This window comes from Tyto alba, unplaced genomic scaffold (assembly GCF_018691265.1).
Source record: "Tyto alba isolate M040663 unplaced genomic scaffold, T.alba_DEE_v4.0 Super-Scaffold_40, whole genome shotgun sequence".
NCBI lineage: Eukaryota > Metazoa > Chordata > Aves > Strigiformes > Tytonidae > Tyto > Tyto alba.
Window position 1 is genome coordinate 45,369,799 of NW_024881316.1, and position 131,480 is coordinate 45,501,278.

At 40.1% G+C, this 131,480-nt stretch overlaps 6 protein-coding genes and 1 pseudogene across 10 annotated transcripts; 3 read left to right on the forward strand and 4 right to left on the reverse strand.

The window, feature by feature from the left end:
• The first annotated feature begins 27,427 nt into the window (after positions 1–27,427).
• Positions 27,428–32,803, forward strand: LOC104356477 (opsin-5). Its single transcript, XM_009966770.3, has 4 exons — positions 27,428–27,665; positions 30,250–30,543; positions 31,127–31,458; positions 32,202–32,803. The coding sequence occupies exons 1-4, from the start codon at positions 27,593–27,595 to the stop codon at positions 32,667–32,669; spliced, it is 1,167 nt and encodes a 388-aa protein (XP_009965072.3). The 5' UTR covers positions 27,428–27,592; the 3' UTR covers positions 32,670–32,803.
• A 5,494-nt stretch (positions 32,804–38,297) lies between these two features.
• Positions 38,298–61,538, reverse strand: MMUT (methylmalonyl-CoA mutase). Its single transcript, XM_042803509.1, is given in 14 exon segments — positions 38,298–38,713; positions 40,020–40,187; positions 40,297–40,444; positions 42,648–42,779; positions 48,965–49,080; positions 49,759–49,874; positions 51,152–51,263; positions 52,556–52,756; positions 52,758–52,805; positions 55,084–55,255; positions 56,448–56,605; positions 57,301–57,668; positions 59,790–60,201; positions 61,504–61,538. Coding segments are annotated over 13 exon segments (2,247 nt in total). The 5' UTR covers positions 60,169–60,201; positions 61,504–61,538; the 3' UTR covers positions 38,298–38,584.
• A 42-nt stretch (positions 61,539–61,580) lies between these two features.
• Positions 61,581–68,130, forward strand: CENPQ (centromere protein Q). Of its 4 annotated transcripts, none has more exons than XM_042803510.1 (9): positions 61,581–61,660; positions 63,160–63,322; positions 64,050–64,107; positions 64,825–64,939; positions 65,205–65,273; positions 66,531–66,660; positions 66,922–67,041; positions 67,309–67,386; positions 67,822–68,130. In XM_042803510.1, the coding sequence occupies exons 2-9, from the start codon at positions 63,170–63,172 to the stop codon at positions 67,948–67,950; spliced, it is 852 nt and encodes a 283-aa protein (XP_042659444.1). In that variant the 5' UTR covers positions 61,581–61,660; positions 63,160–63,169; the 3' UTR covers positions 67,951–68,130. The 4 variants fall into 4 exon arrangements, with proteins under 4 accessions (XP_042659444.1, XP_042659447.1, XP_042659446.1 ...); XM_042803513.1 differs by having other exon boundaries at positions 64,053–64,107; XM_042803512.1 differs by having other exon boundaries at positions 61,593–61,675.
• A 5,705-nt stretch (positions 68,131–73,835) lies between these two features.
• Positions 73,836–78,553, forward strand: GLYATL3 (glycine-N-acyltransferase like 3). Its single transcript, XM_009964819.3, has 5 exons — positions 73,836–73,913; positions 74,358–74,465; positions 75,734–75,860; positions 76,614–76,740; positions 77,662–78,553. Exons 1-5 carry the CDS (start codon positions 73,836–73,838, stop codon positions 78,086–78,088), a joined length of 867 nt encoding a protein of 288 aa, XP_009963121.2. The 3' UTR covers positions 78,089–78,553.
• A 5,834-nt stretch (positions 78,554–84,387) lies between these two features.
• LOC104355478 (cytochrome P450 2K1) lies at positions 84,388–92,756 on the reverse strand. The gene is made up of 9 exons (XM_033005004.2): positions 92,571–92,756; positions 90,524–90,686; positions 89,243–89,392; positions 88,810–88,970; positions 87,770–87,943; positions 87,011–87,152; positions 86,100–86,284; positions 85,756–85,897; positions 84,388–84,653 (listed from the first exon to the last, which is right to left on the reverse strand). Exons 1-9 carry the CDS (start codon positions 92,754–92,756, stop codon positions 84,466–84,468), a joined length of 1,491 nt encoding a protein of 496 aa, XP_032860895.1. The 3' UTR covers positions 84,388–84,465.
• A 2,567-nt stretch (positions 92,757–95,323) lies between these two features.
• On the reverse strand, positions 95,324–97,563 carry LOC104360388 (annotated as a pseudogene).
• Positions 97,564–101,859: 4,296 nt separating this feature from the next.
• RHAG (Rh associated glycoprotein) lies at positions 101,860–119,248 on the reverse strand. 2 transcript variants are annotated; one of them, XM_009966326.3, is made up of 10 exons: positions 119,056–119,248; positions 113,282–113,465; positions 111,921–112,071; positions 111,574–111,721; positions 110,655–110,821; positions 109,601–109,738; positions 108,662–108,783; positions 107,932–108,017; positions 107,226–107,299; positions 101,860–105,493 (listed from the first exon to the last, which is right to left on the reverse strand). In XM_009966326.3, exons 1-10 carry the CDS (start codon positions 119,189–119,191, stop codon positions 105,416–105,418), a joined length of 1,284 nt encoding a protein of 427 aa, XP_009964628.2. In that variant the 5' UTR covers positions 119,192–119,248; the 3' UTR covers positions 101,860–105,415. The 2 variants fall into 2 exon arrangements, with proteins under 2 accessions (XP_009964628.2, XP_042659520.1); XM_042803586.1 differs by lacking the exon at positions 119,056–119,248 and adding an exon at positions 117,102–117,119.
• Positions 119,249–131,480: the final 12,232 nt, after the last annotated feature.

Genomic DNA, 131,480 nt, shown 5'->3' on the forward strand with positions numbered 1-131,480 from the left:
CCCCGCACAGGGAAGAATTTCTTCCTTATATCTAATCTAAATCTCCCTTCTGTCAGTTTAAAACCATCACCCCTCCTCCTATCCCCCCACCCCCTGATCCAGAGTCCCTCCCCACCTTTCCTGTCCCCCCTTTAAGCCCTGGGAGGCCGCTCGAAGGTCTCCCCGGAGCCTTCTCTTCTCCAGGCTGAACCCCCCCAACTCTCTCAGCCCGGCCCCCCAGAGGAGCTGCTCCAGCCCCCCCAGCATCTCCGTGGCCTCCTCTGGCCCTGCTCGAGCAGCTCCGTGTCCTTCTGCTGTTGGGGGCCCCGAGCTGGCCCCAGCACTGCAGGGGGGTCTCCCCAGAGCGGAGCAGAGGGGGAGAATCCCCTCCCTGGCCCTGCTGCCCCCCCTGCTCTGGATGCAGCCCAGGGTACAGTTTGCTTTCTGGGCTGGGAGGGCACATTGTTGACTCCTTAATTCATGGTAATTCCCCAATTCATTAAGGCAAGTATCCATCCACCTTGTGCCCCATAGACTGGCAAGATGCCTATTTGGTACTTTTCCTGACACAGTGTACTTCAAAGTTCTATATTTTGTCTATGTTTATTCTGATTGCTATGATACAAGAACAGTCTTCTAAGGTCCATATTTGTGGGATCGTTTTTGGAGGACAGTGGCCACGTTGGGCAAGAGCAAGACTTGGAACTGAGAGTGCTGTACAGCTGGTGAATGATGAGAACATCTTGACCTTCCTCGGCCAGGAGCCTTGGAAGCAGCAAACAGGAATGTAGAAAAACAAGATAAGGATGCTGAGCTTTGCCTAAAGAAAACATGCCAGGCTACAGTTAATGGAAAACATCTGGCCATTTCTTAAACAGTGGAAAGTTGTCTACCTTGAGCTAAAAGTGTATAGAACATTGTGTTTGTGCTTATAAGATTTAATTAACTCATAGGCTTAGGATAGCAGTAACTAACTTGTAGCCAGTGAGTTGTCTGGTGTATTATGGACAGAGGGTAATGACCAATCAAATGTTAGTCTTAGGCACATGGACAGTGTGTGAAGAATGCATGTAACCAGCCAAGATTTTTGTTTATGTGTGATCAGTTGCTAGGAAGATACATAAATGCACTTGTATCAGCAATAAACAATTTCAATTTATGACTCTTATAGAGTTGCTGGAGTCCATTATTCTCCTCACATATTGGCACCACACACTTTTTCACACCAAGTGAACTATTTTCAATGTTAGTGAGGACATATGATCATATGCCATAGCTTGTTGCTTTTCCCCCTGTTTTTGTGATACTGTGGCTCCCTACAGCTAGAGTGGTTGCAAGTTACAATTTTACAGGTTATGCTGCAAAATTGCCATGCAGGTGCCCATGCTAACTTGACTTTCAAAGCTGACAGAACTTTGGATCTGGTTCAGATCTCCAGTCCTGGTTTTTCTTTAACAGGTTGGCTAAGGGCTTACAATATCTGCAAACATGAGTATAAAGTCTCTAGGAAAGTTAAATATTTCCAAAGTTGATTTTAACTCGTGGAAATATGTACATGCAGGGAGCTTTCCTCTGGGTGAAGGACAGTTTGTTGTAACACCCTCCACAACCCCAGAATGAAATTACCTGCCTTAGGAGGCACAAGGGAAGGGTGAGCACACCACCAGGGAAATGGGGGGAAGTTAAGCATGTATGAAATTATTTTAATTGATTGTTATTTATTTTTCTGTTACATTAGATCTCAGCCAGTAATGATTAGACCCTTAAGATCTAAATTATCCTAACAATGATTTTGTGTTTGCCTCCTGCCTGAGCTACAGTCCTGCAGCACCGCAGTGCTGACTGTGCTGGGCCACAGATCCACTGATATGGACCCTGATCCCGACCGGTGGGCTCGCTGCCCAGCCTGGCCTCATGCCTGCCTCAGCACCACGGGCTTGCCCGTCTACCGCTGGGCTGTGCCTGACCCTGCCTACTCTCGTGGGGCCTGATCCTGACCACGACTTGCTGACCTGTGTTCCCAACCTGCCCTTGGACCTGCCCCATCACTGCCTGCTGATCTGAGCTTTTCGTTGATCCAAGTAGCCACCCCCACGTCTGCCCTGCTCCTTTGCTGGGGGGCAGAGGGACAGACCCTGGATGGCAAGGTCTTGTCCTGTCCGTCCAGGGATCCCTGCTGCTCCCAGAGCCCTGGTCCTGAGGGAGCAGCCAGCCAGCACGGAACCCTGACAATATTTTATCACCACTTCCAGTTTGTCATTTCAGGTCCTACACTGCTAGAAGATTTCCAGTTTACAGGCTCTGTACTCCTTAACGGTGCCTCCAGAAGAGGGTGGCACATTTAGCCATTCCGATGAGAAGAATTTCCCCTGTTCCCTATTTTCTTCCTTCTCCCCCATAAAAAGCATGTAAGGACCTATTTACAGACCTCACTTCATCACCTCACTTCCTGTCATACATGCAGCTGCACCCATTAATTTATGTATTTATTTATTTATTTATCTATCTATTTATGTATGTATGTATGTATGTATTATTTATTTATTTATCCACAGGCAGGCGCTGTGTACATAGGTCACTTTAGTACTGCTTTGGGTCGAATTAAAGTGTCATGTTTCAAACCCAGCTGGCAGCTGAGCACCACACAGCTGCTCGCTCCCCCACCTCCTCCTGGGGGGGTGGGGGAGAAAATTGGAGGGTAAAAGGAGGCTCGTAGGCTGACATAAAAGCAGTTTAATAATTGAAATAAAACCATAACAGTAATAGAAAGCACAAGCAGGTAATGCAAAATGCAATCACCATGTGCTGGCTGATACTCAACTCATTCCGGGCTAGTAATCCTGAAAAAAAACAAAGATCCCAAAACCTCAATCCTAAAAGTGAGAGAGAGCCTCTTCTTTCCCGGCCGCCCCTCCTTTATATACTGAGCATGATGTTACATGATACGGAATATTCCACTGGTTAGTTTGGGTCTGGTGCTCTGTCCGTGCTCCCTCCATGCTTCTTGTGCACCTGTGCATGAGCAGGGCATGGGGAGTTGAAGAGTCCTTGAAATCTCAGCAGCATCTGAAAACATCAGTGTGTTATCAGCATTCCTCTCATACCAAATTCCATACTGAATCCAAAGCACAGCAGTATTTTAGCTACTAAGAAGAAAAATTAACTTTATCCAAGATGATACCAGGACACACAGTAAAAGTGTAACATGTTTAACATACAGCAGTGTTTGATTAGGTCTGATCAAAACGTGCATGGATATTAGATAAAGGCAAGGACAAGGTATAACCTTCTCTATCCAGTTAAAATTCAACCAAATCCCTGCTAACTTTGGCACGTAGCCAGTCATCATTTGCAAAAATTTGTTATATATGCACATAAATGTTGCAGCTGGAAAGCTAAATGAAGATAGAGAAAGGCAGTACCATCCAAAGCTAAATATGTGCCTACTTCTAAGTTCATCTACTGTACCTTTCTGCCTCCTGTGAATGCTAGCCCGCTACCTACTAGGTGGAGTGATTTTCCTTTGCATACAGGTGTGTTAGTAGCCTTCATTCATAGAATCACAGACTGGTTTGGGTTGGAAGGGACCTTTAAAGGTCATCTAGTCCCAACCCCCCTGCCCCGGGCAGGGCCCCCTTCCCCCAGCCCAGGGGGCTCCCAGCCCCGTCCAACCTGGCCTTGAACCCTTCCAGGGAGGGGGCAGCCACAGCTGCTCTGGGAAACCTGGGCCAGTGCCTCACCCCCCGCACAGGGAAGAATTTCTTCCTTATATCTAATCTAAATCTCCCTTCTGTCAGTTTAAAACCATCACCCCTCCTCCTATACCCCCACCCCCTGACCCAGAGTCCCCCCCCACCTCTCCTGTCCCCCCTTTAAGCCCTGGGAGGCCGCTCGAAGGGCTCCCCGGAGCCTTCTCTTCTCCAGGCTGAACCCCCCCAACTCTCTCAGCCCGGCCCCCCAGAGGAGCTGCTCCAGCCCCCCCAGCATCTCCGTGGCCTCCCCTGGCCCCGCTCGAGCAGCTCCGTGTCCTTCTGCTGTTGGGGGCCCCCGAGCTGGCCCTGGCACTGCAGGGGGGTCTCCCCAGAGCGGAGCAGAGGGGGAGAATCCCCTCCCTGGCCCTGCTGCCCCCCCCGCTCTGGCTGCAGCCCAGGACACGGTTGGCTTTCTGGGCCATGAGTGCAGGTTATCAGCTCATGTCCAGCTTTTCATTCACCAGTACTCTCTTCTCTGAAAAGCTACTCTCAATCCCTTCATCTCCCAGCCTGTATTGATACCAGGGATTGGCCCTACCCAGGTGCAGGACCTTGCACATGGTCTTGTTGAACCTCATGATCTTCTAGAAGCCACTTTTAAAATAAGGCAGCTTTTTCTTCAGACAGGATTGCCGGGCTCGGGCCAGCTGGGATTGGGGCGACACACCTAATAATGACAAATTCACTTCAATTTTCAAAGGGGGAGCATTGCCAAGAGCCAATGCTGCCATCCTGTATGCAAGCCCCCAATTTATTACCCTCTGTTTACATCTTTAATTTCTGTTCTTCCCATCCTACTGACCTTCAGATCTAGTCTGTTTACTCCAGTGTTTACATCTTTCATTTCTACTTTTCCCATCCTACTGATCTTCAGATCTATCCTGTTTACTGACCACTCACTCATCACACTCTCCACAGGTGCTGTTCTGACCTGCAGCTTCTCACGCTCGCAACAACATGTTCCATACTCTTGCTTTATTTACCCACAAACATCCTTCTAGTCTGAGGGTCAGTTTACAGTTTTGCTAACCACCAATTCTTTGTTCCCACCCAGGATTGCAGCCCCCTTTTAGCAGAAGATAACATGAAACTCCAGGCCCATTAGAATGAGTAACTGGAATACCCATCTTTCTCCTGCCGTTGTAGGTAGAAACATTGGTTCAGTTTGTGAAATTCAGATGCCATAGTTATATTTTCAAATAGAAGTGGCAAAACCTCTAGGCAGAAGCACTGTCAAAACCCTCCTAAGTCTGAGTGTTAAATTAGGCAAAGATGGGAGGAATATTGGCTGCAGTGCTTCAGCTCTCAGGCAATTTGAGAATATCCTACAATTAGATGATCTGTTGATGCTCCAGGCTGGGTGAAGCAGATGCTGGGATGAGCAGGATGTTTTGCTTAGACTTTTTGCTGCCACAACAATCCATAGGACATCCTTCTTTTTCCTCCTATAGGAAAAAAAAAAAAAAAAAAAAAGTAAAAAAGTCTCTTCCTGACAGAACCGTCTGAATCTCTTCCACAAGAGGTCTCTGCAGCCCTGGGTTTGCTCTGTGGCTGCGCCAGGAAAGGCTTTGCGACTAAAGGACCTGAAAATACATGAGAGATCACAAGTAATCCCGTCCCTGTTCAGCTGGTCCAGAACGTCTGTTGTGGAAAGGGGTGGCAGATAAGATCTGAAATTCAAGTAGAAATTAAGGGGGAAAGGTACATCATCTCAGTTGTAATTATTGAAGCTAATGGAAAGGTAATAGCCCACAAATTTGTTGTTCCCATTCCTTAGGTGACTTTCAAAATGCACAAAACTCAGCTTTTTTAAAGAGACGAAACTACAAGAAATGACTGTGAATAGGGTTTTTTTTTTGGCTGTGAGTCATATCTGAATTCTCAGTGGTGCATACACTGACTTCTTGCAGTGATTTGTGCTTCAGCCATTTGGCAAATCTTTTTTCCCTGAGCTAGTTCCAAATTTGCATTTTAAAAGCGCAAGGTTTAACAGCTGAAAAGGATGTCACAAAGACAGCTGGTGTTTCTTGTAACCTGGGTCTGCATCTAAAGAAATGCAGAAGATGAGGAAAATAACTTAATTGGGAATGTTTTAGTTGTTCATATAATCTCACTGGAAGGAGATAAATATCTGTTTCCATTCTTTCTTTTTTTAAAGCATAAACTTTTAAACAATCTTATTTGAAAAATATCTCCCCCACAAAAAAACCCTGCAAAACTGCACAAACTTTACAAAGCTATAAATAACAAGCCTTTTTCCTTGAAAGTGAGTATTTCCACTCTTTTTCTTAAAGTAACAATCTATAACTCTCAGCCTAGTACTCCTTGATGCTGCCATCCAGCAAATAAAGTGATCATGCAATGGCTGAAGACTAAATCTGACCTATGGAAAGTGAGTTTGGGGAATGATAGAGCTGCCTTCACAAGCCCATTGCACAAAACTATGTTCTGCAAATTCAACTTGCAGTGGAGTGATAGAAATCTGCCTGCAATAGTGCTTGTGCTCACACTCCAGCATCGAAAAAACAAGAGTTGTGGAAAGTATCTTGTAAAGAACCTGTGATTCCTGCATCTCTGACTGCATACTCTGTGACAAACCTGAGAGAAAGAGGGCATCTTCAGATCCACTGTTAACTGGAGGAGGAGCTGCCACTATTAGTAGCTGAAAGGTCTTAATTTGTGAGCTCTGATTATCCATCCACATGTGTGTCTTGACCAGTGAATGTTCCTTTGATTACCTAGACAGCCGTGACAGAAACAGGAAAATGCACGTGAGTTACTGTATTTTTGAAAAATTTACTTTGACAAAAGACAATGCAGCAACCTACAGCTTTCTCTCTGCAACACAAAAATCAGATGTTGATCTGTACTGAAACTTTGTCTGCGCTGATTAACAGTCAAACATGTATCTTGTATTTATGGAAGATAATAAATTTTAAAGAACAATATGGAGAATATTGGACACTGTGAGAAACTGAAGTTTCCCCAATAAAATGTAACTATTTGATGTGTGGATTTTTGACATCTCTAGGGTGCCCAGATTTACCTCAGCTAAGGTATTGACCTAAAATGCATAACTGGAGAGTGCAGTCATCCTAGGCTGCTTCTGGAGCAGTGTTTTTTATCCTCGTGCATTTAATGCTGTAGATTGGAAGGGCCTGTGACAATAATTTCATGAGGCCTTATATCAGTATGCTTCAGCTTGCCAGCCAGGGCTCTGTACCTCCAAGAGGGAGCATTCAGGCTTCTGCAAGCTGAAGAAGGTGAAAACCATTGTTGTGCAGTGAGAGCAGAGGTTTGGTACTCCACTGAGATCAACAAGACTGAATCACCTGAGTGTGTCTTTATTGATTATGGAAGAACCTACGGAAATTACTCTCCAGCACATGTGGCCTTCTGCCTCTGGACCTGTTTGCATAGCACCTTGCTCGGTGGAGCACGGTCTGATTACAGCCTCTAACTGCTGCTGCTGTAGAAATACTGTTATTGGAGCAGATGCGCACGCCACTTTGTATTTCATGCTCCTGATTCCGTTTCTATTCATGGCTGTGTGTCATGATCACTCATAGATACCGTCAGAACCCGTCATTTGTAAATGCTGGCAGATGGCACGTCCTTTCCTAGGCATTACAATGCACTGCTTAAAACCTCAAGACAAATACAGTCATCTGTAGATGCTTTTGGATTGTCATCTGGCCCTAGACATCCACTGCTCCTAGTAATTTCAGCTAAACCTTTGGGGGTTTGGCACATAACAAAAAATCAAGCTTGAAATATCTTAGCTGAGGAAAAAGCCTGAGACCCCCGGGATAAAAGATAATGTCACCTTTAGATGAGGGAGACTCAGAGAATCGTTCCTAAGAAAATAGTGTTAGAACAGTTATGATCTGGCAGTCAGAGCAGAAAAAGCTCTAGCTGAACACAAATCCAGCTGGAAAAGCATAGAAACAGGCTGGATGAGTTGGAAATTAAATCGTTAATCTATCAGATAATGTAAAGAGGGAAAATATCTCTAAAAGAATTGGTCAGCACAATATCAGCTGTATTAAGACTGTGAGATACAATGACTGAGAGCTTTTTAAGAGCCAGGGTTTTGCAATAACAAACCAAGACTTAGTAACTAAATGGCTTCTTTTATTGTAAAACCTGATGGGTTGTTGTTTTTTTCACACTGCCACTGATTTTTTTTTTTTTTTTTTTTTTTTTTTTTTTTTGCAAACAGCTTCACTAAAGTTTAGTCCAGAGGGAAGAGAAGAAAACCCATCAGTAAGGAGCTAGTCATTGACACAGAGCTGAGAAACACATAGGGACAGAGCCTTCTAACACCAAATGCCCATGGAGAGATGCAGCTGGGCATTGAGAGAGTCAAAAAAAGTCCCCAGCACACTCTTATTTTCAATACTTTCTGCTCCAAGTTGATTTCCTTGTCATTAAGTTCACCTTGAACTTGTTGAAACTGTATGACTAGGGAAGAAATTCAGTCCTGTAGTTACGGCATAGGAGCCAGGATATTTGATTTCCACTCCTGATTTTTGTTCAGGTTTGTGTAGATCACTATTGTTTGCAAAGTGTTTCATGTTCTTCACATTGCTTTAAGAAACAATGCAGTGCTATTATGTGTTTGCAGGCACTAGTACTTGGAAACAGTTTGATTTATTGCCATACACAGCATTTCCCTAAATCGGGAGACAAATATCTCCAAGGTAGAAAGAACTCAGGAAAACCTGGGAATACACGGCCCATTCTCTGGTAGATTGAGCTTGGTCCATTCTATTAATTTTGCTCTTTCTCTCTCCGTGTAGTTCTTTTGTGCCTTTCTGATGTGAACAGAGAATCTCTGCCAGCAAGGACACCAACCCGAGAACTTCTGAATCAAAGGATTTGCTTTTTATAAAGCCACCCTTAGATACCAAAGTTGCCATTCTTGAAGGTATGCAGAAAGAACTAGTAACATACTAACAACTAAACATTGTTTCCTGTTTTGATCTGAACAATTAGCCAAAAATTCTAGGTTGTGGGGTTTGCTGCAATTTGAGAGAAGAACAAGACATTATACCAAATACTTCTGTCATGCAGTCCTGGTTGCAGCTGTTTCCCTAGAAGAGAGGGAGTCCTGGAAGTCCTGTGTCTTAAATACATTCTAAAATGCATAAACCATCCACTTCCCTTAATCTCTTGCCCATGTTCTGCAAGAAACATTGAAGAATCTGCTCTTCCCTCTGCTCTTATTTCATTTTTTTTTTTTTACAGTCTTCTCTCCCTTTTTCCTACCTGCCAGTTCTCTTTTTGCATTCCCCAGATTCCCATCTTTCCTTCTGGTCTCTCTCCCCGATCTTTCTCTCCTAAAGCTTTTCACTTCCCATCTTATCCTCATTTTTCAGTTTGCACCTTTCTTTGCATGGTAGGGGCTCCAGCAATTTCTTCTTCTCTCTGTATCACTGATCAGCACTTTGATGACCTGCAGCTTCTTGGAGGAAACTTTACAGGGAAGGGTTGCTCAGCCCCAGTGGATGTGTCTAATGATCCAAGGGATAGCGGGAAAAGGAGCTGTGCAGGGAGGAGCTCAGTGCGAGCACACTAGACAATATAGCTGTCAAGCTAAGTCTCTCCTGAGCATGTATAAACTGATTTTTCCAGGGATTCAGTGCCGTGTCTCATATGGGAGAACATAATGAAGACATCCAAAGACACAGTTTTGTCTCCAGGGTTACACATACGGCTTGATTTCAGGTTCCTGCTTCAAAACACAGAAATGCTAGAGCTTTTCAGCAATAGTGTATGACTGATTGTATTTTCTTTATTATTTTACATACACAAAATATTTCTTAATTTTGGTCTCGGGAAGGACAATTTTTTTTAATTGAACCTTCTTAAAAAAAATATCAGTGTGAAACAAATGTGGCAAAGGAAATTTCAGCTTGAAAGTTCCAGTATAACAAGACTTCATTGTGGAAAGTGTGAGGTAGTTTTACTATAGGATATTGATGCCTCTGCCTTTGATAATAATTTGCAAACTGAACATTAAAATACTGACAGTTTAACAGAGAGTAATGAGCCATCGCTTGTCAAAAATAATATTGTAGGAAAAGCTCAGCTGTTTGGGAAAACAAGTTCCAGTGGATTGACAAGGTTAATCATAAAAGTAAGTGTATTTCTGCCAAATTGTCAGTTGCTGGGTAACCCATAGCTGAAGAAAAGTATATTAGATTAATGGAAGGAATTTAATAATTTACCATCTGTGTGAAGTTTTCTTCAGTGGGGCATGTCAGACTAAAATATGTGTTGTACAGACAAGAAGCAATGAGCTTTCTTGGTGGAGGTCAGGTTATGATTAAGACATGAGGCTCAGCCCAGTTGCTGCACACAGGTAGGTGCCTTGGGCTGATTGAGGAGCCCTAGGCTGCCCCACTGGTTCTTCTACTGCTGATCTAGAAGGAGCAGGTATCCTAATTGTGTCATATTGGCCAGCACTGTGAGTATGTCTGCCATATCACAGAATGTTTAAAACAGTGCTAGAAGTCCATCTGTGAACTGATTTAAGTCCTTAAAATGAGATTGAGCTACAGATTAAGAGATTTGCACCACATGTGTCCATAGGTGCAGCCTATGTCTAAACTGCCGTCACAGATGGTAAACCCTAGGGAGTAATTAAGCTGGACAGCCACCACAGACACAGTTCAGTTACCTAACCATGGGTGTCCAGTAACACTGAAGTGCCACAGAGCATGTGAGACATCTGTATGGGCTTGCAGATATGACAGATACGATGTGAAAATGAGCCCTTTGGAGGAGGATCTGTGGATCAGGAAAGGTAAATCAGGGCATCTCAAATGGCTCAACACTTTTATTTAGGCAACATGGACTACCTGCTACATTTGGTCAGCTAATCTCTCTAGGCTCCATCGATAACATTGACTGCAAGCTCAATTCAGTTGGCTGGACATGGATAACAATAAAAAGTTCCTTTATTTAGTTTTGATGTATCCCTAATGGACTTAAAATAAAACATCAACACCAGATAAAATAAACTACACATGATTTATTTATGGAAAAGTTTCTTCACAGGCACAAGGATTGAAGACCAACCCGAAAACATGATAAAGAGAACTTCACGACTAAGGCACCTCACTCAAAATGGAGAATGTTCTGCTTACTTTTGTCTGGATATTATTTGGTTGTTTAACTGGTCCTTGACATGGTTTTTGCATATGGCAGGGCTTTTTTGCTGATTGGAGGCCTTTTGGTGTGATCTGGTCATGTCCTACTGTGAATTTCTCTTACCCTCCAGAACTGGGTGGTTAGATCCCAGTTGCCATTTGAAAATTATTCATCTGTCTCTCTCTCTCTGTCAGGCTACACCAACAAATTAAGCAGCGACAGACACCTGCACAAGGAACTCAATCCATCTATATTGTCAACAAAGTACTGGTCTGGCTTCAATCCAGGCAAACTAAAACTCTCCTAAACAATTTCCAGGCACAGTTAGGAGCTAGGATGGGCCAGGGACAGTTTCCCAGGACAGAGCACAAGACAGAGAAACAAACAGAAGGAATGACCAATTTCCTTACTAAATCTGGTGAAAAACTCTAATATCATTGAAATCACCTAGAAACACTATTGCTACAAAATAAAGTAAAACTGGCCCAATCAGAACTGGATCCACCTTCTTTTCTCCTCTTTTTCTAATTCTTAGAATAATGTATTACTTCACCTCTCTAGTCTTCTATATGGCTTCTTTTAAACTAGACACCTAAGGCCCTTCTTATGGATAAAAAAGAAATAGACTCTTTAGTATGTGATCCATCTGACCTTTAGTAGTCTACGTTAAAAGGAGATGAATCTTTCACCTGGAAATATCTGTTGTAGCATGCAAAAGGGATCTAGACTAGCTTCAATGAATCCCATCCAAATGTACTTCATGAGAAGCTTCTATCTGCACACAGCCCACTAATCACTAAAGTCCTCAGCAAGAGAGACTAAACAGATACATGCAGAACAAGAAACCTCAGAGTTAGGACTTCTGTTCTGGGCTGCAAAAATGATATTTTATTTGACTACATAAAAAGATATTTTGCATGACTATAACATGTAAGTAACTTTTTTCTTTATTGTTTCAAAAGATTTTTAAAAAAATCCCTCCAAAACCTGAACTATGTGCTGATCAGATGTGGCGTTTGGAATTATAGTCATTTTGGTTAATTTTCTGTGGTTGGAAGGAGTGTCTCAATTGAAAACAAAATAGATAAATGGCTTTTTAGCTGTTTTTCAACTTTGTTATCTATTCTTCAGCTGCTTCATAATCATAGCAAAAATCAACTATATTATTCATGCTGACATGATTGAAAATGATGGAAAATTATGGGAAAAGAGAAGCCAAAGTTTGCAACCTTTTCCCCAGCTAAAGTTGTTAGGTCCCTCCTAGCCTAGTTTTGTATTTTTCTTTCAGCTTAGATTATTCCATCCTTAAAGATTTTAGGTTATACTTTTAATAATGGGAAAACACAAGGGGCATTTTATGTGATACAAAAATACTCTCCAGAATTTATTTTCCCCTGCATGCTGCAGAGCACCAAGTCTGGCTTCAAGTGAATTCCATTAATGCAAGTACAAAATACCCTTTTTTCCATCTTCTTGTCTTGTATAAGTGACAGGTACACAGCATGTTAGAAGTGATTGAGGCTTTCACCAAGTGGTATGGGCTTCTCGTTAGAGTAGGATGATTACTAGAGTGACTTATCAGTCAAAAGGCATTATATTTGCAATGGCTATGTTATAATTAAGCACAGATGAGACCCACAAGCAAGCATTGCTCTGAAAAATACAGTTCACATAATGCTGAATTGAAGACGCTTTCTAAGGAAAGAGGCTAGGAAGAAACTTACTTGACACACGATTCCTCTGAACTGTTCCAAGTTAGCAGCTTGTGTTACTTCCCTGGAGACCAACCTGTGACATGCTATAGGAAGACACTTCAATCTTTCCCTGGCAGACAAAACCAGCGCTTGGGGTTTTTCTAGAGGGTCATTTGCTGTGCCTGCACTTGGCACATATTCCAGAAGTGGCACAGTTCACACCGACATACTTCTCCCTACCTAATGTTACCTGGAGTAGCTGTGTTTCACCCAACCAAACCAAACCATATTTCTTCTCACCAAAGGTATTACAAGGGAGAAATCTCATTTTGGAGATGGGGAAATGAAAATCACAGAGGTGTCTCTTGCCTAAACAGGAAACTATAACTCAGTCCTGGTGTCCCAGGTGCCACCTCAGTGCTGTATCAATGGGAACACAAAAGGCACTTAATATCATTTATTGGACTGACAATTCTGTGGCCCAGGCTATCTCCTTGCACCAGTTCCCTTGGTTGATGTTGCAGTACTTCACCTTATGCAATCTCTCTAGTGCAAAAGAAAGAAATCCTATGTACTGCCACTCATTAAAAAAATAAATCATCCCACTGTTGCAAAGGTTAACTATAGTTTCTAGGCACATTCTGAGAGCAAAACTCATATTCAACCTACCTGAAAATCCAAACTGGGCTCAATTTTCAGAAATCTGTATTCATGCCTTATCTATATTTCTTGATAGAATTTTTGAGAACAGAAATCCAGTACTTACCTCAGAAGGAGCTACATTCCCTAATTGATTATATGAGTCCATACACCTCAGTAAGTCGGTTAAGTTCACAAAGTGCTCTGAAATTTCAAAATACTGCTATTATGGAAATAGCCATTGTTATTCTTGTTTTTAATAGCTGCTGACAATCACAAATATTTTGAGGATAAGTGCCAAGTTAGAAGCTGTGTTTCTGAACAGAGCTTTTCAAATACGCAAGGACTCTATTATGTTTTGGTTAATTTTGTGAGAAGCTTTATGTTGATGTGTCTGGACTCTCATCCAAGAAACATCTGGTAGAAGGGCATCGCATTGGCACAACAAAGACTGGCAGTCGTACTTACATGTCCCCTTGTGGAGGCAGTTCATGGTTTTGGTTGTGCTAAAGACATTGCACACTTCATCTTTGCAGGGCTTTATCAAATTTTCTTGAGCTGTTTGAAACTCAGCATTTCCATTTCATAGCAGATAACAAAGTTTCATGGTATATTTTCATTCTCAGTATGAACAAAACCACAAGTATAAAAACTTTCCTGCCCATTTAGAAAACTGTTGCTTTAAAAAAACATATATATATATATATATGTATGTACACAGGAAACCTCACTTTAAAAATGAAATTGTTACTTCAAATCTTATTTTGGGTTCTTTTTATATTTGTATTGGCTCATTACCCCCTGACAGAACAGTTGTAGTCGTCCAGGATATGACACATCTCGTCACACTGTATCCTTCCAGGATATGGTCCAGGTAAGGATGTTATTACTGGGAAACCCAGTGGGCAGTTTCCAGTGGATGGGATTCAACTACAGTTACCTAATTTTAGGTATCTTCTTTGTGTAGTGGTAACATTGGAGCTGATGGCCAAATTCCTGGTTTGGAGAGGGATCTTCTATGGCCAACAGAGTGTAGTCCAAGTCACTCTAAAGTAGATCCTTATGTTTAGGCATGTGAATTATTTTCCAGCCTCTATTGCCTGCATGGAGTAGTTCTCCAGTAAGTGTAATGGGAGCCTAGACTCTGTCATAGACACGTACACTTAGATTTTAATTTGGTGCTGAATTTCATCCTATACTGTTCACCAATGGGATGAGAGTTGTCTAAGAACAAAGTAATGGCAATAATTTGAAGCTTCTTGTCCATTTAATATTATTATCTTTGGAATATACCTGAGACCATTTTGGACTTGTCATCTATAACATGTAACCAGATCAGGGTACATCAAAGGCTATCTTGTTACTGAAAAAACTTGGTATGTTTTTAAGCTGTTAATATAAAATCCTGCTGGGGAAAATATATGTAGTTCTCTCAAAACAACTTAGATCTGACTGGTTTTACCTGAACCTGTCTCCACTGGGATCTTGTGTTGACTTAGCTGTTTGGTTTAGCAATCAGATATAAAAACACAATATTTTTGAAGCTCATCTAATGAAGATGCTTGGAGTGAAATTCTTCCAACCACATGTCAATGTCTGAATCTGAGAAAATTACCACAGGCTCCCTTTATTGTCAATGAGAAGAAACAGGCATTTAGAGTGTGAGTCATCTGACCTATTTTAGATGTCCATTTTGGAGTGATGAATTGCAGATGAAATGCTGACTTCTCTCCATTGAGTACCAGAGAAGCAGAGGGTGATTAGCTTAGATGTAGATGTCTAATGGGATTAGATGAACTCATCCCATCCCCACTTCAGAGTACAATGAGGGTATGCTTCGCCCTATCAGCAACAAATAGCTTTATCACCCAACAAACACCATGACTGATATGGGATCGGCCCCAAGACTAATCTGCATGGAGATGAGAACAGCCACTGGAACTGGAGCTCCATTTCCATTTGAGAATGATTCACAGCCCACTGAGGTCAACGGGAATCTTTCCACTGGCTTCAGTGGGCTTTGAAAACCCTGGGGTTCCACATACATTAATTTAGCAGCTGGGTGCCACAATTTAAGATAACATCATTCTTCTGTTTTTTATTATTAATGTTTTGCCAAAGATTGCCACCCCTGGAGCAGAATAAAGTGAGTCATAGACTAATATGGGGGCTCACTCAGTCATAAAGGTTGTGTATATATTATCATGTTAGTATGCGTTAGCACAACAATCCCTTCCTTTAGTACCTGAGTCTCCTCTGATTTGGTCGATCTAGTCCACAGTCTTCATCATAGTGGCAATCAATACTTAATTCTTTTGTCCATCTAATCCAAGGCTGCCACTGGTCTGTGGTTTACAAAGAACAGCTTCTCCATTCGATCTGAGTGTTAACCGTCTTCCTCAAAGAGCCCCAGCAGTCTGGTCAGCTTGCTCACCAGATACAGGAGTAAATTAGGGAGTCTGTTTTAAACTGATTACGCAGGTTCTCGTTATGATCTGTGAAGGGCAGATCACCTCCAGCTGAAGGGAGGTGAGATGATGTTTCATTCCGAGGATGCCTGTCTCTGTGCTGTAAGGGGTGCCTGTGGGCGACTAACTTTTACAGAACTGTAACCAGAATGTGAATCCACCAGTAACTGTTTCCCTGGCATACAATCTCTATCCTTCCACCATTTGACCATCCTGAAGCCTACATCTCAGCAACAAGTCTGGTGGATTAAAAAAAACTGCCTCTGGTGATAAGGGGACTGAAAGTACCTTTGATAAGAATTCAAGGTAGACAAAACATTTGGGATGAAATGACACATTCTTCCTCTCTGCCACACAGGCAGAGATGTTGTTTGAATGGGGGAGAACTGATAAGAGGAAATACAGTATTGAACTGTATTACTGAAGCTTGAAACTGCATTAAGTAACAATAAATAACATGAAAGGTCATTGTAACTTTTGGGGCCAGTGAAGGCTTTGGAGAGAAAATACAAGGGTTTAAAGATTGGTCTTATTTTTGTGGCATTGTGGGTGCTTTTGCAATCTTTATACTTTTACTCACCCCACTGCTCCAATCTTCCATTCCAGTTTCTGGGAAAGATTACTCTTTTGTGCCCAAAGATTGCCTCAGAGAACATGTTATTGCCTTACTATCAGAGCCTTACAGGTAACAACAATTTTCTGTGAAAACAAAGTGGCAAACTCACGTTATTCCTGTTGTCCAGGTCAATGTGATACGACTTTCATGACCAAACTGGGATCATTCAAGTACTAATAACGTCATTGTCCCAATTGTGTTTCTACAGGAAGAAACTGACAATTTAAAACCTTGGGGAAAATAATATTAAAGTTGGATGGCTAAAATACTTATTTTATTTGAAATAGCAAAGAGGATTCATGGCTGTTGCATGGTCCGAGGAATTTCAGATTTTGGTAGTAAGGGAAACAAGGAGAACATACGCAGAGTATAAAATCTTAACTCAAGATCTGAGGCACTTATGTTCCAGTTCATCCTTTTCTATTGGTTTCTTGTGTTGCCTAGGATAAGTCTGTAGGATAGGATTCAGCTCAACCAAGTCTAGCCACCTGAAGCCAAGTGGCTTGTATAAGACACCTCTTTGGGCTCCCTGTAATGTCAATAGGCACTTCTAAATGGCAACTGATCTCATTCAGATAAGGTGCATATTTCTTCAACAAGAGTGCCCATCTTTCACCATTGTCTCTAGAAGAAGTCTGGATGACCAGTTTAAACTACATCTGAAACTTTTAAATTGTTTTATTTAGCTGAAATAAATTCTGTTCTAATGTTAGGGTTATAAAACCCATTTAAGTACATGTGAGAGACAGATTTTAATATATTCAGTTACAAACCAATAAATAAGTTTTTCTTCTAATGTTAGGGTTATAAAATCTATTTAAGCACATGTGACAGACAAATATTTTAATATATTCAGTTACAGGCAAAAATAGATTAATATCCTGTCAACTCCACGCATTAAAGTGGTCAAGTCAGTATCACAGAAATGATGAGTGAAAAAAGGATCATAATTATGGTTCTTTATTTACCTCATGGTTTTTGTGCCTGTCGTATTCATGCTGTCAGGGTTTTTCTAAATAACCGTAATGGATAAAGATGGCCTAGAATTTTCCCTTCTGAATGAATACAGAGATTCTCTCCTAATGAGGAAATGGAGTCTACAAACAAACAAACAAACATGTTTGCAACACTGACTGAATAGAAAATGCTTTTGGGGAGGGATCCTCCGAGTGACAAGCATCTCTACTTCCAGATATGCCAAAGTGTTCCACGGGTGCCTTTGCCCCCATGTGCTGATGTGAGTTCAGCAGGCCCCCAACAACAGGCCCCCCCTTGCCCCTGTGCTCTGTGCTTATGTGGGTCAAACAAGGCATCGGCTGTGCTCCGAGCGGCAGGGCAGGTGGCCCAGCCCAGCTCACATCTGCACCCCTGGACCTTCTTCCCTCCCAAAACAGGAGAGAAACTGCCCACCAGGAATGGTCCCTGGAGCACGGGTATCCTCTGACTCGTGTCCAGGCATTGCCCGAGAGAACGCTGGTTTGCACAGGCCAGAACTCTGCCATGAAGTGTGCTAGCGATTTAAAAGATATAAAGAAGAAGAAGAAGAAAGCTTTACTGACGCCCATAATTCAATTTTTGGGTATTAAGGCACAGAAAGATTTAATTACTTGCCGAAAAGCAGACAGGAAGACTGTGGCAAGGCAAGGAACTAAACCCAGCACTCCCTAGGGCCCTCACCACAAGACTGTTTTGTTGTTTTTTTTTTTTTTTTTTTCCCCAAGACTAGGTTCATCTCTGTTTTTTCAGTGTAATTGAGTGCAGAACGTAATCACAGTTGCTGTTGCTGTTTTTAAGCATGGTGTGTTACAGAATATTCTGAACCAGTGTATTAAAAGTGAGACAATATTTTTTCCAATGTACAGCAGATTACTTAAGCAGCAGAATGAATTTGTGTCATACCTGCCTAGAGATGCAGAAGACTGCAGTGACGTATAGCTTTTCTTAGGCCTTTTGTCTTCTTAGTTTTTCACTGTAGATTGGCCCTTGGAAGGTAATCAGAGGGATAACTCAATATTAGCAAAGCATAGCTGAGCACTGCTTAAACATGAAGTAAGTAGCTGAAGGTTTCTCTGTGAAAATACAGGGAGTATCCACTAAATATTTAACTTACCCCTTCATCCCACCTTTGTTTTCTGTCAAGCATCAAGAGCAATGAGCAGAGCACCTGACTGTAAGTTAATAACACTTGTGGGAATTATTTTTTGCAACTTAGATGATCTCTTATATCCCTGCAAAGGGCATTTCATGCCACTGCAAAGAGGGGGTGAAGTGCCAGGAACTTAACCCTAAAGCACCTTCCAACGCAGAGGTGTGGGATGTGCTCTCTGAAAGCAACATGTAGCTGCAGCTCGGTTAACTTGGAATACTCAAGCAATTAAAATGCTAGTGCCGTGTATCTAATAATATCAAGAAAGTAGTACAGTATCTCCTCTTCCTTGCTTCACAGTCATACTCTGCGCCATATCTACAGTCAGCTTGAGACTCGGCAGTTTTGTATAGAGAGGATTAAACACTTCTTGGCTTAAGGGGTCAAAAGGCCATGGAAAGGGAGTCAAGACAGAATAACTGTGACTTCTCTCATTCACATAAATATAATCTGAAAGCTGCAAAAGAGACCCGAACATGATTTCGCAAATTTGATAAAGACCTCAAAAGCAACAGAGGGTCTTGACTTGAGGCTTCTGGTGCCATCTGTGCTGCTCAGGACCCTTAAACTCACTCAGCCAAGCAATATCTTCCACATGAAGTTAAGATACATGGAAGTTGCCTTAGCAGTGGGTTGTTGCATTAGTAGTTTCCTGGCAGGCAGCTATGCTGGATGCTGTCCCTAACAGGATCATTTTAAAAGTACTGTTGGTGACACCACAGCTTATTGTAAAACAGAAGTTTTGTCTTCCCCATTCTACCTAATGAGTTTTCTTACCATCAAGTCTGTTGCACCTTTGTTTCCCAATCTTTCTGTCTTCTTTCTCCATTAAACCTTGTGTTTCAGATTGAAAAAGGAAACCTGTTCTTTTCTATCCAAGAGAAGCATCTCCATGAATTTCCACTCATATTTTCCACTATATTTTTACAGGACTCAGTTTCTCAGCTATTTTTCTCTTCCAAGTGTCTCTAAATAATAAGTTGTAATCCTGGCATTTCTGAATTCCCAGTGTGGGTCCATTTAGAAATTAGTAAGAGTAAAATTAGCCAAATCCTAATATGAAAGAAAATTGGCCTCCTTCTTAAACCTATTGTTGTTGTATCACAATGGTGCTGAGAGGCACAAGCCAATAATGGCGCTGCAGACACTGAGCAGAAATAGAGATCACTAATACCTTGAAAAATGTACGATCTCAGTGGATAAATCAGAGGCAGAAAGAGGAAGTAAGTAACTTGATGAGTGTTACACAGTAGGCACCAGCAGGGCCAGAGCAGTACCATCGAGATAATCTGTAGTGCTGTATGACTGCACCCTTGTCTGCACTGGATACACAGCCATGCTTGCTTTGGTGTCATACCCCTGGTCTGCTGCCTTCCTGCCTTTGTGGAGAAACTGGAAGAGGGAGTAGAGGTGGGTGCACCCTGGAGCTTCAGTGCTGCAGTCAGTATTTGTAAACCCAGAAAGTGTCCAGAGACTCCGTAGTGTCAGCACAACTAGGTTATACCATTTGGGTAAAGAATATCAGTATATACTTCAGCTCTGTTCCCAAAGGTAGTAAAAATATCTTGATCTCTTATCTCTCACTCTGGTAGCCTGTCTGCTGACTATCTTTAAATAAAGCTAAAAAACTCCACTTAAAACAAATCCCCCTTTCCCTCCTTCAGTGAAGCATGCAACACCAACACAAACAAGAATGCAATCAGTGGAATCTACAAGAGGCAGCACTGGGTGGGTTTTATTTTCCTCATTCCTACGTTCAAAGAAAACTGAACATAGGCTCCCTTTGGTGTTTGCCACTCCGTATGACCCCGTATGCCAAATATCTCCATTTGTGGCCATCACTGCCACAGCCTGTTCTGTTCTATCTCAATTCTGCCAGATCCTAGTGCTGCCACCAAAGTTAAAGAACAAAGAGAACCAGTTTCACCTGTGCTGTTGGAGTGATGCTGCCTCTCAGCATGGTTCCAGATTTCCCAACAAAGTGGAGAGAATTGAGTTTTGTCATTCAAAAGAGGAAGGAGTAAGTCAGCACTAGGTCATAAGAAAAGGAGACAAAGAGGGAGCAGAGCTGAGACTGGTCTTGATGCTGGGGAGACTCCTGAAGAGCTGGCCTTCCTGCTCCCAGTGCTGCTGGAGGGATCTGAGCAGGTACGGTCCCAACCCTACGCATTGTGATGTCTGGCTCCCAGTGGCATGATTACAATTTTGCTGCTCCCAGAACACTTCTGAGCTCAGGATCACAGACAGTCAAGTCTTCGTTGCCACCATGCTACAGTTACACAGAACTGGAGAGTCTTAAATGGTTCAATCTGTTCACTGGCTTTTTGATGTGTAGAGTGGCTGCAATGAATCGCTTCCCAGTTCACCCTTCGCTTTAGCTATGCTGCTGCACGCAGTCTGCTTAAAAGTGTGCAGAGGATGATGATACAGAGCTGATGCACAGGAATATTCTTTTGGTGGTAGAGTTCTGGGCGGTCCATTCCACAAATTGTATGACCTTTCCCATGGTCTGAATGACACAGAGGAACCATGAATAAATGGAGCGCAGGACAGAAATGCAAAGGAAAATTCAGTGGAGCTTGCTACCAAAACCTAGTCAATAAATTTTTGAAAGATTACTTAAACTGCAAGCAAGTGTCCCCTCATGATTATTTGTGTAATATCCAGCATAACAGGACATGGATTTGTCTTTGAAACCTTGAAAATGAAAGGATTAGTGCTGTTCATACTACTATTAAACTGAGGTCCAGGAACACTGTCACCGTATTAAAATTGAGCAGGTTTGCATTGTCAAATTTCACACCATGGGCAATATATTTTATTCTTCTATTTTCCTGACATAGCAGTAGTTTTCAATTTATGTTAGCACCTTTGGTGCTATTTACTTTCCACTCATAGTATATTAGTGTCTTTGAAAAGACCTTTGAAAGAAATAGCTATAATATACTTTGTACTTGCATGTTGAGTTAACCTTTTTGTATCTCATTACCATCTTTTCCTTCCCACCTCATGATATGTTTCTGCTTTGTCTTGTTTTTATATTACTTCTCAAATTAGTGCCTTTCATTTCGTATTTGGGAACTGAAAAAAAAAAAAAAAAAAAAAAAAATTGCCCATGAGAGGGCAACCTATTGTCCAGTTGAAAAGAGCTGGCTTGTGGTGCCAGGGACACACTTTTTTACTCCATGTGTGACTTCCCCTACAGCTGTACATCTTGTCCTCTCCTTTCACCAGTGTCGAATGAGTATCAGTGGTTACCAGCTACAACAAATGATGTCATTGTTTGATAAATGAGAGCTTCTGGCTTTAGTTCCATGATATACTTACTAGTCCTAATATGGACATTGTACAAGTTTTTGTTTCCTCATATCTCAATCATCGGTCATTCATTTAGTGTTAAACTGCTGTTTGCTCTCACCTCAAACTGCCAGTAGCATTGAACAGCTCTTAAAAGTGAAGAATAAAAGTGATGTAAGAAGTGTTAAAATCCTCTTTCAGTCCTGTGCACAGAAGATAGTCTTGGGTTTGGGATCCATTTTCTCTTCTGGGGTCAAACACACGTTGGAATAAGAGCTGCAACTCAGGTCTTCCTGGTGAGTCTCTAACTGCTATGGTGGAGAGCTGTACTCACTTTGACTGGGTTAACCAACAGCCAGGTATTATATGTTATTTTAGTGAAAGAGTAAAATTTATTGGTCCAAACTGGATTCTTCAAGGAAGCAGCTACCTTCAGTTACTGTAAGGGGAAGCTAAGGAGGTTAGTGTCCCTAGACCAAATTTAGACTTTGTAAATAACCCTTCAGGCAATAACATGCAAGTCAGTGCAGACATCCAGAAGAAAACAATTTAGAAATTACTATGCTTGAGGTTGTGAATACCAGCTTAAACAAGATTTGGTTGTTGAAAACATACAACATCATGAGCAGACTCTGAGAATTCAACTTAAATGCTGATTCTGGTTTTCATAAACAGAGGTGAAAGCTATAAGCTCAGTTAGAGGTCTCAGCTCAAAGACGATTTTCCAAAAGTAAGACTGCAGAAATAGTCTAATAGTTAAATGGAAGGAAGTTGTAGGAATTCCTGAAGAATATGATGAAGTTGTCTTCTCCAAGGAATTTGAAAAAGATGGCATTAGTTAATAAAAAACTTGAGTGTGCATCATGGCGGACTTGTTTTGAAGCAGGGAGGAGGCATCCAAAAGGGACTGTCCAAACAGACTGATTTTGGTACTCTGCTCAGCTTGAAATCTTGGAATCTTCACAGAAGAGAAGATCTGGACAGAGCAGCCAGAGATAAACAGGAATAGCAAAGCCATGCTCTTCTTCTAAATGACACATGACTTTCTGATAGACGTGACTTCTGTACAGATATGGACATAGATTCATAGCCCTTTCCAGATATCAGGAGATATCAATGATATTGATATATGGTACCAAACCCAATATTCTTTGCCCAAACAGATCCAGACATTGAGACTTTTTATCTCTGCAAAATGAACTACCACAGGCTGTCAGACTGATAATTCAGAACAATTCCGTTGTTCCTACAGATTCAGAATATCCAATACTGTTTTTTTTTTCTTTTGCCTTTTTTTTTTTTTTTCTCCTGTGGAAAGGAAGAGTTGTAGGACATTCTAACCCGGCAACATCAGGCAATTACTCAACCCATACCCTGGTTTACATCAACAATAGGTACTTTTATATGCATATATTTACATCAAATACATATATGTGATTTCATGAGTTAATTTTTTGTTTGAAGTTTCACATAACCTTTCAGAAGTGAGTAGGTAGTAACTTTATTCTTCTATCTGTTTAATTTAAAGAGTACTTTCTTACATTGAAGGGAAGTTTCACAAAACAGTTCTAAAATATGATCTCCCCAAATTGGGTCTGTCAAGATGTATAAATTTTGACTGTGCTTTGGTTGTAAACAGATAATCTAGATTGATGTGACGTGCAGAAGGATAATGCTGGGTACAACTTGCTATTGTTAAATGACACATGAATAATGCACTGGATTTGGGATCACTCAACTCTTCTGGTTTTAATCATTTATTTTCTTTTCTTCCATTTCGTAACTGAACTGTTGATGTAATCCTACCCCATGTGAATGCTAAGTTCAGGGTTTCACAATAAATGAAATGCCATCTAAACCAGCATGAAATATCCACACGGTGTAATCTAAGGTGCCCACAAAAGTTGAAAGAAGACTAGGCTCCTGATGTAGCCAATGACATCTCCAGGGAGTAATTAAATTCTCAGCAAAATGTTTTAATCTTGCCTCTGTTTTCTTTTTGCTTTCCTGAAGACATTTAATATCTTATTACAGTAGTGAGAGGCTGGACCATGCAACAAATGGGCAAGCAAGAGATATGGCTTGGATTGGGTGACACCAGGCTCCTTGAACTGAGCCCTCTGTCACATTTTCATGAAAAAGAAACATTAGGTGATCTGACTACGTAGCACAGGATGGAAACTTTCCAAAGATTATTCTTTATCAGAACTGTAAATTCTATTTGAGCACTAAGAATCCCTTAAAACAGTCAATTCTCATCTAATGACTGCAGCTTGAGAATATATTTCTCAGGTAAATGTTTGCACCCAGGATAAGAGCAGAACCCATGGACAACATCTGTACCAGGGAACTAAACTGTCACTTTGTCTTCGAAACAGATGATCTTACTGCCTACTGGGAATGGTCCTGACCCCGTTTCAGCTGACATGTGCCTGGGAATGACTCAGGACAGTACTAGTTGACCCAGACAAAAACAATGTTCTGTGAATTTAACAAGGTAAACAGTTGAATTCCATCATCTTTGTGGTGTTCTGGCATAGTTTAATTTACCAATAATATGGTTTTGTGTGCACTATACCAGCTTGTCAGAATGCAGCAATCTTCTACTTTCTGTCACAGGATTTACTTCATCTTTTGCTGACGCTAGCAGACATTTCTTTCCCAAATTGGGATCAAATGGTAACCTCTGTTTCTTGAACAGATTACACTGACCTGATCAAGATGTTTAAGACTCTCATTACTAGGCATGTTTCTGAGACATCATATCTGTCCTTTTTTAGCCTTTTCTGATAGAAGAACCTCCTTTTATAATGAATATTGTATATATCCTACCTACCTAGGTTAAACTATGCTTAATTGCTTACACACCCATGGCTTGAGAGGCATTGCAGCAAACAACCACATTCAGCTGACTATCTGCTGCCAAGGAACATTCAGTGAAGGACATCTGTACTGGACACCTCATGAGTAGGTGCTTGATTTCTTGAGTTAGGTGGTATATTTCTTCAAAGACTGTATGAGACTTTGAATGAAACTACAAAGGGGTGCAGGAACAAATTGTCCACAGAGGAGCTCCACCTACTGTGGAGTTTTCATCCTTGGAGATATACAAAACCCAACCAGATACAGTCTTGAGCAATCTACTGTAGCTGACCCTGTTCTGACCAGGGGACTTGAACTAGATGATCTTCAGAGGTGACTTCCAGCCTCAGTGGTTCTGTGATTCTGTAATTCTGTGTGCTTTTTTCATTGGATCAAGGTTTAGAACAGCAGTCTCTCTTTACCCAGATAAAATTCAAAGTCCCTCTTGCCTGTTCTTGCTTCCCTCTACCCAAAACTCATGCCTTTTTAGCTATGCATTTTAAACAGGAACCTCACAATCTTTTTGTCTTATCTACTCAGATTTTTCAGGCCAGTAATTTCTGTCACTGAATTAGAATTTTATAAGGTCTGGAGAAGAACTGGTGGACTGTTCCATCTCCTAGTACTTATCTATGCCATGGATACATGTACACTACATTGTGTTTCTACAAGCTTCGGAGCAACATGGGATGGGTTGGGGGAATTTTTAGAAGTGCTTACGCTGGCTACATATAAGCCAGCCTCAGTCAAGAAGTAGCTTAGCACAGGGAAGTAGTTTCTGAGGATAGGAATCATTAGGTTGTAGCATATCTTGAATCTTCATTCTGATAATACTGTGAGCTACAGTGTCTGTTCTCTGATGGAAAAATACATTCCTTCTCTGCTCTCCTCTGCTATAGCTTGCCTACATTTAGCTCCTGATTGCAGGACTTGGGAACTAAAGCATTTATGTGGACTAATGAAGCCCCCTAACTCTTAGTGCTTAATCTCCCTTAAAAATAAGGTCAGTGTCTATGACAGAAGAATTAATGCTGAATTTCATACCCAAGTTCCCTGTGTCAGTAATGACGGCGGTTTTACTAATAACACCCAACATGCTGGCTGTGGGGAATCCTGATGTGGAGCCCTGGTCCCAGATACAGAGATTTTGTTTCTCTGAAGTGATAACTATATCCTGAGCAGCACCTCTGTGAGATTGTTTCATTTTTTGAAGCTGTAGCTAGAGGTGAACACTGAACCATCATTACCACCACAGATTTTTTTTTTTAATGCCATAGCTGTTCATTGTAAAATATATTAACAACTTTTGGAGTAAGAGCTCCCTTCAGCACCATACTAGAGAGTCAAACACCATTTGCTTTTTCGCTCTTCAATCTTGTGACTTAAGTGTGGAGCAATCCAGCTTCAAGTGGAGAGGAAATCTTCTCTCTGTTATGCCATTTTCCTCATCTTAAGGCATCTGTAGGATTTTCTCTTAGAGGAAAAAACATGCATTTGAGTTGGAAACCAGAGGAAGGAACTGATATCTCCGTTTCACGGATGGCTAAGCTTTTAGTACAGAAGTGCCCTGAAAAGGCCGCGAGTGCTACTGAGCCCTGTGCTGTATGTGCTGTGTTGCATGTACTTGGTTGCTGAATTAAACTCCCCAAAGTCTTCAGTGCAGGGATCTCTGGAGTGTAAATCCCAGACAGCCTCAGCAGGGAACAAGCACAGAGACATGCAGCAAAGCTGAGGTGCCAGCATATCTGTGCATGGACAGTTTTACTTTCTGGTGAAACTCAAAGCTTTTGAAGTCTCTCAGATTCCTAAGGATTTCAGAATTTATGATCTCACTGCTATACTTAAACACCTAAATTTCACCTAGATTGCACATGAGATGCCTATGTGCTCTTGGGAATCTTAAAATTCCCTAACTCTGAACAGAGTAAAACAGGCCAAGGAGATAATCATGCTAATGCAGCTTAGTACATCCAGGTATTAGAATGAAATAATTTAGAATAGATCAGGTCTTCAATGTGCTGGCTGGGTGATGACCAGGCAAAAAGCCAAGTTAATGGCATTGCAACTACAGAGCTTTTAATTGTGTGCACCAAAACCAAGACCCGCATAAGTAAATTGATAGATGAGCCTGTAAAACGTATTTGCAGCCTGGAGCAAAACTGCAAAACTTAGCATCATTTACAAAGACTGAGAGAGCATTATGATGATTTTAGGCTCAGGTATTTTAAGGAGAAGGTAAACTTGGATGTGAGGCATTGATGTGGTTGCTTGCCCAGTAAAAACATTGGAGTGTCACTTGAGTGGACTCGGAGCTTGGTTCTGTTGTGGTGCTCTGCAGCTGTACACACCCGACTGAGCACCCTCCCATTCTGCCCTGGAGCAGCTCTGAAAGTCCTGCCTTCAGCGGGGTGACTTTGACCCTTTTGAACCCCTGCAGCAAACAGCTTTCCTCTCATACATCAACACATCACTCACCCCAACCCCAACCTCGTATTTCCTATACTCAACCATAAAGCTGTAAAACAAAGCTCCCAACCATCCTTCCCCTGGCTGATCCCTCAGCCTGGATTTATTTCCCAAGGCTGCTGATAGTTGAATGACAGTTTTTTTTCCTCAGCAATGGCAGTCTGAGGGGGATTTGCACTGTGAAGTTCCCTGTCAAGCCAAGGAGCAGAGTGGTGTGAGAGGAGGGGGTGGGTGGAGAGATGCTCTGCCAGCCAGGCAGGCGGGATCGCTCTGGCAGTGGCTCTGCCCAGCTTTCACTCTGTCTCCCCAGGGAGGGAGCCTTTCCCTCACTCCAGGCTTCTCCCCTGCCACATGAGAGGGAGGGAGAGAGCAGAAAGCAGAAGGGGCCCTTCACCCTGACAGCACCCAACTGCCCAGCTCACATCTGCAGCTGGCAAGTCATGAGGGAGAGTCTATTTGCCCCCGCAGTCACTTCACCTTTGATTTAAAACCTTCACCCACTTCCACAAGGGACGATGGAGGAGCAATACATTTCCAAACTCCACCCGGTAGTGGATTACGGAGCTGGGGTCTTTCTTCTGATCATAGGTGAGTTCTGCCTTCACAGCCTGCTTGTTTGCTTCAAGCCTAGGAGCGGACACACTGGGGCTGCCCTGTCTGTGCTGGGGTCAGCACCCGCAGCTCCAGAGGAAGCTGGAGGGAAATGAAAGAGAATCTGTTTCCACACAGGTTCCTGATTATTGCCATTGAGTCAGTTGGATGCCAGGATTAATCTCCACTCTCAGATTTGCAATCTTTTGTTTCGATGCAGAAGACTTGCCAGCATAAATTTGCCTCTGTGGCGTCACAAGTATTCAAAATGAGTTGTCTGCTGCTTATTCTGGCATCTCAACCCTGTGAATTGAGAGATGAGGCAGCCTGTTTCATGGGACTGAGCAGGGGAGAGCAACTTTGGTCTGACCCTTGTGGGGGGCATGTTCATTATGCATGAAGAGCAGCTGTGTCTTGGTAGGATAAACTCGTATAAAATAGCAATGGGATTCCAAATAGCACTTCTGTTTTTTTACAATGGCCTGTTTGCCCTGCTGAAGGCAGACTTACAGTGAAATACAAGTGGGGATATCTACCAGTCTGCTCCAGCATGGCTTTAGCTAAGTGTTTTCTTCCTTGTCTGTTTCGTGCATGTACCCAAGTGACTTGTTTACTATCAGTGTAGGTTTGGAGAGGAGCAGAATTGGTTTGGGCACCTTCCTCCCTTCACATCATTTGAAAAAGAAAGACAAGCATATATTTTTATGTGTTTTAATAGAGAGGCTTTGGGAAGCAATGCTGGGCTTCAGCATTTCACATCTCCCCCCGTGTTCCTGCACCCTTTTCCCTGCATTGCACTGTGCTGTCCCCTCCGTTGTGCTGACAGCAGAGAGTACAACGCAGGGTGAGAAAAATCACTACCTGCAAAACAACAAAGGGATTTTATTTTCTTGCAATTCAGAATGCCAGCTGTTTTCTCACACAAAAGTAAATACATAGATGCAGTTCACAGTTTTGTCCCATGACATCCAGCAGCCTCACAGGCAGTGGGATGGAGAATAACATCTGTCAAGGTAAAGGAGAGGGTTGGCCTGGGTGTCCAACCCTCATGGTAAGACTAAGAGCTACTTCCGACCTCTTGTGTAGTGGTTAGAGCTCTCACAGAAGAAAGTGAACTGGGTTAATTTTCCTCCTGAAGCCTGAGGATGTCCCAACCTGTGGCTGTCATTTGGCAGGAGAGTGCTCTTCCCACCAAGCCACAGGTTGCTCTCTGTCAGCAAGCGGATCCCTGCCAAGCCACCGTGGGCATCTCTGTGTGCAGACACACGGCTCTTAAGAGCTCAGGGAACTCCTCAAGCGTATCCAGAGGCGCCAAGTGAATGTGTGTGGTTAGAAGGGGATTGAACGAGGGAAGTGGGGTCTTGGATTTGTACCTCTGTTCTGTCTAAAGCTTTCTCCTGGCATCTCTGACCATTCTTGGTTTTATGCCAATGTATTTACTCTGTCTTGTTGCATGCGCCTTTATTAATTCCTCTGTGGGCACCTTCTTATGTGGCACCTGTGAGAAAATGCAGCCTTCCTGCATTCACAGTGACAGGGGAACATGACAGTGTCTTTTTCTGTTTCCCTATTTCACTTCTGACTTTAGAGGACACCTTCTCAGGAAAACCCTTGATCAAAGTGTAGCTCCAGCACAATGTTCACTGTAAAGAAAAGAGAAAATTAGTTGTTTGCTACATGTGCTTTTGACACTGTTGTCATGAATGCTTTGAAGCCCTGTGGCATATCTGAATATCTGTATATCTGATGGGTCCTTTTGCAAAGCAATCTCTGGCCTGTTGCATGCCTCCGGCTAAACAGTTTCTGTGCCCTACGTCTCACTGCATGAAGAGACCACCAGAATAGTGTGGGTGTCTGATCTGCAGCACATAGTGATTCTCAGCTGCTTGACGAGTGTGGACCATGAGCTGCCCAACCAGCACATGTTGACTCTGGGTGTGGGTTACTCACATGAGGTGGGAACCTCAGGGGGATAGGTGGGATATAATTCATGGAGAGGGGGGTGTGACATGGAAGTGAAGAGCTATAGTGCGGTGATATGAAGGGGCAAGAGATGGTCTGGTGCTCATGTGACAAAATTTCCCCTAGTCAGTAAGGCTGGCCAGCACTACAGGAGGCTGTGAACAGAAAGCTGAAGTGCTCTTTGTTTTAGGAGGTCCATAGTGAAGACACAGCCTGACCGGGAAATCCCTGTCTAGCAGGGAAGCAGGAATTGAAACCTAAGACCTGGCTGAAGTGGATTATGTGGTGAGGATGCTGAGCTGCATAGCAGCTCTCAGAAATGCCATCCAGGTGGCGTGTCCCATTTGCTAAGAGAACAAGTTTCCTCACCGTGAGCTGAAGAACCAGGTTTCATAGCAGGGCATAGCAGATACACACCCATGTGTTTTCAAAGCACCCGCACGGTACTGTGTTGGCCTGGGAGCTGCTGAACTCTGGATAGTCTCCCAGTCCATCCTGTCTTCTAGACTTTAGTCCCAGGCTAACGACTAGCATTTTTCACATCCTCTGTATAGTGAACAGATTTCACAGGTGTATAAACTACGTGATATTATTGTCTGTGCTGATTCTTCTCTTTCAGCCATCCTTACAATCCTTGGGAATTCAGCTGTCCTTGCTACAGCTGTGAAACGCTCTTCCCTCCTGAAGTCACCAGAGCTGCTTACAGTCAACTTGGCAATAGCAGATATTGGAATGGCAATCAGCATGTATCCGCTGGCCATTGCATCTGCGTGGAACCACGCTTGGCTGGGAGGAGATGCATCCTGCATATATTATGCCCTGATGGGTTTTCTTTTTGGTGTCTGCAGCATGATGACCCTGTGTGCCATGGCTGTGATTCGATTCCTTGTTACCAATTCATCCAAATCTAATAGTAAGTAGTTACTGGTAACCTTGTAGCAGTGCATTTGGGCTATTATGTTCAGAGAGGTACTCTGTGGAATACAGCATGGAGTGCCAGTTCAGTATCTGTAGGGATAGGCCTCAACTCTTAGTCCAATATCAAACCCTAATGTTCCGAGAAGGATCTGATTAAATTCCATATTAAATAATGAGGTTTCTCACTTCTCAGTAATACCAAGTGAAACTATTTCAGGGTGGAGAACCCAAATGTTTTGCTGAACCAGACAGTCTTGTCTTCCTATTTGTGTGCAGGCAGACATACTGGAATTTGAGAGGAAAGAGTATTCTCCTGGCATTCCTGGGCTGGCAGCATGGTACATTTGGGGTCAACTTGATCTTGTAAAGCTCCCTGACTTACTCAACTTTAGATCAGCACTGAGGGCTGCACTCAGGTCTCATCCAGTCCATGGGCACTCTCTGTTGCGTTTCTCAAGAAGACTGCAGTAGCAGCCCAGGCATATTTGTAGCCACCATCCTTCTGTTTGAGAAGCTATGACAAAAACCATGTGACTGATATGAAATGCATATCTGCTTGCTCCTCCTCTTTCTTGCAGGTAACAAAATCACCAAGAACACTGTTCGCATATTGATTACCTTCATCTGGCTCTACTCCTTGCTCTGGGCCATTCTTCCCTTGGTAGGCTGGGGCTACTATGGCCCTGAGCCATTTGGCATCTCCTGTACAATAGCCTGGAGCAAGTTCCACAACTCCTCCAATGGTTTTTCATTCATCCTGAGCATGTTCCTCCTGTGCACAGTCCTGCCTGCACTGACCATCGTTGCCTGTTACTTGGGAATTGCCTGGAAGGTTCATAAAGCATACCGAGAGATCCAGAATGTTGACAGGATCCCTAATGCAGCTAAACTGGAGAAGAAGCTGACATTGGTGAGTTATCCCAGTGATAAGAGGAGTCTGCACTAATGAGGAGCTTGCAGAGGACTGGCTCTGCTGATGCATGGCTCATGATGTTTCACCCATACTCTGCACTCTTCAGAGGAGCAGGGGGGCTCCTGGTATCCTTGTCATTTCAGTAGCTTGATCAAGATAATAAATATATCATAGCCACCACACAGTTTGTCAAATCTTTAGGCAGTTGCATCCAAGATTTTTATGGATATATAGATTTCCAGTCATACTGGAATAGCTGTTGAATCCTTTCATGCTGTATCTGGGGTGGAGGTCTTGTTCTGTCACCCTAGGTATTTTTAATTGATCGATTGGCTATTCTGAGTGAAAGCTACACAGAAATTCTGGATAGAGATAGAATTTTTTAATATAACATTTCTTCAAATAAGTACTTCAGTTGCTCATTTCTTGTGGAAAAGCAGAACTGACCCAAGCTTTCTAGAGGCCAGCCTATTGATAGACTATATGACATATCGGAGCCAGAGTATGGGAAGGAGATGAAAACAACTGTCTCATAAGAAACCCACAGTATAGCTCTGCTAGGTGGGAATAAAAGCATATATGCACTGTCCAGTGTTACCTGTGCTCATACCACCATGGAGCAAGCACGCAGTTTCAGGTATTTCAGCTGGTTCAGGTGTGGTTTCATCCACACACCATGTGGCCAAGTATCAGATCCTGTCAACAGCAAGCTGAGAACTGAAGCTCTGTTTCCCTTTCAGATGGCTGTGCTCATCTCGGTTGGGTTCCTGAGCTCGTGGACACCGTATGCAGCAGCCAGCTTCTGGTCCATATTTAACTCCAGTGATACCTTACAGCCCATTGTTACACTGCTGCCCTGTCTGTTTGCCAAATCGTCAACGGCGTATAACCCTTTTATTTACTACATCTTCAGCAAAACTTTCCGTCGTGAAATTAAACAATTGCAGTGTTGCTGCGGCTGGCGAGTTCATTTCTTCAGCACCGACAACTCTGCTGAAAATCCTGTGTCGATGATGTGGAGTGGGAGAGACAACGTACGTCTCTCGTCCGCTGCAAAGGTGGAGAACCAGGGAGCTGCAAGCTCGCTGAAATGCAGACATGGTTTCACAACACAGGTCGAAACTTGGGCTCGCTCATGGGTTCAGATGAGTAAGAATGCAGCACGTGGGGTTGTCACTGCATATCTTATGTCAAATAGAGAGGTTTAAGTATGTATTTTTAAGCAACTCTCAAATATTGTCTTTAAGCTACACAACAAAAAAAATGCTATTTTTTTCAAGACTTTCCACTTTAGATGAAATAGATTTATGACTAAACATAAAAACATGTAAACTGAACTTATTTTCAGGGAAATAGCTATAATTAAAAGAAGATTTATTATTATCTTCTTTTTTTTTTTTTTCTTATACTTTTGACTTTTTAATGCAATCTATCTGCAAACTCTTGGCTCTATTAGTAAAACTGCCATCAGAGAAAACTGTAGGTTGAACACAAAGTGTTACCACATAAATACAGCTGAGGGTGTACCTTTCCAGCAATCTGGGCAGAAAACCATATGGGTAGCAAGAAATACTGACTGCCAGGAGAAGATGATAAAGTGGCGGCTATCAAAATGTCTTAGAGAAATCTACAGTTCCTTGCTTTGTCAGAGGTATAGCTCCAACTCCTCAAAACACAAGCTCGAAAGGGAGTTGAGCAGACTTAGTCTGAAGAGGTGAGGTGGGAATGTGGCAGCCAGCAAAGGATGCCTTCTGCATGCCCCAAATAGCACAAGGAGAAGTGAAGGAACCTCTTAGCAAAAGGAACCGTGCACTTACGCTGTTGCTTGCTGCAGTGTAACAGCTCTAGCGACCATGAAGGGTGCCAGAGGTGCGTTTGTTTTCTGCAGGAGCACTCTGTGTAACGTGCCAAAAGACACCCCCGGGGTGGGCTGCCCGGCGGTAGGTAATCCTGCGGATGCTGTCCTTGCTCTCATCACTCCCTGGGAGCTCCCAAGAGGTTCTGGTCCCCGCTGGCAGGAGCACTGACACAACTGCAACTGAGAACAGTCTGCCGATTCCATTTAAAGCACGTGTACAACCATAACATCACCCTGCTGCCCAGTTTTAACTAGGGATTCTGTGGTGGAAATGATGAGCTCCTACAGTTTAAATCTCTCTCTGAGTTACTGTTTGTGATTTTAAAGGACATAAACAGTTATCTTTAGGGTTTGAAATGTACAACATACGGCTTGATAGCTGCAGAAGTTCTTCCTTCCCCTCCTTGCTCAGCTGACCACATCCATCTTTGCATTACGGTTCGGTGAAGACTAGAGGAGTAAAATCACAGGCAGATTTGGCACAGCTTTTAAACAACAATCTAAAACAATAGTGAGTGGACTTTGAGTTCTTGAGAACTTCTACCACATTCAAACCCTAATAATTAGTTTCATTTTATAAACTACAGCTAAGGCCAAGAACAGGACTAAAAGATAGGCTTAAACACTTCTGTGGCTGTGAGAATTTCTGTTATCGTGGCGTGTGGATTACAGAACAACAAACAAAATGAGACATGACCTGTAACACACACTAAGGCACAAATAAATTACCAAGTTGGTGTTTAGGAAACTTTAAGGAGTTTGCATTCCCCTGAACTTGTGCCACTGGTAGTGGCACCAACTCTCATGAATATTCCATTAGATTAAACTAGGTTTATTTGAAAAAAGTTGTAAAAATTTCCTAATTTAACTTGGCCTCCAGGACGACATTATCTTGTCCTGGGTTGTCACTCACAGATGTTCCACATGGAATGAGCCTGCGCTCAGTCTTCTCTCCCAAATAAGAAAAAGTGAAACATTCTCTGGGAAACAGTCACCTCTGACAGCCCATGGCACAGGAAAATGGGACAAGAGGAAAGTGGGGGGGCAGGAGAAAACACCAGTAACTGGGAGGGGAACATGTGAAAGCTGAAGGAAAATATTTGGGAAGAGGAGATAATGGCAGGAAAGTGTCGCTGAGTGTGTTTGTGGGGAGGGTGAGGAGATGGCAGAGGGAAGTGCAAAAGGGACAACAGTGTAAAACAAAAGAGGGGTCAGAGAAGTGTGTCAGCGGCTGGAGAAGATGTCAACATGCGGGAAAAGGGACTTGTTATGGGAAATGTCAATTATCAGTGTTTTGTCAGCTTTAAAAAATAACCTGACAGGAAAATGAAACTGTAGTTTAATAATCATCTTCCACTTTAGAGTTTTTGCTTTCACTTGCTCAACTGCTTGATGTTTAAAATAAACAGCAAAATATATATTCCCATCTGCTAATTGCAGATTTGTGAATGGAACAATGAGATGCACATTAATGTGATATAACATGTGAGCTTTCTGTGTGAAAAATTTAGAACAAGTCCACATCCACTTGTAAATGTTTTTAAAGTGTATGTAATATGAAAAATATGCCACTCTACAATACAGGCAAAATCTCTGTAAACCCAAAAGATCTGTATTTTGTTAATGTTTAAGTATAATGCTTTAATAGTCTGATTTATTACTTGTTTATGTATTTCATTTTTAAAAATCAAAGTCCAGGTGTTTGTGTATCAAATATGGCTCAAATCTCTTTTTCATGTTCCAGACTGAATGAGAAGCAAATCAAAACTTCCCCAGTAAAGACTCTGAATTTTAGATGGTTTTATGTTATATACAGAAAATTTAAAAAGCAGGGCTGCCCTTGACCAAAGAACTAGGAAAGCAAGTATAGCATTAACTTCAGGGGACTAGTTGTTTTTTCTTAAGTTTTGTGAAGTTAGTTATGGTCAAATTATAACTCTAATTTCATGTTTTTTCCTACCCAGCTGAGGACTGTGTTGTCAGCTAAGTGATCTTCTAAGACACTGAAGCAGAATGCAAGCACTTAGCTCAGGTGTGATTCTGGGCATCTTATGTTTGCAATCACCAGTGCAGTCATCCCAATACAAACAAATACTTAAGGTAAAAACTCTGAGACCATCTACCCGGCTCACATACCAGGAGTTACCTCACCGAACTGTGTAATTTTTCAATGCAGACATCCACATCTGAGGTTGTCACCTTTGGCTCCTTTCTTTCCACTGGAGGATAAATGGAGCTCCCTACTCAGACAATGACATGTAAAATTAAATAACACAACTAGCACTGTGATTTACATGAAAATAAATTGGAATTCAGTGCCTTACTTGGAAAAACCTTCTAGGCAGTCTCTGTCTATCTAGTCATAGGAATAACTTACAGAACTCTATCACTTCTGTTAAGGGTCAGTTTTCCCATCTGTAATATTCAGTGTGACTCACTTCAGAACAAAGATCAATTATTTGAGGGAGATCACTGTTCTGGCACTTCGCACATGAGGCTAACACTGCGGAGACCTGACTTCCACCCCATTACTTTACCAGTAATACTGTGCAACTTTGGGGAAATCACTTAAACATAGCCTTGGGTTCTTCTCTTGTCCGCACAACAGAGACAGTCTTGCTGCTCATCGTTGTAAAGCACCAATTGTTTGATGAATAGCTTAATACAAGTGCAAAAGTGCCAATCCTGACGGCCGTGAAGCACTAAGAATGAAAAAGAGATTGCCACTGCCTTAGAGAAATCTGTCCTCTGTAGGATCCCTCCACCACGCTGGGCAGGTTACTTTACAATGGAAAATCAAATGGAAAGTTTGTTTCACAGTTAGGACCCTGGCCTGGGACTCGGTGCATTCTTGCTTTATCAAAGCTTCTTTCATGAAAGACAACGCATTGCAGTAAACCAAATCATATTTGTAAATTAGGATTTCCACATCTCCAGCCCTTTGTCCTACCTGTATTCCTTGAATCTTTGCAAAACAGAAGCTGCCTTACAGGTTAAAAAATATCTACTTATTTTGGAACTTCCTAAGGGAAATTACTTAGGCGTGCAAGTAATCTGCTGCTACCTTGCTCATCCCTATTGGAAAGACCTCAGTGCCTAGTCCCACAGTTTATAGATACCATTTTGTCCTGGAATATGCCAAAAATACTCACATTGAACAAAACATTTCAGGCGTATTTGTGGAGTACCTACTTGACTGTGCACTAACCCGAATTCTCACCAGCCCAAACAGCAGTTTCAAAGCAGCCAGGTTGATGAGGAGTGTGTGCAGCAACTGAAATTTTATTTGGTCACCACTCGCCGTTGCTGACAACTTGACGGGAAGTTGTCAGCAAGCGCTGTGCTCGCTGCTGTGCGGCTCCAGCAGGAGAGGACGGCTGGGAAACGCATCTTCCATCTTAGCTTGTCATCCCACAGGGAACCTCCAGTTAGGCAGTGAACCAACAAAGGGAAGTCTGTTCCCTTGAGCATTTTTCCTTAAAGGGCCTAATAAAAACACTGTGTGCCAGGTGGGAAAAGCATTCTTCTCCAGACTCACTCTTTTGTTTTCCAACCTTGATATGACAAGAGAGAATCAATGTACCTTAGTCAGTCCTAGTCCAGAGCTTTAAGGGGCTCTCCTTCAAGCATTAAAGGCTTGAAGTGATTCCAACTGAAGTTGGTGGGAATTTTTTTACTGAATTCAAAGGGACCAAGATGCAGGTTTCAAGGATCATGAGAGTTAAAACAAAAACAAAAACAAAAACAAAAAAAAAAAGAAAAAAAAAAAAAGAGGAATCTGTAGAGCAAACAGATGACATACATTATCAAAGAGCAGAGAAACCATAGATAGAAATAAATGAATGAAACGATTGGCATTACAAAGTTTAGAGGTCACTGACACTTTGACTATGTATTTTTCTAGTTGGCAAGCAAGAAGGCTTATGGAAAGACATAAAAGAATATTTTAATGGTTGCCACTTTCTGTATATCTGGGTTTGAACCATACCAATCTTTCTTGGAGGGAATCAGATACTTATAAATAGTTGAGGATAAACCCCCAAGGAGTTTTCAGGGCAAAAGTTTGGTTTGGGATCAATACTTTAAACCTTAATTAGAAAGACAGAAAGAATAAAACAGCAAGTCAGTTAACCTCCTTGTTTCTGAACAGTGTGAGACCATGGGCATGTGCCCCACTAAACAAGCTTATTTTAAGTGAAAATCTCATCAGTTGCTGATCTTTGAAGTGAGGATACAATGTCGTTAACTGGATCTGCAATTTCCAGATAACTGCAGAAAAACTCATTTTGAATAAAGTATGATGATGCTGAACATCTTAGAAGTGTGCTACAGCCTCTTCCACCATAAGGCAGCTACAAGCGTTATCCCAGGGAGGCTATAGTCTCATTTTATGATGGGATGCCATGAGCAACAAGGCATAATGAAGTGAGGTAGGGCCATAATGCCAAAGACTGCCCCTCAGAAGACCTTCACACCCCATCTGCCTTGTATGGATTCCACAAAGGAGTTTCCACATGTATAAATCAAAGAGGGGAGATGAAATTGGTGACAATTTAGGATCAAATTACCTGAAGAAAGTCCAAATGCTAAGTAGACAGGGATAGCAAGAAAAATAGTGGACAAAAATACAGAATTAAGGGAGGAGGAGCACTGGAATGAACTTGAGAAATAGTGAAGTATCAGGGAAGGGCAGTGATGTAGACAGAGTGGAGGTGCACAGCTGCTCCTGTATGAGCTACTGCCAGATACAGGATTTGTATCTTACTAAACAAACCATGAACTTTGAAAAAATTATGGTTTATCTACTTGTATGTTTCTGAAGAGTGTTAAGTCAGATTAATGTTAACATCAAAGTGCTGCTGGATTCAATCACTTCTCTGTTCAACTTCAGTGATGTTGCCTGAAGACTTCTATGTGCACAGTGCCTGCCAAAAAGTTCAAAAGAAGTTATCTGCATGCAAGAGATCAATCAAAGAGCTGGGATGGATATTTTATTTACCAGTGTATCTGAAAAAAACACACAAAGCCACTTACTGAATTCCTTTCACTCTCTGAATAGTTCTTAGAGATAAAATTTTCCTGTGAGTACATATATAAATAATCCTCAGAAAGAACAAGCAGAGAATTTACAACTTTCTTAGAAAGCACGAAACACCAGGCCACAGGGCAGTGGAACCAAAGGTGTGTGGCTGGCCATCCCTTGCTGATGATTATGTTCTGTAAGCGATTAGTATAAGGCTGGTTGCATTGTGCGACATTTCCACGTTACATAGATTGCTGCCTCTTCTCCAGGCACTTCTCAATATCATCCAACACTTGGACAGCTGCTTTCGGAATACGAGTCCCTGGACCAAACACATGGGTAACACCAGCTTCGTACAGGAAGTCGTAATCCTGTTCAGGAAGAAATTGAAGATCTACGGTTAATAGTGCAACAGAAAATTTATAATTGATTCATAACTGGTGTATGCTCTATTCTGTATGCTGGGCCTGAGAAATCACATGAAACCAGTCTGAGAGAGAGGCAGCACACCACCAAGGGAAGTGGGAAGAATACAGTATTTAGGAGGTAAGAAATAAATATTAAAAAGAATCCATGGGAAAGGTTTTATTTGTTTAGAGTCAGACTAATGTCAGATCCTTGGAAAATATGCAAAAGTAACTGGATGTGACCCTGAATAACCCAATTTGATCTAACTTCTAATTTTGAAAACATTGCTTTAAAAAAGGGCTTGGACCAGGTAACTGCCAGTGGTCTCTTGTAATCTAAATTATTCTAACTTTATGACTGTCCTGAAATTTCAAAAAGAACTGGGAAGTAGTTATGTAGTCTCTCTTACTTCTATATAGGATTTATTATACCTTTTCCAACCACAGGCTAGTAGCATCCCATAGAGAGATACTGGACAGAACACAATTTGTCTCTTAGAAAAATACTATGAGTTTTGTTTGTCCAATGTAAAAGTCTGTCACTCCTGAACACTTACCTAATTGGCCAGAAAAAGAAGATGTCTGAGAAAAAAAGAGTAGCAGGAGATTTATATGCAAAATCAGTTTGAACCTCTCCAGGAAGAAGATGACCCTAAGGGTGATACAGCCAGGGACACTGTGGATGAACTAAGGAAAACTTAAAGACAAAAGCACAGATCTGAGTCCAAGGGAATTCAACAAACTGTTCAACAGTTTAGGCGGAATAGTTGAGCAGGGGGAATGAGAGGCAACACTGAGGCCTGACGATTGGCAACATGAGGGGAGGCTAAACAATGAGTGAGATGTGTAAGACTATAGGTGTTGGGACCTGCCATGTGTCTTAGTCACCAGCTGTGACTCTTCCAAACTATTATTTGGAGTCATAAAGTCTCTTAAGACAGGAGCTAGCCTTTATTAGCAATATGCAAGGTACTGTCATCGGAAACAACAGAGCATAAAGAACATCTCCCCCAGGCTAGTCTTTTCACAACACAACTTAATATTTCATCCAAGAGACACTGTAAGTTAAACCAGGACACGGTGTGCAGAAAACCACATCAATGAGGCCTGACAGCACTCTGCGACCATCCTGTAGATCTGTGCTGACCCTGGTGATTGTACACAGCAGCCTTCACCTCTGACACTAACAGATAATAGGAAATAGCTAAAAACAGCACAGACAGAAATAAAGCAGTCTCCTAGTCGTGATGGAAATGATGTTGACCCGTACCTGAGGTGGGATGACACCTCCACACATGACAAGAATGTCTGGCCGGCCAAGGGCACTGAGTTCTTTGATGAGTTCAGGCACAAGAGTTTTATGACCTGCTGCAAGCGTGCTCACGCCAACACAGTGCACATCTGCATCAACCGCCTGCTGGGCCACTTCTCGAGGTGTCTGTATGGAAAGAGAATTACGTGACAAGTAACAGCCCCAGCTTGGCTGCTGAACAAGCATTAGAGGGAAAATCGTTGCATTTGAAATACGTTGGACCGCTCAGTCATACCTGGAAGAGGGGACCTATGTCCACGTCAAAGCCGATGTCTGCAAATCCTGTAGCAATAACTTTAGCTCCTCTGTCATGGCCATCTTGACCCATCTTTGCAACAAGTATACGAGGCCTGCGCCCCTCACGATCCGTGAACTTGTTAACTCTGATCAAAAGCACATATTGTACCACTGTAAGTCACTGAGATTCATTAGAAGTATTTCCACAAATAAAAAAAGCACTGGCTGCAAATCTAGCATAATTTCCGTACATCAAATAAAAAGATCTTCTGAGTTATGGTTTGTCTGTGTAGTCTGCATACTACGTTAATATTCATGTTATATGACTACTAACTTATTTCTTGTATTTACTAGCCTCAACAATAAAATGTTCTTTTTTAACAAAAACCACTCCACTATTTTTCTGTTTTCTAATGGACAAAATACTGAATTCTCTGAGGGTTTAATGAGCTGAATGACAACTAACTAAAACAAAATTTTTAGATTTTAAGAATAATTATGACCAATTATTTCAAAAGTACTTTCATGGCACACAGGCTATCGAGATGGGTCCTAGACATCATGCTGTGTGTCATCATACAACTGGGCACAAGCCTGTGCAGAACAGGATTACCACCGGATCCCCCATCCTCTGCGCTCATTCCAGTGCCTCCCTTTTTTATGGTTAGTGGCACTTCAGATTTCTGTCATATTAAAGCATATCCACAGGTTCAGAGATTAACCTTTCATCTTACTTCTGATTAGCCACATACTGCCAGTATCTGTCCTTGCGTGGGACTACCTGCTTCTTCTCAGGAATATTACTAAAAGGATTTTTTTTAACATTGTGCTGTTCTGAGCATCCTACTAATGATGGAGTTGTATGGATTTGGTGCACCTTGCAACTATATGCTGACCTGGCTGGAATGATCACTGTATGAATCCAGCGGCTTAGTTTGGGGAAAAGAATGACTCTCAATAAAGCACTTATCAGCACAGATCTGAACAGCCTCAGATGATGATGTCAGGACAGGAACATGCATCATGTAAGAGGGAAAAAATAAGAACTCATCTTAAAAAGGAATTATGTCAAGAGTGCCTGAAGAAGCAGACTGACAAAGCTTCTGCTTGAGGATGTATAGGAGTTGGGCCTGCCTTCTCTATTCCTAAGGACTGCTGAGAATAGCAGTGAAGTAGGTAACTGAATTGATTTGTGATATCTTAAAATCCTTTTATCTGTATTGTTTTCTGTTTCCATATTCTCAATTTCTTGCTTCCCCACCCATAGGCTCCCTCCCAACAAGAACAGCTCTAGGTGCTCCAAGCCTACCAGGCTAAGACCACCTGAGTCACTGCAACCCAGGGCTTGGTGTGGGCCAAATGTGAAATCATGCTTTTGAAGGCCTCTGAAAAAGTGACATAGTTAATCCAGTTTTGTTATCATGTTTACTAACTAGTACACATGACCCTGGACACAAAGGCAGGTATGTAAAAAATGGAGCTACATCTTGATTCTCAAGGAATCATTCAGTTTCATGTAAATGCATAATTACAAATACTTAAAATAAATATTTAAAATAAAAAATGATCGTGACCTCCCCCAGAATATCTACTTTCAGGTCAGGCTAAACATCACTATTGCGAAGTCATCAAGTAATTGATTTTTAAGAGACCCTGTAACTCTTTTTAATGTGTAAGTCCCAACACAGCAGGGAATTATGAGCATCGATTCATGTGACATCACCACCCACTAGAGCAATTCAATCTCTTTGCCCAAGAGGACAGCAGCAAAGGCAGAAGCTAACAAAAGGCTCAAATTTGAACCATTTTCACACATACTTCTGATGTTTTCTCCCTCGTGATATGAGTAAGTAACACCAATAGACTGGAAGTGGTATGTGGAAATCCAAACAGGTTACAATTTTAAGAAAGTAAGAGGGAAGTTGCAGGCACACCTCCTGGGCAGACCAAAACCAGGTTCTGAAAATATGAAGCTGCTGAAAATATTCGTAGACATTACTATTACACAGTCTTCAAAAGCAGCAATCCCATGTGTGGGGACTTCAGGCAATGCTCCTCAGCTTCTTAATCCTTGAGCTGCATAGTCTATTTGAACAAAAACCTCAAATCATAACTTCATGTCAGTGGATTTGGTTTACAAGCAAATACAAGTTCAATTAAGTTTTGACTATTTTCTTATTGCACCTACTTCTCATTCTGCTTACTTGCTGACAGGCATGTGCAGATCTTTGTTTTATTCTGGGGATGTCATTCAGATTTGGGGAACACCTTTTTAGGGCGCGGTGAGTGGCACATGTATCTAATGGATTAAATGTGAGACTGTTTGGCTTCCCAGGAAGCCATTCTCACCTACTGATGGCATGAAGAATTTCATCACTCTCTCCAAACTCCTGGCGATAAGCTCCGCTCACCATTCGGTCACTGGCTTTATGCTCCCCAAACACCTTCTTCATTGCATCTGTTATTTCTCCAACGGTGCACCTAAGATACAGAAACGAAGTATTAATTCTATCAGAAGACCTGTTTGAAAAGCGAATACAGAAATCACTGGCAATAGCCCAACTATTTGCCTTGCTGCAGGACAAATTCATTTACACTCATTTCCCCTTTGGTGCTCCAACTGTGAATATGTAATTCACCCCAGTGTCATCCACTAATAGAACATGCAAGGGTATTTTTAAGAAAATACTGTTTTTCTCATGCGAGAAGTGATTTTACAAGTGACAAGGAAACAGCGACCACTGCATAGCAAAATATTTCAGGAAATTAAATCAAATTTTCTCAACTGAGAATTTTTGGGAGGTTCAGACTGTAAGATCTTGCATTTGGACTCATATTAAAATTCAAAATATAAATCAAAATTAAAAAAAAAAATGGAAGACCACACAGAAAAGACTGAAGTCTAGATTTTTAACTGGAATTTGTTTGCTTTTTCCTTGATATTTTAGTATTAATTCTTCTTCTTCTCTACTCCTGACATAGCTTCTTTATCCACTGAGATGCAGAAAAATCCGGGAAATCCATTTACATGCAAGTTCTAAACTTTGCTTGCTACTGGAGACACTGTGCAAGTTCAAAATAATACACATTTTACTGCTGTAGCACAAGTGCTAGAAGCCAAGTAGGCTGTGCTGTTTTCTTATACAAACATCAGAAATAACAGCCTGTCCCAAAGCATTTAAAATTCTCATGCTTAATGGATTCCACATTTCTGTTTAAATCTATAATGCAGACTGTACCAAAAAAGACAAGAGCAGTTCAGCTAGTAGCTCCATCACTGCAAGCTTCTTACTTTTGGTATGAAATTAACTGGGAGTCAGTACTGTGTAATGATTTTGAAGGTATGCTACTGAGCTCTTGATGAAATCTTCCATCAAACGTATTTTTATGAAAATATTTTAGCTTATATTTGAATAGGAAAAAAGACTAGAGAATTTGTGTACACTTAGAAATGAAAACAACTTGCTGCAAACTTTATCAAAGGAGAAAAACTCTACTCTTATAAAACACTTTTAAAAGTATGCTTACAAATACAAAGAGCAAACCCCACTATTCAGCTACTCCTAAGCACATTTCAAACACCTAGAATTCACATTTTCTCCTGTCATGTTGCATTTAACTATAAGCTACTCTGAGACAAAAATTAGGTTGAGCACCCTTAGAGCTTTTATATAAAATGCTCAAAGGATGTTTGGACTAGATGCAACTTCTTGTCCACATGCTTTTAGAAGGGGATGGCCAAATGAACCACTCTCAGTTTTCCTTCTGCTGTTTGCAGTTTTAGTAGCTGCTATCTGATTCCTACCATGGGCAATCTGCCATGTGTTCAATGTAACAGAAGATGAATTTCTTCTGTATTAACAGAATTCTTCAGTCATTTCAGAGAGGTATTTTACTTTCTGTGACTCCCCGGCTATTTTGCTAGTTTATGTTTTTTATACTCAGCAAACTTATAAATTGTAATTACACTAGTGCAAAATGGGAGAAATCCCATCCTGAACATATAGCCAATGCATTTCTCTGAGGCTGGCCTCTTATCTCTAGGTATTGCTCTTCACGGTTGGCCTGCTTTGTCTAGAAGGCAGTATCATGCTAGAACACACATTTTTAATTCATGTTATTGACGCAGTCTTGGCCACTGTTTGCCATCTCCCCTCCACCTGGCTTTCTGGAATTATATTTTTAAAGTTTCTTGCTTTTATCCACTTTCTTCCTCAGCACACTAAGGACTTAATAATCTGGAATTATAAAGATCATAGTCTAGAAAAGCAGCTAACACAAAGTAATACCAAATTTATAGTATCTGTATGGCTATGTGTAAATGTGACTTAGTCTAATACTCTCTTTGAATTTATGTATTAATAATGATTTAAAAAACATTAGTTACAAAGCTATCTGTCCACAGTTGCATCAGAACCCATTGATTTCACTTTGTAATATGCTTCATTTTTACAGCACCCATATGATCTCAGAAAACTTAGCAAGCACTACCTGAGTTACAACAGTTCTCAGACCTTACTCACTGATATCATCAGTTTTTATTTTTCAGGACATCTAAATAATCTTATTAATATTACTGCTCTCTGATATTACTAACAAAAAAAAAATCAAAAAGTAAACTGCATAAACGCTAGATCAAGTGACTTCCCAAGGTTAAAAATCAAGTTTTCAGCAGACTTAAACCCAGTATTTATAAACACTGATTCCCTCTGAGTGCCAGACATCACAGATTGCAGCCTGATACAGATACATCCCATGCATAAACATTGATGACTTGTTCCTGTGTAAACACTGGCAGTTTGGTGAAGGCTTACAGTGCTGTAACACGCATCCTTTCTTCTAGAGAAAACTAAACTTAGATAAATCTTTCTCCTTCTCTTCTGCAGAAGCAGCACCTGAGTCTAATTTCAGTATTAAATTAAAATGCAGCACATGTAGATATAGATGTGGTGTTCTTTTCTGTTCTTACTGCGTAGAGATGTCAATGAAAGTTTCACATTAACAAGTGAAAAATAAGTGGTTTGGACTATCAATTTTACTGAAGTATAATCTGGTGGATGGGATGAAGTTTTTCTGTGTACTGCACAAAGAATGGAATACATTTATTTCTTCTGCAAATACTGCTTCTGAAATTCCTGAAGTGTATTTTGAAAATTCTGCCCCAGGTCTCTGCAACCCTTTAAATCTAAAGTTCCTAAGTAAAAATACAAGTTTTGCTTTTAAACTACTCATGAATGCTTTCCTACTATTTACCAATTATTCTTTTAAATCCCTGCCATATATGCATCCAGGGTGGAATAGTTCTGTCTGAAGGAAGGAATACACAGCCTCTTTTCTTAACAGGAGAGGAAAACCATACTTTTAATAATTACGTTTTTCTTTAATCAGCTAGCCATAACATTGGGCAAGTTCTTTGCAATCTGGATGTATAAAATCCCTTCCATTTCTGTTATCTTTACAGCGAAATTTTGTACTGGAGACAACTGTTTTCATCTCACCATTATAAAATTTAAGTAGCATAAGTAAGTATTCTTATTATTCACGTACAGTTTTTTCAATGTATGCTGATAAAAACCTACTAGACAATTATGCAAAATTGACAGAACATAAGTCACTTTGCCTTTGTTTAAACTTGTGTTTCCTTCACGTGAATGTCATGCACATTTGTCTTGCGTAGAACCGTGCGTTTTTAGAATAGAATATTTTCAGTTGGAAGGGACCTACAATGATCATCTAGTCCAACTGTCTGACCAATTCAGGGCTGACCAATAGTTAAAGCATGTTGTTAAGGGCATTGTCCAAACACCTCTTCAACACTGACAGGCTTGGGGCATCAAACACCTCTCTAGGAAGCCTGGTCCAGTGTTTGACCACCCTCTCAGTAAAGAAATGTTTTCTAATGTCCAGTCTGAACATCGCCTGGTGCAGCTTTGACCCATTCCCATGTGTCTTGTCACTGGATCCCTGGGAGAAGAGCTCAGCACCTCCCTCTCCACATCCCTTCCCCAGGGAGCTGCAGACAGCAACGAGGTCGCCCCTCAACCTCCCTTCCTCCAAACTAGACAAAACCAGAGTACTCTGACACTCCCCACAGGACATGCTTTCCAGTGCTTTCACCAACTTTGTTGCCCTCCTCTGGACATAGTCAAGGACCTTCACATCCTTCTTAAATGGTGGGACTCAGCACTGCACACAGTACTCGAGGTGAGGCTGCACCAACACTGAATACAGAGGGATAGTCCCCTCTTTTGACGGGCTGGTTATGCTGTGTTTGACGCACCACAGGATGGGGTTTGCCCTCCTGGCTGCCAGGTCACGCTGCTGACTCCTACTGAGCTTGCTGCCAACCAGCACCCCCAGATGCCTTTCTGCAGGGCTGATCTCCAGCTATGTTTCCATAGCACCCTCTGTTTACCTGTTAACAGATAATTTACAACCTAATCTGTGGTTGTAAGTAAATTTAAAATTTTGAAGTGGACATCAAAATATAGCTATATTCTCTGTTTTGTGTTTTATCAGTCTGTAGCCCTTACAAAATGTCTGGTGGCAAAGAGAGTGTGTTTGTATGTAAACTGTAGTTTACATCTTATGAACTTCTGCACTGCTCAGAATTACTGTTGACCAACTGTCCTTTATCAGAGCCCTCAACTGCTCAGAGATTCCCTGTACTTCCTCAAAAGAAGGTGATTTCCAAACAAGAGGAGCATGGCTCTTGGCTAAGCCTTTCAGCAATTCAACCAGACAGGATATTGTTCAATCCAGTGTGTCCTATCAGGCACAGGATCTATCTCCTTTAGCAATTTGTGCTGTGACCCTCTCTTAGTGGTTCACAACCAGCTGTAGAGCCTATGCTGCACAAATATGAATTTGAAGAAATAAAATCTGTCTGTTCAGTCTCACACTACTGCCAGCATCTCCCTGTATTTCACCAGTTATGAGAGGTAGCAGTGTGTAATCAGGTGACAAAGTACCATGAGGACACAGACTAGGCAAACAAAGAAGCAGCACTAAGTGTTACACTGCACTTCTGCCTTCCTTTTCCATCACCAATAGCTGGCAGAGCAGGAACTGCAAGTCTGAAGAGGGACAGAAAAACAGCACCACAGATGAGGGAGATGAGAAAGAACTTGGCAGAGCCTGTTTCATAGCCCTACCTAACTACACCCATTTTCCCTTAACCTGGCTTCTCATGAGAAATGAGGTGCAGAAGAGAGGCAGTACTGCTCCCGTTCCCTTATCACCCTTAGCCTGCCTTATTACTTTGGTTACAATAATAAAATGACTTTTCTACCTGTGCTTGTCAGCACTGAAATCTCCACATTAGTCCATGGACTGTTTTCCATAGTTCAATGCTGAAAATTCTGTGCTACACATTTTATTTCAATTGAATTACATTACTTGTATTCAGGATCAAAACCCACCACTCACTCAACCCAGGACATTTTTCCATTCAGGAGCAGACAGGCATCTGTCATTGACATGCTGGTCATACTGGCCTACTTGTCTACTTCTTGTAAAGGATGAACATGCTTACTTGAAAATCTCTTCCCATGTAGCCCCTAACAGAAGGGCTCCCCGTGAATGTTCACAGAGCTCACAATTCTTCTCCCTCTATCTGATGCCATCACAACTTCCTTCTGTGGTCACATGCCATACATAGTTTTGGGGCAGAGGTAAGTTTTGTGTTTGCAACTTACAAAGTGTATCTGAAGTCCATTAATGCTTTTACAAATAATTAAAATAAGGTCACCAAGGAAAGAAACTATCAGTTGACTGGTCTGTTTTGCTACAGAAAAGATAAATCCCTGGTAAATCTAACACCACTCTCCTGTGACCTTTGCATTCGAAGATAGATGTAGACATGCTGATGGCAGAATTGTGACAATCTTTCTGTGGGAGTAATATGGCTGTTAAGTGTTCAAGGAAAGGGAATGCACGAATTTGAGACATCACAGTAAAAATAGGACAGTGCCCCAATAAGGAGTGAAATAGGTTTGTTCATTTCTGAGGCATTTAGTTAATTAAGGAACAGACAGGTGTCATCTATTCTAGAGACTCACACTTACTTTGAAGCAGGAGTGAAAACAGCCTTCAAAGCACCATACATGAAAAAAGTAAATGTTCCACTGAACTCTAAAGGATGCCTCACTGCTCTACACAAGAGCACTTTTTACATCTTCACCTGGCTAAGTAAACTTAGTTCTTTTTCAATCAAAAAATGTCTTCACACCAATCTGTGGTGCAAGGAAGGATGAAGCAACAGATCACGATAAGATTGTGAATATCCATTTTCACATCCCAGACACTTTTTAATCTCCCTGACCTATGAAACAGAATGGTGACAGAGAAACCTAGTTACATCCTGAAACTGGTAAGAGTCTGAGTTGTAAACAACATAGTGTGTATGAACAACATTGTTTCATATGAGATTTTTTTGTATCCATATTCTTTGTGAGAAACTAAAACATAGCCTTAGGAGACTATAAAATGTAACAGTCTATTTTACAATGTCAAACTGCAGCCATCTTTTACTTCCACCTTGAAAGAAAAGCCCAAAACAGCTCAAGTCACCAACTTCACTGACACTATAACCAAGAACAGTTACAAGGTGAAAATGAATCATTGATTTTTAGACAGAAGTTGGCTATTCAACCCCACCCCCATACCTTGAACGTGCTGCTTCCACTGCAAGCGCGAGCAGGTTGCCTTCCCCAGTAGCAGCACACTGTGTTAGAGCTGCGAGACGTTGCTGGGCTGCTGCTTGATCTCTGCTAGCCTTCACCTAAAGTGGAGGAGAAAAATGTTAAGTTAAAACAAACTACAAGGTGAACTGGGAATTCAAGCGTGTAAGACTTTCTGATTTCAGACATTAACTCTGGAAGTGTGGAACTGTCAACTGTCAAGATATGCTATATATTTCAAAAATATTACAAGTAAAAAGGTGTCTCAGACCTTAAAACATGTGTATAAGTCCATTAATTGACTTTAAAACCATCTTACCTACCTTTCTACTAATTATGAAAGTGGATATTGATTGCTGGTTCTATAACCCTGTCCCTTAATAGCACTTGACAAGCTGCACTAAATAGTCTGAGTGATTAAGTAATGTTACATACTTTTAGAGTAAATCACTGCATAGCTATTTTCTATATTACTTTCAGAAAATGTAAAGTTCTCAGTTTTGAAAGGTTAGGCATATTCACGAGACTATCTGAAATATGAAGATTAAAACCAAATGAATATAACAAAAACATTTTTGTTTGGATTCTAATACTGTGTTCCTTGGGATTTTCCATCAGCCTCCACTGAACTTGAACAGAAATCCAGCTTCTCCACTAAAGACCAGAGCTGATTCTCAGAAACGTGAAGGTCAAGTTTCTGGAATGCCACCTTTCCTTAGTATTATTCAAATTCTATAAGCAATTACAAGAGCTTTCATTTTTAAGAAGGTAGTTCCCACCTTATTAATCTTCTCAATCTGCTTGCTACGGACTGAAGTATTATCAATAGCCAGAACTTCGACCGTCTCCTCTTTTTCTAGCTGATGCTTGTTTACTCCAACAATTACTTCAGACCCTATTTCCAGTGGAAACACCAGAAACTCAGAATACATTTGCAAACTACTGTGAGAAGACACAATATTAACAGGACAAGAAAATATTGAACAATATAACGCAGCGCTTTGCTTTCTAACTATACATGTTTCAAATACTTAAGTCCTTCCTATAAGAACAAATTTTAAATCTGCATTTTTCCATATTTTATGATGAGAGATGATTAGATGCATGAACATGCAACTCAGTGAATAGGGAGCCATAAAAAAGATTTGAAATAGAATAATATTTATCTTACAATCCCATTTAATATTGACTCCCTAATATTCATTAGTTATTTTTCTCTTATTAAGCTTATGTAACTGAATCTTACATAATTAAGCAGAAGTGCTAGTCTCCTGCACTGTTCTGAATTTACTTTTCTGATTTACCAGACAACTAAGAAAGTGAAGTTCCTCCCTAAAACTATTCCATGTGAATACAAATTAATTTATCACGTTGGAAAACTGTGTTTTAGCTTTCAGTCAGTGTGGACTTTACAACCATTTTTATTTGCAGTGCCTGATAACATTACTGCACTCGTCAAAGCAACATGAAGTAATTTACCTTGGGAGAAAAAACACAGAATTTTATTGATTATGTTTTATTGGTTTCGATTAAAGACCTGCTTCAAATTTATCTTCCAAACAAAAAAGTTCAGATAATTTCTTTCTTGTTCGAGTTATCCCTAGTTTCTGTTCCCAGACTGCTACTAGAATGGGGACTACAAGAAGCGGAATAGAACTATAAGAACAGATGTATACACATCTCCGCATATACTTACTATATGTGTACATATGCATATACATATATATATCACAAGCAAAGAGCTGCATCATCCTCTATTCTAAGATGACTGCATTTTTTCGAGTCTTCAGGTAAAACGAAGAGCTCTGAAGCAAAACCGGGAATTTGGACAGATCATTCAGTATCGCCATCTGCTGGCAGTCAGGCTTTTAAATTCAGGAGTCACAGTTTAGAGATGCTATCAGAAATTGAGTGATTAACTACTGAAGACCCAAAATAGTCCTTTAAAATAGTCTTTCTAGTGTTTTGTCTAATCTAATCTTAAATATGTCAAGCAAGACTGTTTTCATACTGCTACTATATTTCACACATACTGTTATCTCTTTCCAGAAGCTGTCACTGACATAAAATATTTTATCATTTGCTATCTGCTACTCCTAAACTGAGAAGAAAAACCTTTATACAAAGGTATTCTATTGGCAATTTTCTCTTCTTTAACTCCCTGCTGCTTACCAGAGTCAATCCTGGCTTGTCTTCGGGCTGCACACTCTTCAATACGAAGTTTGGGAATCCCCTCAGCAACAGCTTTGGCCATTCCACCCATTTCTTCTATCTCTTCAACTAGCTGAGAAATTAAAAGGATTGAGAAAATGAGTAGAAGCAAAGTTCACAAAATGAGCTTTGCACTTGTACCGTCATCAAATTTTAACTATACCTATATATACAATCTTGTGCTCTAAAAGCGTGTTTCCTATCCCCACATCTCTGACTATGGGTTTTGGTCTAAGTTAAGAGACATCTCAAACAAAAGAGCATTTTTATTACCAAAATTCCATGAATTTGTAACTGTGCATGGCCTATTGTTCAATCAGTAACACTGATTGATGAAAAGGCTTACAATTTGAGACCTTGACTCTGCACTGACTTCTGCCTGCCAGCCAGCCCTTATGGTTATGTGTATACACATACAAATAAATTGGAAAAAGCAAGGGTCAGTTCTCTGATCCTGAAGACAAGTGCCATGGCATGGTTCAGCTCTCACAGCAGAAGCCTGTTCGGCTCCAAAACAGGGTAACTGCCTTCAAACTGCCTACTGACAGTGGCCATCAGAACATGCCTGGCATGGTCTACAAGAGTCCTAGTTGACAAGGACATAAAAAATGCATGCCAGACACCATCATGTCTGTATAGTTGCAGGCTATCTTTTGAGCCTATATTAGCTTATTCATTTGGGACTTTGCATAAAAGCAACAATTTGCTCAAAAAGAGAATCACCTGGTTTAGCTGTAGGCTAGACATGTGCCTTTATACAGGATTGCCACCAGTCAGACTTCTGCTGCACAGTGCTTTTCATCGTGCAAGTAATGACTGGCAGCTAAAAACATTATTAAAAGAAGTATTTTGATCCAATAGAAAAATTTCTCCTAAATTCTGCATAATACTCAAGTATGGCCAGACAACTGTCTGCACGCACTTGGCTACAAAACTTTGCTTTCAATAACTGCGAGTTTTAAAGTCTCAAGCAGATCACCACAGGCATGAAGAGGCATGTAACTAAGTAGGTTGGTTTGACTCTTTCTTCTGTTGAACTCCTTTTTTTCTTACACATAAAACAGAGATCCCAGCAAATTGGGAGTCTTCAGCATGCAAGGGATTTTGCAGGGCTTGATTATTTGTTCCACACTGGGATATCTCCCTTTTGAATGTAGCCTACTAGAAGGCTGAAGTCTCTCTTTCTCTAAATATACACCAGTGTTTTTGTAAAGCTTCATTTACAAAGAAATCACTGAAGCATAAATGTAAAATAATTCCCTCTTCAGAAGTTACAAACTTATCAAACAGTCCCTTAAAGAACATTTTTCAAAACTCCTATACCTAAAATTTTCCCACAAAAGATATAAGGTTATGCAAGCTGACCTTTAAAGCAGCTTCGTAGACATCATTGGTGAGGCACTCCATGAGGTAAGATCCTCCCCAGGGATCTGCCACTTTAGGAATACCCGACTCCTCTTGAATTATGATCTGTGTGTTCCGAGCAATGCGAGCACTCTTCACTGTAGGCAAACCCAAGGCTTCATCAAAGGAATTTGTATGCAAAGATTGTGTACCTCCAAACACCTGCAGCCATTGCTTCAATTGTAGTACGGATAACATTGTTAAAGGGATCCTGTAAGGAAAAGGAGAGCTCTGAATCTCAACAGTTCTGCCATGGGGCTGAGGCAAATTAATCACATATACTACTGCAATTAAATGAATGATAGATTCCCCACTGAAACATTGCAATCCATAACTGAAGCTGAAAAAAACATCCAGTCAATAATAAGCATCCAATCAAATTGATATAGCACTTACCAGTATCTTAGACAAAGAGATTAATCCATAAAGCAAGCCAAAATTATCACTGGATGACTAAAAAAGTCATGACAACAAAGCAAAGCCTAATTTATATTTAGTGATGTTTCAAATAACTTAATGAATCCAAGCTGGAGAGGATGAAACAGGTACTCCTGATGTCCCCTATCCTCAGATTTCAAAATTCTCAAAGCAGTGAATAGCCCATCTGTCAGATGGGTTACTATCCAAGATCTGTTTTGGAATGTGCTTAATATTGTCATTAAGGACAGCATTACATAAAGGTAGGAACTACAGTTGAAATTTGCTGGTGCTATAAAATTGAAAGATATCTATGGGAGAACTGGGATATTAACCAAAACAAACAGAAAATCTGGATTATAAGGTATTAGTCAGTATTAAAAAACATAATCTCAGCATTCAGGTCAAAATTTGTATCTGCTTTTTTCAGACATGTAGACAGTTGAGCTGTAGATATGTGCCTTTACAGTCAAAGAGGAGTTACCATGATCTCCAGGGGGTGATTTATGTTCTGAGATTAAGAATCACAAACTGCAGCTGCCTGTGTTACTTAATGTGATTACTGAGGGAACTTAACAGTATCTTAGATTGCATACCTAATTCTTGACATGCTTGGATGTTGAGATGAAATGTATCCAAAATAATTAGCAGCTACCAATACAACAGAACCTTGAAGAAGGCAAAATTAATCATGAGATCTGTGAATTACAGTATTTTCCATGAAGAAATTGAATTAATATCACTATTTTACAAGACATGTCAATTCTACCTACCTCGGAGACTATTTCTGGTTCAACTATTCCATTTGAACAGTTACATAAAAATGAGATTTGGATGAGCAAGAATGTAAAACCTAATTTATGAGTGGATACCTGTTGAAAGGCAGGCCAAAGGAAAATATATTTGCCCTGTGAAACCTATAAAGAGTAAACATAGAGTACTGAGGACCTGTGTTAAGACAATGTTTAGACAGGAAAGGATTATGATCTGGCTAGAAATATATTTACACTGGACACTGGAATATAGTTGAACATATTTTCAGTATTTTGGAACTCATACAATACTTTTAATTGGAGGACTTGCAAAGGCCACTGTTCAGAAAATTGCACTGTTTTAGTTTTACTGTGTTCCTGCAATGTAAGTAAAACATTACATTTGCTTTGGAAAAATAAAACCAAGGCTCAGGAGTCAAATAACAATGGTTGCAAATCACAACCTAAAAATAATTCATACTGCATGACTTTTATTGAGAAGCAGGCCTTGGAATAAAAGCTGGAACCCAGCTCTGACCTCACTTGGAAAACTATATGCAGTGCAAAGATTTAATTTCTTGTTGTGATGTAGCTCAACAGGAAGAGTAGGACAGTGCACCCTGTTTCAAAAGAGCAGATGAGCTATAATCATTACTTCACTCTTCTGCAGCGAGAGTCAGAGGCATGAATGATTTCCTTGGCTGCTCAAACGAATTCTCAAGCCAGTGATCCTGAGAAAAAGGTGTCTCTACCTCCTTGTTCAGCTGCATTTTGAAAGGATAACTTATAGGACAAACCCATGAGTGAGCTTCATCTTCTGAGTCGTGAATCAATATAAGCATCTCTCTGCGATTCTCTCTCTACTTAGCAGGTTTGTATCCTACTCTCAATTCAGCATCCACTAGTCTGGGAACACACACGCTTAAGACAATGATTTCAGAATGAAAATGAAGCCAGACAATGAAAAGTTAGGCAATGAGACTCTGTCTATCACCATACTGGAATCCTTTTGTGAATACAGTCTAAAGTCTTTAGTTTCTGCCCTTTTACCCGAGTGCTACAGGGCAGTCCAGAATACTGAGGTATTTCATCAACCAGTGTTTTGGGAAGCAGTGCTGCTGGCACTCAACAAGACTTTTTGTGTTATGTAAGCAAAAAGATGTATGCAATGCTAGCATGTGCATTTGTCAGACTGAGTGTAACACAGGTTGTCTCCTTCAGAAAACTGCATCTTTATGAGTAAACCCAGCAGCCCCCTTTAAGGTATACATCATGAGAACGTAATTAAATGAGGAAGTTGATGAGACTCTAGTATCTAACCTGCTCAGTGAGTGACCAGCCCGAAGTCTGACAGTGAGCTCTCAGCAGAAGAGATTTGGGATCCTTGGGCTTAAACATTTTCTCTATCAAGTGAGCCCACAGCCGCCTCCCAGCTCTCAGCTTAGCTATTTCCATATAGAAATTCATACCAATCCCCCAGAAGAAGGAGAGCCTGTAATAAGATATCAACAGGATAAACCATTAAACTGTTCTAATACCTCTGTTTTAGTAAAGGAGAGGTCCTACAGTAAGATCTCTGATTAATTTACTTTTACAGATATAACCCAGACAGAAGATGACGGGAATGTTCTTGGACACAGATGCCAATTGCTACAGAATGATACACGTTTATGCCAATAAACTGACTTAGCCTCCAAACAAGGTGACTGCAAGCAAACTGCCAGAACAATGATTCCTGGAACTGATAAACTATCTCCAGGATCTGTTTTGGGGGAGCCCTAGGTCAAGCAGTGTCACAGAGAGTGACACTCTAGTACCAGGGAATGCTCCTGGACACAACTAAAGATGCACTTTTTAAACAGTGAATTATCTACTGAAACAATTTGCCAAAGGCTCTTACAGATTCTCTATCACTAGAAAGTCTGAAAACAAGGCTGTATCTTTTTCTATATGATCCACTTTGATTTTGCCACAGATCTCAGAAATGGGTTAATTCAGCTGACTCCTACAGTCTGAATGTGCAACAGGCTACATGAACCGCACCTTTTTTTTTTTAGACTCAGCATATAGTTAGGGAATCTGTAAATCTAGACCACTGAAACTGTGATCCTGCTTAGTTTGGTAGTAACTATGAAAAAATACAATACTCTGCTTAAAACTAAATTTTATTTTTAGTAAATTTGCAACTGTAAATTGAACTACCCTAAACTTCCCTTTGTTAATAATTTTTCTCAAATATTTCCATATAATAATAATAATAATAATAATAATAATAATAATAATAATAATAATAATAATAATAATAATAATAATAATAATTCAATAACACTACAGCATAAAAGAACTGCAAGAGCTCTTGCTGCATTCTGCAGTCCTAAAGCTACAACTGTATTAGATAGAAGAGCTCAGAGATCCTCTTTCTGACCCAGACACCATCACAACAGACCTTGACAATGCTTGGGCTTGTATATTCAGTTTATTAGCATAGATGTAGTCTAAGTGTGTGTTGGGCCAGATATATTTCCCTACCTCTGAAACCATGTAAAAAACAAAACAAAACAAAACCTAAATGCAATGTGAGTATTGCCAGTATTGCTTATATGTGTAAAAATATTGAAGTTGATATTAAACTCTAAAGATTACACCAAAAGTCAATTTTATACTTAGAAATTTCTTTAGCTTACCTTGGTGCAAATTCATCAATGGTAAGGCCAGCTTTAAGTCCAGTTCTGCAGTACTCCAAGCCATCTGCTATAGTGTAAGCTAATTCTAGAATGGTGTCGGCTCCTGCCTCTTGCATATGGTACCCACTGATTGAAATTGAATTAAATTTTGGCATATACTGCAAAAATAAAAGACAACAGGGTATAACAGCAGAAGGGACGGGATCAGATAATTGTTCTATCAATATTCACAAGTAATCCATTCTTTGTAGACTGTGAATACAACCCACCTCTATTAAGTGGCGTTTGCAGATGTTTACTTCAGATGCTTTTTACCTTTTTGCACTATTCATTGTGCTTAAACTACCACTCACCACGCTAAATATCTTTCTCAGTTACATGCTGCTTGCCACCTCTCCAGTGAAAATGCAACTAAGAAAACAACTGGTAGTACTAAACTCCCAGTCATCAGTTCAGGACTTCACTCCTTTCATTACCTCCTTCCCATGCTTAATGCTGCAGCAGAAGTCCTTTGAGATTGCTTACCTCTTTGCTCCTGCTTACAGCTGGATGACTCTTCAACTGTGGGGCTTCTTACTTTCTATGCAAAGAACAGCCTGCCTGTTCCCTGTCTCAAAGTTTTCTGCCATCCTTTCAGGCTTAGGCTCATCTTAATCTGACTTTGATTTGGACTGACCTAAAAATCTTAAAATTTATGCTTTAAGTGATTTGGGATCTTAACTTCTCATCCTGGCCCTTTCCACAACCGCATCATTCTTCACTATGACAGGTCTTCTGCCTTGTTCTCCAAAGTGCCTTGTATATAGTTAACTAGATGTAATAACAGAAATAAATACATCGAAACAATTAATACCTTTGAGGTGTACTGGAAGATGTCAGCAATAATCCGCATTGATGGTTCTGGTGGAAAAATGTATGTATTTCGGACCATGAACTCCTTCAAGATGTCATTTTGGATTGTCCCTGTCAGCTTGGCCTGAGGCACTCCCTGTTCTTCTCCAGTGACAATGAATGTTGCCAACACGGGAATGACTGCCCCGTTCATTGTCATAGAAACTGACATTTTCTCTAAAGGAATTCCATCAAAAAGGATTTTGGTGTCTTCCACTGTATCAATGGCAACTCCAGCCATTCCAACATCTCCTCGCACTCGTGGATTATCTGAATCATAACCACGGTGGGTGGCTAAATCAAAAGCAACAGATAATCCCTGCTGGCCAGCTACATAAAGAAGAAAAAAAGAAAAAAACAAAACAAAACCAAAAACAACAAAGAGAGAGATTCAGAAGTGTTGAACAGACTTTCATCAGAACTGGACCTAAATTTATTAATTTTATTTTACATGATCCAGGCTTGAAACCGATTTTAGATGTTAAACACTGTTCCCTCTCCAAACTTGTCCGAGGTCTTCTAGTCTTAAACTTTAAACGAAAAAGCTATTAACTGAGAAGAAAAAATATTGCAGTCCTCCTAGCTCAGCCACACAATTAGCTTACTGTGCTTAACAAATTACTGAATAACAGTTTAGCCACAAGTTATAAATGTGCATTGACAGACAGTATCAGGGCTTATATGCAGAAATTCTACTTATCTTAGCTGGAAACAAGGAAACAAAAGTGTGATAAACTATATCATGTTACCTTCTCTTTATCACAAATTAAACACACACGTGGATTGTTACCCTGGCTCTTGTGATATACACTGTTTATTTGTGAAGTGGTACATTACTAAATGTGCAGTAGGAGAAAATTATTCATATAAAGCAGGGAACAGGACAGTTAGAGCTCTTGGCAGACCTGTTGCTGCAACCTGAAAGCAGTACCCAAAACTCTGCTGCCCTCAGGCATTCACCCTCTGGCCAGCACTGCTGCTCCTGAAGTAACTCTATTTACTGCATTTGTGAATCCACTTCCCAACATCAACAGAGCTCTTGTCTTTGATCTAAAAAGCTAGGTGTTAGCTCTGAAACACAGTGTCAAAAATTTAAATTTCTGCCTAGTTTCAAGCAATAGAAATGTCATCAATTATGAGAACTGATAATTATTTGTTAACATTCTTCTAAATAGTTATTTAATTGAATTATCAAAAATGTTTTACAAATACCTAAGACTGAGAATCTATGTTAAATAATTCAATATTAATACAACCATTAACAGAACAAGACAAAATTACAATACTACAATGTCAAAACTTGAATAACGATGAAAAATGCCTGGCAGCACACATTCTTGAGTAACTGAGCTGTGCTACCAGCTAACCCAAGTGTTAGCACTTCTGTTTCAGCAGCAACATTCAGCAGTAAAGCAGAGTATACTCAGAACAATCCTTCTATTTAAATGTTTGTCTGCAAACCTCTAATACCCTGTATTTATAACTTACTAATGTACTGAGAGTTTTATAAATGGAAATAATCAAGACTACTTGCAAGGATATTGCAGCAGCTAATATTGCTTCATATTAGCTAAACATGATATTGCAAGAGGTAAAAATCCCCAAACAGCTCCTCCCCCCCACCTTAAACAGTTATGTTTTGAGTAGGAGGGACTGTAAAGTGGGAAAAAAAGAGTCTTGCAGATTTATTACTCAAAAGGTGACTTTCAGTGGTCTGATGTTTTGACTGGCAAGGTTATAATTAGCTTCAAACTGCTAAAATGTATGGCTGGTGTAAAACTAAAGCTTCAGTCTATCCAGAACAACTTTTAGTAGTGGTTTTACGATGCCTAACTCAATAGTATACTGTGATGAAGTTCTGGCTATTAGCTAAACAAATTGCTGCAAAGTACAATACTCCTGCAGAAACACAGGGAAAACCTGTCTCAAATAAGGAAAATATAAATACTTTTAGGAAGCTGGCTTTACTAATACAACATGAATAACGCTATTCATATGATTTTATAAATTAATTTAAAATTAACAATATGAGATGGAAACCCAGAATGTCAGAATGCACTAACGCCAAAAGTTCAGCTAAGGGACAAAGTTAGTAATTTTTTTCCACTACAACCTTCTCTCATGATCACAAAATGAGTGTAAAGGGATATATGATCTCTGCTGGTTGGACCCTGGGATGCAGCCAAATGATGCCTCTCTAAGTGTTAAGGTAGAATAACTAAAAGGTGCATTTCACACATTCATTCTTCCACCTCAATAGCAAAAGAAAGCAAAGGCAGTTTCAGAAATTATCCAATTTCCCAGTAATAAAGAAATACAGCACCACTGGGAAGATCCTATTAGAAACCAAAACTGCCAAGGTGGAATAACCACGTTTGCCATGTAATTCACCATATGAATGTTCCCCATTGCTTTACAAGGCAATGCTGTTTCCCAAATCAGCTGTTTTACCTTTAATGTTGTCCTTGTAGAACTTATTGCTCTCCTCCACTGTACTGAAGCCAGCATACTGGCGAATAGTCCATGGCCTGTACGTGTACATGGTTGGGTAGGGTCCTCGAGTGAAAGGTTTCACCCCTGGCAGCTCCTCAGGGAGGTCTTTAGTGTCCCTTTTGGAGTATAAGGGCTTGATGTCGATCCCCTCTGGGGTGTGCCAAATTAAATCCTTTGGATTCTTGCCTTTCAGCTGCTTTTCAGCCAGGGCAGCCCACTCGGGGTGCAGTGGCTGCCCATGCAGTGAACATCGTGCAAGCTGGTGGGCTGGAAGTTGTGCCAGGCACGTGAGGTGGTGGGGCCACAGGCGCAGGAGAGCATCCTTGGTTCTGAGCATGTCTGCCCCACTGGTTGGAGACTATGGGGTAAACTGAAGAAAATAAAACCAAATATTTTGCATTATTGTATAAATCCGACACATGGAAGAGAGCATGAAGAAGTCAAGCAGCTTCCTAAAGCAAAAACAGTTACTCAGGAAAAAACTATGTGTATTTATTCACTTACTCATTTGATAGACATCCCCGCCCCTTGCCTTTCAACCAGAGAGTGCATAAAACAAATTTCAGGAAAAATACTACATTTTCCTTTAGCTAAGGAAAACATTCCTACAACTCATCTACATCCACCTATGAAACGTGTAACTTATTTCAGTCCCTAAGCAGCACCATCATTAATCAGTCACTGAAAATTCAATTGTCAAGAATGAAGATGGCATCCTAGCTACCTCCCCACCTTCCCATCTCTCTCATCTACAAATTCCTTAATGGCAGAGGGATGCTCAACAACAAAGAGATCTGAAGGAAGTAGACTGTCAGAAAAGGAAAAGACGGCTTGGGCTGGATGAAAGAGAGGGGAATAAAAGCATGATATGCAAGGACACAGGGATAATACGAGTTGTGGAGATTGTCTCACCATGCATGAGGTTGAGACGATGGATAAATCCATTGAGTCCTGAAAGCTGTAAGCTCCTCTGCTTCTGCTTTCTGTACCCTACCCCTGGTCTTTCTCCCCAAGAAAAACCTTTACAGCTTGGCTCCGAGGGCTAGCCACCTCCCCTCTGCCTCATCTCCTTCCCAACTCCCTGGAAACACTTGCTTCCCTGACACCTTTATGAAACAGTATGAATAAAACTGAGAAGCAGCTCTGCCAGTGTTACGGTGCTGCAGCAACATGCTCCACACACGCGCTTTAATAATATAGATTGTACATGTAGTGTATATATAATAGACTGAGCACAGAGGGGCACTAGAGAGGCGCCCAGCTCCCTGCACAGACGTGATCCCGTACCCAGGGTGGAAGGCAACCTCGGCCTCCACTGCTGCGTCCCAAAGAACCACAAAGCAGGCTTGTCACCCTCCGCCGCACCTCTCCCCCCCCGCCACCTCACACCACAGCACCCATGGCCGAAGCGACGCGAGGCGAGGAGCAGAAAACACCGTTCCCCGGCCCGGCAGCCCCACAGCCCCACACCGCCCTGACAGGCCCGGCTGCGCGCAGCGCCCAGCAGCCACCCGCCACCGCCCACCGCCACCGCCACCCGCCCCCTTGGCTGCCAACGGGGACGGGGGGGCTGGTCTGGGGGGGCTGTCCCGGGGGGGTCGCGGCCCTTCCCCACCGAGGGACGGGAGCGTTGGGCAGGCTGCGGGCCGCGGGCCCGGGCAAGCCCCTGTACCTGCCGCCGGCCCCGCCGCCGGTCCCACTCTGGCCATTGCGCAGGCGCACAGGGCCGCCCCTCAGCCCTCCCCGGTTGTGGGGAGTGCGCATGCGTCCGGTTGCGCGGGGAAAACGGTTTGTTAAGGGCTCGGCGGTTTAACGCGGGGAGCGTGGAGGTAGGCGCTGGGGTGGTGAGTCTCCGGGCGGGATGAGGGGGAGGAAGAGAGGTGGTGGTGGTGGTGGTGGTGGTGGTGGTGGTGGTGGTGGTGGTGGTGGTGGTGGTGGTGGTGGTGGTGGTGGTGGTGGTGGTGGTGGTGGTGGTGGTGGTGGTGGTGGTGGTGGTGGTGGTGGTGGTGGTGGTGGTGGTGGTGGTGGTGGTGGTGGTGGTGGTGGTGGGGGGGGGGGGGGGGGGGGGGGGGGGGGGGGTGGTGGTGGGGGTGGTGGGGGGTGGGGGTGGGGTGGGGGGTGGGGGGTGGGGTGGGGTGGGGTGGTGGTGGTGGGGTGGTGGTGGGGTGGTGGTGGTGTAGTGTTAAGCCGCAGTAAGGGGGAGCGGGAGTTTGGGAGTATTGAGCGGGGAGGGAGAGGGTGAAGGGCGAATGGTGAATGGGTGTTGAAGACTCCAACTCCCAGGCATGCATTTTCGCTCGGTAGGCGTGTGCCGCCGCAGTGACGGGCACCGTTGCATGCCGGGAGTTGTAGTCCGTGGCTCCTCCTGAGGTACTCAGCGAATGTTGCCCCGCAAAACGAGCAGTTACTGGAGCGGGCAGAGGGAGGGCTTGTTTACCTGGTGGGGATCGCGACTGTGGTCTGGCGATCCTCTGCGTGAGGGAAGATCATAGAATACCAGGTTGGAAGGGACCTCAAGGATGATCTGGGCCAACCTTTCTTGGCAAAAGCACGGTCTGGACAAGATGGCCCAGCACGCTGTCCAGCTGAATCTTAAAAGTGTCCAATGTTGAGGAATCCACCACTTCCCTGGGGAGAATATTACAGTAGCTGACTGTTCTCATTGTGAAACATTTTCCTCTTGTGTTCTGCCTGAATCTCCTCAGGAGTAACTTGTATCCAGTTACCCCTCGTCTTTTTGATGTGACCTGAGGGGCTGAATTAAAAACTGCATACATCTTAGTTATGCTTAGAAAGGAGAAGGCTACTGGGGTGTAATGATTACAGTCTTCTGTGTGACTTCTTTTTCCTCCATCTCTATAGTGGGTAAGGAAAGAACCTATGAGTTTAAGCTGCAGCAAGGAACATGGTTAGGTGCTTAAGGTAAAAAGTTCTGGTAATAAGATGACTGAACTGGACTGCATTAGAAAGATAAAGATTTTCTACTGTTGGAGGCCTTTAAGAACAAATTAGACTGTTCTCAGTGTAGTTACCAGTTGCATTGCCATTGATGCTCTTTGGTGTACAGACATGCTGGCTTTTGAGTTTAGAAAGTGATGTGGAACATGCGAAGACTTGTCTAAAAGGCAAATGGGGATGCTTTTTTAGTGGTCCTGCACTTAGATAAATATGGAAGATTTAGGACTTTGGGTTAGCAAATACTCAAACATTTGGGCTCATTTAGCACTGGGTATTTCCTGTCATTTTCTTTATTAATGTGTGGTTTGTACTATATGGAGCTATAATTGCTGGATTTAAATTTTGTTTTTGTTTCCTCCTGTTCCATTAGTTTACAGATAATGAAATGTCACAGGAAATTTTCCAGTAAAATAGAGGAGACCACTGGTGGGGCATCAGCAAAAAAAATGTTTAAATCACAAAATCAGCAAGGGCCTTCCAGCCAAAAAAAAGGAACAGATGGAAAAGGAAGAAAACAAGATCAAAACAGAAAGGTAATAATTATTTTGGATCAAACAAATTAGAAAAGTAACCAAGGGAAAAAGGAGAGTCCATTTTGCCCAGTTTGTAACTGGAATTTATAAAGAATATTTCATTAACTAAATGTCCTCTTGAGGAAATGTCTAGTGTGAACAGCTCTTTTGAGACCTGCTGCCATAGCTGCACCCAGATTTCCAGAATTTCTAGTTGCATGCTTCTGTGCCTGTGACAAGTAGAGGGAAGCATTGCCTCATCATGAATAAAAAGACAAGCTGGCTGTGCAGTTTTGAAGAACTGCACAGCATCTGTTTGAACAGAGTGATAAAGTCAGCTGTTCATTCAGCTCAGGTGGTGTTTATTCAGTTCTGGAAAATATTCTCTGCATGTCTCAGCATCGGCCTAGGCAGTTTTCAGTCAGAGAGAGCTTGCTTAACCACTGAACTTATGAACAGCATGAACTCGAGGTCTAACAGGATAGCCAAACATCTTCTGAATTTCTGATTTCATGACCTCTTGGAATGAGAGGAATTAAGATGAGTGACTTGCTTTCCTTGGCATCCTTGAGATGAATTACTGTTTCACAGTTCAAAAAGCCTATTTTGTGGTCAGCATCAGTAGACCTCTGTCAAGCACTAACATGTTTTCTCAGCCTTTTTATAGTGGGTTGCTAGTAGTAGATGAATGGTTGCACAGCCCAGGATGTTTCAAAATTACCATTTTTGCTGTAAATCTTCTCTTCAGCAGGTCACTCAGACAGTCAAAAGAAAAGCTGAGGAACACGGGGACTATTCTGCTGCAGGTAGGATTGTATTCTTTCCTTATGTTTGTCTTGCACAAATTCAGTGTTTTTTCAAAACACTGAAAGTATAAGTAGTAACTGCTGTGTTGAAATCATAGATGTCTGAGATGTCACTAAGTTTCAAAGTTTTCCTCCTGAATAGTAAAAGCAAGTATTTGCAGCACAGTCTTAGCCAGTATGTGTTCACATTATATTGTGTTGTATATGCACATGTTAATCACAGACATTTATTTGCAAGTAGTGTTCTTCTCTTGTAAAATTCCACCACAAGCATGCATAACACTTTAACTTTCTCTTCACAGGTCATTGTCTTTTCTCTTAACCTTCTGTCTTAAGGCTGGCATGTGTTGTATTGATCACACAAATGAGATGAGACCCCTGCCACATTGAGCATTTTTCTTATGTATATTCCCGCTCTTTTTTTTATTTCATTCTGTTTTTTTTTTCCCTTGTATTGCCAATGGTTTTGGGAAAGTATCTGTTTAGAATGAAACTGCTGGCAGAAAGAACCTTTTCTATTTTGTGATTTTTAAACCATTTGTAACTTGCCAAAAATAAGTACCACGTAGTGTGGATGGACTTCACCTGATAGTTTTGTGACAGTTAAAAATCTTAAAGTGTTACACCTTTGACTACAGTCTGACTGAATTGAGTCACAAAGCAGTCTATCCAGGTTTGACAAATCATATCTTTTCCTTTTTTCCTTTCTGTTAAAAGGAGACAAAATGTCTTCAAAAAAGATGAAGTTAACCAGTGCTAAAACAAGATCTTGGCAGATTCTCTCTGAGAGCAGTAAGCAGTTTCTGGAAACTGTAATGGATTCGGTAATACTGTAAGTGCCAAATATCCAGGTGGTTCTTGTTTGTTTCCACAATGAATAAAGTAAAAATCATAATACTGCTTGAACTGGAAAAGCTGTGGAGCTTTTTTGGGCAATATGGCTGGCTGCGTATATTTTTGTCCAGTATAATACAACACTTTCTATCTCAAGCTGGACATTTTTAGCTAGGGAAGTTCTGACTATGTTCACTTCACTTGATGTGTTCTCTGTGCTTGCAGGCTTTCTGATTAAAATTCTGCCTTTATTTTCTTTCCAGATCTGTTTTGTACCAACAACGTGAAAGAAAAGATAATGTTCAGAAGGACCTGTATTTACTGAAAGAAAGGTAAAAAATTATAATTAAAAAAAATAAATAGAGGAGAAGAGATTTAGTTTACCCAGTTGTTTTGTACCACGCTTACAAAATTGCTTCTGGGAACGATCACATTTAGGAAATCTTAGAAGGGAGATTTGATGCAAAATCAAGGAGGGAAATATCTTGACGATATGTTGATTGAAGTGGACGAGCAAGAGTTGTTGAAAGATTCACTTTAACTACTTCTATATGAGTAACAGTTCCTATGAGGTATTCTTAACAGCTCCTTGAATCAGCTTGTTGCTCTTTATACAGGGTTTAAATTTGTGAGCAGCTATTTATTTTGCTATAATTTTATGATAATGGCAGGAGCAGTTATAGCTGGATTTTCTTAAATGATAATTCATTTTCTGACGGTTAAAGTTACTTCAGAAGGAATCGAAATTTTGTGTTGGGTCATAACTTGTAGCCTTTTTATGTTATTGTTGGAGTAATTATGTACACTTGAGTGTTGTGTGCATGTGTGTCGGTATACCAGGTTCTTATCAACATAGAGCCTGAGCATGTATGTTGCTTTCTTTGTTTTTACAGTACCTCAAGTTTCAAATATGAAGAGCTAGTTTTTCATAAATTATTTCCTTTTTTTTTTTTTTTTTTCTTTTTAGTGTTTACTTTGTGAGGTGTTTAATTTCTGAATTGTCAAAGCTCCTGCATTCTCATCTGAGATGCATGGAAGTTGTGGCAGTTCGGTGTATCTAACAGACAGATCCAACATGGAAGAATCCAAGTCTTCCTCAGAATCAGAAGGACCTTTGAGACCAAGCTAAAACTTTTCCTCTGACATAAAGCTATATATCATGTTTCAGAAAAGCATTTACAGATTTACTAAAATTATCTTTGTTTGGAAGCAGTTAAACATGCTGGGTTTAGAACTTAATTTTACTTTGAAAAGCAGAAAGGTCAGAACTGGGAAAATATTAGTTAATGTGTATTTACAGTCAGGGAGTATACAGACCAATGGGATAGAAACCACACAATATCAGTCTAGTAGCAAAAGGTAGAATGGTGGGATTTCTTGTTCCTGGTTCCTTCCTTAGCCAACTATTCCACATGATTTTGGAAAGCAATTCAAGACAACTTTTCTTCCTGCCTGGATCCTTTTACTTCACTGGCAGCAACTGGGCTAAACTGAGTTTAGTTTTCCCCCAGAGAAGCCATTTAGTCAATTTTCTTTCAGTTTTGCAAAGAACTCCAAACAAATTATGCTTTCATTTTTCTATAATAAAGGGTGCTGAGATTTTTCAAGACTTTAAAGGTGCCTCCAGGGATGCTGGGCAACCTGAAGAAGGTCTCAAGCCTTCAAATGGCAGAGAAACAAGTGCTTGAGACAAATGAAGAGACTTTGGTACAGTTGCAGGTATGAAAGACAAGGAAGGGAAGAAAATATCTTACCTGTCTGTTGCTGCTCAGTGTGCCGTAACTTTTTAGTAGACGGACTGTGGGCTATGCTTGTGCTGTTGTGGACAAGTTGTTCACTGTCATCATTGTCACCTACCTTTGCTACAAAGCAATGTATATTTTTGGATGGTTTTTAAGTGACTTGGCTGATGCTGATTATCAGTATCTTATTCACAAAAGGCTAAAGTAAACTTTGTTTTTTGTGTCTATTTTGTCTTAGGAAGAAATAAATGAAGCTGAGCGATCAGCAGAACGCATTGAAGAAACTATACTGCAACTGCAGTACAAAATTAAGGTGCTCAAGAACAAGTTAGAGGAAGATGAAAATAAGGCCAAGAAGGTATTTCGAACAGATGTTGCTTCACTGCTCTAGGATAGAGGAACGGGCCATCTTCCAGAGCTATCCCAGACAAGCTGTTTCTGCAGAGAGTGTCATATAAGGAAGTCCTTATTTACCCTTGGGAATGTATATTTTCAGTCTTTCCAACTTCACTTGCAAAATTAAGAAGCTTAGTTTTCAGAAGTCATATAATAACAACCAGTTTATTTTCCTACTTGTCTGCCTGATGTTTGGTTTTGGATTATTTTTTCTTTATCCCTTTCTAAGGTATTCCAGGAAAAGGGCAGTGGAGTACTCCACCTTCCAGAACTCCCCAGGTGCAGTTTACAGGCACCCACTTTGCAGGTGAGCATGGAATATATTTTCAGAGGCATCTTGGATATGAAAAGGAAGGCAACAGAATGTGCTTTTATCACGTAATCTTTGCTAGAGTGGGCAATACTGAAAATTCTGAAATATCTGAAAGTTTTCTTTTTTTCTTTCTTTTTTTCTTTGCATTGAGAACTATATACTTACATTTAAAAAACAGAACAAAACACTAGAAAACCTGCCATTTAAAAGATCACATGTCTTTCCTTAGGAACCCTATAATCCTAGGGAACCTGTAATAATTTCTGAAATGTATCTCTGATGGAAGGAAGACTGTCTCAATCTGTGTCTTCAAATCTTTGTTTTAGCTGTATTTAGGTACAGCTAGGCTGCATGAGGGTTAAATTGCTATTGGACTCAGTGAAAACTGGTTTTTATTTGTTGTCTGTTATTCTTTCTTTCCTTCTTTAGGATGAAATTTTGAAGATAAAAAATCAGAAAGGTCTTTTAAAGGATATGAACACTATTCAGCAGTCAGCTGACTTGAAGAACATGTTAACCCTCATTGAAAAGACCTACGAGAAGGTGGACTTCCTCTGAGAAACCAAAGTATATGGAGTCTCCTTTGAAGAACATAACCTAGGCCAGCACTCTGTTAATGTAGAGCAGCAAGATGCTGGTCATGGAAACTATTCTCTTCCTAATGGCTTTACTGTTGTGACTGCTGAATTTCTGTTAAAACATTTTCTACGAGTATTATTATATAAATCTGTAGATGCATTCTGGGATTCTAGTGATTTAAGTGGTCAATCAAGGGGTTTTGTTTTTCTAGACCTGTGAGGACTTCTAATGATGATCTATACTATCTTAGTAGAAGGGAGGGAAATAGATCCTGGGTTTTTTTGGACAATTTTATAGAACAAGACAACCTATTGAAACAAAAAAGGCCCAAACAATAGGCCTCAAACCAAGGTTGACTTCTGAGTGAATCCCCCGACCAGCAACCAACATATAAACAGCATGGAGCAACCAGCATCTTATCAGTGTGAAAATGCAACCCTGGGAACTATAAGTAAACAATAGGAAGTAACTATAAATCCCAAATGTAAAGAAAAACAGAAACTCCTCAGACATGCCCGGATCCTGGCCAGATCCGGACATGCCTGAGTGAGGCATATCAATCTACCAGATATCTCCTGTGCATTTTGTATAGACTTGTTTGTTAAACTGTATAAAAGCCAGACCCTCTCACAGCACAGACAGAGACCTCACCTACGAGTGGATGCACTGTGTGAGACTTCCTAGCTGCCAGGAAAGGCTCTCTGACCCTTCTCTGTGACGGGGCTCCCCAGCTGATGCACGGGTCGGGATGATGGTAAAGTAGGAGGGCAATTGGTGATGGATCTTTCTTAATCACTATAGCCAGCTTTATGTAGCAATGACTAGGTGCATTACCTTGCTCATTCTTTCTGCTGCTTTAAGCTAAAGCAAAATAAGCCTATTTCTTTAGCTTGGTGTCTGTGTCCTTTGTGTTAACCCCGTCAATTGGCAAAACACCTATTCCACTATATTTGGACTTCTATATCACCTCTCTAAATCAGTGAAGGCAATATCTTGCCAAACCAACTTTTGCTTTGAAGTTACATCTTCTTTAGACCTGAAACACATGGTAAAAATATGATTATCTAATGCTCAGTTGCAAATCCTCTGTTTAACTTCCTTACCATTTTTAAGTAAAATCCTCCAGGTCAGGAAATGGAATGATTTTTGTGAAATGTACAGGATTTTTTTATACTGTTTCAGAATCACTGCATAAAAAAAAGACATTCACACCTGGTTTATCCAGATGGTTGGGGAAAGCAGCTAAGAATGTAGAGCAAAGCTCTGAGACTTGTGTACTCACTTTATATATCATTAACTGTCAGATATTCTTCAGCTTCAGAGGAGGAAAATTAAGTCAAAAATCTATTTTCCATGCACTTCCATCTCTCCTCTATTTTTGCATGATGGAGCTTTTCCCTCAAAAGATTCAGTCACTGTCATGTTCTTTCTCCAGTCAGATTACCTGCTGGAAAACAGCAGTGCTCTTTACATTGACTTACCACACAAACACTTGTTCTTTTGTTTACAAATTGCTGGTACTCTTAATGAGACATGAGCTAGAGACATTATCTCTATTCTCCTATGAGAGATTAAAAGCCTTGATGTGGTTGCTACATGTAGGAAAACCAGACTAAGTACTTGCTTGCTTTAAACTGAATCACATGGAAAAGTATATACATAATTAGAAATATTTCTCAAATTTTTGAACCCTTGACCAGGGAGGCGCTTACTGATATAACTACAACCCCAAAGTAATTTAATCCAGATAATGGGTTAGTGATTTTCCTGCATGCAGGTATCTTAATTTTTGTTAAGTAAAGAAATACTCCTTTGCTTTCATTAAGGGTGATCTACTTGGGAGCAATTTACTATGCTGGTTTTGAACTTCATGAACCACATAGATACTGTTTTTCTAAAAAAAAAAAATAACATAGAGAAAGGCAGTAAATAGGAGTCAGAGATATGATATAGTTTCCATACAAGGAAAGTTGAAATAGCAGTAACTGAAGAAGGAAATAATAAGATGTAAAACATTTTATGAAAGCCTTGAGTAGGGATTGGTCACACTACTTTTTACAACATAGGAATGCAGCAGTAGCCAATGTTATGGCTAGGCAGCAAGTTCTTAGTGCCTGAAGGTTGTGTAAGCCAAAATGTACAAATAGGTGTGAAAAAGAAGTAAACAAATATATGAAGCATGTGTCCATCAGAGACAATTGAATGGTTTGGACAAGGTGGTGATACATTGTGGATGCACTTTTGATCATACCTGCTGACACTGAAAGACAGGGTACTGAAGGAGGGTCAACTTTTTCTTACCTTTTTGCAGCATTTCTTGTGTTTCCCCAAGAAAGGCTATAGTCACAAGACCTTTTGCATTTATTCCTATGTGGTCAGCTCCTGGAATAGAGATTTGTTGTCTCCTCCCTTTCTTTAAATCTAGTTGTTGAGACTGCAATGTGTTGCGCTCAAAACACTGTTTAAATGCAAAGAGGACACACTCCTTGCAAGGGAGCATGTAATGCTTTTTATGTATGTTAAATGCTATTTCTTTGTTACTCCTAAAACCAGTTTTGTCCAGCTCTGAGTCTTTATTTCCTGAGCTGATTGTTGGTGAGTTCTTTGTAGCTGAGGGGTCTCCCATGCCAAGCCTCATCTCTTGTCATCCTCATCGCTCTCCTGTGTACTATGGCTTATCACCTCATACCTCTTCTTCTCTGCACCATGTCCCCTATCTACCATTTCCGAAGGCCTCTGCTATCATACCCTGCCTGTATTTCTCTGTACTGCGTCATTATATTAGTCATAAATATCTCCTTTGACATAAAATAACTGCTTGTTACTGCTAGCTGTATAAAACTCTGGTTGTACCATACAACGATAACAAAAATAAGTATTCACAGACACCTGGTCAATTAGTGGAAATGCTAAATTACACAGCTAAGTAAAACATTCAAAAAGAGCCTCAATCCTGAGGCCTTGTAAACACAGTGCAAAGTGGTCACTAGCAATGGAGGTGCTGCATTACAGGGCCAGATAGTTACAGAAGCAAGCCTTTTTTTTTTTTTTTTTTTTTTTTCCCCAGTACTGGGTGATTTATGATAGTCTGGCAGGCTTGTGGATGTTGTTACTTTCGGGTTGTCGTGCACATACGAACAGGACAACATAGAAGAGGAACATAAATCCAGGCTTTCGGGAGGTGGTTCTTGGCTCAACTATTTTGATGGTGGATACCCTGGGGCAGAGTTGCAGAATGATATGATTGTGGTTTCTGATGAAATTAAAGAACCCTTCTAGGAGAAGGTTCACTGTTGATCAGTGTTTGTGGAGCTGTGAACTTCCGTGATTTGACCTGGGAGCATCTGAGACCAGTTTCACAGACCTCGGCTTCCAGCAGGTAAGTTACGAGCCATGGATTTCTTAAGATATAGCAGGAATATCAATCTATCTTGTATCAACCATTTGTCATGTTCAACTAAAACATCTTTCTGCATGTGCTCTCCATAGCACTTCAACATTCCTTCTCTATTGCCTCTTCTGCCTTGTGCTATAGATTATCAAGTCTAAATCAAAAGGACAATATGGGTTAACATCATCAAACTGGAGTGATGGGGACAACTGAAAAATAAGGCAAAGGGTGAACAGGGCTGCCAGCTCCAAATGCTGCTTAGGGCTGCTTAGCTGGGATGGTTTTTGTCTGGCAGAATGTGTTGCAGTTTATCTCAGGATCTTAATGCTCTTGTGGTAGGAAGCTTGGCACTGAGAATGTAGATTGACTAATTTCAGTACCACTGAGAATAAAACAGATAATTATAAGCTTGTGCAGAGTAGATCATTCACCGGTATGAATGCAAAGAGATTAAATGACTTAATGAAAGAATTAAAGGTTCTTGTTGGAGCCTATACTCTTGAACAAGCCTTTTGACACTTCATTAACTATCCTCACAGAGTCCCTCCTTGGAAGGTGTGGCTGGCTCTGGGTTTTATTTCCATGTTCCCCAAAAGAAAGCATAAAGATTTTAGGAACAGTATACCAGTTTAGAACAATCCAGATCAATAAAATTATAGTTTTAAGATTCTGGATAAGGACTTCCGTCATTCCTCATGCAGAAGCAGACACAAAGTGGATGCATTTTGTTGTCTCCTAGCTTCGAGTTTATCACTGCGTGTTGGAAGGATGAGCTATGAGCCTGAAAACTGGTAAGTGATCAATCAGGTGGTCTATTGGTGCAAAATTTGTTTTCAATCTGAAATCACTGCCAGGCAGATATATGTTAGAACTGTCCTTAAGTAAAAGTAGCTGTGTATTCAAACACATATCAACACTGCCTTTAGATATAGTTGCATGTATACTGATGTTCTGTGATGGAGGCAATTTTCCCCTTGAAAATGGTGAGAAAATGGAGTATAAGCTTCAAGAAAGGTAAATATGTACATGCGATCATAGAATGGGCTATTTTTGTTTTTTTTACTTTTTATGTTTGGTGAAGCAAGAAAGGAACAAGGGGAGGAATAGAGATTGATGGTGGATCACATGGGTGCTGGAAGATATTTTCCTATCTAAGGCACAGGTCTCTTAGTGGGGCAGCCTGAGCTTCACTATCTTGCTCTGGTTACGTATCTCTACCCTGACCTGGGGAGCAGATTGCCTGTGCAAGTGTGTTGCTTAATGCTATGGTTTATTCAACCTTTAATCTGTCTGCTGAAGACAACAAGAGGCAATTAGTACTGATTATTATGTTGGTTCTCTGTTAAAAAAAGCCTTGTCACCTGGAAACCTACTAAATGTTTGAAACCTGAACATAGCTTGGATGGAAGATTCAAGTTATGAGATGCAAAAGCATTTAGAAAAAAAGGCATGCTGTGCAATCTGTAGAATTAAACAAAATAAGAAAATGGCCAGATTGGCACATTGTATTAAGAATAAGTGAATAGAAGACTTTTTCTGTGGGTTCCAGACCAGTGATAACACTGATTGTAGAAAGACTCCTTGCAGTAGATCAACTATAAGGTTAATATACAGTGCTGACAAAATAAGTTGTCAGTGCTAAGACCATTCAACATTTGTAGCATGCAGGTACTTTCTATTTGCGAAACCTTAGGGTTTGAATCCTTCCCTTGGGCTTTTGAAGTGAAGATACAGTTTCATTGCTTCTTGGGTTTTGTTTGTTTTTGTTTTTTTGTTTTTTTTTTTGAGGGGATGTTGATTTCTTTTTTTGACAGACTGTAACTATGTTATTTTGGACAGGCTAATTTGGATTTACAGCAAAGGTGGAAATAAAAAAAAAATGTGAAGGCAAGACAGCTGTTTCCCTAATAAGATCTGCGGCTGATATTCTTGCAGTAACTCTTCTGCTGAAGAAGTTACCCTGGGGGATGAACTGTCCAAAATCATAGCCTAAAAAGTTTAAGGCTGAATTAACATAGTACAAATTACTTGCTATTAACCAATAAGAGAGGTCAGTCATATCTAGGCTTAAAGAATGTGGTGATAAGAATTTATTTTTACAGTTTTTACAAGCAAAAACTAACATGATTTTTTGGGGCAGACACCAGAAAACCCTGTTTTTTAACCTATCTGTAAGTAAGTGACCTGCCTGTTGTTGTACAAGAAACCTGGTGTAGAATAACAAAATAAGCTCAGGATTTTCTGACTCTAGCTTCGTCTGCCAAACACCATCCCATCTTGCTGCTCTCTGCATATCCATCTATTGAAAAAAAAAAATATATTTCCAAAATGTTTTCCATAGGAAAATGCTGAAATGAGACACTTGTGGGAGTGATTGTATTTTATGAAATTGGCAATTATGCCACTTAGTTCCTCCACATTATTGCTTTTCTGAGTGACCCTTTATACCTTGTGTGTGTTCCCAGAAAGGAAGATGCTGGTGCTCAACTGCTCCATGAAGCTGCAGATGCTGGAGAAAATGTTAAGGTGGAATTTCCCCGAGTCCCTCAAGGTAACACAGTGCTGACATTTCATTTTCTGTGATACTTCTATCGGTGAATCAGAACATTTGTCAGGGAATCAAAGCTGTGGGGAGAAGGTTGTGCTTGTTCTGGACTGACTGATATTTGCTGTTTAGATGACTACATCTGAGAAATCCATTTGACCCTGCTTACTAACCCAAATCTACATACTTAAGAAAAGAAAGAAGCAAACCAGTCCACCTCCTCTCCAAAGTGATTAGGGTTGACTTAAGTAGACAATGGTTTATCTTCATGATAATGTCTTACTGGTGAGTGTGTAGGTATCAACCTATATGATAAATATCTGCGTATGTATGAAAACCTAAATGTGTGCTTCCAGCTCCATGTCACTGGTTCAGTCTCTGATTTATAACACATGTACCACGTTAGCGTGTCTCAAACTGTCTTTCTTCTCTTGGCTGTTTATCCTGCAGGTTTATGGAGCTGTGATGAACATCAACCGAGGGAATCCCTTCAGGAAGGAAGTGGTGGTGGACTCATGGCCAGACTTCAAAGCTGTTATCACCCGGCTGCAGAGGGAGGTAGATTTGTCATGGGTTGTTATCTTCGTTTCTGAGGTGGATCCAGCATGACTGAGGCCTTCCTCTCAGTTTTCAGAGAGCTTTGTGGGTGCGGCTAGCTTTATCTGGAAAACATAACAGGGATGGGTAGGAACTGTAAAGTGCAATAGAACATCCCAGTAGATGTCAACACAGAGCCACTAAAGGGAGCACTGCTCTTTCCTGAAACATTCTGCCTATTAGTTATAGCCTAACCAAGCTTACCTATGAAGAACATGCTCTAATTGATTGTAATTATTCTGTTTGCACTGGCTAAAGAATAACTTGCATAGCTAATGCAGAGACACATTTTACCTGCACTCATGCCACTAGATCAGACTTTCCTAGGACTCTTTGGTCTCTCTAGTCTTCATGCAGTCAGAAAAAAAAAAAAAAGCCTCAGTGAGCTTGTGATGGGGCAGATGTGGCTACAAGGTGAAAGAAGGGTCCTTTTGCAATCTTTTATTCCATAACAGGCAGTGCTAAAAAGATCCTTGGAGGGGGCATTGCCTCAAGACCTTCTATCCACCATGCTAAAGCAATCTCTGAGTTGCATGGATTTGTGTCTCCAGGCTAGGAGACAAGATCTTGTTGTTTTAGTCTCATATGAGGTACTACAAGTACTGCCCGTGCAGTTAAATCTTTGGCATGTTCTCTGGGACAACCAGCTCTCCTAGGCCAATGATGCAGAAGTCAGCACAGAACGTGGAAAATCTCCAACTGGCAGTTTGGAAGTTTCCAACCTCTTTCGAAGACTATGAGAGCCTGAGACCAGGCTCAAACCATGACGAATAGTATTGACGAGGCCAGACTGTGCCATTTCAGCTCAGGGATGGAGAACAAGCATTGATACTATTTAGTTTACCAAAAGAGATGTGTTCTAAAACATGTTGACCTTGGCAAACAAAGAACACAGCATGGTTTTCGGAACAACTGGTAGTAGAGATGAGATTTGAATTAGGCAAGAGTTTCAAGAAACTACCACCAGGTTTGGGTTACCGTGACTTGGGTACATGAGGACTCACTACCATTACTGCTTTCTGCTATCATGACACTGTAGAGAGCAACAGATATTTCTGCTGTCTTGCTTGATAGTCACCACTGAAAATGTCCTAAAAGAAGCCACCCCGAGGCTCCAAACATTTGTTAAATCTCTGGGGTTGGCTTTCAGTGAGTTTTGATTCCAATGTGAAAGATGTGTGTGTGGGAAGGGGGAGAATATTTAATTCTTCCAGATTTTTTCTCCCCAGAATGAGATGGATGATCTTGACCATTATACCAATGCTCATGCTGTTTTCTACAAGGAGCAACAAGCTTACCAGGAGCTACTGGAAAACACAAATGCCATCAACTGGGGACAAATTTTTCAGATACAAGGTACAGTCCAGCCTTACTTGGTTTAGAGGAAATAGAATAGCTAAATCAGTTGGTTTAAGAAGTCTTAATGGAGTGCAGACCCTGCCATTCTGCTCTATAGAAAGGTTTCCTGTAATTACATAAAATATAAGATCTAGGATATGGCTTTTCTAGCTTTTGAATTTCATCCATATCATATTCACTGTTACCATTTCAAGTTCAAATAGCTATTTCCTTGACAGGAAGAATGTTTATTTCTGTTTATTTTTGCTACTGGCCATAGGATACATACAGACTGAGCTGAGCAGTAGTTAATGTGGTTATTAGAGGTTTAGTGAGAAACAGTGTTTGAAAGCTAAATGTAGACAAGACCTGAATGGGAAGCAATATACACGTTTTTCATGTTGAAGGGTATCAATCAGTAGAAGAACTTGTTTATGGAATTGGTGATTTCTCCATTATTTAAAACCTTGTATTACAACTGGGTAATTTACTGTGGCTCAAACTATGGGTAGTAGTTAGATAGGGGAGAAGTCACTTGGAGAGGGTCTGTGTCCTCATTGTTCTGGTGACTGGATTAGATGAAAAGTGTAGTGCCTTCTGACCTTCACATATGTAAAGCTATAGCCTAAGTGGAGACAACCAAGTTAATAATTTTGGAGATTTCAAATACCTGGCTAGTTCGATAGAAAGTGTACTATTGGAATTAATTTTTTTTTTTTTTAAAATGCTTTCTTTTAAAAGTACATCAGTATTTATCTTTGTATAACACAGGGCTCCAGAATGGAATATGTGAAATATCCAGAACAGTGGCTTTAACTAAGCAGGTAGATGTGAAAACATCATCTTTCCAGATGGTTATCCATTCAGACCCGGACACGCTGCCAGATGTCAGTCTTCAGTATGTCTAAACACATCATGTCATTTGTCAATGTCCTTACTATAGCAATATATTTCCTAAAAGTACATTTGCATCAAAAATATCAGAAAGACTGCTAGGCTTTCTCTGTGACTGGTTCAAAAACCTGTTTGAGGAATTACCTGGGAAGGAAGGAACTATTCCTTTAAATTACTTAAAGGGAAGGAACTATTCCCCTTAAATATTCATCAAGATTTTTCTTTAATCAGTCTATAATTTTTGCAGTTTTATATTCCAGAATAGTCTCCATCCCCTCCTCTTTTTTTGTACACATGGAATCTACAGGTCTGTTTTCCATCTCCTTTGACCTTCCTGTGTCAAAGCTCCTTAGATTTGATAGTTGGACCTGAGACTCCTGCAAAGCTCATTTTTCACAAGAGGGCTTTACACAACTGCTTGAAGCCTTCTAAGCTTTCTAATATCCTTCTGCTGGTGAGATATTCATCTGACACCAGAGCAGAAGATTAGGGGAACCAGAGGCCCCATTTTTCCTGGAATAAATTTCTCAGCAGTGGATTCAAAATAGAGAGAGAATCTATTAGCCTTGGAAGATGAAAGATTAGAAATAAAATCCTTTCCACTCTTCTCTGTCACCTAATATGTGACTGGGTCTCCCTGCCTTCCTTAATGTATTCTCTACTCTTCTTGTAAGGAATAAGGCACCTTTGTAGTGTGTTATGTGGACTCAGTTTATATTAAAAAAGACCTAAAATGGAGAGGCACTGCCCTCTATAATTATTCCCAAACTTCCAGCCTAATGAACTCAGCTCTCTTTGATTCCTCTTTCTGATACAGACTTGCAAATATATTTGGCTGGAGAAGAGAGCTGTAAATCTAGTGCAGTTGCTTGGAGAATATGATGCACAGCATTCTGCCTAATACAGTTTCTGTACTGTCTCTTAGGATGGACCCTAAGTTAACGCTGGCTTACCTGGACATCTCCCACGCCAGCCTGCTCAGCAAAACCTGGTCACGGGGAGGCAACTCAAGGTGCCAGAAGTACCTTGCTAACCTCATTTGTTGCTTCCCCAGTGTGTGTGTCTTGGATGACAATGGGCATCCCCTCTCCTGGAGCCTGACAGACCAGTTTTCCACCATGATTCATAGTTATACGCTTCCAGAGCATCGGAGGAAGGGTTATAGTAGGCTTGTGGCTACCACTTTAGCTAAGAAATTACATAGCTGTGGTTTTCCCGCACAGGGTAATGTCCTGGAGACGAATATACCATCAATAACATTGCTGAAAAGCATGAATGCCCAGTTTCTTCCCTGCTCATTTTTCAGAGTCATTCATACACCTTTTAATTTTTTAGCCAAATTTCACTTATAGCTGAACCTCGCAAACCTCTACATTCAGATCAAATTTGTGCACTGCAGGAGCACTTCGGTGAAATTTAATAACTTGGGTGAGATCAGAAATCATACAAGAGGTTCCCATATAAGATAAATGAGATAAAATAGAAGGGATTAACTGCTCACGCTTAACTTCTCTGATCAGGGAAAGCTGTGCATGGCAAATCCAAGAGATTTAGTAATGGTTGCAAGTTTAATAGCTGGAGAGAGATGTGAGAATATGTGAAAGCAACAGCTCTGCAGACACCCAGACCAGTGAAGAAGGAGGGGGAGGAGGTGGTCCAGGCTCTGGAGCAGAGATTCCCCTGCAGCCTGTGGTGAAGCCCACTGCAAGGCAGGCTGTGCACCTGAAGCCCTTGGAGGTCCATAGTGGAGCAGATACCCACTTGCAGGCCAATAAAGACCCCACACCAGAGCAGATGGATGCCCAAAGGAGGCTGTGACCCCATGGGAAGCCCACACTGGAGCAGGGTCCTGGAAGAACCTGTGGCCCCATGGAGAGAGGAGCCCACACTGGTCAGACTTGTGACTCCATGGAGGACCCATGCTGCAGCAGTTCATGAAGAACTGTAGCTTGTGGGAAAGGCTCACGTTGGAAAAGTTTGTGGAGGACTGACTCCTGTGGGAGGGATCCCATGATGGAGCAGGGGAAGAGTGTGAGGAGTCCTCCCCCTGAGGAGGAAGGAGCCGCAGAGATGATGTGTGATGAAATGCCTGCAACCCCCATTCCCTGCTCCCCTGCACAGCTGGGGAAGAGCAGGTAGAGAAATCAGGAGTGAAGTTAATCCCAGGAAAAAAGGAGGGGTGGGGGGAAGACATTTTTAAGATTTGGTTTTATTTCTCATTATCATACTCTGATTTGACTAATAAAAAATAAAATTTATTTTTTCCCCAAGTCAAGTCTGTTTTGCCCATGACTGTATCTGGTGAATGATCGCCCCTTTTCTTTAACTCAACACACGTGCTTTTCATTACATTTTTCTCTCCTTGTCCAGCTGAGGAAGGAGAGTGATAGAGTGGCTTTGGTGGGACACTCACATCCAGCCAGAGTCAACCCACCACAAGAATTTCATCATAAGCTCAAGATCTAGATGACTGAATTAAGTCACAAGGGCACATATAGACACTGAAGTCAGACACCTAAATTTAGGTGTCTGAATTTGTAGCTGAATCCTGCCAGTTATATGTGCTTTTTACTAACAGCATGTGTCTTGAGGTATTACTAACACAGGAGTGTAGGAAGAGCAGATCTGAATTGGAGCTTCTTGCTGGAGGTCACTGTCCTTTATTAATCAAGGCAGTTGATCCCAGAGGACATTCATAACTTTTAGTATTTCTGTTGGTTCCTGGTATTAGATAAATTACTAGCCTGGACCACCTCTTTCAACACCTTGCAGAAGATAGTTTAAAATGGGAGGACTCTTGTTTCACAGGGCATCTGGTCCAGTACCCTGATTCTCTTTTACATTTTAAGAATCACTAGACTTTGTTATTTAGTCAGTATTTCTTAGTTTTCCATGTTACAGCATGTCTATTTACCAATATAACCCCAGAAAAAAACCCAAAGTAGTAATGCAGTGGTGGTCTTCTAGTGATAATTTGCCTTGTGAACAATTCATCACTTCCACAAGAGACTACTTCCACCATGCCACACCAGTGCCTTCTGCTCATGGCAAAGCAGAGCAACAGGCATCATGCTGTGCAATGTCATCTAAAGAACCTGGCTCCCAGCCTGAGAAGTGTACCAAAGTCAGATCTCCACTGGAAAATAGAACAGTGGAAGGCTTATTATACTGTCTAGGCATTTAACTTTGATTCAGAGAGGTATTGTGCTTTCTGTTACACCTACGTATGTCCAAAACTGAATTTGTATTCACCTGGATTCAAAATCAGATTGGATAAATTCCTTTACAGTCTGGTCTGACCTCACAGTTGACTCTTTGACCTCCTGCAGTCCCTTCCAACCTGAATTATCATGTAGTCCTGTGAGCCTGTGAATCTATTGACATTCCAGTTTTTCACCACAGTTTCACCTTTTGGAATTGAATGGGTGTGACTGGAAGCGGGATGTGACTGTGAAGGAGATGTGTGTCTACAGTTGCTGCTTTCTGTGGAATTTGCTATGTATCTCTAATATTTTGTGGATATCTCTCTGCAAACAGGTACCTAGCACTGCTAGTAAGGTTCCTCACAGACCTGAAATGAGTCAGTCATTAAATACTTAGCCTTAAGCTTGTATTTATCTACTGAACTGCAAGGGGTTATGATTGCAGCACCTCATAGGAGTCAGGTCCAGAATAAAAGGAGTCCTATAGGTCCAGAATAAAAGGAGTCCTATTTCCTTTTGACAAGGAGATTAACCAAAGCCCGAGTGAGAACCAGTTCTGGCTGTCCTGTTTGGCAAAGGAAGGAGAGCAGAAGGGTGGAGGACAGACAAAGGCAGAACAAAGAGTCCAGGTGGTGGAAGTGGACTCTGTAAAGCTGTGCAGATTTGTTCCTGAATTTGTCTGGGAAACAGAGCAAAAGAGATAAAGAGAGAGACAAGCCATGGAGGGGAAGTGACAGATTTGAGGGGCTAGCCTGTTGTAGAAGCAAGGTTAGGTCAGTCTCCTTACTTGAGAAAATGAGCCATGAGCTTCAGGGACAGGACCTTAGAGAACCAAGCCTACTGAAAGGCTATGAAGGGACTGGGGAGGAAACATGGGCCTGTTCATTCAGGTGTATTATAGAAAGCAAGAGAGGAAAAAGTGCATTTTACACAGATTCAAGTAAAAAAGTAGATTGCTTAATACCCAAGAGACTGTTGCTTCATCCAAGATTTGCCTGTCCTCTAAGCTGCTGGCTTGACTTATGTCAACACTGTCACTCAGATATCCTTTGATTCAGACACTGTGGACTAGAAGCATAGAAGTGGCACATCCCTGGCCAAACAGCTCCCAGGGAGCCTCAGAACAGCAGCTGTGAAGCTGCTAAAAATACAAATACAAGTTCAGGCTTCATGTAGTTTCAAAGCTTCACATAGTACCCAACTGATTGGCTTGATAGTTTTCTTTCTTGCCTCCTTTGGAGTCACTAACAATGTGATCTAATGGGTTAACTGCAGGTGAGTGAGAAAGATAAATAATGTATGTACATAGACCTTTGAAAAGGCCAGAGCAATACAGGGCTGCATGCCTGCAGGTCTGCGAGGAGATGATACCCAACACATTCATGGGCTAATTCCAGGGTTACTTGACTTGCAGTGTGTACCTGACAGGATGGTACTAAAGGAAGGCACCTTCCATTCCTAAATCTATGCCTGGAGCACAGTAGGAGGCACATGTCTTTTTAGGGCACAAAGGATTTTGAACTATCCTAGACTAAAAAATTACAACATTTTCTGAAAGGAGGGCAAAAATGTGGATTGAGGCATTTAATTTCACTAATACCCAAATATTCCATTATTATTTTTAGCTTTCTGAATTTCATACTGAATTAAAATGTCACTTGTGCTGCCATTTGAAAGAAAACATGTATCTGAATCACTCACATAGGGCTGGCAGATTTTGTTTCAGGAAACCAAGCTACGATTCTACTTCATCAAATTTTAAAAATTGAAATTTTTTTTGAGCAAAAGGTTTACACTAGCACTAGCAATATCTAGGAGGGGTTATTGTGATCTTTGATAAGCAGGTTTCCAATGATGTGTAAAGACTTTGGTTTGAGGGAAATTATCTCTTCAATGTCTATTGCAGAAACTTTCTATTTTTCATAGTCAATAGAACAGTCAGGACAAGCAATAAGTGCATGGAAGAGAGATGATCATCATCATGCTTGGTGAGGGAAGGGTGCCCTACAGATCCAGTAGTGATTGCTCAGTAAACAATGATATTCTTTACACCAGAAATTGGCTGATGAGCCCTGATGTCTCTGGGTGGTACTTTGAGGATTCTAGGCCTGAACCAAGAGTACCGCTCGACTCCCACACTGCCTTCAGGGAGACAGCAGACGTGGAGGCTTGAAGAGATATTGACCTTGGGATATTTTTGCTCTCAGTAAATTTTAACTTCCTTTTACTGTTGCCAGGAAGTGGGAGCCCTCTGCCAGCTGGAATTTGCAGACAGTTTATGCAATGTTTAATAGCAAGTCAGAAAGTTCATTACAAAAGCACGAGCTATTTGCCACGGGTGCATGCTTTATTTACTGAGTTTATCCAGTTACAGATTATTCAGAAAAAATCTTAATGACCCTTTGGACTCATGTCAACTTGGATTAAAGTTTTTCCTGAGAATTGCTCTGCTATAACAAGTACACAACAGTTATTTCTTTCATATGATAGGCTGTGTCAGATACATCTGTATTTGTGAAATACGTTTTTGGGGCTGTTTGTCTTACATGTAGCGTTGTTGGCTGTTCATCATTAGAAGAAGGTCAACAGAAAATAGAAGGCAAATGAGAGAGAAATAATGATTAAAGAGGAAGTTGACACTTTACAGATACAAGTGTTACGTGGCAGAGGGAGAGTTTCTGTTTCTTCTCAGGATGAGAAGCAGTCAGCCGGCTGTTGTGTCTGACAGTAGTGTGCCCAAACTGTCCAAGGCAACTGGGCAGAACAACAGACTAAGTACTTTTATAACCATGGGCCTTTTGGGTGAATATTAGATGTGAATGAATGTCCTGTCTCTGGTACAACTGGTTTCTGCCTTTTTCTGAAGTGTGTAAATCTTGCCTGGAGGAGTTACAGCCTCTATGATGGAGTTCATCCTGGTGATCTTGCAAATATCAAGCAGCTGTGCCATAACTCATGAACAATCTGGCATTTCCATCTTTCAGATGATGTCCACCTTCTTCTGCATTAGTAAAGACCTAGAAATGGAGATTTAGCCTCTCAAGGGCTGATGGCAACTCCTGGCAAGAAGCAGAATAAAGAATAGGAGCCTGTTTTGCTCATGAAAAAATAATTTATTTTTATCATTTGTCTCCAACCTCCCAAGTGATAAAACAGTGTTTAAAATGAATGTTTTTTTTTTCTGAAATGTTAGAGATGGAAAAAAAATTTAAAAATCCATTTAGATCTGGTTCTATGTTTGAAGATAAATACATGAAAAATCCCGAGAGAGTAGGTTAATGAAGGTCATGTGAATCAAAATCTACAAAAATGTTCAGATAAGATCAGCTCATTTGTACGTACAGAAACACTCTCCCAGGAAAACACAGTGCAATCGTATCACCTCCCATCTCTTCATGCACTATGATCACGCTTTCAGTTATCACATTCTTATTATGGCTTCAGAATCTCTATTTATAAGATAAATGTAAAACTTCTTGTTACATTATATTTCCAATTTTACTGAGATATGTATGTTTTGTCCAGAGGTCAATAGGAGCAAGACATGCAAACATCTGAGTACTGTGATGATATGAGAAAGAATAGCTTCAGAGAATGAAATGTGACCACCAACTTCTAATACTTTTTCTACATTGATTCCCTTTTTCAAACCTTACCATCAGTGGAACCTCCACATATTTCATAAATGTTTTTAACATTTAAAATTCAGAGTCAAGGAATAAAAAAAATATTTTAATTCCTCGTAAAGCTGATTAAATTGTAATTTTCACAGATATCATCTAACTGATGAAAAACTTCACCTTTTCCTAGTGTAAACATAGCTCAGAAGACACACACGCATAAGATTGCAATAGAAATACTTCAACACCTACTTGGAGAAGTGGAAGTCCAGGGAATATTGTTCTTCTAGTTCCAAGTAAAATAACCAACCTTAGAAAAACTGAGCTTTCAGGCGTACCACAGAGGGTCAGCACCGATTACTACACAGGCAGAGTCAGGGACTGTATATCCAACCCATCTTCAAACCCATCTGCCTGCCAAGACCAAGAAGCCCTTCTGTTCTGTAGACCTGAAGCTCTGAACATCACACAATCGCCACAGGGGCTCTGCAGAGCTTGTCTTTAATCAGGCTAGTACAAGCTAGGCACAGCTTTATGGTTCATATGTCTCTTTGGAGAAACCTGAACTCAGGAGCGTTTCTGGGGCATATCTTTCAAGAAGCACACATTACCAAGTGAAAATTGAAGTGTGTGAAAGCTGTGGGTCTGTATTATTTAGCCCAGATTAGGTGATTTAATAGGTTAATCCACCAGTCACCAATTAGTCCATACTTCTGTACCTCTTCTACCCTCAACCAACAAATAAAAAAACCCCAACCAACCAAACAAAAGCAAGCCGCTTTGTTCTAGAGGTACTGGAAACCTTTGTTAAGATGTAATGCTGTCAATTATTTTGGCCAAAGAATTAAGGCAGGTATCATGGAAATTACAAACATTTTTGAAACAAATGGATGCTGATTAAGAGGTCTAGGAACGTGCTACAGCACACATCATGTAGGGTTTGGGGATGTTGTTAAATGAAACAGCAGGGCTGAGGTCCAGGTCTGAGATAGAAACTCCAGGGGGAGGGTGGAAGGTGAACTTCTGTAGGAGGCTGGTGAAGAAGAGGAAGAGCTCCATTTTGGCTAGAGTCTCACCAGCGCAGATCCTCCGCCCTGGAACAAAATGCAGAACAGCCATGAGTCAGTCAGAGCTGCTTCTGCAAGAGTTGGAAGAACTAGAAACCTCTGAGCTACTCTTATTCCGAGGAGGATGCCGAGACCTGGCATTCCCTGGATGTGCTTTCATCTAGGACATCTAGACTTAAATCTGAAAAAGAAAGACAGTCCATTGGCAGTATCATAAATCCTTGTATGAAAAAACATATTTACTGTATGTTGACTGTTGAGTATGACAAGAAAAAACCTTATTCAAGTATTATGCAGTATTAAAAATACACAAAGAGGTTCTACTAAAAATGCAGTGTTGTGGCTATGATAGACCAGTTATCCAGAGACTTGATGTGTAGGAACTTAATTAAGCAATGACAGACCCTACAAAGCAGGAGAAATGCCAGAGAAGGAGCAGTCTTCATGGGAATTGGCATCTCCCATGCTTTGGCAAATGGTGCAGGTGTGTAAGCTTAGGTGAACGTCACGCTCTGTGGAAGCCTCAAAAGGCAATCCCTTTCTGTCCTTTGATTTTACACAGAATTTGAGGTTTTATATAAGTCAACACCTCTTTGTTGGAAAAGTATACGAAGTCTTTATCCCAGCCAACATTATTTGTGACTTTTCAAAAGGGACGTGCCAGGATGAAACACGTTTCCCCAGGAAAGACACAGAAGCCACTTTCCCTTTGTGTTCTGTGTGTGGTCACAGATAATGCAGCTGGGTATGGTAAGAGTCAGAGACAAAGAAGCCCAGGCCATAGAGCAGTTGTGGGCTACAGGTTATAATGCATAAATGTGTTATCTAAGCCATCATGGGATTTGCTGAAAACGTCCCTCATATTTAAGAAGGCACTACAAGTTCCCATTTGTAGTCATTGAATACTAACTGAGAAACCAATAACATCCAGAGGCTGGAGGAAGTACCAGACACTTGTGAGAACTGTCTTATCAGAGGTGTATCCTGAGAAACCTGTGAAGTATGAGTTGTGAAATGGTCCCATGAAAAAGATGGTGTGGAGTTCAGGCTTCAGTAACAACCACTAGTACAAGCAGTTCTTGTCTAAGATCTGTACTTGCAACAGCAGTAAATAGAAATGAGAAAGCACCTGCTGAGAAGGGCATGAAAGCATCTTTCTTCACAAATTTTCCGTTGGTGTCAAGAAAGTGCTCAGGATAGAACATGTCTGGTTTCTCCCACTGCGATGTGTCTTGCAGGACAGAGGTTAGTAAAGGGATGATGTAGGTTCCCTGCAAAATGAGACAGTGGAATTAATCCATGGAGAAATATTATGGTGGCAGTAATGGGAATAAAGCGTCAAGATTGTCAGTCTGGTGAAAGAGATTATTCTGATTGCTGTTATATGACTTCATTAGAGAGTTCATGTTTATCACACTAACCAGGTTTGAGAAAGAAGAAATGCTAAGAGAAACAATCTTGTAAGCATCTCACCTTGGGAATGAAATAACCTCTGAGAGTGACATCTGCAACAGTCTCATGAGGCAAATTCAATGGCAAGATATTGGCGAATCTCTGAATTTCATGGATGACAGCATCCGTATATGGCATCTGAGTTCGATGTTCGATCCGTGGAGGGTTTGACCCTATCACTTGATCTATCTCTTCTTGGACCTTTCCTGCAGACAGAATCAACTATAAAGAAGAGACAAGGACTCACTCACCCCTGAGACATCCTGTGTTTTACTGATGTAAAGTATAAAAGACCTTGGGTGAAAACCATCAGTTGTCCAAAAATATTTTTTTTTCCATTTAGAAATAATCAAAGGTGAACAGAACTGCAGTGTTTGATTATTTCTTTACCAATATGAAACCTAGAGACTTGTATTTTTCTGCCCTCTATTCTGCCTAAAGTTTCTTGCTCTGACAAAGAGATGTCTCAAAAACCCCACTCAACTCCTAACAACGCTGTCCTGTTTATGTAACATAAACAGGAATGGAGATGTCAGACAAAGAGCAATTCACTGAAACTGCTCAACTATTCAGAGCCTTTCTTCAGTCCACTTGACATCTGCCTAGGCATTTGGTTTAACAACAACCTGTTTCTGAGGGAAATGTGAAACAATTTCATTGGCCAACACAAGAGAGCTCTCTTCTTTTTAATTAATGAGATTTTACTGAGCAAAGGACCTGGCCCACACGAACTCTGTTTATAATCTACTGGTAGGCTGACTAGTGTGCCCATCACTGGGTCTGAACCACAGAGCATGGTGATACCTAGACAATAATTAGCTGGGAATCTTGTTTTATATAACTTTGTGTATTAATAGATATGTTGACCCTCCGGGTTCCCATTCAGTTCCTAATGGATTGAGTGTAACAGTGTTTGTCATAAAACCACTTACTCTGAATTTCAGGGTACTTTAGCATCAGCAGAAAGGCCCAGTTTAGTGTGGTGGAAATTGTTTCAACCCCAGCAGTAAACAAATTGGTCACCAAGCCTAATAAGTTGCCATTATGGAAATACCCATTGGTAGCAGGTTTCTCCTGAAAGAATCAATTGAGATAAAAGAAGGAAAACTTAAAGCTTTCCATGTGAAAATACAATTTACATAGTCAAACATTTGCTAACACATAAGTACTGTATTTTTAAAGAGGGGCAGAGGACAGAGAAGAGCTTTGGGGTTGTTGCTGAAGAATGGTGTTGAGCTAAAATTTATGTTTTTCATGATCTCTTCATTTACTGGGTCCAGCTGCAAAGAGAACAGGTTTTTCTATTAAGAAGGTAACCCAGATAGCTCAGAGACCCCTGATAAGGATCCCAGGAAAGCTCAGGTGGTGTTTTTATTCTGTAACGCATGACATTTCTGACAGAGACAAAAGGGCTAGGACAACAGAGTGAGTGGATAAAGAGATATAGTCTCTGTAAATGCATTGATACAGTCTGAAGAAAAGCATAAGTAACGACAAATGTTTGCTTACTAGAGGGGGTTGGAACTGCAACAGAGTGAAATATCTGTTCAGATCTCCTGGTTCATTACATGTGTTTTGTCAATGATAGATTCCCTAAAGAAATATATTTATAATTTTAAGGACTGAAAGGAAATTGTGAATGTCTTCATATAACGATAAAAGTTGGAATAAATGATAAAAGATCTGGTTACCTCCTGCTGTTTAACCAGGAAAGCATCAATAAAACTTCTTTGATCATTTTTATCCAGGTTTTTGAAATGTTCTACAAAAGTAACTTGTATAAAATCCAAGAATTCTTCTTTGTTTTGGAGAAGAGTCTTGTTAGCCCTTAAAAGGAACCCAAGGTGTGGGAAGAAGTTGTACATCTGCAAGAGTGGAAGATGTTAGAATTTACCAGCCATAGGTCTGAAAACACTACAGAAATAAATTAATAATATTGTGCCTGTTTTGCAGATACAAAGATAAAGACTTAACATGAATATTTTGCTCTGTAGAACATCAAAAATTTGACTGGATGAATTAATGGTAGAATATCCATCAAGGGCCACTGAAAATGTGGGAAACTCTCAGCCCCAAATTACTGTTGTGCAGGAGTAGTGTAGCTATCAGACTCAAACACCTGCAACTTGCCACCAGGGAGCTGGCAATGTTGGTCAACATTTTTTTTATTGTTTTAGCCTGCTTTTCTGCTAACTTTTATCTTTTTTTATTCCAAAGCCTAAAGGAACAGAAGTGAATCTGATGTGTGGCAGCATTGCATGTATCAGAGAGTATTTATTACTCATTGAGAGATTTCAGTGTACTAGAATCATGGGAAAAAACAGTTTGTATCAGGGCTCCTTGTCTAGGTAGAGCATGTACTCTACAGCTTCTCCCTTAACCATATACTAAGAGTGAGCTGGTTTTCCTGCTCACTTTATATGTGTGAACCATGTTTTTGCAGAATGGTTAGCTTGCTGTTAATGCACCACGTGGTCTGATTTTTTCAGCCCAGATTTAGTGCTCTTCAAAGTGTAACTTTAGTATATTTTTGAGAGAATGGTGGGGTTGATTGTTGGCTTCAAGATTCCCAGACTGTCTCTAAAGATTTGTTTTGCTCCAGAAAGTGCTTGTAAACCAATTATTTCTCAGAGTCTCAGATATTTCTATATAATATAAAAAATTGACTACCAGTATTCCTATGTTCTTATGTCATCCAGTGGAACAACAACATAAAAGTGTTTATCATTACCGTAACCAAAGGTTTCCCAGCAAGCCTCACATTTTCATTGGTCAACTCCAAAAGTCTCAGAAATCTGGAGTCTTTGTAGTCAAATCGGTTTCCAAGTAATATTGACACAATTATATTAGCAACTGCTGCATTAATGATTTTACTAAGATCAAAGGGCTTTCCTATACAATGAACAAAAGAATATATTACATTGTGGCAATAGATGTAGTTTGTAAATGTAAATTTAATACTAATTATTGCTATTTGTTTCTTATGATTGATTGCTTTTATTGATTATTATTCAAAGTTAGAATACCATGCCAAGGCACATTCATCCAACTGATTGAGCCTGAAGTACATTTCTTAAGAAGGTCTGACCTTGAGAGGGTTACTGGCAAGACTCTGGGTGCTTGAACAAAATGTGGGAGGTTTGAAGAATGAAACAGCTACACACCTTCCTGTGACCCAATGATGTCTGCCAGATACCCGTACTCCTCCACAATCCGGTCCTCAATGGCCCTTTTTCCCATTCCAAAGTTTCGTAAGGTTGTGAGAGTAAATCTTCGCATCACCTTCCAGTTTTCCCCATGAGCAAAAACAATCCCTGACACAAAGACAACATTTCAAGGTGCTGGAAGATTTTAAATAAATAGTTTGTAGACAAATGATGCAGATATTTAGTAGCAGTCACTTTGAAACCAAGCTAAATTACATCTGGCTGAGGAAAAAAACAACTTTCCCTTAAGTATTTTCAGACCTCAGCTATAGATTTATTGAACAGAAAAAAGGAGGATAAACTCTTTAAGAGGTGTTTAATCAAATCGTAAGAATAATACATATCTCTGAGAAACAGTTTTCACTGAAAGAAAGAGGGCATTGGAAATTCAAGTTCAAGTTGCTGATTATCAGAGTTTGAAAGTGGAATTGAACTGAGATCTCACGTCTCTGATGATCGCAGGAGAAACCTTACTAGGCACAAATGTCTTTAAAATTTAGGCAGCTTCTTAATGCCTTCTCAATCAGCTTCTTCACTGAAGTTGTTACACCATCTAACTAATGCTTTTAGTTTTTTTTTTTGTTTTGTTTTGTTTTTTTTTTTTTCCCAAGAAGAAAAAGAAGATGTAAAGAACGCTTACATGTAATAATGTGGTCAAAGATTTATCTGTTAAAATGTTCACAGAATTATTCCTGAATTTGTCCAAGGGTCTGTAGAGATGTAAATACGAAACTTTCATGGAAAGTTAGAGTGAAGCTTGGGTGTGAAATTCTCATTTGGAAACCCTGCTCCATATACAGTATTTCCTTCACTAAAATAAATCCCCAATTCTGTATGTGTTCCATTCTGTTGTCACATTCAGATTTCAAAAGCACTCTTTGCCACTTGAAATGAGAAGCAGAAGTATAGTAATTTATGATAAACCTGAAACAGCAGAAGTCCAGGACCATGTCATGAGAGCTAGAAATGTGTTCCCTGGCATGCATGCCCCTGTTCTAGATCCCGAAAGTGTGGCACTATCCATTTTCTGTTGCTGTGGTTATTGTTAGAGTTGTGACTGTTTTGTTGTCACTGTCAGCAGTTTCAAGTTTGAATAAATGCACTGAAGTCAGTGAAATTGCTCTCTATTTCCAAAACATTTTGTGGTCTCTGATCCAAAGGGATGTGTCAGCTTCTGCTTCATCTGTAGGAAAAAATTTTTAATAAGTCAAGAAGATAAGGAAAATAAAACCAACTTACCATTTCCATTGGTCAGATCTTCAAAGATTGGGATTTTAGGTCTCTCTGCAAATGCATCTGCTTGGTTTACAAGAGCTTCCTTCACTGTCTCATACCCAGAAATCACTACTATTTTCCTTTGCCCCATCTGAATGCTGAAGACTGGACCATATACTTTTGACAGCTGTCAGAAGAAGAGAACAGTGATTTACAGCTTTGACAGCTTACAAAGAAATCCACCACCCTTTCAGTGCTGTCTCTTTTCCTGGCCTGCCTCTGAAGTTACTAAAATGTTAAGTGCTGTCCTAAGTCCAGAGAAAGAGAATTGTTGTAAACAATGAGAATGTGCCAGAGATTATGATGGCTAATGACTACATGGCACAGTCAGGAGCTCAGTACCATTGTGCTAAACTGAGCAGAAGTGTTAAAGCTGAAACCCCAAGTCAGTCAGGGATTGTGCTGACAGCTCTGCCTTCCCTCCACAACCCCTGTAAATTCAATTTTTGACTCCTGTTTTCACACTCATCTCTATGTTACTGTGTTTCTTTTGTTTACAGGCTAAACCTGTTCAAACATCAGCTACCCTTACTGTATAAAACCCGCAGGTTGTTTCTGGGCTAGGATCTAGCATTACGCAAATTCTCCCTTTTTATAAATGACTATATCCACCATGAATCTGTCTCAGAGACCATGTTTGGCCTAAGCTGGTACCTTTTAAGCTTGCACAGGCAGGTTTATTTTCATGTAATTCAATGTTGCAGGTTCTCCTGACAATAGGAGGGGTTTTTCCTGACTGCACTTATTTTCTAGTGTGTTTGCAGAGAGTAATAGAAAGCAACCATTTAGTACTGATACACAAAATGTTCAGCAACTGGAAAGTGCGTCCAGCCAACTATATGAAATACCAGAGCAGCAGTGACGGGTGTCTGAATCCAGAGTGGCTTCTTTGGTGGTGATACTGTTATCCCAGGCTGCTGTAGCTGTGGCAGAATATGATCTTTCCAAAGGGGGTTCTCCAGTAAGGACTTTGCAGTGCTTGCAATAGTGATGCTTAGAATGAACCTATCATCTCCAGTTGCATTTATACACTAAGTATGTGTGAATATTTAACCTTGAGCTAAGCCCGAGTCAGAGAACCAACCTCTTCCATTAGAATGGATTCAAGGAATTACAGCAGAGACATGTTGGTTCTGTTGGCCCGAAAAGAGATGGAACTTGCTTTTGCCAATGCAATTTGGCTTCACTGGATAGCTACCTTGATTTTCCAGATATTGCATCTGAGTGGTCTTTTGATCTGTGCGTGTGACATACATACAGATACGTAGATGCACACATCCCTTTTAAAATCATCAGCAAGGAGGATTTGTAATCTCAATGTCTAAGTAGAAAAAACTCTAAGAAAGGAGCAGGTTCACAGAAGCCTTCTGACTCAAAATCAGGAAAGTCCTACAATGGACTAGGTGAAGAAGGCACTAGAAGAAAACCAAAATATTTATTCCTTTGATTTGCTTAGATCTTTGCTGTATATTCTGGCAACTGTTGACCCTGAATGTTAAGAGTAAATAGTTATATATATTTTATATATTTAATTTCTTAATATATATATATATACAGTATATATATTTATCTTCAGCTTTTGGGGAAGAAAGGAGGAAAGGTAGATGAGAAGGGTTGCTAAATCAGTGAACGTAGGAATCTGCAGTCATAACCCCAGACACACCAATCAATGGAAAATAGAGGGAGTCAGACCACACATCAAAATGTCTCCTTTTTCAGTTACCTTTTTCTCAAAATTACTAGAAAAATAAGGTTAGCACTCGTTATTAATTTGAGAGGTGTTTAAGGCTGAAACCTAGAAGCATGAAGTTTCATGGAGAGAGTATTACAGTAAAGAACAAATCTTGCCGCATTCAAAGATTTCTGCTCAAATAGCCATCTCCTGTCCCTTGCTAACAGTTGTCTGTGGATGCAGCACCTTGGATGCGATAGGAGAAACTCTCTGACGTCTTGGACTATGGGGCTTGGTGGTATGTGCAATTATGGGACCCAGAGAAAAGATAATGACTACCTGTAAATAAGTCCTGTAGGGTCTCTTCAAATCAAACAAATGCAGATTTCCGATGATAGGTAACGCTCTTGGTCCTGGGGGAAAATTCTTTTTCCGGTGGTTATTCCAGAAACCTCCCATTTTCAAAATGGATAGAAAAGTCAGGATGAACACTAAACCAATGGAAGTGCAGCTGCTCCATTCCATCTCTATGTAGCCAAGAATTTGCTACGGAAGAGAAGAGAGAAAATGTGGACTCTGGATCTCTGTCCTCCTGCAAAAATTTCCAGTGAGAGACACTTGTACTCGTCCATAAACCTCGTTCCCAGTGAAGGCTGTGTTTTTTCTTGCGATTGGTGACTGGTTTTGTTCTCTTGCCCTTTGCTTGCTAATGAATCATCAGTGCGGTACAGAGGCAGGTAAATGTTTGCTAGCCAAGCATCTATGACTGGGTGAACATGTAGCTCACTGTCCAAGCATGAAAGTGCAAGAAATAGAGAACCACAGGTCATCAACCTGGTGTTTGGAATAAAAGACATAAATTCTGCATGCTTTCCAGGTTACTGATTAGTTATATTTCGTCATTAGTCCAAGCACAGCCTTGATACTCTGAGAACTGAAATCAGAATGCCAATAACCCAAGTGATTAGTGCATAAAGATTTGGCTTTTTTAAAGTGCTTCAGAGTTGGTATAACTTTGCTTCCATTGAATTAATTGGGAATTTCAAACCACAGAATCAGAGAATGGTTGAGGTTGGAAAAGACCTCTGGTAGTCATCTGGTCCAACCCACCTGCTCAAGCAGGGCTACCGAGAACCATTTGTCCTAGACTATGTGCAGAGGACTTTTGAATAGCTCCAAGGAGGCAGACCGCACCACCTCCCTGGGCAACCTGTGCCAGTGCTCAGTCACTCCCACAGTAAGAAAGTGTTTCCTGATACTCAAAGGAAACCTCCTCTGCTTCAGTTTGTGCCCATTGCCTCTTGTCATGTCACTGGGCACCACTGAAAAGGGTATGTCTCTGTCTTCTCTGTACTCTTCCTCCAGGTGCTTATACATACTGAAAAGATCCCCTTGAGTCTTCCCTAGGCTAAACAGTCTCAGCTCTTTCACTGTTTCCTCAAATAAGAGATGATCCAGTCTCTTCATTATCTCTGTGGACCTTTGCTGGACTCTAATATATCCATACCTCTTTTGTACTGGGGATCCCAGAAGTGGACACAGCACCCCAGATGTGGCTTTTACAAGGTCAGGATCACCTTCCTTGACCTGTTGGCAACACTCCTCTTAATCCTGTCCCAGATATCAACATCCTTCTTTGCAGCAATGGCACATCGTTACCTCATATTTAACTTCGTGTCCACCAAGATCCCCAGGTCTTTTTCTGTCAAGCTGATTTCCAGTTGGACGGCCCCCAACATATACCGGTGCCTGAGGTTCTTCTTCCCCAGGAGTGGGATTTTACACTTGTTGAACTGCATGAGATTCCTGTCAGTTCATTTCTGCAGCCTATTGAGGTACCTCTAGATGGTGACACAACATTCTGGTGTATCAAGCATCCCTCTCAGTTTGGTGTCATCAGCAATCTTGCTGAGGGTACACTCTGCCCCATAATCTACATTATTAATGAAGACATTAAAAAGGTCTGGACCTAGTATTGACCCCTGGGCTATGCTGCTAATTACTGCCCTCGAACTGGACTTCACACCACTAATCACTAGCCTCTGGGCTTGGCTTTTCAGCAAGATTTCAACCCACCTCTGCTCATCCAGCCTGTACTGCAGCAACTTCTCTATGAGGATCTTATGGTAGAGACTGTCAAAAGCCTTACCAAATTCTAAGAAGACCTCTTGTGACTAAGACAACTCGTTCTTGTTACTAAAAAGCTATAGTATATGAGAAAGAAGTCCTAAGAGGTGCCACAGAAAGGCTGCTTTTCTCAGTTCCTGCTGGAACAACAGTACTGGTTTTTGTTCCAGGCACAGATGCATTCCCAGAAGCCATTTCAGGTGTGAAAAAAGATCTTTCCAGCTTTGAAGACAATACTGACATCATTTTGATTTGAAATGGAGAAGAACATTTTATTTTTCCATGCTTTTATCTTTATCATTAATATGCACATTATTCTGTAGTAAACTAAATTAATTTTAACTTCCAGACAGTGTATAAACATATGTCATCACCTGAGAGCCCTCTATGCACATGCACCGCAGTTCTACATCAGGTGAACATCTTACAGTTCCTTATCTCAAGTTGAGCTGGTCAGTTATATTCCTCTGTGTGTGCATGTGCATTTAGGACACTGGTGTGAAGATAAATTGCACAATGGGCCATTTTCCCTAGGCAGTTTGGATATAGCTGTGCTGGAGGTGTGGAAGGTGAAAACCATTGGGTTTTTGTTTGTGTGTGTGTAGATCAGTGCAGTACCTTGTGAGGTCTGGCCCAAAGACTGGTCCTGGCCTATTTCATTGAGGGCAACATGCAGAGGTGCAGGGAAGGTCAGAATTAAATGGATTTTGCTATTCCTGTTGTGGGATTCATCTTCACAATGACCATCACCCTCCCTTTCAAGGAGTGACTGGAAGTCATGACTGCTTCCTGAAGTAATGATGGGAGACACCTGTGGCTATGAGCCAAAGTGCACTAGGGCTAAAAATCCCCACTGGATTCAGAAGTACAAACTTCCTATGTAGGACTAGGGACACAGACATTTCATGTGGGTGTTTCAGGAAGAGGGACTAAGAAAAGCCGTAGGAACGTGACACTGTGCAGACCTAATGAATCACTGGGGGGACAGTGATGCCAATGGAGGCAGAGAGGTCCAGATCTGAGATGGAAACACCAGGGTGAGGGTGGAAGGTGAATCTCTGCAGGAGGCTGGTGAAGAAGAGGAAGAGCTCCATTTTGGCTGGAGTCTCACCGGCGCAGATCCTCCACCCTGGAGCAAAATACAGAACGACCATAAGAAAGTCAGTGAGAGCTGCTTCTTGAGCTGTTGGAGAGGAGAGGAGATGAGAGGAGAGGAGTCAAGATGAGACGAGACAAGATGAGACCTCTGAGAAGCATCTGAGAGGCCAGCTTTGATGGGAAAGGAGTCTTAGATGTCCAGTTCCCCTCAGTGCTCTAAAAAAATTAAAGATACCTGCTGAAAAAGGCATGAAAACATCTTTCTTTACAACCTTCCCTTCAGAGTTGAGGAGATGCTCAGGGTAGATGTCTTCTTTCTCCCACTGGGATTTGTCTTGCAGGACAGAGGCCAATAATGGGACAACGTAGGTTCCCTGCAAGCCAAGGCAGAGAGCTGGAGAGCTGTTAATGCAGTGAGGATGCTGTTGCTGTCACCATCAGAGTGATGGTGAATGTTAGAGCTCAAAACACCCGCTTTATTAGGAGAGCTCCTGCCAATGTAGCTGTGAAAACCCTTGTGTGAGCAAGCATCCTTGGATGCAAGTAGGACTTGAAAGGGAGATGTGTTACACTGGGGACAAAGGGTAGAAAAGTAGTGTAGAAGTTGTCTCACCTTGGGAATGAAATAGCCTTTGAAGGTCATGTCTGCAGTAGTCTCATGAGTCAAGTTCAATGGCAGGATAATAACAAACCTTTGAATTTCATGGACAACAGCATTCATATATGGCATTTGAGTTTGATGTTTGATCCATAGGGAGTTTGGTCCTATCACTCACTTTACCTTGGACTCTGTGAAAGGAATAGGGATCATATATAGATAAATCACTTGAAAGTCTCTTTCTTATTCTAGGAACAGAGGGATGTGGAAAATTCCCTTTTTGTTCAGCTCTGCTCAACGTGAAGTCACATATGAGGTGACTTGATGAGAAGGAAGTTATTGATTGCTTAGTTTCCATATACTCTGAATTTCAGGATATTTCATCATGAACAGAAGGCCCCAGAACAAACTGGTGGATGTGGTCTCCATGCCAGCTACAAACAGATTTCTCACAAGCTCAGCTAGAGTTTTTTATTATGGAAATATCCACTGGTCTTTCCATTTTCCTGAAGTTATGAAACAATAATATCTGCTGAATAAAGATTCAAGAAGGCACTTTTTAATTGGAGAACAGGGGAAAACTTTCATATGAAGCCTTGAAGGAGAAGTTAAGTGTAAAGGATAAGAAGGTTTTGAGGGGATGCCTTGAGAAACCTGTTTGAAGCTGAGTCTTGAGACAGAGTGTTTGGACTGCCTGTGCTGCCTACAAGAACACACGCTCAAGTAAACACGGGGCTTCATCTTGGATAATGCCAGTGATGACAAGAATGATTTTGAAAAGAGCGAGCAGTCACTGGGGCCACCGATGTGATTCAATAATTTCCTTCAGTGTTTTTCTGCCCATACATCCTGGAGCAGATCATCTTGCAGGATGAGATTTGTTGAGAAGAATAGATTTACTGCTAGAGCTGGGTTTTGACATGAACTCAAGAGGTACTGGAGACTTGTCCCATCATGGTATCACCTTTACCTGCCACCAGCATCAAAAGAGAGTCCAGAAGGGTGGTTTATATTTCTCTGTAACCCAACAGCCAACCCATGCTTTTTCTATAGCAGACCTGGGCTGAAACCTCGTGAGACCATACCATATAGAGGTGAGAACTGGGTTCAAACACTGCCACATTTTTACAAGATAGAGTTTTGTTGTAGCAGGTAAATGAGTAAATGGGAAACAGCCATTGTTCTGAGTTTGTGAGGTGTCTGATGTGCCCTGAGGCATGAGGCATTTTGTTCAGCTTTGTTTAGAAAAGAGAGTTGGATTTGTGCCTCTGGGACATCACCTGGTATGAAGAGTGTGCTCATTACCCTTAGATGTCACCCTCAGGTGAGGTGCATCCTCTCTCAAGAGTTCCTGTGTCCTTATGTAGACTGTAGAGAGTAAATGAAACCTCAAATACAGGCATCTGTTTGGAAAATCTGCCCACTTGGTGAGTGTAATCCTCCCCCCCGCCTCAGAGGAACAACAGAAGTCACCTCTAGCTTTGTCAGGTAAGCTTTCTTCAGATCCATGATGTGCAGATTTCCAATGATGGGTAAAGGCCTGGGTCCCGGGGGGAAGTTTTCTCTTGTGTGGCTCTTCTATACATGTTGTCTTCTCAGAATCAGGAGAATGAGTATAAACAGTAACCCTACACAACAAGATTGACCCAATCCATTGTCTTTCAGCAAAGACTTAGCTGTGAGGATGAAAATTCAGGCAGAGTGCAATCTCCTGTTAGAAGGTAGGAGTTTCAAGCATTAATGGCACTTCTACACATACAGAGATACAAGCTTCACTTCTAAGAAATGGTAGAAATGCCCATCTGTGGTTTTACTGTTGGAGAATGCCTTCTAGGCACTCTCACCCTATGCTAGTTACTGTTTAATTGGTGATGTTTAATCTAGTCCTGTGCCTTGGCAGAGATGTCTGTGGGCATAAATCGAATTTAGAAACAGCAACTCAGACACTGCCTTGAACTTTGAGACTGGAAGTGGAAGAAAGAAGAGGTTCCACTGTTTGATCAGGCTTCATCTTCTCTCTTTGTGGAAGATGATGGGGATGCCAGATCTTGACAAGAGCAGAAGATCAGCTAACTAGGGATATGAGACAGCTGTGAAGATTCCTCTTGAATAATCTTTATGTGGCTTTATGGCATTGATGCACTGTGGGTCCTACAGTGGAAAGCTTCATTGATCAGAAGTACTCAAGAAAGGAAGAACTCAGTGCCAAACTCCTCTGTGCTAACTGAATAATTTGTTGTGGTGCACACATCTTTGTTCTAGTAAGAGTTCAAGCAGAGAGAAAAGTAGGGTCAGGCTGATCTGACCAAACGGTGAGGTCTGTCTTGATCTGATAGCCTCTTCTCCCTTTAAAGTGAATAGAGAAAAAAGGTCACCTTCTCTTCCAAAATCAGAAGCTGAAACTGGTAAGATAATCCACACCTTACATGTTCCTGATTTTCACATAATGGTTGAGGCTGGAATGGAACTCTAGAGGTCATCTGGTCCAACACTGCTACTCAAGCAGGGCAATCTACTAGAGCCAGTTGTACGTTAGGGCCTGTATCTTCAGCTGTGTCTATTGACTTTGACATCCATCTGTAACCATTTCAGGAAGAGAGGTGGAGAGAAGAACTTGAATTATTATCTCTGAATGGGGAGCCAAAACTGAAGGGAGAATTGAGAAAAGATGGCCTCTGCTGGTTGAGAAAAGAGGGCAGAGGTACAGTCTGACTCGTGTCTTAGAGTCTAAAGGTGTGAGTGGCAGAGAAGGAGGTGTTAAAAAAACAAACCATGGAGAAGAAACCATCCAGGGCTTTCATCGAGGCTGATCAGAAATGAACTTCAGCCCTCAGAACAGTGTTCAGAAGAGCTTTCTAGTAGAAGTGTAGAGAACTAAATTGTACATGACCTTGAGGCAAGAATGTGAAGGCTGTGTGAGATGAGGTGCCCAGGCTGAGCCCCTTGTCCTTGTCTCTTTAAAGCATCAGGATCCCTGCAGAAATACTTCTCTGCTCTATGGTGTTTTACATGATGCATGAGAACTGGGTCAGGTTCTTTTAGGAATGGGAGAAAATTCTTGTGGTGCATAGTCATCTCAGTGAGCAAGACTTAGGAGACCAAAAGTCATTCTTTTCATTGTCCCAATTCTCCTCAGCTAACATGAACTCAAGAGAAAAAATACCCCAAATGGATGCAGACATACGGAACATTGGCCAAACTTGCTGGAAAATTGGGGGATCTGGTTGCTTAGCTATGTCACTCATAATAAAGTAAGCATCTTTGCATCTTTGAAGACAATGCTGGAGACAGTTTGATTCTAAAGTGGGAAAGTCGGGTTTGTTTTTGTTTGTTTGTTTGTTTTTTTTTTTTTTTTAAAGAGTGCAATGGATCTCATTAATATGCATACTATTCTGAAGTAAATTAGTTCTTACTTCCAAGTAGAGGATTTCCTCTGGTACTCTTCAATGTGTTTGCATGGTAGTTCTGAATTGGGATAACATATATCATTTTCTTGTAGTAGGTTTTACTAATATTTATTAGTATTTACTAGTATTTATGTATACTAGTATCTCTATGTACGTTTCTGTACTTGGAGGGATGTGTGAAGAACTGAGATCTACCTTGGAGGTCAGGGAAGAGAAAGTGTCGTTGTGTGGGTGTGTGACCTCTGCAGTACCAGAGACTGATCCCTGACCAGTTTGCTTGATGAGATATTGTATAGGTGTAGGGACAAGTATGTGTCAGGGGACTGCTGATCTGTTTTGAACTGAATGTATATATTTTTTGTTTCCGAAACAGAAATACGTCTAAGAAAAACTCTAGGAAGCTGGTATAGTGTAGGCCTTATAAGGCTCTGGGTGGACGGAAAACCCAGCGGAAGGGAAGAGGTCCAGGTCTGAGATGGAAACTCCTAGGGGAGAGTGAAAGGTAAACTTCTGCAGGAGGCTAGGGAAGAAGAGGCAAAGCTCTTTCTTGGTAGGAGCCTCACCATACATTCTTTGTCAACAGATTGATCCCAAAGAGAGAGAAAGAAAATTGTATGCCCCCAAGAAATATCAAACAAATAGAATTGATCATCTGATCATTTAATTCATGCATTTAGCCAGCAACAGATTTGAATACAAATGTTAAAAGAAATTTTGTAGGCAAATGTGGGATCGTTTTTGGAGGACAATGGCCATGTTGGACAAGAGCAAGACTTTGGCTACATCTCAGAAGGGACGCGAAAAGAGGAAAAAGAACTGAGAGTGCTGTACAGCTAGTGAATGATGAGAACATCTTGACCTTCATTGGCCAGAAGCCTTGGGAGTAGCAAACAGGAATGTAGAAAAACAAGATAAGGATGCTGAGCTTTACCTGAAGAAAACGTGCCAGGCTATGGTTAATGGAAAACATCTGGCCATTTCTTAAACAGTAGAAAGTTTTCTACCTTGGGCTAAAAGTGTATAGAGTGTTGTGTTTGTGCTTGTAAGATTTAATTAACCAATAGGCTTAGGATAGCAGTAACTAACTTGTAGCCAATGAGTTATCTGATGTATTATGGACAGAGGGTAATGACCAATCAAATGTTAGTCTTAAGCACATGGACAGAGTGTGAAGAATGCATGTAACCAGTCAAGCTTTTTGTTTATGTGTGATCAGTTGATAGGAAGATACATAAATGCACTTGTATCAGAAATAAACATCTTCTATTTATGACTCATAGAGTTGCCAGAGTCCGTTATTCTCCTCAGGCAAATGTTCAGTAAATGGTTTTAAAGTAAATTTGCCTTTCAGTAAAGAAATACAAAGATACTGCTCTGAAAGAGGTAGTACTAAATATCTGTAAGACAGTCTTCAAAGTTATGGACACAAACTGGTGTTTTGGAAAAGTGTTGTGTGTCAATAAGCTTGATCTTTTGTTAGTTTAAATAAGAAACAATTGCTAATAAGAGGAAATAATAATAAGATAAAACTTTTTCTTTCTTTAAGTCCAACTCCTTTGTTTCATTTCATTAAAATGTAATCTATCTGTATTTAATCGCTTTCAAAAAAAAAAAAAAAAAAAGAAAAGAAAAAAAAAGATTCACTGTATTAGAAACATTAAAATTTATGTTTTTACTTAGAAAACCACCAATCCAGTGGCTTCTGCCAGTTTTACCCTTTCAGAGAAAGAGTTTTCTGATTAGGACTTGATACAGAAAATATCTTTTAAGGGATGGTTGACCTAACTTCCAAAATGCTAATAATTTGAAAAATATAGAGTCTCCTAAGGTTTTTTCTAAGAATGACAGAAATCTAAGAAAGAGATTTCAGCATCCTGATGGAGGTATCTAATTTTGAGTTGAAAGTTACACACGGTTGCTACCATTTAACTCATATTTTTCAGATATTTTTATACACAGATTAATAAATGTCGATACTGAATGCGTTTGTACTCACTTTTAAAATATAAGTCTTTTTTAAGCTTTTTTATGTAAAGACAAGTCAAGACGAGAACAAAGGTAAAACAGAAAGAATATTCAGTGGTTACTGGAGAGGATAAAACATTGGCAGGCTTTTATGAGAAAGAAAAGAAATGTTAGTCATCATGAACCTCAAATTTAGAATAGTTGCACTTTAACTTTGGTTTACTTTTTAGTTCCATCTTCAAAGTTCATCCTCCACGTTGTGTCTCATTTAACTCCTTGCTTTCCTTTCCTGCCATTGTATGATTCCCTCATTGACAAGTAAAAAGGTTATCAGCAAAACATTTTAAGCTTCTGTAAGGCTGGACACCTCTCCATAGTGTCCAGTAACATATTACACAGCAGTTGTAAACGTGTACAAAAGAAGCTCTACTGATTCAGGGTATTCAAAGCTTTAATTTAGAAATAACCAACCAAAGAAAATATCCCAAGGCAGAGAACCTGACATCTGAGTATGGACGTGAGTGATTAGGTTAAAGAACCTTAGCAGAAACAAGTCATACACTTCAAGGGCACAGTTACATTGAAAAGAAAGTAATGTTTGAAGCTCTGATTAAACAATGGTTATTTAGAAATCCAACAACTGCTGTATTTAATTTTCTGATGACTCCATCACAGACATCATTGTGCAACATCTGTTTCATAGAGAGTCTATTCAGGGTGAAGAGCAGTCTGAAGCATGCTGGAAAAAGACTGAAACATGCTGGGAAAATTCTGTGTCCAGTTTTTTCATACAATGTGGTCAGGTTGTAAGGCCTTGATTCACCTATCTTGAGCTGAGGCACTTGTCTAAGTCTTCTGACCATAGGGAATGAGTGAATTTTGGGTTGTGCATCAACGGTATCTTTCTACCATAGCAGGGTGAAGACCACAGGAGGAAATCAAACACACATGGATGATCAAAACAAGAGATTTGATTTATTGTCTTGCTCTGGGCTGCATTGATCTATCTCAAGGACTGCCTGAAAGATATCCCAGACAGATCTCACTGCAGGTTTTTTTGCATGCCTCATTGTCCCTGTTCTTATCTCTTTGCCTTCCCCATTTTTCGCTACTACTAATTAAATTTTGTTTGGTCTTAGATTTGCTACATCTGTACCTGAGGGTGGTATTTCATCTATGCTTATAGGATAATATCTGGCATCTCAAAGGTTATGCTCACCAGAAAATCCTCAATTTTCCCCTACAATTATGTGTGCTATTAGGCCATTTCTCATATATCTCACTTTTAATTTTTCACGGGGTTATCTGTAATTCTTGTCAGAGTGTTATATTGTTTCCTGTCACATCCAGCAATTTTCTCATATAATGGTCTGTAGTTTATCACATCCTGCCCTCTTCCAGTTGTTAAAGTCATATATTCCTCACATGATTTCAGCCATCTAAAATATAGTTTCCCAGGCTAAGCTAGACTTAGATTCATAGAATCATAGAATGGTTTGGGTTGGAAGAGACCTTTAAAAGTCGTCTAGTCCAACCCCCTCACAATGAACAAGAATATCTTCCACCAGATAGGTTGCTCAGAGCCTGGTCCAACCTAGCCTTGAATGTTTTCAGGGATGGGGCATGTAACACCGCTCTGGGCAACCTTTGCCAATGTTTCACCACTCTCATTGTAAAAAATTTCTTACTGATACCTAGTCTGATCTACCGTCTTTTAGATCAAAATCATAACTTCTTGTCCTATTGCCACAGGCCCTACTTCTAAGGTACTTCCTTGTCAAAAAGGAAACATAATTTCCTGAAAATGATAGATAGGTTAGGTGGAATACATCTCCATGCATAGGGATCCATTTCACTATTCTGTTTTTGAGAGAACCTGAAGGACTGATTTCCCTGGGGCATTAATCTTCTGAAAAAAGGCAGAGGACAAGAATGAGTACTTAGTGGATGAAGGTCTGGAAAGATTGCTATGGAAAGATTATAAGGAGAACTGGAGAACAAAACTGCATAGTTTATTTTTCCTCCTTTTTTCTTTTTTTTTTTTTTTTTTTTTTAAAAAAAAAAATAGAACTAAAGATAACTATTGAAGGCATCATTCTGAAAGATTTACTCACAGTGACTGGTACTTTCTCGCTCAGGTATTCCTTTGTGGTCAACACTCACAATCAATGAGACTATCTCACAGCTATAGGTGAATGAAAGACCTTCTGAATCCCCAAGTAGGATTTTGAAGGATGAGCTTCATGTATTGAGGATGACATTTTTACAGTCTGTCTACATATGGAGTCTTTTTCAAGTACTTCAATAATTCATATATTATGCACAAAATACTTCTAAAAACTTTACATTTGCAATATTTACATTGTTAAATACCTTCTCAGTTTTTACAAAAATTATTATGTGAAAGCTTTGAAAGGATAAAAGATGTCTTCTAGCCGACAAGGTAAAAAAGAGTCAGTCATTGCACATCTGCAAAAGAACATATCTGAACTAAAGTGTGTTATAACAGATGTATTTTCATTCATAGATAGAAATATGACATATATGTCAGTATACAACTGATATAACACATGGGACAGCCCTGCCCAGTATCTTTCTAAAGTGTTTCAAGGAAAAATACATCAGCAGAATTGAAAATATCTGTGCTAATTTATATGAGAGGAGTTTCTCCCTTAAATCTGATAATTAAGACATGAAATAAGATGCTAATATAAAAAAGTCTTGAAAGTTCATCTACTGTAGATTGTCCTTCTAAGACATGAGTGGTAGCTTTCTGTGTCTGAATGATGCCTAGAGGCACTGTGATCCTTCTGTTAGATTTTCATCTCCCATCCGTTGCCTCTCAATGGATTACCTCACATAGGTAGGCACAGATGTGTGACTCTGCTCCCGGCTACTGTCATCTCACAGGGTTTCTTCAGATATCTCAACTTTTTTTCTCTCTTAATCGAGCTGACATTATCATCACTTCTCAGATGGAGTTAATTTACCTTAATTTAGCTTCAGTTCTCTTCTTTCTGTTTTGTCTTGTTTTAGGAGGCAGCGACTTCAAAGGTAGCGACTAACCACACGGCAGTTCTCCACTGAGTGAGTTGAACATATTTGCTTTCTGATCAGTTGCTAGCAACTCACTCTTTATCTTGGAGCTAGCAATGAGTTCAGTTTATATATATTGACATTAACAGTGCTATTAACCACTTATTACTGTTGGATGTAATAAGGCATATTAAGCAAATACCCATTTTTCATGTCTCCTACTCAGTTTCCTTACTGTGTCCTTGAAAGAGTCTAAATAAATCCATGACAATAAAGAAATTTTTTACCACTTCACTTTCTTCTCCCTTTCAATAAACATATTAACAAGGAATATTGATACTCATATTGCCACTTAATATACCTTATCTATAACTATATTCTGTACTTTACCCTGGAAATTATTTCAACATTTTGTTGCCTGTCATAACCAATATTCAAAATGCAGCACATTTTCTCCCCCATCTGAAAATATGAAAACATGATTTCTTAAAAAGTTAATCTGGGATGCTCTGATGAAAAGCTTGTTGGAATCCAAATAAACAATATCAATCCATTTCTTCTTGATTACCTCTACACAGTTGAAGGATGTGATGGTAACTCAGAAATCTTAGTTAAATATGGTATCCTGTAGTAGGCTTGAAACACAAAGGTTGTTTCAATAACTATATTGACTCAGTGATGACAAAAGGTAAAATATAGATAAATTTGTAGAGCAGTTTGTGGTGGGTTTTTCTGATGAACAAATAAATTGGAAGGATCTAATTAATTCACCTGAGCTTGGCATTATGACTATGTATTCTAAAATCAAGCTTGTATTATAGTCCAAAAATATAGCTATTTATAGATCCTTGTTGAAAACATAGTGTGGTTAGGACAATACTCGGATGTTGGTTTTTAGCATTTCAAACTGAAAAGAGCATCATTAGGAAAAATATTACAGATTAATTATTTTTCTACATATTGGCTTCAAATCTGCTGTGCTCATCATAGTTGTTGGAGTGAATTTCACGTAGTTTCTCCTCTTCTGGAACCTGCCATGAAAATCAGAGAAGAGTTCAGTTGATGAGATGTAGACTTCCTTTTGCCATTAAAGGAGACTAAAGTACACTGAGAATGTCATTTTGTTTGTATAAATTATGTGTCTATTCATTAACATTGATCCAGCACGACATGTACCACCAGTTCTGATTTCTGAGGGATTAATTCAGGGTTTTCTTAATAGAAGAATTCCTTAACACTGGTGTTAGCTACGAGAGTGCAAAATTAATATCTAAGATTTTCAAAGAGCTCTAAAGAAACAAGGTGACCATCTCTAGTGAAATGTAAATGATCTTGTATGCCAAATATCAACGTCCTTCTCCACTACTTGATAAAGTTCATGTAGCATACAGTATTTCTGAGCTGTTCTAATGATCCTACAGTACCTTCAGTTAAACAGGGTTGTATTATTATCACTGGTCAATACAGACTGTGAATTCTTCAGCCACATTTTAAAGCTTTCCTTTTCCTAACATTTTTATCTTTTACACCTGACAGCCTTTTTCAGGTCTTGCTGAAAACCAGTGCTTTGACTTTCCTGAGGTCAAACAGCGAATGACTTACAGAGCTGTCATTAAAAGTTGTTTTTTCTGATTGTCTTTGCTACAGCTGATCTTTTGACTCAAAACTTCCCCTTAGACTGAAAACTTTCATCAAAAGCCAAATATTGTTGTTCATACTGGAGTTTAATTCATTAAAAAACTAATTTAGTCTACTTTTGAGTTCACAACATTTTGTTTAGAAAGAATGTGTATCTTGTATTTCTTCTTGTCTTGCGTTTTTGAGTTTGTCCTGGCATAAAGGATAAAATTCAGAATGCCTAAATTAAGAATCTGTCATCAGTCTCTAATTAAGGGGGATGCAGAAAGCCTACAAACAGTACAGGGAACTTCTTAGGTTAGCCAAGAGGGAGGGTATGTCTGAGTTTCTGCTCTGCACTTGTTTATAGGCATTCAGATGTATGTGGGACTCAGCTGATCAAACCTACGTCTCTATGGTGTAGAGGTCTACATTTGAGGTAGGCAATGAAAGCTCTTTCATTATCAGTGGAGAATATAGAGACTTTCAAGGTTTTCATTCATGTAACCTAATGCTGATCTGGAAGTATTCAAATGAACTGCAGTCTAGAGACATCTCTTCATTGAGTGTAAAGGGAGCCTAGCAGGGATACTTCAAATGTACTTGTTTATCAGCCCTGTTGTTTGTGTCTTCATGCATAAAACAACAGTTCCAGGAGGCTCATTTTCTTCTGATAACCTCAGTGAACAGATCATTCAGCCAGGAAGCAGAAGAGCTTCTGCTTAGCCTAGGGAGACTCACCCTACAAACATCAAAGTGTTCTAAATTTCATTCAGTATGAAATTCTAGATAACATTAGAAAAACAGTACCATTTGGTCAAAAATGCTAATATTATGTGACTGAATTACAAGAAGAAAGAGGATACCTGGTGCAGCAAACACTTAAAAGAGAGATAAAAAGCTCCACTGATGTCTCAATTTGTTGGCTCTATTTCTGCTTTTTGTTCAAGGTTAGTCCAATGTAAACAGCATGACTAGCTAGCAAGTCCAAAAAAGATCTTGAAGATGGCCTTGATAAATTCACAGCCTGAGGCAGAGCATTTTTGAAAGCTGACTTATGTGCAAACCACAAACCCCAGATGAGCAGGACTGTAGTGTGCTGTACATCTTCCAAAATAATGAAAATAATGGAAGGTTGTATCTTACCTCCCAATAAACAGAGTCATCAAAGCAGTTCTGGTCAGATGCTTGTCCCAAGAAGGGCAGCTTTAGAATACCACCTGCAGGAAAAACATCATCAGAGGTTAAAAAATGGACAAAATGCCTAAATAAATGTTTCTCAGATTTCTCCTGGGGAGTCATCTAATTATTCTGACTTGTTTCCTAGTATATATAAATGCCCACCCATCTTGGGACATCATATCACTCATTATGAGAGGTGATGCAGGTTTCTTCATGTCAACGTGAATAAGAGCTTGTTTTTAATTGCTCAAACATTTCCCAGATTTCAGACTGGAATTTTCTATTTCAGCCTGAATTTTAGTTTGGAAACTATCCACAATTACACATAAATATGTGACACCTAAATGAATATGTCTTAATCTCGAACTAGTTTCTGCTCAGAATTTTAAGTGTCTGAATCTAGAGAATTTCATCCAGAAAAACATCTTACTATTCCTACATATACAACCTAGTATCTTTGAAACATGTATGCAGTAGGATATCTAGGTTTCATTTGAAGACAAAATTATTGGAAGACTTCCATATATATGTTTCTGCCAGTGTGTCATCATTCGTTGTATCTATTTTTCTGTTTTGTATTATTCACATTAAATCGTTGATATTTTGATGTTCTTCATGGGAAAACCACTAAATTCGCATATATTTCAGTTGCTATATGCATCATACTGACCTGTCAATGCTCCGCCTGCCAGTGCAATTCCGATTGTACTGCCCAGGGCAGCAGCCTGCATTCCAGGAGTAGAAATGACACCTTGCCTGAAAGAAAATAAACCATTGACAATCAAAAAGTTCTCACACTTTGAGAATGATAATTGGTCTTACAACATTGTACTTGCTGTCTGTTAGACAAGATAGCACATAGGAAAATATACTGCCATTGCTGTGTACAATACAGAAATCATGATTTTATTTTGGTTTTATTTTAGACTATAGATGAAAACAAGTTCTTTGAAAAGGATATCATTATCTTGAAAACCTGCAGAGAATGCTTTGCTTTGCCAAAAAGACCAACATTTCATCTTCTTGGAGTCTCTAAAATTAAAATAATGGAAATAGCCTATTTTGTCAATTTTCTTGGAAATCTTACAGTTACCGGCAGTGTAATTGTAGAATCATAATAAAGAATCTTTTATGTTTGAATGGTTCTGTATGTTGTTTTTTATTATGTTTTTAATTTATTTATTTTTATTTGAGCTTTTAGTTTGGAATGCACTTGGCATATAAAGAGTGTGTTAAGGGAAGGATATCCAGAAGAGTTCTATTTAAAACAGAACACGATATTTGACATCAAATCAAAGATGCATTTTCTGAAGAAAATATAATAATTAGATCAAAGGAAGCTGTAAAATTAGCTAGACCTTCAGAAAGCAATAAACTCCTTTCTTATTTCTGTAACTCACCTAGCTTCCTCTTTTATTGCAGTTACTACAATGCCAGCAATACCTCCAAGTATTCCAGGTAAACCATGTAAATTATGAACTCCACAAGTGTCTTGAATGTTCAGTTTGGATGACAACAAAGGCTGAAATGAGGAGAAATATGAAGTTTATAGTTACTTTATAATCTTCCATCATCTCTAGAATGATATACAAAAGAAAGTAGTGCAGAAGTACAAGAAATAGTTTAACTTATTTCATGTATACAAAATTTAGCTATAAAACTGGTTCTCTTTCCTTTCACTGTGAAGTTGTTTCTATGCAGAGAAAACCAAGTATATACATATAATAGTACAAATGTCCAATCTACCATCATACATATAATGGTACAAAGCAGTCCACTGGTATTCTTAATCACTTCAGGCACTACAGCAAAAGTTGAAAGAGGTGGATAAGTAACACTACACATCTATTCTGTGTCTGCTATTCAAATATTTTCTTCCAAGAGGTTTCTCCATCAGGAAATGTCAGTTTAAACAGTTTTAGTCAGAAAATTTTGTTTCTACATTTTGCATACGAAATAATTTCGTTTTATACTTCAAAAAGGTTTTCTGATTACAGATCTACTTAGAAATTTTAAAAGACTGAAATGTAATTAGCCCTATTTCACTGAAACATGGGCTTGGAGCAAAATTCTGGCAGCTCCTTGAACAGAAATCCCCATTTTTAATGAACTGTAATATCTTTGTGTTCCTTCTCTGGTTTTAGCTAGGTGATGGACTCAAGTTAGCACATAATCATATATTTAAGTCACACTGATTTAAAAATAACTGTTATCTACAGCTTACTCTCTATAGTGTATCAGCCAGTTTCTAAATTGCCTTTCTAGCAAACAAAGGGAGCTCTAGTAAAATCAATGAAGCAATAAGTAAATGAGAGCAGGGGCTGGTCCTCAGCACTTACAGTAAGGAAGTGGAACCCAAGGACAGAGATGATTCCAGCAATGCCACCAATGCACATGGCAGCAAAAGGGTGGATTGACATGTCAGCACAAGTACCCACTGCTACTCCTCCTGCCAGGGTGGCATTTTGAATGAGAACCTGCAAAGAGTACACAGAGGTGGAGATGATATACGTGGAATAGAGGCTTGTTTTAGGGCTGAGTGATTTTGAAGACTTTTTTTGCATACAGAAGTTTTCCTTTTCTTCAGGTGGGATTTTTCCAATGAAGAATGAACAGGAACTTAAAATCTGGTTCCCTGCTACAAGTTCAGAATGTTGGTTCAAAGCTGCTCTAAGCCAGTTTAACTGGGGCCAGTTTAATGCAGTGCAACTTTTGCAAAGTCACTACAATTCATTAGACCCCTTGATAAGCCAGGCTGAGCCAATGAGGACTGCCTCCTACAACAGCAGCAAATTCTGCAGGCTCACTGAGCTGTGCCTGCTCATGCTGGGCTTAGATAAACACTGTGACTGCTGGAAAAAAATATGCGTGAAAACACAGGGCTGGATTTTAGGCCAAGGAGATGAAGGGTTGACAGTCTGGCATCCCCAACCTAGTTTGGCTTTGCCTGTTGTGCAGCTTCACTGTGCGATTGCCAGGAAAGATGCCATTGCTTTGAGAGAACTATTTTGCCTATTACAATATGGTAACGCAAATAAGATTTTCTTTGGAATAAGAGCCAAAAGTCTACCTGAACGTTGGACTAATGTCTCTATGGTCCATCAGGTTCTGTGGACAAGAGAGAACAAGGGAGCAGGACCATCACCATCATGTCTAAGAGCTTTTCACTCTCCAGATGCAGTGATCCCACTGAGGAATCATCACATACCTAAAGCAGGGTGGGTTGCCTCAGGGCCCAACCTCACACTATAGCTTTTAAAAGCATAATAGCTCTAAGTTTGTCCACACTATGAGCAAAGGCTCTAGATAGCTCATGGACATTGGAAATCTATTCAATCATCCTTATCACAGAGGGATGATTCAATTTAACAGAGGTTGAGAAGTGATGCTTACCATACTGAATTTGCCTCTTTGATCCACGAGGCTGGAGAGGGCAAATGTTATGATGGTACATGCAGCCAAGGAATAGTAAGTGTTGACAATTGCCTTAACCTGGAAAGTTTCATCAGATGCAATGGCAGAGTTAAAACTAGGCCAAAAAAGCCAAAGGAACAAGGTACCTGGATGAATATAAATCAAAATAAAACAAAGACTGTTCAGTCACAAGGGATATTTCAATGTGAAAGGTCCAACACAACAGAACTAGCTACAAGAAATGAGAAAAATGATCAATAAGAAATATGAAATAGCCAAAATGCTGGAAAAAATAATAGATCATGTAGAAGCTTTTGACACTAGCACCTGGGATTTTGACACTTGGTCTCTGTCAAATCTTACTGGAAGACTTTAACACACTGTGACCCCTTGTCATGCCCCAGTCCCTGCCAGAGCTCACCAACACAGTGAAAATCATACTAGAATAGCAAGACAGTTCACATGCAAATCCTTTATCACATATTGATATAACTGCTAGTGTTAGGTGGTAAATTGATATATGAGTAGAACTCATGGACAGATAGATGTATCATTTCTAACATTCATTAGTGGGACAGACACAGCTCAGTACTTTTAATTATGACTAATTTCTATAAAAATGCTGTTTGTAACAGAAGATTTAACAAAAAGGGATTCACCACTAATGCACAGTGAAAATGCACCTTTAATTTGATCTTTCATTTTTTTTAAACAAGGAAAAACTGTAAAAAGATGTTTGTCTGTCACTGAAAAGATTGTGCATTCATCGGACAAAAAAGACAATGCTTCTATGATTGGTTTTAAGAGAATGGATGCAACGTAATAATAGGTAACCATTAAAGCATAGGGCTGAAAGGGGAATGAACAACTAATCAACACTCGTTATTACTTCACTTACCAATCATAGCAAATATGTCCGAATTATAGGTAGATTCTTCATTTTCATGTTTGTTTTTCAAGCCAGGACGATACAAGATTAGGGTTACAGCCAATCCAAAGTAAGCTCCAAAAGCATGGATAGTCATTGAGGCTCCAACATCCATGGCCTGTAATAGGGACCCAAAATAATGCCATAGATTTTATACAGCATAAATATTAGAATTTAATGAAGAAGAAGAAGCCTGGATTACTTTAATGGTTTATTTTCTATGGTAGAAACTAGAACCTAGAATATGTAAACAGGAAGTATTACAAAATGAAAGTATTTGTTATAAGCAGAAAACAATTATTGCTAAGTAGTTGTACCTGAAGTATTTTTGTAACTAGATGTTCATTGCATGCAAAGATTGTGATCTCCAGCAATGTCATGATCAGCATCTGAAGAGGACTGGTTTTCCCCAGGACTGCTCCAAACGAAATCAAAGCAGTTGCTGTACTAAAGTCTGCATTTATCATACTGAAATTAAGAAAAGGAGTAGAACCAAGACAAAGTAAAGCAAAAACACAGGAAAAAATAAAATTAGTTTAAAGAGACCTGAAATACGGCTGTAATATCAAACCTGTTATACTATTAAAATGATACACCATTTGCTCTTTAGATATAAAATTATCAGGATTATCTCTGTGGATGAAAATTAAATCAAACCTTTCCAAATGGGTTTTCTAGGGATCTTACCAGCTACTGAGGAAAAAGCATGGGAAGATTACCTACAGCTTATACCATGTATGTGTTTAGATGGTTGAAATTATAGTGAAAAGTCAGATGAGATGTGTATTGCAGATGTACAGGGGTATTTCCAGCTCTGACTGTCATTTGAACTACAAAGATGACAGGGAGCTCTGAGCTTTGGTCAGATGGTTTGCACTAGCTGTTAGGAAGGGCTAGTGTTAACAGGTTATGGACAATGGCAAGGATAAATAAAATCACAAATTGGTCAAAAACTTGCAGCACAGAGGGATACTAACTTATGGGTGCCTCTACAGATGCCTGCCTCTAAGCATTAAAGAGCTACTAGTATTATTTCTGCTTGTCCCTCAATAATGTTTAGATGCTGTTCCTTTTAAAATTGTCTACAAGTTGTCTCACTAAACAGACCTGCAGATGTGAAAAACACTCTGAGACCTTGGTAAAAGCAGGACAGATGAATGGAAGGGGGTTTAAAAGTATCTAGTGACATTGTTCATAAGGTGTCTTATTCTATGGGGTCCAAAACCTACTGCAGTATGGTGCTCATGCAAATCATTCCTTGAGAAGTAGGAAAAAACCTCACAAATGGATAGACACACTGTTCTAGCCTTTCTTCTGTGACCCCATGTGTCATGGAAGGGGAGATCCTTTCATGCCTGCTAGATGCAGGAGGTTTTGTGCTACTGCTGGAAATTTTCCAGCTTCCACAGCTCCAGAGATTTAAAGCAGTCTTTCTATATGACCTATGGCCCACATGTAACATAACACCTCAAATTTCATCCCACCTTTGGTTCCCTTGGCCCAGTGCATCAGCTCTTGTCCCTTTAGAGGTGAAGACAGACAAATGTTGAGAGGTGGACAATAAGGTTCAATTACATTTCAGTGAATTTAGAAGTACAATCCCACAGCTGTTATAGTTTATGGATTCTCCTGATATCTTAAGGGATAGAAATGTCAGTTTTGGTAAATTCACGTGTACCTTTTGATATTAACATGAATTTTCCCTCCTTCCATGTGCCAAAATCCTTGCATCAGGGTTCCCCACTGGAGACCGAAGGCAGCCACAAGCATGTTGATACCAACACTGCTGAATCCATATTTCTTCAGAAAGGTCATCAGGAAACCAAATCCAACAAATATCATCACATGGACATCCTGAAAATCTGAAGGGAAAACAGGTCTGTGTAGTGACTATGAAGAGTGACTATGAGGGGAGGAAAGCTAGGGAAAAATGAGGATTTAATGGAAAAGAATTCCAAAATTATGTCATCAGCATGACCCATCCTTCCCCACTTCATGACCAGTCTACTAGTTGAAGATTAAGCATCTGGAAAATGCAATACCCAATTACTGATTTTACTAATTTATGTATCAGTATGGAAAGAACACTAGATCTCTATACTAACAAATGTAACTTGTCCAGAACTGTTCTCCATGTGCGAAGCTAACTGGAACATCAGAGTATCATGTCCTTACAGAAAAGTTCTTTCCCCCCAAATAAAGGTTGTCACACCCAGCATGTTCTGGCTAACTCCAAAATTGTACATGGGATTTCTCTGGTAGAGTGATAGTTGGTCCAGTCCAAAGGTATGTTTGTTATCCTTAAAAAGAGATAGATTTATATACCTGAGTAAAAGAAAAAGATGTTTAAGGTAATGCCTAAAGTAGGAAATTAATATTGATAATCAGCATGTACTTAGCCCTCCTTCAAATATGCTTTTTTTTTTTTTTTTCAAATATGAACTTTGTTAAAATATGGCTAGTACTTTTTCTACCTTTTTTTAAGTCTTTCTTTTTTTTTTTTTTTTTTTTTTTTTTTTCCTCTTCTATTTTAGGCTTTTTACTACAAACTGAGTTTATCACCACAACATGGATATTTTATATTTTAAAATGTTTTGTTACTCTGATGTGATTTATGTGATTTAATGGACTCTACACCAAACAGGTTTGAGTCCTGTAATTAAAGCTTTTTCTCCAATTTTGTTGTTAGCAAGAATCCTAGTCTAGACAAACTGTTTCTTTTCATTTGTATTTCATTGTCTCCTACATACAAATATGTGGGAATAACGTGAGATGTTGACCTGATTAATATAATAATTTGGCTTGAAGTTACATTTCCCAGTTATGTACTTTCAGCATTCTTACACTTTTGCATTACCATGTTTAGCCAAAAGAGGGCCCAGAAGTACAATAAATTACTGGGCATTCCTAATAAACCCTATTATATTTGCACTGTCATATTCCAACCCTGACCTAGCACTGAAATACATGCATGTAGTAAGATCCTTTACATTGGGCTACACACATCTAAGAAACAGCATAGAAATGTAAGTGGTTTGCAGACATCCCCAACCCTTTTGCTTCCTCTTTAGTCTGCGCATTTTCACATTTATTTCCTGACTTCAATAATAGCCAGTGATGGGATTTTTGAAGCCACCAAAGTCCTTTGAACCTTTCCACTTTCCTACGTGCTACTCAGTTTCCAGAACTACTATACAAACTCTCGTGTTGTGCTTACTACTTACTTTAAAGCATACACAATCAACTTAACTTCCCCATCTGGACTTCTGCTTTTAATATACCTGCATATTTTGTATTGCAATTCTGTGTGAAAATAAGCCTTGCTTAGAGCTCAACATATTCCCTTGGTTCGGGGGACCTGAAAAGAGATGAAAAAGATATGGCTGTGGCCCATGAAAACCATGCTAATACAACCTTCCTGAGCCTTAGTGGATGCAGAACCCAAACCACAGCTTAATTTGTCCATATTCCTACGTGAGAGGGAGTCAGCAGTGGGTGTTTAGGAAAAGGATATTAAAATACAAGATAATTTGATGGGTACAACTGCCTGTGTACCCTCCCAGCTTGCAGCAGCCTGTGCCACAAGGACACAGAGCTATGTCTTTTTTCTGTGATGGTGAACAGCACATCTAGAGCGACTCTCCTTCAAATGTCTTGGAAAACATGTAGTAGTCATTAGTGCTGGTAAGACTGAGATTGGATAGCCTTTCCAGCATTCCTCTAACACCACTCTGATGATCTCAGGTACAGGTGATCACCCACCTAGGGTTTTTTTTTGAGTGGGACAAAAATATGTTGACAGGTCACATGAAGAAGCTCTTTTCAAATAAGAGAAGGAGTAACCCAAGATATCTTTCCCTCTTTTTGGAAGATAAGTGGAAATTGTATGCTGAGAAAGCCTTTTTCTCCTCTTTTTAAAATAATTTTCTATGAGTGACCATTCACCCAGTAACCTGTGGGATCAGCACCTTTACATTTGAGTATTGGCATAGGTTATTTGTCTGACTCTTGTACAACTACTTTATTAAAAGCTTGTTAATGTTACCAAAAAAATACAGAACTAGAGGGCAAATCCATAAAAGTTGAACAGCAATATCATTTACAAAAGTAGCCTTTTTGTTTCACCTTAGAAAAGGAAACGCAAATGTATTCAATAAACACTTAACATGACAAGTCAAAGTAATATATGACTTCAACAGTTTTCAGTTTTCATCTCACCTGAGTTTCATGCACAAAATGAAGGGTATGTTTGAAAATTACCTACTTCTGCTCTTTTAATTATTTAATCAGCCTATGTCATAGGACTTTCCAACAGTTTTAGTTTTGCCCATTCAGGGTAGTTAGCTCCAGGTAAGAAAAATTTTCTCCCAGAGGAGATTATGGTTTGTTAGCATTCAGTGTATTGCTTTCTCTTGTTTGCAATCTTCTGGTTAAATCATTGCAGACAAAGCAAGTAAATTCTTCTCATCAAAACAATCCCATTCATGTATACAACGTCTCAGTAAATCATGCCTAGATTAGTAAAAGAAGCTTTACTGCTTAAGTAACCTGACTACATGTGAGCAAAAAAACAGGTGTCAAAAGTGTGTTGATGACTGAGGAGTTTATTTCTGAATGCCCACCAACAGGGCTTCTGCATTCTCAACTGTCTTTCGAAAGGTGCTTTTAGAAATCTCACCCCAGCCCTGAAGATTAGAAACAGTTCTGTTTGAAACAAGCAGCTGTTTGACATATAATCCTGAGTCCTCCTGAGGGCTAGCCAGGATTCATATAAATGTTTTAAAATGATCTGGGCTTATTTACACAAAAGATTAAAAGTCCTGGTTAAATCTAGGTTAATTCATGGATGTTGAGGACAAATTTCAACTAGTTTAGACTATACCTTGTGCTTTAACTACCTCTTATGCATCCTTTTGAAGAAGAGTAGATATGGAATGATTTAAAATGATGGAGAAAACAGCATGATTTGAAATAAACAGTTTCAGTAACTAGCTGTGTTTAATAAAACATAGTACTTCTATTCTGTAAGACAGGAAAATAAAGACTGGGGAAAATGCTCCAGCAGATCCTGAGCAAAACTACTGCACGTGATTCTGCAAGGCTGCTCAAGACCAATGTATTAATTCCACTGCAAGGTCTCTGCATGGTGGTCAGTCTCAACACAAAGATGCTTGTGGCATCTAGGTTTGTACTAAAAAACTGTGATTTTGCTCTGCATAAAGGAGTAAGCTGTAGAAGCCTGAAAAAGAGAGGTGCATAAGTTTTCCCAAGCCATGAATCATGGATCAATCGCATGACATTACATACAGGATATCTGTACAAAAGAAATCCTCTAGGAGTGTTTGCAAAGCCATCACACACCCTTGGCCTCCCATTCTAGTGACACTGCACACCTGAAGTTGTCCATTCAATTCACCATGCTTACACTTGCATCCACCTGAAATAAATATAATGCAAAGCTATGCTTTGGGATTGATCTCAGCTCATTCCCTTCTTACCTGAGTGCTAAACTATGGTGATCCTCAATTATTATTTTCATCTTTCTTCAGTCCAGAACTACTGAAACAGCTTGGTTTCATGGTGCTGAGGTATTTAAGGCATACAAAATCAGGCCTTGCACTGCAGTTCTGAGTATATAAGTCAGCCCTTGGATGAAACAACTAAATCTATGAGGTACAGATGAGTTAAACTCTCTGGGGATAGCATGGGAAGCAGTTTGCCAGGACTTCCCCTGGCTCAGGATATGTCCTAATACATGTACCCAACCATAGTATTAGTTTTCTGTCAGATCCTCAGGTAAACTGTGCTCTTGTGTGCACTTTGCGGACAGGGAAGTTTGAGAGAAAGAGGGCCTGAAAGTGTGTTCTGGGTTTTTGTGGTGGGGTTTTAGGTAGCAGGGGAGGGGGCTACAGAGGTGCCCCCCTGTAAGAAGCTTCTCAAATCTCCCTTGGCTCCAGGTGTGGCCAGGGCTGAGCCAATTAGTAATGATGGCTGCTCCTCTGCAAGATTGTACTTAAGAAGAGGAACCTAGGCAGAGGTTGGGACTTGTGAGGAGGAGTTATGAGAAGGTCACCTACATTAATAAAATAACACTGCCAGAGTAGAATTATCAGTGCTGTCAAATTACTAGTGTGGTCTCTGGAATAGTTTTTGCCTAGGACAGATATCACTTCCCGGGTGACAGTGGACAAAGGGTCATTCCCAATATACCATTTAGATAAGGCCACTTCATTTAGGAACTGGGATAGTTAAACATCATGGATGTGGCCAAGCTGTGTCTCAGAAAGAGAACAGGCTCTGGCATAGCCTAAGTTACTATCTCTTGGGGATACTGCTACATCTTAGTGGAGTTAACCCAAATGTGAGTAATTAGCCCCCAATGTTCAGCCGCTGGCTCAGTTCTGAAGCTGAAAAATGACATATATTTACTCTTCTCTCAACTGGACAATGACCTGTCTGAGGATACACAACAAAAGACTACTAGGGAGTGGAGTGACCCCAAAATCATATTCCCCTGTAATAGTCACTGAAAGGCCAGTTGTAATGACATAAAAAGAAGGATATGTTCAAAATTACATGGGTACTACATACAGGCAAGGAGTTCTGTACTGTTAAGATCATCATTGAGAGGGTTGCTATCAGGACTACAAGTCATTAAGACATCAGAATCAAGAAAATGAACAACAAAACTTCAGTACTTCCAGTAAGACACAGGCTGCTCCTCTGCATACTTAATTTACTGATTATTTACAACAGTCTGATCTTCGCATGAGGACGTGGAGTGTGGGAGAAGTCAGTAACTACTTCTCAGGCTGAAAGCTTTCTCCCTGAACTTCATCAAGCATTTTCAGAACAACAAATCAACAAACATTTGCAGACTGAACCATTACTGTCAACAGCTGAACCACTGCTCTGAAAGATAGGAGGGGTTTATCCACCTTGTGACAAAAACTATTGCCCTTCATGGAGTTCAGTTTCTGCAAATATATTTTGTAATGATAACAAATATGCTGCCCAATTTCCATGTTCGCGAAAGACAGCCCTTTGAAACCTGGGTGATAATAATGAAAAGTTCTGTTAATTTTCATTATTTGATACAATAGGATAAAAGGTCCGGCAAGAAGCGCTACAATCCATCTCTGTAGAATGCTAGAATTTTTCAAAGCAATTCATATTTCTCCATTTTTTAATCTGCTATGCAAACACTAGAACTATTTTCAGGATGCTTCTCTCTCAAAACAGCTAACTTCTCAGCAGTTAGGCACTTTCAGTATTTCATATGTGCTCAGCTTGAATTTGTCTTTGAAGTCATCTCAGAAAAAGTTTGTTTGTCCCAAAGCGTGCCTTTCTTTTCTAGCTCTATCTGCAGGTTTTTTAAGTTATTCAGAAAACTTGATTAGTATTCGTTTAAAGAAATTCTGACTTCTATAAATCTTAGACAGCAACACTTACATGGGTATGATGGTAGAGAATTATCACTGTTTTCATATTCCACAAATATCCCAAACAGAACAATGATGATCACTTCCAGAAGAAGAGCCGTGATCGAGAACTTGAGCCTCATGTTGGTGTCAAGGGCTGAAGGCATCGCAGGAGAGCGGGAGGCTGCCAGAGCCTGATAAAGGACGTTTGCCTTCAGCAGAGCTGCCTAACTCAGTGGATCTGGGTGACAGGCGAACACACCGTCACACCCACTATGGGAGGGAAACAGTACGGGTTAATATAGCGATTTCTATTTCCCAGGCTATTTCTGTGCATGAAATGCTGGCCTACATATTTTTTCAATTTGTAATGCAAACCAGCTCATTTAGTCATAGACGTGCTTCTCACTTTCTTATACATATTTTTAAAAGGAAATAGCCTAAAAGAAAGTCTCTCAGAGACTGGTTTACTGCACATAGTAAGGAACACATAGTAAGCAACAGTCATTTGTATTTCCTGTAGTCAGTAATTTCTTCAAGTTGTAGCTTTCATTTTTAAGCTTGTATGAAACATGGATAATCTTCTATCTCTTCATATAGGATACAATAAGCAGAGAATCTCTTTCAGCAGACTGAAGTACTTGTTCTTATTTCACAGTGAATGAAGTACTCAGAGCACAAGTTCTCATTGTGAACTCTTATTTAAAAAGAAAATAATTATACTTCTTCATAAGGAAAAAAGATATACCTAGCTGTTAACAAATAAAGCTGTAGATTATTAAAAGAGGAATTTGAAAAAACAGTTCAATTTTTCAATTTTAGTTACTGCATTTTGCATTTCCCATAACTCAGGCAATGAAAATAGGTCTGAAACCAAATATCTTAAATGGTTTTATAAAGCTCAGTTTGTGAACTTTCTCATGAATGAATGAGAAAATTAAATTTCAGTTAGATTATTGTTGGATGATCACTTGTTCTTGAGATTTGCATTGCTTGTCAGAATTTGTCTTAACTCTTAAAATTCTTACAGATGAGATATTCTATTGATGTGATATTAACTTGACCTCTGTTAATCCAGTATTCAGAAGATAGGCCCAAATTGTATTGGAGACTTCATTTAATGAAAACTTGTATCTGTTAAAAAAGAGATGATATTGCATTAGTAAACTAACTGGTCATGAAATATTAGTTCTAGGATACAGCAATATAATGCCGTGTCAGTCTTTGGGTAAAAAAATAAACATAATCTATAGATGCTGGGGGATGATGTTACAGTGGGCTGCTGTCTTGATGGTACTATTGTAAAACTGCTCACATGGTATGAGATTTAAAGAACTCAGATTTTTTTAGGGTCCATCTATACTGGTCAACCAGACAGTACCATGCCCTTTTCTCTGGTCCTGAGGCCAATTTACATATATGTCAATCTTTAGCTTGCCAATCAGTGTGGCTGACACCAGGCACCTTTTAGGAATGGTACCCTGTTCATGGTAACTACTGGACTAAGTCTGCTTGACACTGCTGTTGTAATCTTAGGGAGGAGGAAAGCCCTGGCACTGTTCAGTTTTCTAGAGTAAAGGTAGGATTAGACCATTGTCCAAAAAAATTTGAAAATTATCTCATCTTTTTCTCCTTGAAAACACGTCTGTGGATTTGGAATGGGAACCAAATTATTTAGCAAGAAGAACATACCAGTCTATCACAGATTCAAACTTGAAAGTGGAAAAGCTAAATTAAGCATATACATATTTTTTTTTGTATTTTGTAGCAACTGTATTTCATTTGAACAGCTCAAAGAGAGGAAACAGTACTTTGTTAAAAAACTATTGTTCATCCTTGCTGTACCACAGGATAAGACAGACAGCAATGTTTGATTGTAAGGATCAGTGAGCTCCTTCATTTACACAGGAAGTGATCAAAAAAGAACAAAATCACAAGAAAAGTTAATTGTTTTTTACCCATAGCTCAGCCATGAATATCTTATGTTATTCATTATGTAATGTTTTCTCTAGTGAATATCTCACATGATATGTGTGCAATCCTTATAGGAAGTCTGTTAAGGGGTGCAGAAAAAGATCCTTGTTGAAATCTTTTTGGCGAAAGTGCCTTTTTATAATTTTTTAAATTTTAAGATGAGTCAAGTCAAGTTCATTTAATCAGGACTTTCTCTGAGATTATTACTTTATATCTTAAATTGCATACAGGTACATAAGCACACACACACACAGAAGCACATAATCTATATTAAAGAGTATTCATGCATGTCTTAGTTGGTCAATTTATACTGCCTTTGTAGTTAATGCAAAAATATGTGCATCTCAAGAAAATTATTATTCTTAATTCTCTTAAACAGTTTCCTTAGGAAAAGATGCATGATGTTTTAGAGATTATAATTTCCCTTAATTGATTATAATGCAAGCCTTTGGTAAGTAGTTCAGATTTAAGCATCCAAACTCTAGAAACTTGACTCAGGACCAGGCTTTCTACCTACGATTTTCAAGGACTTGCTTTGTTATGCCATAATTAACGTGGCCTGAGCAGCGCATGAGACAGAGATCTGTTACCATAGAACACATAGAAAAGCTGTGTTCCAGCACGTATGTACCAGAAATCTGCTGTATCACTGCAATTGGATTGCATGGCCCTTAAGAATTACATTTAGCAAACCTCACATTGCCTTCTTAGCCGACTGCCCTCCTTCTAGACCTACTATTTCTTTTCTCTTTTTGTCCAGAGAAAACAACTTAGATATTTTCCTGGTGAGATGAACTAATGTCCAGCACCCACAGATAAATGATTCCTATACATGTACAGCTGATATACATGCAAATAGGGACTTATATTCCAATATTTATGTACTCCAATATTTGTTCTTCTAAATAAGTGAAACATTCCTCTCTCATCATTATCAAGACTTAAACTGCTGTCAACATTTAATTCCAGATGTTACCAACTTTAGGCAAAAAGGACTGACAACACTAGCTGACAGGAGGTAGCAGGTGCTTTATTCAGAGGGTGGAGTTAGGCTGCTCTGCTTGCTGGACTTTTTGGGAAGACCGGCTTTGGCCTGTCTTACTGCCTCACTTTTTGCCCATTGAGATGGGCTTTGGCTTGCATCATGTTTGAGTCTGAAAACAGCAGGTCATTTAGACATTCTCCTCAAGCCTTTCCAAGGGGAGAAGGGTAAATAGCCATACCCTGAGTCTGAAGCAGTGGTGGCAAGGTGAACTGTTTCAGTTTTCCTCCACAAAAGCTTGAATTGCTCTTTGCGTCTGTGAAAAGATGCTGCTCTACCCTGAATACAGAAAAATGAGTTTTAAACTCCTTGTAGCTCATTCAAACCTTCTGAGAATTTCACAGGACAGGGAAAAGGCATGTTCACAACATGCAGACTCCCCTACTTGCCAGATCTGCTGTGCACTGGGTGGGTTTCTCAAAGAAAAGAGTGAAATGAAATCACAGGAAGCATTAGGCACTGGCAATGATCCATAAATGCTGTCCTCTTTATGCAGAGCTCAAAACAGAAGCAGTTTAATTTTTCTAGACAAAAAGAGATTATTCCCACTCTTTTAGGTAATTTGTGTATGAATGAAGTTCCCTACTGAATAGAAAAACTTTTACAGATAACTGTGAGCCCTCAACCATGCCATCCGTGGAGAGTACTGCCACGATTGAGAGACGGGACGCAGCTTGATGCAAGCAAAGTGTCCGATTTATTATGATTCCTCACATACTTTTATACTAGTTCCTAGATAGCGTGTTACACACTAACTGGTTTCTTTAAAGTATACCAAAGTTTTATTGGCTTACATCCTACATCAGGCATTCAGGGATTAGCTAATGCTAAAGGCTTTTTTCTAAACATTCACTTTCTAATTGCAACAGTCCTACCTACAAAAACAATAACTCCCAGTTACAGGACATCTGTTTCATGGCGCCTAATCTTAAACACCAAGTCAGCACCCCCTGTTCCTCCTGCACGGAGTTTTTATCTTATTCTTTCCAAGGTCTGTGACCAACAAGCTCCAGCACGTCTCCTATCAATTGTGCGATGCTGGGGGTTTTGCTGAGAGCAGCCAAACCCTGCCCCACAGAGTACAACATGTTTATCCTGCTAAATCATAAAAACAAGGTCTTGATCCTGCAGCCCTGCATCACAATGGAAACTTTGTGTATAGCATAAAGTCAGTAGGTCCTGCATTTTGGCCTGATTTATTTACAAGCTGAAGCAACTGCCGTGTCAATGGCTGTCTGTCATTCCCACTTTGCTCCTGATTGTCTTGTTTCTGACACAAGCTTGTCAGGTGATGGAGAACAACCACTTGCAACATCTCATTTCAAAGGCCAGCGGTCTTTACATGACTGTTCAACTGATGTATAGGACAATCAAAAATGCACACATCTTGAGCTGCCAGTCTTTAATGTCTAGGAAATTCCCTTGTGTCTCCTTATTAGCTTCAGACTGATCATGATGGCTATAAATACAATGGGAGAAACGAAGGTGTTATTTGGCAAACATGGTTGCACACCTAGATCTACTAAGTAACTTTGGGTACTTGCCTTTTAAATGGCTGTTGAGTTTTTCATCCTACCCTTCCATCTGATGGAAAAATATGGTGTTGGTGTGGTATCACAGCCTTTATGTAAACAAATGTGAAAAATTATGGCAGACTTTCAGGCTTCCAGATTAATAAAAATAAGAGATAAAGGGGTATTTACATCTTAAAGGAAAATAAATAAAACAGAGTAAATAGGCCAAGTGAATGAAAGGACCTGGCACTCTGCATTTTTGTTCATGTTTGTTGTCTGACACAGGCTCAAATCAGCTTCAGGATGCCTCCTAGAAGAGAAACCATGTGGTCTGTTTTAGTAGCTGATGTTATTGAAAACTCTGAGTTCAGTTCATTGAAGTCTGAGCTATGAGTATCCCTCAGCAAATTATGTGGATTTATGGAGCATGATTTGGGAGCACATCAATCTTTAAGCTACTTCTTGGTGTGTGCTCTTATTGTGGACATAGCTACACAGACCAGAAAGGTAGGATAATGTGCAGCTTGCCTTCACACTGTGACAGAAATATTTCTTAGATCATCTGAACTTTGAGCTGAATAAGGTTTTTTTGAGAACAGTGACATTTATCCCATTTCTGTGGTGTCACGGTAGAAGAGCTTTTTGTTAAACGTTAACTTAATGCTTTGAGTCAGCAGACACCTACCTCACCTCAAGTTGAAAGCTCAGTCAAGTAAATACAGTTTGTCCATGCAGTCCTTAAATAGCCTCCTTCACCCTGAAGAAGGAAGTAACAGTGTGTTTTCTGACTCTTTATATAGCAACAGTAAGATTGTCTTGACCGGATTCATATCACCCCCACCAGCCTCTTACCTAATTTCTTACAAATGACAGGAAAATAAGGTCACTAATGCACCACTAAAAATTTATTACAGGGAACACTAAGATGTCCATCAGAAGAAGGAGGAAACACAATGGACAAGTAGCAATCAGGGCTTAATAGATAGATGATTGTTTAGTTTACCTCATTATTATGGGGTCTCTTGCTGAAGTAACTGTGTTTTATTCTTCCATTTGAAATCACACAGACCTTCTCAATGGTGTCACTTTAATAATTTAAAAGATCAACTTAGGTGTCTCAGTTTGCTCATGGATGGGGATATATTTCTCTGTGAATAATAATAGCAAAAAGAAGTTATTTTGAGAAATACTGACTCTAGAGAGCTGTGATATTAGCTGATGTAACTGCAGTGGTGTGCATTCATCTCTTAGCCTTGTCTGTGACAAGTTGATTTACAATCCCTGCCTTGTGGCTAAGGAACTTTTGTTCCTCATATCACATTTTTCACCATTTTTCTGTGTTTATGAGTTTCAAGATGTCTGTTCCATTACCTGCAAATATTGTATATGATTTCCATTTCCCTGTTTGATGAAAACTATATAAACCTCTTTCAGCTTTATATATTCTCTTTGTTTTGCCTGTGATGGTCTTTTACAGTTACATTTTTTCTCAGTACAATGTTGTGTTTTTCCTTCAAAGGTCCTGTGTACTCCATTTGCTGTAAGGAAAGCCCACATCACTGGAGTGATGACTACAGGAAAATTGGCATGCTTTCTGTTTCATCAAGAGGGCCTGTTCCCATCCATTCCACTTCATCATGCCTTCCTATTGAGAAGGTAAAGTACTTCTCTCTCCACTAAATCTTGCAGAGTACACAAATGGTACAGAAATCTTAAGTGAGCTACATAATGCTAAGTTTGCTGCAATATTTGCAACGCATGCATGAAGAGTCAAAGAGGGTGGTTAGGGAGTATTCCACAATGAAAAGATGTGTTAACTTCAATTTCCCTAGATAATATAGCTCCTGGTGCATCTTTTGTACAACAATCCTTCCATACCATTCAGATTGGAGAGGGTGTCTGTAGACTGAGACTGTAGGAAACAGACTCCAGGGAGCTGATCCCAGAAAACCTGCTTCTATGTGTGGCACTTTCATCATTTATATAAACATCAGTCTCTCAAAGGTGGAGCTGTAATGTTCTTAGTAGCAGAGCAGCAAGGTGCCGTTTAGTGACAATGCATGAAATAATTGGTCTGATCTACGTGAAGATTTGTCAAGACAGAGAGATTGTAAATACCTGATTTTGATGACTCAATGAGTGCTGTAAACTCTGAGACACACCGCAATTTAAAACCCAACATAAACGGTGCACTCTGTACATGCGTTAACACTGATCCACAAGTTCTAATCAGCACGACCTTGGCACAAGTTACAAATGAAGGTAGAACAATCAGTACATAAAAAATTCCTACAAGAAACTCCCATATTTGTTTTTCCTATGTACAACCAACATCTCCTTCAGTCGTCTGAATACTAGGGAAGTAGGGACAACTTTGTTTGTAGCTTGAATGCTGGTCAAATGGAAGACATGATTTGTGACCTTCATAATTAATTTACATGGCTGTTTTTTTAGTTACCAGGAAGTAGGTACTAAATCACTGAATGCGCAGAAGTAGTCCTGTGCTATTGAACTGACAAGATGAATTTATTATTTCCTTGCAATGGGCCAAGCATAAATTCAATGAACAGCTGTACCTAACTTACTATCTAAAACACAACACTCCTTCCTGGACAAGCCAGCTCTGGAGGTATTACAATGAATTGAGAGCAAATATGGGCATATAAGGAAAAATAATTTCAATGGAAAAGTCCAGTCTCTGAAGCGTTCATACAAACCTGTGAAAGATACAAGTTTTCATGCCATAGCTCATTAGATGCCATATTCTTCTTAGACACATTTAGGTGGATCTAAAACATATGTTTAACAGCATTAAATAACTCATATAGGACTGGATAAAAATCTTTTATACTGGTTTGTTCAACTGATCTGTCTAGGTAGATCTGCAATGACTGTTGGTGTGAGGCTACTGGAATAATCTAAGCTCCAAAGATTTAAGCTTGGTTTATGACATATTATGTTCAATATTATATCAAAATGGTCTGGATTGTTTTATTTTAAAAGCACGCATCCTTATGTTTATTGATTACATAAAGTATGGTCCTAGGCCCATCCAGGAGGCAGGCCAAAAAACACGACTAGAGCTAGGTACACTGAGATAAGACAGGCTGAGCCAAAATGGAGCTCCTGGGGCCATGGGCAGGTGGTGAGAGAGTCTTCGAGGGAGGATGGTCAGGGCCATTAAAGCCTATGAGTGCCCTCAGTGCCCTAAAACCTCCTTGATCACCACTATTAAATACTAGGCTTGGATGGTTTTTCATATTTCTGGTGATTTTTGCATGTTCAGCAAACTTTCTACATTTTTGAATGTCCTCTCCCTTATCTCACAGTTTGTATCCCTGCCTTAACATTCTACTACTTGCTTTCATATCACTTTTTTGCTCCTGGTTCTTTTTTTTTTTTTTTTTTTTTTTCTTCCCATTGTCTCCTATCTCCTTTCCCATTTAGAAGGTGATTTCCTTATGAACACTCAGCCACTACAATCTGTGGAAGAAGCATGATGGCTGCTTCCAACACTTATTTACTTTGACTGACATTTTTTACCTCTTCAATCACCCAACATTTGTCTGCTTAGGAACACAGGGAATTTTTAGGTCATTGAGGAGTTTTCTTGGAATTGTGGGTAGGCTATCACATAATACTTTACATAAACATTTTGCTCTCTGTTCATAAAGTTTTTGTGTCCTTCATTCAGTTGAAAGGTTGCTGCTGATGTTTCCAGTTTTAATGCATAGAAACTGATTTCTTCACTAAATTTATTAATACAGTGTATATATTTTGTTATTGTGATAAAAAGCTTAAGCTTTTTTTTTTTTAGCTTAAGCATCTCATATTTATTTTAACCATTCTGACATTTGTAGAGAGCAATCATATTACCTTACAGTTGGTGCTTACTTTATTAGAGATAATGGAAAAAGCTACTTAAGGGATGTAGTTAAACATGTCCTAATACAGATATCCAAATTAGATAAAAATCACTTATTTCTCTCTCAGTCTTTCATTCTCTCTCTGTCTTTCTCTAAAATACAAAAAAACAGTAACTCTGCAGGACTTTAAAGTTAGATGAAATGAATCCCACCTGAAATTCTCACAGACTTTAACTAGTTTAGCTGCATAGCAGATAATTACTGTGAAAAAACATAATTTCTGTTTCAAGGATGAAGAACTGAAGCAAAGAACCCTCCACAGTCTGACAAGCAGGTCCAGACTTATTCCAGGATCCTTTCCAGGGGAGACTCAAGAAGTTTGGCACCAAGACTCCTGTCTGCTATGGCCCAGGACAAGCGTCTTAGCCACAAACATTGTCCTCAACTGGCTGAGATGAGGGTGATATGAAGGGATGTCAAAGCATCAACGTGTGCTTTGAGAAGCCTCATTTGGGACTTCAGGACACCTGGTGAGGTAACTCTTGTGTTTTCAATGTCAAGTACTATTCTTAAAATAGTAAGGAGACATCAGAAAATTCACTGTGAATGACAGTGAGAAGTTTGGGTGTATGTTTTGTTAAATGCAACGTCCCATCTGTTGTGCCACTGAAAGGTGTCAATCAGACCCACTCATTCCATTGTCTTCAATGGGCTTTGGAAAAAGCTTTTTAGGCATGGCTACTCCCAGCACATCCTGAAGATAACCACATGATCCTGTGTCTCTTATTTATAGCTTAAGGCAAATTTGTAGTAAAAATAATTAAGTATCTTAAACAAGGGCTGCTTCAATTTTTCTGAAGAACAGGGTTAGCAGAGGCAACAGCATACTAGATATTATAATTTCTGCATGCAAACAGTCCAATCCATGTAGGTTCTTGAGGAAGGAGAGAGGGTAAAAAGTTGAGCTGACTCCTCTGGCTACTTAGAGTAGTAAATAAAACTCTTTAACCTGCAACAATAGTTCTCCAGACAGTCACAAAACCACAGAATTCCAGGAAAACCTTCCAGATAACCACTAAGTTTCAACAATAGTGCCTGATTTGGAAAAAATAGCAGGGAGGAGACTCGAAACCTGATTTTGATCTGCAAAAGCTTGTGACTAAAATGTGTCCAGATTTACCAAACTTTCAGGCATAAGATGTTTGCCTCATTTCCTGTCATTGTCTCAGTTACCCAGATTTTGCCTTGGACGAAGAGAAAGAGTGTTGTCCTTACACTTCCAGAAGGGTTAGAGCATGTGCAAACTAAGTGCTCCCAGATCTTCAGCTGCATCTTGCCAGATATTAACTGACTCTCTCTGACATGCTGTTGTCACAACCAATTAGTAGGCTCTTCTACTTACTGGAATTCTTTATGGCTATAATCCTGTATCATTAGACTTTCATTGCCTTATGGATCAAGGTGGTGAAAAGAGAACTTGGCTTTGAGTTAGTCTACTTGTAGAGAAGACCATATTCATATACAAATGTAGCATCCTTCCAACTCCTTCCTAGCTAGATATACATCTTTGAGTAACAAAAGATCTTTTATAATGACATTTCCAATATTAAAATAGAACCTCTGATGAAGGACGTGTTTTCCTGCTATAAGCTTCTGTGCAGTAGAACTTCTGCCAGCACAGAAATTTTGGAAGGTAAGAATTCTCCACACTTCTGAGTTGGCAGAAATATTCCCATAAAATATTCTAACATTTTCATTGTGGTTAAGCAGTATCATATTTTGTGCTCCTCATTACGCTGAGTAAATATGTATGGAGTCAAGTATAGGAGTGAAAAAAGTTTCAAGGGGGGTTGCCTCTAAAACCACAAACTGGGGCTGAATGCTGCAAAGGACATTTAGAACTTGTAGCTAACTGAACGACTATACTGTTCCATGTGATAGATTTCCAGGATACTAAATGTTCGTGTAAAAACTCAATTATCTTGGAAAAGGAAGGAAAAAATCCCCCAGTTTTGTTACTTGTGGTAATCAATATGTTGAAGAACATCTCCTGACATAAGACATAGTGACACCTGCACAGGAACCACTCCTAAAAACAAAATACTAACCGGAGCCTGCTTCAAAAAACTGAGAGACATTTTTATGTTTTCTGAAACATTGTTCGGTGAGGTAGGAAAGTCTCCTCTATCATATGAACAGAGTTGCACAACCACAGCTGTGCAAGAATTGAATTCATTCTTCCTTTGAAATTACTGTTTTTGTGTAATTTCTGTGCTTCAGAAGCAGTAATGCTTAGAAACTCTCCCTTACTCCTCAGTGTTTCAGTCCTGTGCAAAAATCACCACGGCTACATTTAGACTTTTGCCAAAATAATCAGCTTTTGACCCTTCAGGAATCACTTTGTGGGAGATGAGTTATCACGTGCCTGCACAAGGAATGTTGTATATCATTAAATAAAAATAACAGGGTTTAACATATACTTCCTTTGTTTTCTTCAGTATTGGTTTATGGAATATGTTTACATTGGGAAAGGACTTTCTAAAGAAGATATGTGAATGGTTATGTATGCCCTAAAATAAGAATTTGTGTTTTAAAGTCAATTAATAAAATAAAAAAAATATTGTTTCATTCAAAATTAGCCAACAAAACAAATAAAATCCTTAATTTTATTTTAGTTTGATAGCTTGGGTTTTCCTCCTTCCATAACTTTATGCAGAAATGGGAGAAGATAAGAAAGCAGAAGTGTGTTAATGATGCAAAACAGAAAAATGTAATTGTTTTGAAATTATCATTTCAATTACTGTGGAACAAAAAAATCTGACAATAAGCATTTTAAAAAGTAATTTTCAGTCACATAGGTTGAGCGTTGGGTTACCTATCAGTAACAGAATGAATAGTTAACAGGGGCCATTTCCTTAATGTATGCAAGAGTATTTCCATGCCAATCTATTACTTCAATTCTTCCTAAGAACTGCCTTTCTTCAAGACTGGTTATTGATGTGGGTGTCAGAATATATTTGTTAGTCCTTGGGAAGAGCCCCATGGCTGCATCGGACAGACCCAAGACCAGATAACTGAGCCCAGTGACCAGCCCATGAACCTTCAGACATCGCTGGCGGGTCAGTGTGAGAGGGAGTGTCATTTCCTCACTTGTATCTCCTGGTGCCCCGTGTCTCCTTGACTTGTGTTTACACTGAGATATAATTATACTGGAGGTGTGGCTACCAAATGTGATATTATAAATAACAGGCCTTAGTGCTTCATAGGCTCTTTCTCAGCGTTGACTAATTAATCTTCCTTGCCCTGACTATGTCAGTTTATCGCTGCAATGCAGTCAGTGAGACTGAAGCATGGATGTTAAATGTCCTGCTTGCAGCCTGGAGTAGAGACAGTAGCTGTCAAGTAGCTTCTTAATGAGAAAGTCCGTCTCCTGTTTTTCACAGTTTAACTGTGGCCTTTACACTTAGAGGAATCCAATTTTTGGCAGCCTGGCCTAGAAGAGCCAGGAGCTGCCCAGGGGTGGGGAAAATCCTCATCCTGGCCCTTTGCTGTGTGGTCTTGCTCAAGAATGTTGTTACAGTTTTGTTTCATGGACATTAATTTGGTATTCAACAACGCAAATTTTTCATGGCATGTCAAGTTTTCCAAGCCCAGCTTTCCACTTAGTATAAAATTTTAGCTTTAGCAGCTTAACCTGATGTTATTGTAGGTGTGATATGTTAAGGGTATGAGTGAGGCAAGATTTATGGAAGAGTTGTTCTTACTGTCATACTGATAGATAGAGAAAAACAGGGAAGATTTAGGCCCATAGCTCTCAGCAAGGTTTTGTGATACTGAAAGTGAAAGATCTTCCATTTTGCTTAGACCAGAGACTGATTCTCAGACAGCCAATTTAGATAATGTGACTACTGCAGTTGGTGCATTTTAAAGAACAAGAATGCTCTTTCTTCACAAGCCATTAGACTGTTGGTTTCTTCATAACATTTGTTCAAACCACTGTGTTTAAAGTCCTTGTCATGTAAGCTAACTGCTGAAGAGCTCTTACATCATTCTCCACAGA

Bases quoted from the DNA above. Each gene is read 5' to 3' on its own strand.
- LOC104356477 (XM_009966770.3), top strand. From the start codon at position 27,593: ATGGAGGAGCAATACATTTCCAAACTCCACCCGGTAGTGGATTACGGA. The intron at 30,544-31,126 runs GTAAGTAGTTAC...TCTTTCTTGCAG, and splicing joins CAATTCATCCAAATCTAATA to GTAACAAAATCACCAAGAAC. The intron at 31,459-32,201 runs GTGAGTTATCCC...TTTCCCTTTCAG, and splicing joins TGGAGAAGAAGCTGACATTG to ATGGCTGTGCTCATCTCGGT.
- CENPQ (XM_042803510.1), top strand. From the start codon at position 63,170: ATGAAATGTCACAGGAAATTTTCCAGTAAAATAGAGGAGACCACTGGT. The intron at 65,274-66,530 runs GTAAAAAATTAT...TCTATAATAAAG, and splicing joins CTGTATTTACTGAAAGAAAG to GGTGCTGAGATTTTTCAAGA. The intron at 67,387-67,821 runs GTGAGCATGGAA...TTCCTTCTTTAG, and splicing joins TACAGGCACCCACTTTGCAG to GATGAAATTTTGAAGATAAA.
- GLYATL3 (XM_009964819.3), top strand. From the start codon at position 73,836: ATGCTGGTGCTCAACTGCTCCATGAAGCTGCAGATGCTGGAGAAAATG. The intron at 75,861-76,613 runs GTACAGTCCAGC...TGTATAACACAG, and splicing joins ACAAATTTTTCAGATACAAG to GGCTCCAGAATGGAATATGT. The intron at 76,741-77,661 runs GTATGTCTAAAC...ACTGTCTCTTAG, and splicing joins CTGCCAGATGTCAGTCTTCA to GATGGACCCTAAGTTAACGC.
- LOC104355478 (XM_033005004.2), bottom strand. From the start codon at position 92,756: ATGGAATGGAGCAGCTGCACTTCCATTGGTTTAGTGTTCATCCTGACT. The intron at 90,687-92,570 runs GTAGTCATTATC...TTCTTCTGACAG, and splicing joins CCTACAGGACTTATTTACAG to CTGTCAAAAGTATATGGTCC. The intron at 86,285-87,010 runs GTAAGTGGTTTT...TTCTGTCTGCAG, and splicing joins AAAGTACCCTGAAATTCAGA to GAAAGGTCCAAGAAGAGATA.
- RHAG (XM_009966326.3), bottom strand. From the start codon at position 119,191: ATGCCTTCAGCCCTTGACACCAACATGAGGCTCAAGTTCTCGATCACG. The intron at 111,722-111,920 runs GTACAACTACTT...TCCCTATTACAG, and splicing joins TAGTTACAAAAATACTTCAG to GCCATGGATGTTGGAGCCTC. The intron at 109,739-110,654 runs GTAAGCATCACT...TACTCTTTGCAG, and splicing joins AAAGAGGCAAATTCAGTATG to GTTCTCATTCAAAATGCCAC.